Source organism: Tasmannia lanceolata, unplaced genomic scaffold (genome assembly GCF_043159265.1).
Source record: "Tasmannia lanceolata isolate RefF3 unplaced genomic scaffold, GAP_Taslan_0.1 ptg000013l, whole genome shotgun sequence".
Taxonomy (NCBI): domain Eukaryota; kingdom Viridiplantae; phylum Streptophyta; class Magnoliopsida; order Canellales; family Winteraceae; genus Tasmannia; species Tasmannia lanceolata.
The window spans coordinates 13,068,291-13,186,679 of NW_027518690.1; the positions used below are offsets into that span (position 1 = coordinate 13,068,291).

The window sequence follows — 118,389 nt, forward strand, 5'->3', positions numbered from 1 at the left end:
AAGATGGCTCGATTTTCACCCAGAAAAAAGAGAAAAAAATCAGATTATTAGGGTTCGATTAGGGTTTTCAAACCCACAAATCAGATGCAAAGGAAAAGACAAAGCAATTTCTTCTTTGATTGTTCAAATGTTGTTTCTGCTGGTTCGAACCCATAAATCAGATGGCTGGAAAAAAATCAATTGGCTGGAAAAAATCAGATTATTAGGGTTCGATTAGGGTTTTCAAACCCACAAATCAGATGCAAAGGAAAAGACAAAGCAATTTCTTCTTTGATCATTAGGGTTCGATTCTGCTGGTTCGAACCCATTCGAACCAGTAGGTTTGAACCCTAACCACTGGTTTTCACAAAAAAAAAACAAGAAAAAAAATGAAAGGAGGGGAAGTAATGGTACCTGGTACGCTAGCGAGAGGAAGAAGATGAAGGTGGGTGAGCGCCCTTCGTGAGAGAGAAAGCTTCGTGGGAGAGAAAGTCTCGAGAGAAAGCTTCGTTTTTTGGAAAGCTTTTCACTGTGTTTTTCTTTCTCACGATGGGTTTATATATAGAGAACACTTTTCTCATATGAGTTTTGATCATCACACGCTGAAAACAGCTCCATCCGACGGTGGGTGACTTCCCTGCGTTAATAAAAGAGGGTGGAGTAGATAAGCTATCTACACGGCCGCACAGTATCGCTTAAGCGCCCAATCACATGGGTCCCACATTTTCTGTGGTGATCCAAACCATTCATTTGCAAGGCCTTATCATAGATAGGGGGTGTACCAAAAATCAGCTCCATAGGATCATCCTAACCCCTCCATTCGTGGAGGACAAAAATGGGCAGATTTGTGGACAAACAATGTTTGTCCATTTTGACCTCCACAAATGGATGGGTTAGGATGATCCTATGGAGCAGATTTTTGGTACACCCCCCATCTATGTAAGGGCCTTTCAAATGAATGCTTTGGATCATCCTAACAAAGTGGCCCCCCATGTGATTGGGCGCTTAAGCGCACCAACAGTTTCCTCATATATATATATATATATATATATATATATATATATATATTAGCTGGGAGGAAAAGAAAAGAATTTTTTGATTTTTTTGAAAATTATATGAGAATTACACATCACTTTTTTTGACTTTTTTTAACAAATGCACCCATTCAACTCACATATTTTCAATCCTACCCCCTCCTTTATGCTTTTTAACAAAGGCACCCATTAAAGCCATATAATTTCAATCTTACGCCCCTCCTTTATGGCTTTTTAATAAAAAATCTATAGGGTGATCTTAACCATCCGATTTAAGAGGAATTGTGGAAACATCTATAGATTGGAGGGCTAGGATCAGCCTATAGAAATGATTTTTTGGACACAACCTATTTATGTTGTGTTCCATCACATGGACGGTTTGGATCAACCTATGACGTGGTCCGTACAGTTCTTTGTCGGCCCGTGCATCGCACGGGTTTTTTACTAGTATATATATATAGAGGAATGGAAACTAAGGGAATTATTTCAATTTCTCCCAAATATCTGTGAGAATTACACATCACTTTTTTTGACTTTTTTTAACAAAGGCACACATTCAACCCACATATTTACAATCCTACCCCCTCCTTTATGCTTTCTAACAAAGGCACCTGTTAAAGCCACATAATTTCAATCATACCCCCTCCTTTATGCTTTTTAACAAAGGCACCCATGAAAGCCACATAATTTCAATATTACCCCCCTCCTTTATGCTTTTGTAATAAAAAATCTATAGGGTGATCTTAACCGTCCGATATAAGAGGAACAACATATTATGGAAACCTCTATAGATTAGACGGCTAGGATCAGCGTATGGAAATGATTTCTAGGGCACAACCTGTTGATGTTGTGTTCCATCACATGGACGGTTTGGATCAACCTGTTATGTCGTCCGTACAGTTCTTGGGCCAGGTACAGGTCCAAGATTCGTGACCTGTAAATTTTCCCTGGTCATTTTGACCTGGCCCGTGTCACCCGGACCCTTACGGGTCGGGTCAAACCCTCCCATATTTTTCAAAATCTTTTTGATGGGCCCAAAAACTAATTTCTTCTAATCTTTGCACTGGTCTATCCCTCACAGTTGGTGGGCCCCCCCCAAAAATTATTTTCTTCAAATCTTTGAACAAGGTAGGCCCCACCTGTATTTTTCAAAATGAATTGTACGCACCGCCCCATGATCCAAACCCTCCATTTGATAATCATAGCCCTCCGATCTAAAGAAAAACTGCATATTACGGAAACCTCTATAGATTGGAGAGTTGTGATCATCCAATGGAAATGATTTTTGGGGCACAACCTATTTACATTGTGGCCCATCAAATGAATGGTTTCGATCATCCTAAGGTGTGGGTCGTGCATTAACATTAAGGCCAAATTGTAGGCCCCACCCAGATTTTTCAAATTAAGTTTGTGGTCAACGCCATAGGATGATCCAAGCCGTCCATTTGATGGGCCGCGACGCAAATAGGTTGTGCCCCCAAAATCATTTTGATGGGATGATCGCAACCCTCCGATCTATAAGGTTTCCATAATTTGCAGTTTCTCTATTGTCTATCATGAGAGCTGCCACCTTAGGTGAATTAAATGAATAAGACAAAATCTGAACCTGGGTGGCTGCTTTCACATGCAACACAGCTCATCCCCAAAATGCCTTATGCGATGGTCCCTAGCAAATCCCACACACACATTTTGTGCTTGGGCTGTCAAATTGGGAGCGTAGGGAGAGGAGGGGGAAAGGGCAGGCGCTGGGAATGACTAGTGTGTGTAGTGTGTGTGTGTGAGAAAGAGAGAGAGAGAGAGAGAGAGAAAGAGAGAGAGAGAGAGAGAGAGAGAGAGAGAGAGAGAGAGAGAGAGAGAGAGAGAGAGAGAGAGAGAGAGAGAGAGAGAGAGAGAGAGAGAGAGAGAGAGAACAGGGCCTTGCCATGAATTAGGCACACACAGCTTTTCCATGCATTATGTCCACACATCGCAATGCGTATAATATGATTGTGCATGAACAGTGCTTATTTAGTGACTATATAACCACAAACGCATTCATTAAGCCTGATAAGCCGTTTCAGTGTTTTGCCGCCTTACCAAGTTATATATATTGCAGAACACAGAGATTGGAAAGAGATTAGAAAGTTTATAATAGAGTACAACCAAGTAAGTGACTCCAAAGGAAAATACTATCTCGGAGCTTTCTGCTGATTGTTATTGATCCTTGAAGTAATTTACTCATGGACATTAATGAATTATTTAAATATAAGTGAGATATTGGAGGGACACCAAACAGATTGATAAGTCAGGTAAACTGCATTTTTATACTATATATTTAGGACCTCTTTACATGTGTCTAAAAACATGCACAATTATTTTAAATGATATTCTTATTTGTATAACGGTACATTTTTACAATTAATTTTTATATTATATTGGGTTAATCATTTGGCCCTTCTTAACTCCTACAAGAAACTCAATATCTCTAGAGTGATGCTATCAAGAAGAAAGTAACGCTATGACAAGAACACTTCCTTCTCCTCTACAGACCCGTTGGTCTTTTTGACATAACATTTATTCTAATGTGTAGAGGCACTAAACAGCTCAACTTCGTCAAAAGATCCGAACGGACTTCACCCGAAACAATTTACTTTCCATCGCCCTCAGCTATAATTGCACTAGTCCATCCGCCCATGCATCCTTCTTCATGATTCATTTTCGATGAAAGGAAGGAATGATGCGAGGATAACCCGAACATATCAGACAGATTGGCACTGGTAGAAGCCCATGAGTACCAATTACTGAAGATATAACCATTCTAGAATCTCCACACACCATTGCTTCCTTTTTCATCGACGATCGGCCAAGCCCTAACTTTGTAAGAAACAAATAAGGAAAAAAAAAACCCGAAAACCCATAGATTAATTAAGAAAAAATGTAAATGAGGGGAGAGATGGCATAAATTAAACAATAATAAAAGAATAAAAATACCGAGGTTCGATCCCAGCTTCATGTCTATCCCCTAGAAAAAATAAGAACAAAAAAACTATCTCCTGAGAAAAAACCGCCGCCGTGCATCTTCTATGTTTTGAATTGATGCCCATGCATCTGCAAGAAAGAAGATGTCTGGAAACTCTTTCTTCGAAACCTCTCCTTCTGTAGTTGGTGGCAGCGGTGGAGAGAAGGGAAGTCCCTTGAAAATGGCAGGAAGGCCTAATAGGGGAGGTGACAGTGGAAAAAGTGTATAGGTGGCAGGAAGGCCTAATAGGGCAGGTGGCAGTGGAAAAAGTGTATAGAAGAGAAGAAAAGAAAGGGTCTTGATAACCCGACGGTTAATCAATATTCATCTCTCCCTCTGCTTTTTGTCTTTATTGGTGTACATGGAAGGAGAATGAACCAGATCTTCTCCACTTCATAAAGTAGAAAATGAAAAGATGGAGAGGTTATTTGCTCACAAATATTCAAACCACAAAAATCTGTTGGAGAAACGAATCCAAAAAGAACAGTCTAAAAGAAAAGAAATGATTTCATTGAATGCTTCTTAGAGTGGCTTTATATTTATTATTGAATTTGAAGTTTGTTCAAAGTTTTTGTCTAGCTTCAGATAAAGAAAACTATAATATTTATCCTCTATCAACGTGTGTATACATGAAAAGATTATATGTTCTGCAATATTCAACTACTTATTATATGAAATTTGAATTGGTACAACCTTGACGGCATAAATTACGAAGGGACGGGTATTAGAATACCACAGTCTACTAATTAAAGTTTATCTTAGAGGACTGGCTGAAAAAAATGCAAGGCCCAAAAGATTAGAATAAGCAATTCAAATTAGAAAGCATAAACTAAAGTTGGATTTGATATTTGTGGTGAGTCTCGGTGTTGATTGAAGCCATTTAGTGTTTTGATGATTTTTATTCTACTCTTAATTTCTCTAAATCTTCTCTTTTTTGTTTCAAATATCATCTATTTCATCTCTGTTTTGATTTTGTGCCCTCAAATGCAAATTTAAGGAGAAATTATGGGGTTAAATTTATGCATTTGTTGCATTTTTTTTCCGCAAGATTATGGTCTTAAAATTTCTCCCCTTTTGTAATTAGTGGTTGGAATTGATATATGTGGTGAGTCTGGTGTTGATTGAAATCATTTAGTGTTTTCTTTTTTCACTGGCATATATACCAAAACATATTACAAATATAATGGAGCGATGGGTGTTGATAGGGCATGATTGGGAGTGGTTGCATGTCACATGGATTCATCATAAACCAACACAAGGATCTGAATAAATCTGCAATCTCACACATCACAGAGAATGTCATGTTTTCAAACCCGACAGAAATTCTTGTATTGCTCCATAAAGACAAAGCCTCAAAAGGTGAAAAAACTAGTGAGATTTGGCCCTAATTCCGCAAATATTTTCCTCACATTCCACAAATTTGTTTTTGACAGAGAATAAAGTCTGACTTGCCAATGCATTCAGACACAGAGGAATTACTCTAATATCAACAATAACCAAAAAGCAAAGGAAGATGATGGCTCACATCGAGAAGAGCAAGAAGATCATCAACGTCAACAGAATTTTGTAATTTAGAAAGGAATGATATGAATGATTACTTTAGATAAATTTCATGATAAATTGAAAATCGAAAGTTAGATTGGTTCGAGTTATCTTTTTAGTGTGTAAAGAAAACAAGAGATATAGAAATATTTTTCTTTCTAATTCTATGTATCGGGCAATTCAAAGGCTAGTGAAATTGTCAGCTCCCTCAAATACTTAATGCCTTCGTATTCAAAGTCTGACTTGCCAATGCATTCAGGCCACATTGTCAATCGGATGTACTAGAAAACTCAAGAATTATAGGAGGTTGTGGATTGACAGCCGGTAGAATGTACATATTGTCTCTCCATGAACCTTTGATGGGGCCTAACAATTGAATTATTTAGATCTAAAAGGTAGTCTACACCCTTACTTATTCTCACAACCATTACTCTATCTCTCTTCTATCTTTGAACACAAATGCCTAACAATGAATAGTCTAGATCTTTGAAGAAGGTGGATACCATAAAAAGTGCATTTATTCTTTTAAAAATCACTTGGGCTCACTTTGTTGGAAGATTCAAACCACTCATTTGTTTCAAACCAACGTAAATAAGCCATGCTCCAAGACTCATCTCCCTAGAATGATACTAACTCTTCGATCCATAGAGATTTATGTATGTGTCTTTGTATTAAATAAGGGAGATAGGATCATCTGATGAAGATGATTTTTTGGGCACAACCTATTTACGTTGAGACTCAACAAATGAATGCTTTGGATATTCGAACAAAGTGGCCCCAATTAATTTTATAAAAAAATACCTGTTATATAGTGTTAAATAATGTATGCATGTAGGTGCCATATAGTAGGTGGGCCCGGTGTACATAGGGCCACAATCGCAGTCAATTAGCTGTCGACATGGGAGTCAGAGGTTAGTTAGAAGTCAGAAGGTGAACCTGGGACTCTTTTGCTAGTCCTCTAGTAAGCACAACAACAGACAAGGTCTCACGATGAGTGTGTGAACAATTTCATAACTTGTGTCCTTATCTCCTCATGTTGAACCAAAACCTGGCCTTCGTAGGTGAGCATAAATTTTGAAAAAATTAAAATGAAGCCCACCTTGTTCAAGATTCAGATCATTCCGTTGTTGGGCCTCAACGTACTAGATTGTGCCCCAAAATCCATCTTCATTGGATGATCCTACGCTTCATATAACAATCTCTATAGATCGAAGAGTTGGGATCATCCAATGGAGATGATTTTCGTGGTACTATGATAGGGCCCAACAACTGAATGGTTTACATCTTTGAACAAGGGGTGCCCCACTCTATTTTTTTTTAACATAATTTTTAAAAAAATATGCACTCACTTATAGACACCATATAACACATATTTATTAGAAAATTCATTGTTGCCCAGGTTATTCCAATATTCAAACCATTCACTTGATGGGCTCCAATGTAAATAGGCCTTCCCCAAAAAGCATCTCCAAATGATGATCCTAACACTCCGATATGTAGAGGTTGATCGAAGGGTTTAGATTATAATACGGGGATGATTTTATGGGCAAGGCCTAGTTACCTTAGGGCCCAAAAAATGAATGGTCTGGATCTTCAAACAAGTTGGGTCCAATTGATTTTTTTTTTTCAATACACCTTTTATGTTGTCCACCTTAAAAAATATGAACCATTCATTGTTAGGTCCCACCAATAGTGGGGGCCCAACAATGAATGGTTTATATCATTGAAGAAGGTGGACAGAGAGTGTATTTTTCTTTTTTGGGCTCACTTTGTTTGAAGATGTTCATTTGTTTCGACCCCAGCGTCGATAGGGCATGCTCCAAAAAAAAATCTCCCTAAGACGATACGAAACTCTTCAATCCATAGAAATTTATATATGGCGTCGTATTCTCTCCCTTTGACTTAACAACCGGTACAATGTACAACTCTATCTCTCCCTCTCTCCCTCTCTCTCTCTCACGAACCTTGTGAGGGGCCTATAAAGTGAGTTGCTTAGATCTTTGAACAATGTAGGCCCACCTGTACTTATTATGTACTTAATTCTCACGCATGTACTCTCTGTCTCTCTCCACTGTCTCTTTGAGCACAAACCATGGGTTCGTGTTCAAAGAGAGAAGAGAGAGAGAGAAGAGAGAAGAGAGAGAGAGAGAAAGAGGACAGCTCTCCATAGTTCAGGATTTAATCTAATGATTTCTATAGTTCTCCCCAAAAATCCTCCTCACTCCATTGGAAGCCACTGTCTTTTCAACTCCATGAAACACGTAAAAGATAATTGGATTAGCACTAAACAACTAGTTAAGGCTGCACCCCTTCATTCAGTTGTGTTGTGGTTGATTTCTTTTGCTTCGATGTAAGTTCATGTTTTTCTTAGGGATAAGTTTTGTTTTATTTTTGTTTTCATTTTTTCTTTATAATGTATCATTCTTTCCTTATTTGGGAAGGATTGAACCTTTTGTTGTTGCTCACCACTTAATAATTTTTATTTTGTTTTTAAATTTCGTAGGATGAGTTAGATGCACCTTGGATTAGTGTTTTCCAGTAATATAAGATACTGGATTCGGTTATTGGATTCAAATGAATGGATGCCGGGAATCTATGCAATTACTATCTTCTGCGGTACGTATGATGGTAGATCCTTATTCTTAAGGCACAAGCTTACCAAATAATTCGATGTCTAATACAAATTCAGCTGGGCAGAAAGTGACATGATATAAAAGAGAATTCGATGTCTAATACAAATTCAGCCGCATAGAAAGTGAAATGATATAAAAGAGAGGCTAAAGAGATATGGCATTATCTTTCACCACTCGTAGTTTTTCAGGATCTGTATACTCGAAAACTCCATCATCAGAATAATTGGGGCCCATCCATCTGGACCATTCATTAAGTTGTCCCCATTGTGGATAGGTGACTATTAAAAATTTTGAAACAGAAGATGATCCTAGCCCCTTGATTTAATTGGTATAAAAATAGATGGCTCAGAGAAGTTTGAGTTTTATAATCCGAGATTACTTGAATCAATTTTTTGTAACAATCTTGAGACAAGTATGTCAGAAACAATCAACTGGTTCTCATTTACTTGATCCATAATAGATTTATCATCCACCATCTAATATCGAAAATATTTTCCAATAAGATATTTCTTAGAACCCGCTGTTTCGACTAGGTATTTCTGCTCTAGAGTTTCCCACAACTCTTTTGCAGACTCAATTCTGAAAAACACATCAAACAATTAATTACTGAGACAACTCAGTATATGACCTTTACAGAGATAATTATCTCTTTTCCTTTTTTCAGAGAGATGGGTTCTTGCAAGTTCTTCCTCATTAGGTGACGGTTCAGGATCATTCAAGATATAGTCTAGGTTCAGAAAGGTTAGAAAGAATCGCATCTTTTCTTGCCATCTACCGAAATCTGATCCGTCAAATTTTTTCGGTCTTTCGGTTTGGGAAGCCATGATGATTAATTTTCAGTAATTGAAATCCCAAATATTACAGATCACAGATCGAACAAATTTATCTTAAGATTGTTAGAAAAATTGATGGGCAAATACGTAATTTAGGATTCAAGTTTACCTTGTAACATTTTAATCTCGCAACTTTGGAATCAGAAATCAACAGTAGCTATTTACTGCAAGAATTAAATGTAAGCAAATAAACAAAGTCGTTAGATCACTTATCGTGTTGAGGCACGAAAGATCTTCGTTGTCCTTAAGACAAATCTCGCCCCCCACTATGACGAATCAACAGTGCAAATGGGCTTCACAGCGTATGTCTCTAAGATACAACAACTCTTGCTCCAGGGGTGTGCACTCATGCAGCCCAGATGCCTACCAAACTCGCTTATATGTGCCAGAAAGCCTTGATCAGATAATCTTGGGAAAAACCAGAAATTTCAGAAACAAAAAGAGACGTAGAGAAGAAAGAGGATCGGGAAGGTTTTTCCGCTAAAGATTCCTTTCTGTTATCTCTAAATCCGGTTTTATAGAAAAACAAGAGGCACGTATTAGCGAAACGTCGCACCATCTAATGCGTGAGAGACGTTTCCTAAATGGCCACTAAACCACATCGATACGGAATCTTAAACGGTAAAAAGAGTTTAAACAAAAATTAAAGAATATTTAAACCTTTAAAAGAAAAAGAGAAAAATTAAACAAACGAAAAGAAAAATCCTTTGGCACGCGCCCACGCGTGCAGCCGGCCGGGCCGGGCGGCGTGCGTGTGTGGTAAGATCAAAAGCCCACCGGACCCAAGTGGGCGATCCGTGCGCGTAGGATCCCCATGACCTCTTGCTCATTCATAAGGCTAAGAGAGTGAAAGTATATATATGGCCACTCTCATCGTCTCACACTTCCCATCTAGGACTAAAGTTTTCTCATGACTTTAGTCCTTTTGGAGGGAAGCCCAAATAATTTGAATGAGAAGCCCAAAAGCATAAAGCAAGTCCCAAAGAAGGACAAACATATAATGACTAAAAACATCCCATTGTAAGTTTGAATTACAAAAAGACATTTTCACATTAAAAGTTAACAGAAGATTAGAGAGCTTCCCATACATTTAGGGGAAAAAAAATGCCTAAATATTTTATGGGAATAAATATAAACGTTTTGAGAAATAATATCTTTAGAATTCCATCATTTTTCTTTTTTGTTTCCCTGAAACTTCTTTATTAAGATAGGATTTGACAATAGTTATCAAATCGTTTTAGATGAGTAACTAAGGAGAGAGAATCGGTAGAATTTTTACAAAAAGAATAGCTGCCGTTTATTGAAATTTACCAAAGGAGAGATTTACGCAAGAGAGTAGAGATGAAGAGAGAATCGTTTATTTTTTTGCAAATAAAAACGGGATATAGAGAATTTGACACGTGTAAGTCCACCACAATGGTGCCAATATCCGTGTTCTCCTGTATAATTTAAAAAAGAAAGATTTTCCTATAATTAGACCATCTCAGAGAGCAAACTAAACGTAGAAAGGAAGATTCTTGGTAATTCGACATTTCGACCCACTCAAAAGAGTATACCAAACGTTTTAGACGTAGCTTTAGCTTTAGACGGACCGATATTTGGATTAATGGTTGTGATGTATTTTTATATGGTGTAAGGCCGTATTGTCAAGTGTTTTTCAAAAATTAATGTACGGCTTACACTATAGGATGATCCAAACCGTCCATTTGATGTGCCACAATGTAAATAGGTTGTTCCTGAAAAATCATTTCCATAGTATGATCCCAACACTTCGATCTAGAGTGGTTTCCAAAATTTGTAGTTCTCTAGATCGGAGGGCTGGGATCATCCTATGGAAATGACTTTTTGGGCACAACATATTTATGTTGTGGCCCATCTAATGGACGGTTTGGATCATCCTATGGTGTAATCTGTACAATGCTTTCTGAAAAAGACTGAACAATTGGGGCGTACACCATATTAAATATCGTATAATCAAATATTGCTAATTTTTAGTAGAATTTTTCAACTTGTGTTGTACCCTAAGACCGTCATGGAGAGAGAGATACATGTATGTTTGCAATCAAGACGGCTGATTTTTTGCCTATATAATAAAAAACACATGATTTTTAGCAGATTTTTTCAACTTGTTGTATACTTAAAACGTCATGGGAGAGAGATGCAAGTATGTATGCAATCAAGACTGCTGATTTTTAGCCTAAATTTTCTCTCTACATATATGACTTTGAAAACGGCTTAGAGAGGGTGGCAACTGAATATGGATGGTTAGAAATTGGAGAAAGGCCACTACACTGGATAACTGCCCACAAATGCTGCGCTGAAATAAAAATAAATGTTAGACTTGAAAAAGAGAATTGAGAGAAAGTAAGAAAGCTTTATACAACAAATGGGTATAATTTAAAATTTGTAGCTTTATATTACCTCTTGTGCAAAACCCATAGGCAAGAGATACCATTCAGCCCAATTGAAGAAAAAATGGGAACAAATACTTTGAGTAAACCTATGTGATTCTTCACTGATCCTATCTTGCATTGGAGAAAAAACCAAGTGGATAGTAGGGCTTCTATTCTTCTACCTGTCAAAAACCATCACACAATTCAATCTCCAAAAGAAACCAAAGAAACTCTGGAAGAGAGTCCACCCAAAATCTCCAATTTTCACTTCACCCGGTCGAGAAAAATCCAATTATAAAAGTATGTGAAATCATTTAACTGATAGAGAAAAAAGGCACATGAGCAAATCAGACATGCCTACATCCTGATCATGTTGAAATTAATGTGGGCATCATCGACTACTTTGAAATTGATCAGAGATTGAACCTAAGCCCTGCATCAAAAGTTAAATAAATTTTAAAAATCACTCCATCAATTTTAAGAATCGCTCCATCATTAGAAAATTTTAATTGAACACCAAAACGAAAGTTGGTTTGCTGTAAAAAAGAATCATACCTAGATGCAGAATGAGCAGTATCAAATCACCCTACCATGAGTAGTATCAAAACACCTTTTACTGGAGGATAGATTTATGAAAGAAGCCAGGAAGCCTCTAATAAAAACCTGTAAAGATAGCACCATAAATAAACAAAGAACACATATTTTCGAACCACCAGAATATAGATTATGAAAGTTTCTATGATGAAACAGGAACCACAAACTAAACTAAACCTTATGCCAAAGCAAAAAATAAAGAAGACAGTATCAGACAAAGACTTAGATTGTTAATATGTGTTTTATCTGCGAATGTGTAAAAAGATAAAATGGAAGAAGGATAACTCTCACCTTGAAAAAGAGAAAAGATGTTGTGTTTCTTGAAGAAGAGAGAATGGAAGATAAATAGGAAGAGATGAGAAAATAAATAGAAATAAATAATGGTGTTTTTAAGGTACATGTAAAAAACGGGAAGAGAGAATCTCTGACATTTGGCATTTCCAAGATTCATCTGCTTATTTTAATTTGGAATTGAAATGGAAAGAGATATATGCTGGACAGAGAGTTTTAGTAGGAGTTTTTTTTGTCCACGAAATTGCGGTAGAAGAAATCCGTTTTAATATTCTGAAAAAATGTTAAAGAAGCACCCTCACATTAGAAACCGGTTGAATAGTTGCAGTGAATAGATGTGTTAAAAAAAGAATAGATGCATTAAAAAAGTAAGGGTTGCATTGTGAATAGATGCGTTAAAAAAAGAAATTGTTGCATTGTAAATAAATGTGCATTAAAAAAAGAAAGGGTTGAATGCAGTTTGAGTGCCACGTGGCACACCCTCAGCGTACTACATCCAGCTTTATATATATATATATAGGGGAAAGTGATTGTGAGCGGCCCCTCATATAAGCTTATATGAGGTGACCGCTAAAAACATGGTGGGCCCACATTTTTGGGGTGATCCGAACCGGTCATTTGATAGGCCCTAACATAGATAGGGGGTGCCCAAAAAATCCGCTCCATAGGATCATCCCAACCCTTCGAACTGTGGAGGAGAAAGAGGGGGAAATGGGCGGGTATAAATTTCCCCACTTACCCGTCCATTTTCTCCTCTTTCACCTCCACAGTTCGAAGAGTTGGGATGATCCTATGGAGCTGATTTTTTGGGCACCTCCTATCTATGTCAGGGCCTATCAAATGACCGGTTCGGATCACCCCAAAAATGTGGGCCCACCATGATTTTAGCAGTCACCTCATATAAGCTTATATGAGGGGCCGCTCACAATCACTTTCCCCATATATATACATATATATATATATATATATATATATATATATATATATATATATATATATATATATATAAAGTGAAGCTACACCGCCAGTGTAGCTAACTTAGCTACACCGCCGGCTTAAAATACAATGGGCCCACATTGTTTTGGTAATCCAAACCATTCATTTGATTGGCCCTCACATAGATAGGGTGTCCACCAAAAATCAGCTTCATAGGATCATCCCAACCCTTCAAACTGTGGAGGCAAAAATGGACAAATTTTTGAAGGTTTTTACACGTTCATTTTTGCCTCCACAAATCGTAGGGTTGGGATATATATATATATATATATATATATATATATATATATATATATATATATAGAGAGAGAGAGAGAGAGAGAGAGAGAGAGAGAGAGGAAAGTGTTCCTAAGCTATAGCTTATCTAAGCTTATCTAAGCTATAGCTCAAAAACACATGTGGCCCCACATGTGTTCCTAAGCTATAGCTTATCTAAACTTATCTAAGCTATAGCTCAAAACACATGTGGCCCCACATTTTTTGAGAGATCCAAAGCATTCATTTGCAAGGCCCTTACATGGATAGGGTGTGTACCAAAAATCAGTCCTATAGGATCATCCTAACCCTGCCATCTGTTGAGGGAAAAAATAGGCAGGAAGTGGAAAATGGACAAACAATGTGTGTCCATGTTTCTGCCCATTTTTTATGGAACTCGGGATGCAGCTCTTGATCGATAGTTGTAGGCATTGTATTCTCAGGACTATATCCTGGTAGTCATCAACATAAGTGGGGAAATAAAAGTGTTTATGATAAAGTTTTAATCGGCATGCTCTATGAATGACAACAAGGATAAATGCTTGAAAATATATAGACCCGACCTCTCCAATGTATAAGTTCACAGTTAGAACATGTCCTAGGCATGAATTAGGCACACATATATTTCATGCATTATGTTCACACATCACAATGCAAATAATATGATCGCGCATGCACTACTCTTCTTTAGTGATTATAGAACCACAACTCCTTTAAGTGTGAGGAGCAAGTTCAATGTGTTTCTACTTTACCAAAGGGTCTATATATGTAACCACTGTTAGCTGTAGCTCGGTTTGCCTGGGCGTTATGTCTCAACAGCTGCACAATGGTATCATGTTCGTTTATGCTTTTTTTGATAAAATAGAATTTCTTGTTTACAAATGGTGATGGTTAAATCTAAAAAAATGTAATGTGGTGGTCTACCCTTTATTGGAGATTGGTCTTGTATATTTATATCTTGATGAATGTCACATGATTTATGCTCTAATCTAATTTACTTATTCGTGTTTCAGAACATGCACATTCAAGAACTATTTAAATACAAATGAGATATTAGAAGGAAACCAAACAAAAAGAGAAATCAGGTAAACTACCACCTCTTTACATGCCTCGCCTTGGGTTGATGACCGAAACTCAAAAGTTACACTTATCATAAAAAAAAAAGAAGCAAGACCTTATTGTTTTTTCCAATAATTTAAGGATTTTCAATCCATGCAACTCCATAGCACCACGTAAACACCGACCTAATGCACTTGATCATCTCTCTTAAAATTTTAAATGGCTGATGCCCTACTTCCAATAACAATTGAAGGGGCAAAAAAATTAGACTAGAATAATTCAACAGTAATTCTTACATCAAGATTGAATAAGAACTGCACCCGCATGTACAGCATGTACCCAGAAAAAAAGTTGCAGTAATAATTTGATCATTTGTCTTGGCTAATGCCACAAAATTTAGACTAGAATAATTCAACGTTAATTCTTGCCGCAAGATTTATTACCTGGATAGAACTTATGACATCAAAAGAACATCCAGCAACATGCCCACCAAGTCAATCCACAGCTGTGATGATTTTCGACGGAAATAATTTCCCTCCGTCGGAACCCGGTTCATCTCACTAAGAAGAGAAATCGTGAGACGAAAATAATTTCCCTGGTTCATCTCACTAAGAAGAGAAAGATGATTTCTGCAAAAGATATTCAGATAACAATTTCCTTCTGTCGGAACCGATTCATCTCCGATTTCCTGAAAAATATTCAGTCTGCTCATCCCAAATATGCGCAAGATATTCCGTCTGCCGGAAAAATATTCAGTCTGCTCATCCCAAATATCAATTGCTCATCCCGCAAGACATTCTCATCCCAAATATGCGATTTGCCCTCCGTCGGAACCCGATTCATCTCCGATTTCCGGAAAGATATTCAGTCACTCCGTGCTCATCCCAGTGCTCAATGGGTTTTTTGCAACAATGCCATTTTGTTATTTATATTTTCATTGTATTTTCTCAAAGTTGTTTGTAGAATTGAAGTAAAAGATATTTTTTTCTTTAAAAAAATTAATGTAATTCTTAATTTACTTGGACGTTATACTTCAACAAAACTATAAGCTATTTAAAGATTACAACTGGCATAAAAAAATCGAAAAAATACCCTATTGCCAACTGAAGATTGTATGAAATGGTTCATAATATGGAAGTATTGAGGTTAGCTGAAATGTTATGCATATATAAAAATATGTGCGTGTAATATCCATTTAATACTGAGGTTTAACTTAAACTTCCATCATTTACCAACCCTGTTGTCACTCAAGAAAGCCTACAAAAGGTTCACCTAATAGCAATGATAGCAATTTACCTGAAAATTACGAGAGACCTATTCACATATACAACAAGACCCTGTATTTTCCTTCGGGCTTAGACATCAAACACAAAACAAACTCAGTAATAATCCTACTTTTTGCGTTGTCCCTAGCAAGGATTCAAAAATACATTGAATAAAAAAAGCCAAGCCCTTCCGACAAGCAAAAGCTAAGGGCGATAGTCACGGCAGTTATCACATCCATGTCTCACAGATGGGTGTTGCTAAATATGTAGGAAGGACGTCCGTGTCTATGTCTAAATGATGAACCTCTTCATGTGCTTTCGATGAAAGCCAATCCCGATACACAACAGATCAACAGGTATCTTCAAGCAGGAAAAAATGTAAAGCCACCATATGAGGCAGCTGAAAGTTGGTTTCCACTTCAGTTCTTTAACTCTTTTAAGACTACATCCCCTTTTTTTTCATTTCACACCCTGTTTCTTGTAGTCCTGGCTGGATCCAACGACGCTCTCCCTAGTTAAATCTGGCCTTGATTCAATGGCTTTTGACCTGGGTCATCTGGTGCAGAATTGTTACGTTTTAACTTATCTTTGGTGTTAGACTCAGCAAGGTTTGGTTGCTCTTTCTTGCTACCTTCTTGGTCCTTGGCTATGTTGCCCACAGAAAGTTTCTTTGATTCATCAATAATTTCCTTCACAGCCACCTCTAATTCATCTAGTCTGGCCTTTACCTCCAATAGGTCCGAAGCAGGTCCTTCTTTTGTGCTGTTTAAATCCATCTCTTTTGCTTTCTCTTCTTCCCCGGCTTTCTTTTTTTTCAGCTCTACTTCCTGAAACAAATCATTAACTTACAAGTTGAAATATTATGATTAAATATTAGCCACTTAACCATTATAGGACATAAAAGCTAACGAAGCTAACCAAAAGATTAAACATTAAATGAATGACAATACAAAGGAAGCTTGAAGTCTGAATAACTAAAAAGATCATTAAGGTGAGACGTATTGTGTGATTAGATAATTGATATTTGAATAGTTATTGAAATTCAAGAAAACACTACTTATATAGATGTCACATGCAGAAATTTTCTCACTGAAACAATCTATGTGCTGATTGCAGGCATTAGAGTGATTTTGAAAGATTTTGAACAAGTTTTATTTGGAAGCATTCCATTCTTTATTATGCATCTTATGTTTCTTAAGTTTGAAGGATGGATGAAATAAGAGTCGAGATGTTTGTTTGAAGAGCTATTAAAAACTCAAGAAGCACATGTTTTCTTTGGCAACATGTGCCAGGCAATGTACCATGCCTAGCTTATGTTTGTTAAACTCAAACAGATAAAATATGCCGAGATGCCTGCTCAATAGAGATAAAAGAAAATAAATCCATAGCAAAGGAAAATCATAGTAAAAAAGAAAACAAATAAATAGCAAAAGCAGATGAAAGTGTGGGGAAAAAAGAAAAACTCTCTTCAGCTGAGATGAGACTTTTGGTTCATCAAAGGCCAAAACTAAGGAACATATTGAAATCCGTCATTTGCCAGCCCAGTATCAAGACTTCAGTGGTATGTAGAAACAAGATGTACCCCAAGTTTCTACACTAGTTTTACAATCAAGGATCAAATACCAGCATTGGAGCATACATTTGCTGCCCCAAAAATCAAGATGTATCCTCCCATAGAATGGGAGCCTTTGCTATTGAAAAAACAAAAGAAAAATGGATCAACGAAAACAATATCATATAGAAAAAATGCCCAACAATATAGACAGCAATTGCAAAAGCCCATAACAGATGTACAAGAAAAGAATAAAAGAAAGGAATCACATAATTACCGCTTCCATCCTTCTGATCTCATAGCGTGCATATTGTGCCACCAAATAAACAGCTGTGACCAGAAAATATGGTTTTCAGATAACAGTGCCAAAAGATGAAATCCTTCAATTATGTCATTTGATCAAATTCATACAAATTGTTGAGGAAATGACCAATTGAAATATGATCACTCAACATGACATGTAAATGCGATGGAATATAAAACTAGTTGGTTAAGTTGAGAAATACCCAATGAAGGCATGCAGGCAAAGAAGAGTTGTACCAGATGAAAATCAAGCCTGGCCATAGAAAAAGTAAAAAAAACACAAACATGAGCATTTATTTCTCAAAATGCTCTAAAGAAATGCCCAAGAGAATACCATTCAACAACAAAAAATGCCCAAGAGAAGCAGAAAAGACAAGTGCACATCCAAACTCACAGATCAATTTAGGAAAACTCTACTCCAAAATTCAAAAATCATTACCCGAATTTCTTCTCCTTAGGTGGCTTGGTGAAGAGCATTTTAGCAGCAGTCATGAAGTCAAGTTTTTCGAGCTGACGATAAGCATCATTATCCGCTCCACCTCCTCCAGGCTTATGGCCGGTGCAGAGTGGCTTGGCTCTTTGATTTAATAAATGAAACCATGTGTCTCTCAGAAATCGGTGACCAATAAGTCCCCTTCTCATTTCTCTGATAAATTATTATCTAAAAATAAAAGAGCAACTCATCAAGGGACGCAAAACGTACAAGTCAAGGATGTAACAATGCAAGACACATTAAAAACAACCACTTAAGTAAAAAAATACTCCCAATCTTAGTAAAAACAACACATAAAGGTAAATTACATGACAAAGGAACCCTCAAAAGCTAACCAATAAAAGAAGAAAGGAAGATAAAAGCATACAGAAACTTGCTAGGGATGGAGACTTGTATTTTTTTTTTACTTTTTCCCCCCTGAGAATGTGGAATTTGTTGTATCTTTTCTTTCCTTGTCCTTCTTTTCTCTTCCTCTTGTTCACTGACTAGTTCGGTTGGCCTTGTATTTGTTCTTTTTATTAATGTTATATTAGCTATTCAAAATAATATAAAATAAAGGCATACAAAAAAGAAAAGAAAGTGTGAGATGACAATAAAGAAATTATCATTCAAGAAAAAATATAAAAAAATCTATTTCTCAATGATAATCTTGACAATTTCCATCCATCACTTATCCTTTGCTCCTCCAAGACTTCCTTGACAGCACTCTGAAGCTCCTTGTCAAATTCACTTCATCATGATCTATGAAGCACGGGTACAGGTACGGGGTGCGAGTACGACACGACACGGGTACGTGATTTTCCAAAAAAACCCAGGTGCGGGTACGTTCGGCAAATTGTAAATTGTAAATTGGTAATGCAATGCAATGCAATTAGTAAGCTGAGGATGTATACACAACCAAACATACCCATGTAAGTTCAAAAGGCAAGCGGCAAGCCAATGCAATGCAATGCAAAAGAAGCAGACCCAAACCAAATGTGATCCCTAAACAGATTATTGGACTCAAAATTGTACATAATTTTGACTCCAATAATCAGTTTTAGGCTCCCAATCGGTTGTCATAGACTCACAATATCAAATTATCAAATGAACAGGGCCTAAATGTGAGCCCCAAACAGATTATTGGACTCAAAATTAAACAAAATTTTGAATCCAATAATCAGTTTTGGACTGTCAATCGGTTGTCACAATCTCAAATGAACATTTAGGCCCTTTTTATTTTGGATTTTTGCACTTCTCATAACCAACTGTAAGTCCAAAGCTGATTATTGGACTGAAAATTACAAACTCTGCTTTGGACTCACAATCTGTTCTCAAATTCCAAAACAAACAGGGCCCAATAATCTGTTTTGGACTCAAAATTGATTGTCAAAATCCAAAAAAAAAAAAAACAGAGAGATACAGAGAGAGAGAGAGAGAGAGAGAAACACACACACACACAGAGAGAGAGAGAGAGGGGTTGGAAGGGGAGGGAGTGATGGAGAGAGAGAGTGAGAAACAGAGAGAGAGAAACGGAGAGAGAGAGAGGCTAAGAGAGAGATTCACACACACACAGAGAGAGAGAGGCTGAGAGAGAGATTCAGAAAGAGAGAGGGGGAGAGAGGGAGAGAGAAAGATTGAGAGAGAGAGAGAGATCCAAAAAGGGAGAGAGGGGGAGAGAGGGAGAGAGAAAGATTGAGAGAGAGAAGAGAGAAAGACAGAGAGAGAGGTGAGAGAGAGACTTACCGAGAGAAAGGGGCGCCGGAGAAGATGGTGTCTCCGCCGGAGGAAGGTCGTCGGGCGAGAGTGAGGGGGAGAGAGGGTTTAGGGAGAAAGGGCTCATTCTTATTTCTCAAAAAAAAAACTGTAAAAAAACCCTCGTTTTTAAAAAACCCGGCCTGATTTGGATAAAACACCCCCCTTCTGTCTGGTTTTAAAAAAAAAAACATAAATACTCGTCGGGTGCGCACCCCACGCGTACCCGATCACTTTTTTTCATTTTTTTAATCGTATATTAAAGGGGTACGTACCCCGGACGTACCCAGGGCGTACCCGCACCCCATACGTGTCGGGTGCAGGAGCCCCGGGAGAGTACCTGTGCTTCGTAGATCATGATCAACCAAACAAGAACCCTATAAAGAAACTTCACAAGAGATTGGGTCCCATGTAAGATCTCACCCAAGGTTTGAAATTTCGGTTTCGGTTTCGGCCTCAGCTGAAAATGAAATTTATGTGCGATATCGATTTCGGTGGAAATTTCGGTGTAAATCTTATAATTTCGGCCAGAATTTTTGAATTTCGATTTCAGTTTTAAATTTCAGTCCCGGCCGAAATCCAAAGTTTCGGTATTTCGGCCGAAATTTAAAACCATGATCTCACCAGAGTGTTACCCATATAAAGCATGAAATCTTCCGGAACTCCAATCTTTCAGGCCATGCCAAGGAAATGGACTCAAAATATTGCATTCCTCTCCTTTCGAGGCATCAATAATCAAGCCACACATAATCTCCGGGGCTACAATCACTGGATATCTAAGTGGGAACGGACCCATCAAACATCGTCACTTCGACCTTATTCTCTTCGTTGTCAATACAATTACCTCCCAATCCATGTCATTGCTCCCCATGCCTATCTTCTATTGTCCCTTTAAAGGCTTTGTGAAAAGAAAAGGAGAGACAATTAGGATTTTATTTGTTAAGAGATGGGATATTGGTGTTGAGAGAGAGACAGGGAGATTTTAGCTTTTTTTTTGTTGTTGTTTCACCTATTTGGAGGAGCGTATTTGTCCAAGTATTCGAATTCGGAGTGCAGAATTATGGGAATTTTGCCTCTGATGTCCGATTCGCGCATTTTGGAAATGTAATTTCGAAACTAAAAGTGGGGAGAGTTTTGAAGGGGGATAGAGAAGGAGGGGAGAGTTTCAAGGGTTGCTAGAGAAAGTGGAAAGACTTTTGAGAAATGGGTTTGTCCCATGGAATGGGGGAGAAGGTGGAACTAGTATAATTTTCACGATTTTGGTGGAAGGAAGAGAGGAATGAGAATAACCTTCTCACCAGTTGAAAAAGTGGGACAAGAGATCTTGGGTGTTGTTGGTACTCGGCCCAAATTTGACTCTAGGGAAATTACAAATGTGGGCCCAGAAAGAACTAAGTTTAAGCACATAACACTTTACTGATTACTAACACTAACAATAGCACTTAAACAATTTATAAACACAAAGCAATGAACACTAAACACCCTAGAGCAATCACAAAACACCAAATACTAAAAAGCAAACATTGAGATACTAAAGTAATACTAAACTGAATATTATACCTGAAATGGAATTCTAAGTACACTAACCAAAATATAAACAGTGATTATTAGTGTCAACTTGAACATTAAACACCATTCTCCCAATCCAATCACAAAACACTAAAGGTGCACAAAGCATCAAATCATTGAATACTAAGCACACCAACAACCAATGAAGTAATTCAAGATCTTGTTTGAACAGGTCTTCATCCAATAGGAATCCTAGCTGTATTAGGTCTTTTTCAAAATATACTGGTCAGATTAGTACTCGTAGGTTGCCACATTGAAGAAGTCAAGCTCCTACTAGAAATTTATCGATAAGGAGCCTTCTTCAAATAAAGTCACATTTGAAGCCTTCTTCAAATATAGTTACATTTGAATTAAGACCTCACTTCAGTGAGTAGTCCTAGTCGAACTGGGTCTCTTATTTAAAGCAGACCTCTTATTAACCAAAGCCAAAAATCAAATGTAAAGTACTTACTTGATTAGCAACCGTTTGAGGTCTTCAGTCTTTACCGAACTAGATCTCCACTTAAGGGCCCCGATTTTTTTTATTGGAGTTCTTATTAGACTTGGACTCATACGTGGGGTGCCAATCCTTATATGACAAGGTCTCCACGCACAATAAAGAGTCTTTATCGAGCACTTAGTGGAGGATCCCTTGAGTGACTGGATATCCTCATAATAAGAGCACTATCAACTAAGCTTCTCTTCCTTTGGAAAATCATTTTAGATTAATCTAACACGTGTTGAGACCTAATAGCAATAAAATATGGGTCCCAAATAATCTCCAGAGTTATTGAATCCAATTCTGAAAATAAGTCCTAGTATATGTAAGAAGTGAACTTTCTAAAAGTCTTCTTCAAATGCTTGTCCAACGAATTTTTTAAGGCAAAAAAAATCATGTTAATGCCATTCAAAAAAAATCATGTACAATATTTAAAATCAATTCACATTACAGCAATGCCAAGTTTGGCCTGATTACAAGGTAAATTTTGGATCCAATTAGCTTATGGTTCAAGCCCCTTGATACCTCTTGTATTCATATGGAGCTGTTCTCCTAAGCACGAGTGGAAAACTTGTGACTCGCGCTCTACTCAGTTAACCTTCAAGTTAAAAGGCAAAAATTCAAAAACTTAAAATAAATCAACATATGATTGTATAAAATCCAACATCATATAAAGAGGCACGGTAGAAATGTAAGGAAAAAATCATTCTAGATTTTGAATTTCTAGAACTTAGAAATAGTCATTACATTTTTAGCTACAAGTTACATAGAACTTGTTAAAATCCATTTCATCTCACCAAGGTAACTGTTTCAGAGTCACATCATAACATAATGAAATCTAAATAAATTTCAATAAGGTGATATGTAGTGAGAGCAATATTGCAATAAGCTATTAATAGTGTTATAATGTTGTTTCTGCTGTGTTGCATGGATTCTTTGCCCCCTATGCTGAATCCGTGTCGACACGCCTCCACACACGAATAAAACATGGATTCGCGGGGGACACACCCGGATTTTTTTCATAGCCTTGTCCCGCACGAATCCGGTTTTTTCAGGCAAATCCGACACATTGTTGTCTCGATCCCCCCCTCTTCTTTCTTCATCTCTCCTAATAAAAAACTCAAATTGCTCGATCTTTCACGCTCAAAATTTTCATGCAAATGTGTGTGTGTGTGTGTGTGTGTATTGTTTTCAAATTTTTAAAATTTTATTTTACTTGAAAATTACTGAATCCACGAATCCTTCATTTTGGGGTTTGCTGAATTAGACACCTCGAATCCGTGTTGGATCCCGACACGCGACACACGAATCCGAATCCATGCAACACAGTGTTTCTGTGTCGGGGAAAGGAAAAATGCCATCATGGTTTTGGTTCCAATGTATGCCCATGATAATTATTCCCCAAAACATTCAAGACATATCTCTAGAAGTACTCCACCACCTTCCCCTTCCCACCTCCAAACTCAATCAGCTATATTTTCTCCCACCCGGTTGATTATCAAGCAGCTCCAACACATCTTTGGCGAAACTGTCATCATCAGCGAAGGGTTAGAAGCTCATGCATACTCACTATGGGTGCAACTTTGGTTGGGTCAGATTGAGCTTTTGCTAAAACTGAATTGGAACCAACCCAAAACCTACCCAGCTCAGCACGAATTCCCCAAAATCAACCTTTTTTTTTTTTTTTTTAAATTGTTGTTTCAAAATCGGCCTGAGTTACACCCCTAATGCCCACCATCTCCCTCGATATTCCCACAGCTTTCCACAAACACAAATATTCGTGGATCCAACTGAAGTACTCCTTCTAAGTAGTCCTATGGAACTATAACGGTTATAGAATTTTAACTGTTAGAGCCAACTTTAATGTGTTCTTATATCCACATCCTACCAATGGAAATCTTGAATGGTTAGAGTTAAATTGGAATAAAAAAACAAGTATCCAATGAAAATGGGAATGCTAAACAGCACTACGATCATAAATGGTCGTTACTATACTTCAATCGTCAGTTAGTCCTTAGTATACTTAAATACTTTTGAGATCAGAGATCTCATTGGATACTTCCAAATCAACCAGGGCAGCTGACCACATGCCATTTGGGCACTATAAAGGGCCAGCCTAAACTATACTTCTTCATTTAAGTGAAATATAATTTAACCATTTGAGTATCCATTACAACCTTGTGAAAATTTTGTACTAACTTTGATATTTGATATTTTGATTAATGGTTTGAGTGTTGGATTTGTATGTAAATTGGTTATTTTGGTTGGTGTTAGGATTTAATGTTGGTTAGGATTTTGATTCTTTTACGGAGATTGGATTTGATTTACTTATGTTGCTTAGAAACTTAAATTCCCTTGCCTACTTTTTATAATTATTTTATTTTTAGTTTTTAGTTAATTTTTTATTTCTTACACTTTCTGTTCGTTTATGCTTTCGTGTCACTTCTCTTGAAGGTTCCTCAATCCTTCATCCTTCCCGCTTCCTCGCTGACTATTATGAATAAAACAATTGAAAGAGCAGGAACAAAAGTAAAGTAAAGCATAAATCTCATATCAATTTATAGTCCTAAGAATCTTATGAAAAGATCCCAAATGGTTCTAGGGGATCAATTCTAAAATAAAATCTCAAGATTGAATTAATACTTGTCAAATTCTGTTTCTTAATTATACACACGGGTACAAATTGAAAAGTCGAAACTCATTGTTAATCAGCCTTTAGGGTTTTGTAATATTCCTTATTTCTAGTTTACAGAGAGATTGAAGAGAATCAAACCAAATCTGATTATAGGAATAAAAAAAAAATAAGGAACACAAAATCTGAGTATCGAAGAGAGAAAGGGACCGTACCAGTGTTGCAAATCCTTCGATTTGTAGAGAGGGAAACAGAGATTCTTCTGAATTTCGTTATGCTTGTAGAGAGAGAAGGAAGAATTGTAATAATAACATTAGGGTTTGTAAGGTTTCAGCAAGTGAAGCTAGGGTTTTCTAAGACGAAATGAGAGTAAAGAGGGCTTTGCTTGGTATTGATAACGACACTCTCTGGCTCTCTGCCCGCTTTGTTTTGAAAAAAATAAGTTGTTTGTTCTCCACTAAACGCGTAGAGGCGCAATCGAGAGCACAGTTAAACATGTCTTATATATTTCTCGGGTAGGAGCTGACGATAGGTGATTATTAGTTTTAAAAAAGGAAAATTTGTTAGGAAAATGCAAAGATTTCATGATATTGTGAAGTAAGGGTAGAGTTGCAGAATTTGTAAAAGAGGGGTTGTCAGGTTTTTAAAAGACAAAAATACCCCTCTTTAGTTTTACTTTTAACCCATGAGTTTTTACTTTTAACCCTTTAACCTTCTCTCTGTTTCTCTCTTCCCAAACGACTCGCCGGAGAAACTCGCCAGAGAAACTCGTCTCCGACGTCGCTCTCGACGGCCGTTGTACTCGTCGGAAGCAGGAGTCCCATAAACTTTCACCGTTTCTCACTTTTCTCATTCTCTCTTCCGAAAGGACGGTTTATCTCGCCGGAGAAACTCGCCGTCGACCTCGTACGTCTCTCCCGAAGCCCGTTCTACTCGCCGGAAGCACGACATAGTCGGCGGAAACCACCCCCTCTCGCCGGAATTCAGTTTCCTCCCCTACAGGAAGGTAATTTTCAAATATTTCTTCTAGGGTTTAGTTTATTTTGGGTTTTTTTTTAGGGGTTGGATCTCACACACTTTCAACAATGTATGTTGCTCTACATTGCTCTCTGAAGCTCTTTTAAGTGCCTCTTGACAAGTGTGTGAAACGGATATGCATTAGTATGTAATTTTTAAGGCTTTGAAATGGTTTCGAAGGGGTTTCATTTGGAGGGTTTCGGAATTTTGAGGGTTTCAATGGGCTGGAACTATTAATTGTTAGGAAGAAAATATCTTGATATAGGGTTTGTAGGTTTTGAAATGTTGGGCATTGATTTTTGGTTTGAAAGGGTTTGATTTAGGGCTTTAAATGGTTTCAATGATCTCATTTAGGGTTTCAATGGGTTTTAACGGTTTAGGGTTTGTTGTAGGGTTTTTCAATGCTTTAATTTAGGGTTTCAATGGTTTCAGTGGTTTGAATGGGTTAATTTAGGGTTTGGTTTCAATGGTTTGAAAGGGTTTCATTTAGGGTTTGAAACAGCATCTTGGGATTGAAAGGGTTTCATGTAGGGTTTCATTATTTTCATTTTGGGTTTCAAAGTATTTCAATGGTTTAGGGTAAAATTTAGGGTTGATTTAGGATTTCAATAGTTGTCAATGGTTTGAGTTAGGGTTTTAGTTGGGGTTTGAATTCTTTCATTTAGGGTTTCAATGCTTGCAATGGTTTAAGGGGTTTCAGTTAGGATTTCAATGGGTTTCAATGGTTTGAAAAGGTTTCATTTAGGTTTTCAATGGTTTCGGCATATTTCATGTTGGATTTCACTCTAGTTCATAGGGTTTCATTTAAGGTTTGAAAATGTTTCAATGGTTTATGGTTGCATTTATGGTTTCATTTATGCTCTGTATGGTTGCCGGGTTATTTTTGTTCCTGGGAGTTATGTGGGAGAAAAAAATACCTTGGGAGATAGGTCAGAAAAAAAAGTCGTAGAAGTATCCTGGTAAAATAAAAATCCCATGTTTGGTTATGTGGGAGAAAAAAATAGCCTGGGAGATATGGTGGGAAAAAAATAACCTTTGTTTGGTTGGTTGAACTGTTGGGTAGAAAAAAATTCTTCTGAAGCTTATTATTGATTCCTGAGTTTATTTTAGTTCCTGAGGTTATGTTGGGATGGGATGAAAAGGCAATCATTACAAAAGTGGGATTAAAAAATTCACCCCAGAAGTAAACATTACAAGAGTGGGATTAAAATAAACCTAGTGCTAAAAGGCAACCAAACATGGGATGGGACCAAAATTTAACTAACTCTCCCACATAACTCCCACGAGCCAAAAAAAACCCGGCAACCAAACAGAGCATTAGGGTTTCAATGGTTGCATTGGGGTTTGAAAGGGTTTTATTTAGGGCTTATGAAATTGGAACCAGTATTCCATGGAAGTTGGATCCATGGAACCAAATATTAGAAAGTTGGAAGCAGTATTCGATGGATCCTCTATCTAGTAATATTGGTTCCAACTGTGTAATTTAAGGTTCCCTGGATGCGCTAATCAGTAATCTGTTCCAACAGTCTAATATGTGGTTCCAACTGTCGAAATTGTTGTTCGAAAGGGTTTCATTTGACTTGGTATTTCAGCATTTTTGATTTTCGGTGTGAAAGGGTTTCATTCAATGCGTTTCATTCACTTGGGGTTTCAATGGTTTTGAGTGGTTTTAATGGTATGCATGGATCTTCTCTGCGGTAAAGAGTGGTTTTGTTTGAAGTTTGTAAATGTTTTTAAATTCAAGTATCTATATAGTGTTCCATGTATGTAATAATAATTAAATGTGGTTTGAAGTGTGTTATACTGCATCGTACTTTGGTGAATGGAATAATAGTGTGTTTGAAGTTTGTTTCCGTTCAACTATCTTGTCCTGGTTTCTGCAGAGAAGAAGTGGAAGTGGTTCCCTTTTTCGTATTTGCAACCCCCTAAAAGCGTAAGCCAAAACCCCAATATAGAGATCATGCCGCGCACAAAGAACGCGAAGAAGACTGCCACTGTGCCCCAACGCTCTTCCAGCCGCAAACGGAAAGGGAAGGCTGTCCGTGAGCCCTCCCCTCCCTCACCTTCCTCCGAGGAAGCCGAATATATGGGCGAAGGAGAGGAGGATGTCGAGGTCGGCTCCGTAAAGGCGGCATCCTCCGTCCGTCGTATAGAAAGGAAAGGCATATTGCGAGGTAGGAAAATCGTCTTTGAAGATCTTGCCGCATATGATGTTCGATCCCTTTTTGTGGCCTTTGGATGGGTCAATTTTCTCGGAGTACATTGCGATTCATACCCGACTCTTGTGAAACAATTCTATGCCAATTATAGAGTCGACGAAGATTATAAGTTCTTCCAGTCCACAGTCAATAATAAAACCTTTCGCATGACCATGGAGAAGTTTTGTGAAGTCGCCTCTCTTCCCACCATAGGCGACGAGAGTTTCTTTTGGCCCGGTACCATGGATGACTTTGATCGTTATATGGTTGATCATGTCACTGTTTATGGGGAGCTTGGTTGCAGACCCCCACCTAATGACGGGTCAACCAACGTGTCCTACAATTCCCTTAGCCGTAGGTGCAAAGTCCTACACAAGATTCTGATCAGCAATATCACGCCTCGCGGAAGTAATAGTGACATGGTCCGGCCTTTTGAGGCGTTTATTATGTATCGACTTCTAAAGGGCCAGCCCCTTCACCTTGGCTATATCATACTTAGCTTCATGGAGGACACCAGGACAAAGGCCTTGGCTAGTCTACCATTTGGGATGCTTCTGACACGTATCTTCCAACATGAGAAGCTGATCGAAGGTAGCGAAGAACGCGTTCGTCCTTCTAATCCAATGAATCGTACAACTATAAAGGCAATGCGACTTGATGACCAGAGGCCCGCTCCACCACCTCGTCCGCAGGCTCAGCGTGTATCGGCAGAGGAGCTCGTTGCACATCGTCAGTACTTTGACGAGAAGTTTGCTGCGCTTTCTCAGCTCCTTGCATCTCATCGTGAGGACCATGTCGCGACACAGCAGGCTGTGAGCGCCCTACGCACCGAGGTCTCCACCCTCCGGCAGGAGTATGGGACGTCATTCAGCTCCCTCACTGAGCAGGTTTCTTCACTCAGCGAGTTCGTCCGCCGCCTTCTGCCCCCAGATCATTAGGTTGTTGCTGCCGATGAGAACTGTACATGATCCCTATGCAGTTATTTACTTTTTGGTTTACTTTTTTTGGCATGTATATGGATGGTATGTTATTATGGTTGATATTATGGATTAATGGATGGTAGGTATGTTATATTTGGGTTTGATATGTTATTATGGATGGATGAATGGATGATATGTTATTATGGTTGTTCAATTTCTCTGTCTTGGATGACTGGTATGTTTTCATGGTTGTTATGAATAGCAATGGTCCTACTAATCCAATGAATGGTACAACTCTAAAGTGACTTGGGGATATTTGTGAGGCCTTTATGGATAATTTTGATTCTGTTTACCTGTGCATGGGACTAACACTGTGTTTCAAGTGGTTGTCGCTGCTTTGTACAGATTGTGTTTAACTTAAGGATACAAAGGTTCCCATTTCTTTCGTTGCGGGTTCGTCATGGTGATTAACTTCTCCATTTCCATTTGCATCTCCTTAACTTTCTACCTCAACTGTTTCCTAATAGCTTTTTTTGCAGGCCAAATATGTCTTCTCTAGATGCTGTCCTTCCCGCTTCCAGGAGTCCTTCAAAACGTTCCGGTTACATGATGCGCATAAGAATTTGATAAATGAGACCCCATTCAGAGATTTGGTACTACACAAGAACCTCGAGGATGTGGAGTTGCGCAAGAGGATTTTGTCGACATTGGTGAGAAAGTGGGATCCGAAGCGGAAAGCATTTAGATAGGGGAGCATTGTAGTTGCTTTTCTAGTTAGTGATGTAGCCAAAATATTAGGCTTAACTATGAGAGGGGAGAGGGTGCAACTAGATTGGGATAGCATCACAACGGTGGATGGTTGGAGGTTTGGGCTTCCAACAGCCACCTTCGAAGAGGTCGTAAATGTTATTCATGCGGAAATGGATTCAAATGAAGAAGAGTCGATAAAGTCCACAGTGAAACATTTGATATTGTTATTTTGCAGTACTGTCTTGTTCGCACAGAGGGATCACAAGGCATGTTCTTGCCTGTTCCCTTATATTGATATGGGGACTATAGGAGATGTTGCGTGGGCTTATCTCGTTCATGAATTCTTGGTCCTGTCCTTAAACTCACATGCTGCACTTGGTGGGAAGGGGCATATATTGGGTTGCTCTATCATTTTACAGGTAATTTTCCATTCATGCCTTATAGTTACTTGTTTCTAAATTATTAGGAGTGCGTAAATAATGTAGCCGCATTTCAGGTATGGGTATTTGAGCATACCACGTTCTGGGTACCTGATTACCCTGATGCTTATCCACGTCTATTTAAGTGGAACGGTGAGGATACGAAGAAGACGGAGCATAGAAAGTTGATTGACCGTGTTCGTGATGGGATGGTAAAACCAACTGAGGTGAGAGATTAATGTTAATTGGTCGTTGTATGTATGTCTTGCGTGTTGTTTTATTACATTCGTATTTGTAATAATAAAAATATGACATTTATTTCAGGTGGTTCTGATGGTTAAAACTATGGCGAGAGAGGAAGCCCTACTGCTCGGCCAGGTTGAGGCCGACGTTGTTAGTGCTGTAGAGGCTTCAGTGGGGGATTCGATTGGGGCAATTGCGCCTACAGTGGGGGATGCGATCGGGCCAATTGTGGCATGTAAGGGGAGAGAACGAAGAAGGAGAGGGATGAAAGTAAGAGAGGGACTTCTGAATGCGATCGGGCCAATTGTGGCATGTAAGGGGAGAGAACGAAGAAGGAGAGGGATGAAAGTAAGAGAGGGACTTATGAAAGAAGTAGAGGAATCTGCATCTCATAGTTCTTCGTTGGAGACGATAGAGAAACTTGAACGTGAAGTGAGGGAGCTAAAAAGTGAAGTGGGGGAGCTAAAAAGTGAAGTGATGGAGCTAAAAAGTGAAGTGAGGGAGCTAAAAAGTGAAGTGGAGGAGCTAAAAAGTGAGTTCAGTCAGTTGAAAGGGACAGATTCATTGAAGAAGAAAGATGTACAGTTATCGGGTGAGGAGGAGAAGGTAGTGAAGGATAAAAAGAAATATAGTCGAAGAAAGAAGAAGCAAACAAATGATGATGAAGAAATGGATAAAACAGGACATATTGAAAAGAAAGATGGGGACGTTGGGATAGGGAGTGATAAGGGACGTTCGGAGGGTGGATTAGTAGAAGATCCGAAGACGATGGATATTGTAGAGTTTGGGTATGATGTTGGGAAAGATGTGGTTGTTGATCGAAAAGACGAGATCTATATTAATAGTCAAATTACAGAGGATGACCGAGAGGCTGCAGCTAATATAGTTGCTATCTTGCTTGACACTCCCGAAATGAAGAGTAAACAATGGAGCATTGAAAATAATGTAAAGCAACGTCGAAGGCGAACAAGACCTAGTAGAGCAATGAGATCGCCATATTACATAGGCCAGCGGAAATTCAAGGATGCTCTTGCCAAAGTCACCGGGCCTGCAGCGACCAAGGTGGATGCATTGGCAGCGCTACAACCTTGGTAAATTCCTTATAACTTAGATTGTGTTGGAAAGCCCGTTTCATTTTTTGGAACTCTATCTTCTCCGATCAAATTCATAGATAGGTTGTTTCAGTAGAATGATCTGAGCTAAGGTCCATAGAGGGAGATGACTTTTTACTGGATTTGCAGTGACAAAGTCATTCAAAGTGATGGGTACTACATGTGTAAAGAAGACTTGCTTCTACTAAGCGATCGTAGAGGGTGGTTATCATCTCCGGTAAGATTTTATGTTATTTCTTAGATATGGTTCATTGAGTAACGTAAAGAGTGAGCGCACATTTCTTATTAAGTTCCTTCTCGTTGACCAATGGTCTGTTTTGTAGATCGTTAATGTATATACAGACTACTTGAACTCGCGGGACGAATGTTTGTGAAAAGAACAAAAGGGAGCATGCATTTCCCTGACTACCCATCTAGCTGTGAGATTCAAGTGACTTACATTACAAGTAATGATTTCTATATTTGAAGCTGCCGGCAATTATAACATTTCTTTTCGTGGTTGCAGCAACTTATAATAACCGATAGATGTGAAAATCCCGAAGTATGTTCCCGATTCGTACAGCGTCTAGAGCATATCTCAGTTAAAGAGCTAAGAAAAGTACTCATTCCAGTCAACATAGATTTGGTTCATTGGGTTCTTCTACTCTTGGATATGGGTCAGTGTACCTTCGCTCTTTACGACTCGCTAGTCGCTCGCACGGATCCTACAAGGGTGCAACCCCTTGTGAGTACTACCCTAAGTCCAATTTCGTAAGCCAAATATTAATTTCTGCTGACTACCTGCATAACGTACTGAATTATTGATTTGTAGGTTGATTACCTTGTTGAATGGTTCAAAAGGGTGAAAGACATTGATATCAGTGCATTCCCCATTGATGAAGTCGTTGTTCGGCCCATACAAAATAACGGGTGATGTAACTTCCAATTACTTGAGTTAGGGAAATCTACGTAAACGATTAATTCTAATTCTTATTGTTGCATATTCTTCATGTTTTGCAGCTACGATTGTGGGCTATTCGTTTTGAAAGAGATGGAATACCTCAGCCGTGACGCTACTTTGGATTTCACGCAGAAAGATATTACAGCTATGCGAACTTCTCTATTTTCTGAAATGTTAAATGGGGTGTATGGGAAAGTATCCATTTAACTTTTGGGAGGAACTGATGTTGTAACTTTATAGCAGGCACTCAGGTGTAAGTAATTTTGGGACAGTGAGGTATGGATTGCCTCTGGAAACCAATTTTTGACTCTTTTGTAATTTTGAAATCTCATTGTGGGTACCAAACTAATTCATCTGATTCATCCGTTTAAAACAGTTGTGGAAATTTGTTAAAAAAAAATTTTTATTGCACTCCATTCTGTTACATGTGGGATGTGATAAGCTAGTTGGTTGTTACGAACCCAAATCCATTCCCAATGTGATTGGTTTTCTTAGAGCGAAGATCAACCTCTTCTCCCATGTCGAGGGATGAGTCAGCCCTCCTTTCTACTGAAATACACAATTCTTGGGTAAATTTCATCATCGATTTGAAAAATGGAAGATTACAAGGTATTTATATCAAATAAAACCACTTAAGAGCTAAGGGACCTAATCTTATAACCGTTCTAAAGATAGGATCAACTAACATTTATAACTCCACTGACAATTCAAAGCAACATGAGATCATTCGGGAGTCCGATTGGACCGTCGGAATACCGATTCGGATGTCCGACGATGCATTCGGACTCCCGAATAATGGCCAGTGATACCCAAAAAGTACTGGACATCCTTCGGGAGTCCGATTGGACCTTCGGAATTCCGAAGAGGAAGTCCGACGATGCATTCGGACTCCCGAATGATGGCCAGTGATACCCAAAAAGTACTGGACATCCTTCGGGAGTCCGATTGTACCTTCGGAATTCCGAAGCGGAAGTCCGACGATGCATTCAGACTCCCGAATGATGGCCAGTGATACCCAAAAAGTACTGGACATCCTTCGGGAGTCCGATTGGACATTCGGAATTCCGAATCGGGAGTCGACGATGTATTCGGACTCCCGAATTATGCCCAGTAGATACCATAAACTACTGGAGATCCTTTAGGAGTCCGAAGGAACTATCGGACTTCCGATTCCGAATTCCGACGACGCATTTGGACTCCCGAATGATGCCCAGTTGGAACAAAAAAGTATTGGACATCCCTGGTGATGCCCAGATTGGATGGCAATTCTACTTGCATGAATTCGGGAGTCCGAATTAATCGTCGGACTTCCGGATAAGACTTCCGAAGGTTGTTTCGGACTCCCAAATAAACCCAGATTGGAGACCAACTCTATACACAGAGTGAGAAAGAGAGAGAGGATAGAGAGATAGAGACATAGAGAGAGGTCAACATAAACATGGCAATAACGAAACAAAAGTGTTGAAGCAGTTGTTCGAATATGAACAGGGTGTATCCAATAGCAATTAAAATTGTGGTTCCAGACAAAATTATTCAACCAGGTGTTCCAAAATTGTGGTTCCAAAAAATGTACAGTTTCGGGCAAGTAGTAGATACAACAACGTATAAATTGAACAATTTTCGTGTGAGTAAGTATCATGTGTAGTAACAAGGTTCCCAAAATCATTGCCACTTTTTACAATTTTCGTCTGAGTAAGTATCATGTGTAGTAACAAGGTTCCCAAAATCATTGCCACTTTTTACAATTTTCGTCTGAGTAAGTATCATGTGTAGTAACAAGGTTCCCAAAATCATTGCCACTTTTTACAATTTTCGTCTGAGTAAGTATCATGTGTAGTAACAAGGTTCCCAAAATCATTGCCACTTTGTACAGAAAAACCAACAACTCCATCCCTAAGTAAAGAAAGGAGGTGCGAAGGACACTCCGGACCTACAAGAGAAAGTTGGTACAATCAATAACAATTATGGGTTTAATATGAAAATCATATCGAGTGCGTAATAATGAAACATACCTGTTCTGTGTAGGTGCGGATGGACCGATGGGAGTCATATTTAACTGACGATTTACGAGAGGAGGATTTTTACACGTTCTTTTGTTATGTCCAGGTTCTCCACATGATTTGCAGTTGTGATGTTTTCCAAATTGCAGCCCTCTCTCTATTCGTACTTTTTTGGGTCGTCCGGGCTGTCGTCTTACTCGCGGTGGCAATAGTACTACTAAATCATTGGATGGCTCGGGCCATTGTGTTCGATCTAAAGTTGGATGAATCACCTCCTCATACGTACTCCGATATGTTGAAGCCAAAAACCAATCCTGGCAGTATTTATATCGGTCAAGCTTATTTAATCCCATAGCTGCTATGGCATGCCCACACGGCAATCCCATCGTTTGGAAAAGACCACACGTACATGTTTTCTTCTCTAAATCCACACTATCCGTATGAGTGGATGAGAGCACTTCATATTCATTCCAACTACACGCGCGGGGTAGAAACTTACTGCCAAACGAACATGATCTGTCCAACCACTTTTCTGCTCTATGAGTTAAATGCGTTTTCCATGTAGCCGCAGCTTTCCGGCGAAACTGGAAGAAGTCTTGTACTTTCCATCTAGTGTGATCAACTAGAGCAGCAATCGGCAACTCCCTTGCGCCCTTCAATACGTTGTTGAAGCACTCTGCTGCATTAGTGGTGAGCACATTCCACCTGGCCCCTTTAAAATGTACATTAGCCCAATTTTCTTTAGGAATCTCAGATATCCATTTCTCTGCTTTTTCATTCTTTGCTTTTATGAGTTCCATCGCCTCCTTATGGTCACTCTCCCTTAAGGCATATGCCGCTCTCGAAAATAGTTTACAAAGTTTTTGACTCTTAAAGGTCTTCAACAGATTGGCATTGAGGTGACGAATACAGTAGCTATGGTATGATCCCGGTAATGCTTCAGCAACAGCTCTAACCAGACCCTTCATTCGATCGGAGGAAATCGTAAATTCATTGTTGTTTTTTTCTATTGGCATCACTCTCTGGCGGAGTAAAAGAAGAAACCATAGCCAACTGTCAAAGTTCTCGTTCTCAACCACAGCAAAAGCTAACGGAAATAATCCACCATCACCATCTAGAGTTGTCGCAGCTAATAAGATTCCTTTATATTTCCCCCACAAATATGTCCCATCAATTAGTATCAGGGGTCTAACTGTGCGACTGAACGCACGGATGCTGGGGCCGAATGACCAAAATAAACGACCAAATGTGTTATCTCCACTAGCCCATAGCTGCCGGGTTCGGTATACACGCATAATGGTGCCGGGATTACATCTCTCCATCTCCTGAGCATATGCAGGAAGGATGCGGTAAGAAGCCTCCGCATTTCCACACATAATTTCGTGTATAATGACCTTCGCATTGAAAGCCTTCGTATAGCTTAAGGTTATACTCCACTTATCCTTGACGTATGCTCTTATCAAACTAGGTGTCACGTCTCCTGGACGGGGAAATAACCCTAGGCAGGTTTCAGCTGCCCAAGATGTTGTGGCAAGGGGATGATCATTACCACTCATCGTACTTGAGCATGTATGCTCTGGCACAAACCTGTTCACCCTGACAGAATCCAGGTAATTTGTCCCAGTAATTCTGAAAGGACAACTTCCATTCTTGCATCTAACAGCATACTTTGTAGGTTTTGAGTCTACTGGGACGAATACAAAACGCCTATCAATTGCATACTTTCTAACTTTGTTCTTAAATACTTTAAAATTCGGGAAGATTCCCCCCACCTTGAACTCCTCAAGTCCTATTCTCCCCACATTTAATTCATCCACAACCATTTCATCTACTTCCATCGGCTCCCTTGTATAAGTATTACCGAACGGGTCGCCGATAATGTTATGTACACCATCCTGGTCTCCGATAATGTTATCTACACCATCCTCGTCCCCGATAATGTTATCTAAACTATCCTGATCATCTACACCATCCTGCTCTACACCTTGGCTGTCATCGTCCTCATCAAAGTCGTCATTGTCCTCATCAAAGTCCTCATTACCATCCTCGCAAATGGCATCATTAACATGCATATCACTATGAAAATCCCTACTGAACCGTGCATCGTGCCTGTATGGTAAGGAAAGGACTAGGTTAGAATGAAATTCAATGAGAGAAAAATATAACCTCCCAACTAAATATAATTTCTTTAATTTATTACATGGAAGTGCTCTTATGTTCAGTTGTATCTTCCTCTGTCTCATTAAAAATTGGATCCTCATAATCTTCATCCAAGTCTACTGAATATCTGCCAACCCGATCAACAATTAGAGTAACAATAATGGAATCATAAATTCATCAATGGAATCACAATTCAATACACGGATAGTACCTATTGTTGGTATGTCCTTCGCCATGTCGTCTTCGTTTGCTGGGAGCTTCAGCTGCAATAGGTGTTGCTGACACTGCACGAACGGAATTATTTTTGGGACTCAAAGCAGGTTCGATTGGAGTAGAAGCTTCATAATGTTCATTTATCTGAACTACATTTCTGAGCAATGAAAATTTCCACATGAGATAATATTCTAATGGAATGAGAATTTAAAGAATGCCAAAGTCCAGCTGAGTTAATATTTTACCTCTTCATGGGTGCAGATATAATTTCTCCAACTCTGTACTCTTTACGTATGTACAAGCTGATAGAATTAAAGAGGCTACTCTCAAAAACCATCATCACCATACCTAGGTCATGATCATTTCGAATGTCGCATAACACGATTTGATATGGATCCATGACATATCGACATTTTATAGATAATGACACACGACATCCAGTGGTCCCAATCCTTTGGTGAATTAGAGACTGAAATTCCAGAAAATTTATATGGCGATTCACAGTTAAACACATTTTCGTCCCGCCAATATATTCGAATGATACTTCATCCTTCAAGTACCCATCAACGTGTAACATAAAAGAAGCCCTGTTTTCCACCATTTTTGCACACCCTGTTTCGATCAGAACCATTATTAGTACACTTATCATATTAATTGGACCAAAACATAACTATTACACTTTTCGAACCACATTGTATAAGCCGAAACCACTACGGAACCACATTTTCTATGGCAGAACCATTACGACACCACATTTTTCACACCGAAACTATTAGGGAATCACATTTTTCACAACGGGACCAGTAGGTAACCACATTTTATAAGCCGAAACCAGTAGGGAACCACATTTTCTACGTCGGAACCATTACGGAAACACATTTTGCACCCCGAAACCATTAGGGAACCACATTTTTCACCCCGCAACCACTAGGGAAGCACATTTTATAAGCCGAAACCACTACGGAACCACATTTTCTAAGGCGGAACCATTACGGAACCACATTTTACACCCGAAACCATTAGGGAACCACATTTTACACCCCGAAACCATTAGGGAACCACATTTTTCACAACGGAACCAGTAGGTAAGCACATTTTATAAGCCGAAACCACTACGGAACCACATTTTCTATGGCAGAACCATTACGAAACCACATTTTTCACACCGAAACCATTAGGGAACCACATTTTTCACATAGGAACCAGTAGGTAACCACATTTTATAAGCCGAAACCACTAGGGAACCACATTTTCTATGGCGGAACCATTACGGAACCACATTTTATACCTCGATCCCATTAGGGAACCACATTTTTCAACCCGGAACAAATAGGGATGCCCATTTTATAAGCCGAAACCACTACGGAACCACATTTTCTACGTCGGAACCATTACTGAAACACATTTTGCACCCCGAAACCATTAGGGAACCACATTTTTCACCCCGCAACCACTAGGGGACCACATTTTCTAAGGCGGAACCATTACAGAACCACATTTTACACCCCGAAACCATTACGGAACCACATTTTACACCCCGAAACCATTAGGGAACCACATTTTTCACAACGGAACCAGTAGGTAAGCACATTTTCTAAGCCGAAACCACTACGGAACCACTTTTTCTACGTCGAAACCATTACAGAACCACATTTTTCACCCTGAAACCATGGGAACCACATTTTTCACAACGGAACCACTAGGTAACCAAATTTTATAAGCCGAAACCACTAGGGAACCACCTTTTCTATGGCGGAACCATTACGGAACCACATTTTAGACCTCGAAACCATTAGGGAAAAACATTTTTCAACTCTACACCAGTGGGATGCCCATTTTATAAGCCGACACCACTACGGAACCACATTTTCTACTTCGGAACCATTACGGAAACACATTTTTCACAACGAAACCATTAGGGAACCACATTTTTCACCCCGCAACCACTAGGGAAGCACATTTTATAAGCCGAAACCACTACGGAACCACATTTTCTATGGCGGAACCATTACGGAACCACATTTTATACCTCGAAAACATTAGGGAACCACATTTTTCAACCCGAGACCACTAGGGAACCACATTTTTCACCCCGAAACCATTAGGGAACCACATTTTTTAGAATGGAACTAGTAGGGAACAACATTTAATAAGCCGAAACCAATACGGAACCACTTTTTCTACGTCGGAACCATTACCGAACTACATTTTTCACCATTAGGGAACCACAGTTTTCACCCCGGAACCACTAGGGAACCACATTTTATAAGCCGAAACCACTGCGGAACCACATTTTCTATGGCGGAACCATTACATAACTACATTTTTCACCGCGAAACCATTAGGGAACCATAGTTTTCACCCCGGATTCACTAGGGAACCACATTTTATAAGTTGAAACCAGTACGGAACCACATTTTCTACTTCGGAACCATTACAGAACTACATTTTTCACCCCGAAACCATTAGGGAACCACAGTTTTCACCCCATTAGGGAACCACATTTTATACCTCGAACCCATTAGGGAACCACATTTTTCAACCGGAACCAGTACGGAACCACATTGTATAAGCCGAAACCACTACGGAACCACATTTTCTAAGGCGGAACCATTACGGAACCACATTTTTCACAACGGAACCAGTAGGGAACCACATTTTATAACCCGAAACCACTACGGAACCACATTTTCTAAGGCGGAACCATTACGGAACCACATTTTTCACCTCGAAACCATTACGGAACCACATTTTTCACAACGGAACCAGTAGGGAACCACATTTTATAACCCGAAACCACTACGGAACCACATTTTCTATGGCGGAACCATTACGGAACCACATTTTTCACCCCGAAACCAATAGGGAACCACATTTTTCACAACGGAACCAGTAGGGAACCACATTTTATAAGCCGAAACCAATACGAAATCACATTTTCTACGTCGGAACCATTACAGAACTACATTTTTCACCCCGAAACCATTAGGGAACCACAGTTTTCACCCCGGAACCACTAGGGAACCACATTTTATAAGCCGAAACCAGTACGGAACCACATTTTCTTCGTCGGAACCATTACGGAACCACATTTTTCACCCTGAAACCATTACTGAACCACCTTCTTCACCTCGGAACCCAGAAGGATGCCCATTTTATAAGCCGAAACCACTACGGAACCACATTTTCTACGTCGGAACCATTACAGACATTTTTCACCCCGAAACCATTAGGGAACCACATTTTTCACCCCGCAACCACTAGGGAACACATTGTATAAGCCGAAACCACTACGGAACCACATTTTCTATGACGGAACCATTACAGAACCACATTTTATACCTCGAAACCATTAGAGAACCACATTTTTCAACACGGAACCACTAGGGAACCACATTTTATAACCCGAAACTACTACGGAACCACATTTTCTACGGCGGAACCATTACGGAACCACATTTTTCACCCCGAAACCATTAGGGAACCACATTTTTCACAACGGAACCAGTAAGGAACCACATTTTATAACCCGAAACCACTACGGAACCACATTTTCTACGTCGGAACCATTACCGAACCACATTTTCTACGTCGGAACCATGATGGAACACACTGTCTCCAACTTTGTCCAAAGCGAACGTGCAGATGTTTCATTAGACACATGATGGAACACACTGTCAACTAACCATTGCCTAATATGTCCAACAACCTTTCTATTCAATTTTTGCCAATCCTTATCAGACATGCCAGTTGGCTTGGCCTTATCACCTTCAATGGGTTCATGCAAATCCTTACAAAATAGAATATCCTCCATCTTTGGTTTCCAAATCATCCAATTTGATCCAGTCAACTTTATCATAGTTCCTGAAGAACTCTCCATCTCAATCCACACAGACAACTATGCTTCCAAACAACCACGGCTTTGATACCACTTGTTGGGTTTTTTGCCAAAGAAAACCCACTTAAATTACGAAGCAAATAAATATGTGGATAAAAGAACACTAAACAATCAAGAGAGTAATCACACAAGAGAACACAAAGATTTACGTGGAAAACCCTCTAACGAAGAGGGAAAAACCACGGGGCGAAACCGACGAAATATCCACTAATCAAATAAGTAATACAACGTCTCTTTCTCAAGTTCTCACCCGAAACTTGAGACCATACAAGAAATAAGAGATATAAAAGGTTACCTCGTTGCAAACAACGAAACCTACTTTCTCACAAAAAATTACCCACTTCGATCTTCAACTCGAAGAAGCCCAAATCCTAACGAAGTCTCCGTGCAACGAGAGGATTCAACGGTGCGGTGAAAAGCTTCAAGAAGAAACGCTAAAAAAAACTGGGTTTTGATTCCGCACAAAACCTCCAAAAAGAGCACCCAAGAAAAACCCTTGTTGTCTTTTTCTTCTTCTTCTTCTCTTCCCTCTCTCTTTCTTTCTTCCTTTTAACGTTTTTGCTAAAACGTCAACACCCACCAACAGCCCCTTTTTTTCCCTTTTTGGGTTTTCTCAAAAACCCTCACACACACACGGCCACACATCCCCCACCGACTCTCTCACTTTGCCTTTATAATTGGGAAACATGGGTATCCTCTTTTAATCGGATATGTGACGTGAGAGGTTTCGAGACTGTTAAACATGGTTCCAAGTGTTTCAGATCCAACCCCTCCACAAGAAAATGAAAAAATTGAAACTCTAACTGTATAGATTTCAAAAATACCTTCTCAGGATTGCACCACAATTTCCGACGAGAAGGGGAAGAATTCCGGCGGCAAAGGGACTGATTCCGGCGACAAATATGTGCGTACCGACGAGAAATGTGATATTTCAGGCGAACGGGAGAAAGAAGAAAGAGAGAGAACGGTGAGAAAGATGGGTAAAAGCCTTGTTTTTAAAACATAAGGGTAATCTTGTCATTTCCCCTCCATGACCGTACCTGACTGCCCCTCTTTCCTTATTTTGAAATCTTTGCCCTTTATTCACAATATAACTAAAACTTTACATTTTTTTTAATAATTTTCCCTTTAAAAATCCCAAAAAAATACAAATATATCATCAAAAAAATTAAATTTTCACCAAACTACGGACCATGGGCTGTAAAATTTATTTTTGTACCTAGGCCTTGTTTGTAGGGTGTCAACGAATCCACTTCGGATCGGATCTACTTATGTCTCAGTCACGATTCATTCAAATCCCTTATCGATAGGATCAGATTCGGAGTGTTCTTCGAATCCTACTTCTTGTGTCTCAGTCACGATCCATTTCAAATCAGACCATCCATCGGAGTGTTCTAGTAGGTCCTACTTACAAAACATCAAAAAATCTAAGCTTTCTATGAACTCCAAAACTACCTCAATTCATAGAAGAACTAGTCACTATATGTAATAAATATCCATGATTTTGACGCATAATAGGATTTTATTGTTGAAAAGAACTCCAATGTTCAAGGTTGCGTGATGATAAAACTTTCTAGTAATTAATCCTTATTGAGGGTTAGAGGCAAGTTTATAAGAAGAAAAACCGATTGAGAAAATGAAGAGAAAAAGATGTATGGACAAAGGGTAAGTGCAAAGCAGTAAGCTAAGCAATATTTAATTCATTTTTATGAAAATACCCGTCCTTTTAAGACGTAATATAAGAAGTATTTTGGGGGTATTTTAGTAAAAGGACTTCAGATCACCATGTCTGATCACGATCAAAAAATTTCGGATCTTACTAGAAGGCCTAGATCCTGTCTATTAAGGTTCAGATTCCGCTGTCCAACAAAGGTTTCTTACATATGAGAAAAAATAACTTGAACCAACCCTATTCATCTTTTACCTAGCAAGACCTTCAATTCATGATAATATCCCATTAAATTAAGGGCAATGATAAATTCGCACGCCCTGTAGGATAATTCACACCTCATTATCATGAATTATGTAGCAGAATTTAACGCTTTTTGACGTGAATTCAGGTTCAAGGTATGTGAATTATCCTATAGGGGGTGTGACGCCCTAAATTAACCATAATCACATCATTTCCTTCTAAATCATGGGAAGAAGAAAAAAATCCATCAAAAATGTTATTCTTGCAATCCAAACGGGCCCTAAGTATTAAATAAAGCATGCCCATGCATCATACATGAACCCCCTGTTAAATAGTGGCCCACAATATCAAAAGGTCCCCATCACCACAACACATTCAAGTGGGGTTTTGATCCTACTAGACTAGGCTTCCTATTTCTTCTACTCTCTATTTTTTCACCTCAATCTTCAAATTTTTAGAGAACAGAAGGATGCAGCATGTAAAGTGTTAGAAAAGAAAAAAAAGTATTTGTGATCTCCAACATTTTGAAGCCGTGAAAGTCTACATGGCAGTAGGATTGAGTTTCCCAAGATTGAAACTTGGATTACCATGTGTTTTGTAAGGAACTTACATAAAAGGTTTGTTAGACCCATCTCTGACTGCACCAATGGAAGCAAAAACTACAATTTCCAATGGGAACTGCAACAATTGCAAACAGCTTGGGTGGTCCCTCATAAGTAATCAAAATCAAAAGACATAACTTGAGATAAAACTGGAATAAGCAATGACATCTACCCAGCTTGGAAATGAGGACTTCAATTTCCTTGAATCATCATCTAAATATTGGTCGAGTATGGCGACATCCACCCTCACAGCCGCAGAATTGTTAGTCTGTAATGTTCATTAGAAGACATCAAAAAATCAGCATCATCAGCCACAACAGATGAAATGTTTGAAAAAAAAAATTCACATAAGACCATGTTTGGGTTGCAAGAGAAATATTTATTGGAGAAATTTTTTTCTTAGGCCAAGTTTGGCAACCATGAAAATTTATTTCATGGAAGATACATGGGCCCAACTGTATGAGAGCGGCTGAGATGGAAGGAGAGGGAGGGCATTGAGTGACAACGGGAGTAGAGAGAGCATAAAAAATCCCTAAAAACTAATGAAAAGGAAATACCTATACAGAATTGGTTTTTTTGTTTTCCTGATTTTTGGTAGCTTTTCATGCAACCCTCGGCCTCTCCCTCTCAAGTCTCCATCTCCTGCCTATCTCACAACTGACCCCACAAATATTCCATGAATTTTTTTTTCATGATGGCCAAACATGGCCTTCAGATATTTTTTTCATTTCCACAATTTAGAGGAAAATTATATATTTATGACTTATTTAGAGATATCATTCTAAATTAAAGGTCCGTGTAAATAAAAGTCGAACTGCATCGTTCAGGTTTTTTTTTTCATTGTAACCAAACAATGAAAAAACACATGAAATTCCATAAAACTTGTTCTTTTCCAAACTTTTCCACAAAATTCTTGCAATCCAAGCAAGGCCTAAATGGAAACAAATATGTAGTGGCTATATTGGCTGACATCCAATAAGCAGAAACCAATATATGGGATGTAATGAAAACTTCACCTCTAACCAGAAGGTCCAGTTCTCATGGCTCCTTCCACTGAGTCTCAAGATGTACGATGGCAGATCACCATGTACTATTTCAGGAGCTGTGAACATTCAAAAGGAGAGTTATGCGATGGAAGAAAAATGGATAAATCAGAGAAGAGAGGTAGAATCAGATCGATTTAGATTACCTGGAACTCTGTTATCAGCAAATGACCAACTGGTTAGTGGACCAGTAATGTTGAGGACTGCAACCCATACCTCCTCTAAAGAGCTGAAATAGAAAAGAAAAATAATCTATACAAGCAGCTTGGAATTTCTGCATGGAATTTACAGCTCAAACATGTAAAGATGCACATATTGCAACCGACCTAAGTCACAAATATTGTTCTCAGGAATTTCTCAGAAAGGGAAAATCTTGAGATATATTAATTTTTTTATTTTTTTTGGGTCTATATCGGAAAATTGTTATAAATAAAACTATTTAAAAATATATAAATTAAGAATATTGGTAAAGTATATATTATATCGGTAAATGAAAATATCACTAGATTTTTAAATTCTCGGGATTATTTCGGGATTTTGTCGTTTTATCAAAATGTCATGATAAAATCGCTATATTTTGAAAATATCGGAGATATTTGTGACATAGCAACTGACTTCACATATATCATGGGTATATTCATTTGTGCATGTAGTGGAATTTGCATACATGCATACTCACCCTAAGCTAAGTTCCAAGTGGACTTTGCGAGATCCTGTACTAGAAATGGTAATTGGCTTATAAGTGGACACGTAAGGCAAATATCTATAATGCTTGACGATATCATCACTCCTTGCGGGGAACTTCAGGCTTCCTGAAAACAGGAATGATACCGGGAAAAGTGCCTGCAACATAAATAAACCCCTTAAATAGTGAGTTACTTCTAAGTTTATGGCAACCATTACATGGACTGTAGATTTCAATTCGTAGAAGTAATCCCCAAGAAGTGACAAGAGATAGTTATACATCAGCAACTCTGTTTATGCAAGATAACTACTCTCCATACAATATAGGTATACATACCATCCAAGCACTTCGATCAGAATGACTTGAGGTTTTAACAGAAATCTCCGAACTGATCTGTAGCTCCTTTGCTACGTCAGGTGCATATTTGAAAAGAAAAGCCAAAGAATTCGCATCCACTACTGAAAAATCATAGCTGGACTCCACAATTAGACCTGTCTCTGTGATGCCAACCACAAAACATTTGACAGAAGTATAACAAATCAGAGCACTGATTGCAGAAATGAACTCTGAAAAATTAGATATATGAAGACTGCCAAAAGACACAATACATATATTGCATGAAATTAGAGAGAAAAAAGATGATTTGAAACTCAATAGAGAAATAGAATGCTTAAATAATGCAGTGTGTGCAAGCCAATAAAGCACGACAAAAAGTATGCCAGGACAAGTATACAATGTATGTGATGAAGTTTGTACTATTAGAACCCACAACTCTCCTACTGATTATAAGCTATGGTTCCTACTCAATGCCCCAAGCCATACTAACAAATCAGAGCATTGATGGTGGAAATGAACTCTAAAAACTTAGATACATGAAGACTGTCAAGAGGCACAATACATCTATGCATGAAGTTGGAGAGAAAAAAGATGATTTGAAACTCAATAGAGAAACAAAAAAACTAAACAATGCAGTGTTAACAATGCAGTGTGTGCAAGCCAATAAAGCAGGAAAATCTGGACAAGTATATAATGTGATGTAGTACTATTAGAACCCACAACTCTCCTACTGAGATATAAGCTATGGTTCCTACTCATGGCCCAAGCCATACTTGGCATTTTGGTTTGATCCTTTTTTTCACGTTGATTGGCCTTCTGCCTATGTTGACTACAATGTCACAAATGTTGTTCTCGGGAATTTCTCGGCAGGGGAAAATCTCGGGATATATTAATTTTTTCGGGTTTATATCGAGAAATAAATGGGAAAACTAAAATTATTTAAAAATTATATAAAAATATTAAATATAAGGAAAAATATAAAATAAAAATATCAGGATAATATCTCGATATTATCGGGATATTTTATGATAAAAAAGAAAATATCGCTATATTTTTAAAATCTCGGGATTAGTTCGGGATTTTGTCGTTTTATCAAAATTTCGCGATAAAAACGCTATATTTTGAAAATATCGGAGATATTTGTGACATAGGTTGACTAGTAATATTTGGTGTAGGGTATGAAGTTACTAACTCTTTCAGGGGTATTTCTAATTTACTTTCCTTTCTGTTTGCTTTTTCCTATGATTTACCAGGCACTTTGAATTTACAGCTGATGTGCATGTTGACACTGACACGCGTGTCAACACTCCTTTCGACACTTGTAAATGTACTAATAGAAGTGTCATACCCCTAATATGGGTGTGTCGACAAGTTTCTGCACTCTGTAAGTCTGAAATAATGTTTTGTAATTCAAGATTGTGTTCATCTCTTTTATTATATCTCTTAATATATATTATTAACTCTTTTTTAATTAATATTTGTTGCTAACTTGATATCCCCCTCCCCCCGGCCCTCTTCCTTCTCTCTTCTCAAACCTAAAACTTAAACAAACTCTCATTCCAATATTATATTCATTTTTATCTTATTGGTGTCTCTTTCATGTTGCATACTGGAGACTGAGGAGACCTAGATCAGATTGATGAATGCATTGTAATTTGATCATCGAATGTTAATTTTACAATTGTAATTGCTTGATCCTACAATTTAATATCTTTTTAAACGAATAAATATTTATCTTATTGCAAATTATGATTTATAATCAGTAATTTGGTATGTATGTATGTTCGAGCATGTTCCCGTTTTTTGTTTTTAGGGATTGCTGTGTCGGACACTTCGTATCCGTGTTGGCACTCAACACGCGAGTCCATGTCCAGTATGATAGGTTTTTGCAACGACTAGATAGTGCATAACTTTTCACTTATGATGGATATTAAGTCATGAAAAAATCATTGGGGGTTTAAATAATTAAGAGTTTAGAAGTCTCAAAATATTTAACTATTTTTTCTCTTTCTATCTTATGACCTTATTCTTATGAAATACAGCATGACTGAGTAAGGAAGACGATGAAGATGCAATACAAATAAAGAGATTCAACGCTAGCTCAATTCTATAAAACACTAAGAGATTAAATAAAGACAGTGCCTCATCAAATCACAGAACACAAGGACGATACATTACAAATAAAGAGATCCAACACTCGCTAAAGTCCGCCAAAGACTAAGAGATTAAAAGGAGCTGGAAAATGCGCAAGAACAAAGAGGCGTAATAGTCATTTATAAGCTGTCAGACTTGGGACTTTTCATCTCTTTATTGTTTTGATACTTGGTTATACTCAAAGGATTCTGTGAGCAATCCATTATGGCAGCTTGCACTTTTGGATTTTGAAGTGCCAAAGCTATTTCAGGATTTGCCATAATTTTCCATCTAAATATGTGGATAGTTTCCTAGTCTGGGGATAGTTTCTTAATTTAGTGGCAGCTTGGGCAAGCACAATTATAACCCACTTACACAAGCATATTGCACATGAATTCTATGAACTTAAATTTTTTATTACCGTTCCATAAATTCAAAACACCAAACTTTCGTGTAAAAATTTTAAGTGAACAGTTCTTCTATTATCAATCACTAGGATACCTGCAGAAGTACGGAATGTCTGCTGAATCACAACCCTTTTTGGTGCACTGGGACTGTATGGAAAGAACTGGGATGACAGTGCCAAGGCAATCACAGTAACATGCAGCAATAACTGCACAATGGCTGACCTGGCTAACCAGTGACCAACAATAGGTACTAATGGGCCCACGCACCATCCGGTCACAACACCAAATGCTGCTGCTACTACAATATCAGGGATGAAATATCCTGCAAAGAAATATTCCATTAAATGATTTGGCATTCGCATTTAGGTTATGTTTTTGGTCATTATATCAGTCATAGCATTTAGCGATTATAAACAGTTTGAACCAGAATCGCATGACATGCAAGTACCATGCATGTCAAATTATCAAATTCAACTAATAGAAGCAAGGATAAAAGTTCAATGCAACTAACCATATGGTTGTGGAAGAGAACCTATCATACCCATCTTCTCAATCACAAACTGGACAAGAAACCCACCGAAGTAGACAGAGTACGCCAGACATGGTATTAGGGGCAGCACATATCCCGCCACTGACCTGAAAATATTCTTTAGTTAGTAACCAAATCTCAATTTTCAGCCAAATTATCGCATGCTAATGATCTCAATTACACCTCCATATTAGGGACCTGTTTGTTTTAGATTATGACAACCGATTGTGGAGCCCCCAACTGATTATTGGACAGAAAAATGCACTGAATTTGAGTCCAATAATCGGTTGGGGACGCCATAATTGGTTGTCATAATCTAAAACAAACAGGCCCAAGGTGTGGCAGAAATTGCTATAATCCAATGAAGATGTCAGAGTGCATCTACCAGAGAATAAAATTTAACCATACATACAAAATGTCAAAGTGGGACATGACCAAATATAAGACAATAAACAAAACTGAAATTATTAGTATAAGATGATAGTATGAGAAAATAATTTTAGTATACACACTAGAATATAGAGATTTGACATTGCGTTCTTTAGTCTTTACATGGCTTCAGCGCCAAATGAGGATTTTTAATTTTCTACGGATTGATGCATTTATGTGAACCCAAACCAATTGAAGGACCCTAATGGGGAATCTACTCTAGTCTACCTTTCTGAATTTTATGTTGTATCTTTTGGGACCTTCGAAGCACGAAGCGGGTGCGGGGGCGGGGGCGGAAGCGGGAGCGGGGAAGCGTAGGGTCTAGAAGAGTCTAAGTTTGGGAGCGCCATGGGAGCGTGTATGTAATATTTTCTTGATATATCTTTCAAAATTCAAGTACATCAAAACATAATAGTTTCTAACAATTTTCATATGTATCTTTCAAAATTTAAGTACATCTAAAAGCTAATTTCTAACCATCTTCACCATCTTCATTTGTGTGCACTCGTTCCTCGTGCCTTCTGAAGTTGCACAAGCCTTTGTGCTTGCTCCAATGAAGTACTTCGAAGAGTTGGAGGAGTTTGATGTGAGGAAGATAGTGATGGTGGGACTCATAAAGTAACAGAAGCAGGCTGGGAGTGTCATTAGAGCGGTTCCCGTCTCTCTGGGGTCGCGCTCCCTGGAAGCTCCTTCCTAAGGAGCGCCGAATTGAGGTTCCAAGGTGGGAGCGGCACCCCAAGAGAAGGTTCCTGCTTCTAAGTTTGGGACCATATGAGTAAATTCAACATCCATACAGGTTATGTTCTTTGGTGATTTTGGTGGAAATATGGTGCGCTTTTCAAATGCTACAGCCAGGGGATGGAGTCTTTCAGAACCAACTAACTGGACAGATCTACTCTGTTTCTCTGTTAGGTTTTCTGACAGTAGAATCCTTTGATCAACCTGAGTGTTCAGAGTCGATTGATCCTTCATTTTGTATGATGAGGCCCTTCTGCTACTAAGAGCTTTGTCTGGTGAGATTAATTTCAGCCGTTTTCTCAGAATACTACATCTCCATCATGGCTCAAACATAGAATACAATGACAAAGCAGGATCTTTGATTACATAAAATATGAACAGCTTGAACTACTTGTGTCAGCATCCCGCTGTAAACCTGGAATGTGATTAATTTTTTTTCAGATTGCAATAATGAGTAGTAAAAATCCCTTAGAATATTGTGATCATTTTTCAGGAGTTATGGCCTTTAACAATGCAATAGTTCACGAAAAGGATTTCCATATCTCTTCTTTTTCACAAACTACGAAAAGACTTTAGTACAGAGCAGATAAGGAAATGCAAATTATTATAGTTCACTACATTCCAGAGCTAATTGCGCAACATAGAAAGCAAAAGACAAACAGATGGATTATTTTCCTGCATAACATTTCCAAGTATTTGGATTATTTTCCTGCATAAGATTTTCAAGTATTTACAGGCTCAAAAAAAAGGCAAAAGCTAGATCTTGAGAATCGTTTGGCAAGTACTTGAGGGATCGGTGACCAAAATATTTGCTCAATAGACAAAAGGAAATCCATGCCGGAATCATAAAAGCTGACAGGAAAAAAGTCATGAAACCTCCACTCAGCCCAGATAGCAGATAAGCCTGGTCATAAACAATTCCAATCCATAAATGAGAAGCATTTATAACTCAAATAACTAAAAAATATGACAATCACTTCCTATCATACACAATAAATTGACGGAATCAGTGAAGGCAGTTTATCTTAAATTCTTTTAGTTTTAAATAGACAGCCAATGAATTAGGATGGATGGGATTTAATTTGGATGAATTTAGAAGTGAAAGACAACATACAAGAATTCGGGCAAGTTCCACTTCGACCGACATTGTATTTAACGCATGAAGATTTGAAGAAGCAATTTTAGATATGGCCATATGGGTGTATATGTTCAGATATAATCAGCTTGCAATAAAAGACGGCTATAAAAACTAAAATAAACAAGACATCTTTCAATGAAACCATGAATACAGTTCAACTGGTACACACAAGAGAGTTCATTGGTATATAAGTAGATATTCACAAAAAGACCATTTATTGAAAAAAAAAAAAAAATAGGTGTATGTAAATTATGAAAATCAACCACTGAAACCTTAATGAATTACACATAACAACGCTAGAAAGTCAACCCAAGACATGCTTATGATTACATAATCACCTGAAGTGCAACAATTCCAACTTCTATCAAATGAGGACCTATCTTAAAAATTTAAGGTTTTTTTTAGTAGATAAGCCGGGGATTGAACATGTGACCTCAAGGTTTGGATACAAAGCCTTAACCATTGAGCTACAGGCCCAACCCCAAATTTAAGGTTTTATAAGACAATTGTAGGGCATAAATATTGGAAGATGTAACGTCCAAGATGACCCTAGCATACGTGCAGGGCATGCATGGGGGAATGCCTGTGGCACAGAGCATAAGCAAATTTCACTGTGTCAATAGTTTGAAGCGGCAAAATAATAGAAGAGTAACAGTGAGAAGATTTACTTTGGTCAGTGTCCTAGCTAATGGTAGGCATGAACAACAAAAGAATATTGCAGAAGAAAATACTAAGACGTCTCACCACCCTTCCCTTTCTAAATCTTATCAGCTCCACACTGCAGGCCACACATTGTATGGTATTGGGCCTGTTGATCTGGTGCATAGTGACAAATATCTCCGAAATTTTAAAAAATACCGTGAGATATTTTGCAATTTTTTTATAATATGACAAAATCCTGAAATTTCCCAAGATTATAAAAAATCATCGAGATATCTTCAAATTTTATTTTTTACTGCAGAAATTTCAAAAAAAATATCCTGATAAATTCACAATATTATTTGTTGTCCTAACTTTTCTTAAGTTATACACTTTATATATTTTAAATATTTTATTTTTTCCACAATGTAAACCAAAAAATAACAAAAAAATTTAAAATGTCCCGAGAAATTCACAATTTTATTTGTAGTCCTAATTTTCTTAAGTTATATATTTTTATATTTTAAACATTTTATTTTATTCCAGTTTTTTTCCGATATAAACCCAAAAATAACAAAAATTTTAAAATATCTCGAGATACACCCTTCCCAAGAAATTCCCAAGGCAAATATTTGTGACCGTGATATGGGGTCTGGTGTAACCAAATTACCAGCGATAGATTGACCCTAAACACTTTATCAGAATGAGGATTTTTGACTTTTTTATGTCGAATGTTGACAGTCTCCATTTGCAGGCCATGATTGGGTCGCTAAAATCATTCAACTACCACCGTTTAGGAAAGGCTTGATGTATAGGTGGTAGCCCTCTATGATCAGTGGCCCTTGATGTACAGGTAGCCCTCTAAAATCAGTGGCCCTAATCAAAATACATGAATGCCATTTTTCCAGGAGATCTGGTGAAACATGAAAAATCTGGGGAGATAAGGTTCCATAGCAAAGCTCAGTGCAAAACAGTTAAATATAACTCATGAGATTAGATAGGAAAAGGAACCTTTGAACTAGATATCCCTGCATCTAAGAAACATGGCAAATTACACAACATTGTTAGTCCCAAAACCTTCAGATTAGATTTCCCATCCAATTGATCATATTCTCTTTTCACTGCCAATGTGCACCTGATGAGTATTTCTAACAATACCGTGACCAGTACCTCACCATCTCTTCTCTCCCTTCCCCGTGAAATTGTTGATCCCTCGATAGGACTCCTTTCCTCATGTCTCAATAAAATTCTTTCTCCTTCATTATATTTCCTCAAATTTTCTCCACCCAGAAAATTCCTTAAGGATCCGTTCTGTTGCTCCATTCGACTCGAAAGGAAAAGGAAATGATGTGGCAAATGGAAAACGAAAAGAAAGGAAAAGGATAAGAAAGCAGCAATGTGTGTTCAGTTGTCAGGAGAAGGAAAAGAGGAGATTAATGAAACCCCCAAAATATACACAGATCCCCCTTAATCAATGGGAAGCAACCCAAAAAAACAGAATAATGGGAAAAAAACAGGTTAATGAAACCCCCAAAATATACACTTCTCCCTCTTAATCAATAGGAAGAACGGATATGAGAAATCGAAAAAAGAGACCCCAACAGCCAATAAAATGGAGAAAAAAGAACTGGAAAAATTGGAGAATGGAGAGAAATGAATGGAGAGAGAGAAAGAGAGAGAAGAAAAACCCCAACAGCCATTAAAATGGTGAAAAACAAAATGGAAAAATAGAAACATGGAGAGAAACAACGGGAGAGAGGGAGAGAGAGAAGCAAAACCCCGAACAGCCATTAAAATGGTGAAAAATGAAATGGAGAAATAAAAAATGGAGAGAGAGAGAGAGAGAGAGAGAGAGAGAGAGAGAGAAGCAAACCCCAGATCTGTGTGGTAGAAGAAAATGGTGAAAAAAATAGACCTTGCAAACAAGGGTTTCAGTTTCTTCCACCATCTCAAAGCGAGAGAGAGACAGAGAGGGGGAAGAGAGAGACAGAGAGGCTTACCGTTTCTTCCAAAGGAGAAAGACGATGTCGGCGAGATGGGAGTTCGTTAGGGTTCACAGGAGGAAGATGTTGGAACTTCCGTGATGGGAGACACTTTTTTAGTTTCGCGATTTTGGGTCCCTATAAAGGAAGATTCCTGGCGGATTTTAACATTTTACGCTCATAAACTACAGATTTTGGGGTGTGGAAAGAGGGTTGACACGTAGGAGGTTGTGGATTCCACGTAGGACCGATGGAAGCCCAAGATCACGCAACAAAACGCTTGTTTTTACACTTTCCATGGAAAATGACCATTCCCTTTTCCTTTCCACCCTAAGTGGCACAACTGAACACACCCTAAGGGGCCATTTGGATACTCGGATTTTAGAATCCAGGTTTTTAGTTTGAAAACAGTGTAAAAGAGGGTTCATGATCAAGCTGCTGTATGCTGTCCGGACAGCATTTCTGGGATTTTAAGTGAGAAATTCAGGTTTTAAAAATCTCTCCTGCATCGTAAGATTTCTGAAACCTGAAAATATGGGAGGATTTGCTACTCTCTTGCTGACGGAAAGAAGGGCGAGAAGTCAAAAACGACGGCTGGTCCGCTTCTTCTCGTCTCTTAGCTACAATTTTGAAGAAATCCCGGATTCTAAAATCAGCTTATCCAAACAGGCCCTAAGAGTTTTATCCATCTTACTATGCACATCTTTCCTCCAATTGATCACCATCACTTTTTCTGTCAACGTGAACCTCATGGTATTCTAACAGCATCATCAGCAAGTATAACGCCTTCTCTTCTATCCATTGTGAAACCCTAGCCCTAGCACCCTCGCTCACTAGCTCGGGCGCCTTTCTCCTTTCATCCTTATTATGCATATGTTGTTTCATATATTCCTCCCCTCCTACTAATTCTTTGTTTCTTTCTCAGTTAGTAACCATTAAACTCGCCAATGATAATTGCCTTCTCTGAAAGAGGGAAACCTTACCTATTGCTCATGCTTAGAGCATCCTTCAACATTTCTAAAGATTACATTCCCATTATATGAATATGTATATAAGGGACAAGTACTATGGCACTAATGTGGAGGAAAACTCTACTCATTCGAAGAAGAACCCTGAGTACTATGCATGCCATGCACAAAATCAGCTTATCATTGCTTGGAACAATTCCACCCTTTCATCAAAAGTTCTTTCACATATCTTAGGCGTCACCTCTGTCAATGACCATGGAAGACTCTTCGGGACTCCTCTCAACAGCTTTGAAGTTTATCACGCAACTTAGATTGGATATTCATAACTACAAGAAGCATGGTTTTATATTTCCACCAAAACTGACACGATACGACCGGACAATTTCCGTTTCCATGCCCACCGAAACACACCAAAACCGAAATGCAAAATGAAACCAAGAGTGTAATCACTGGTGGTATGCGGCGTATGCCATATCAGTATGTGTTACATAATAATATTTGTATGAATTGCATGTGAAATGTGGTGTATGTATTACGTATAAATATTTATATGAATTACATTTAAAATGTGGTATGTACTGAATTATCATAAATATGCAACAGCACATGCCACTAGGTGTTTGATATTTTTGAACCAGTATGGATGATTGTCTTGTTTATGTGATAATTTCTAAGTGTGTATTCATGCTTATTCTAGCATATCCTGAAGTTTTGACTTAAAATTCGATCATGTGTATTTGGTTCCTCCATATGTTTATGTGATTTTAATTTACAGGATTTCCAATGAACTTTCCATTCGCAACTCTGCGGCAACCAAAACCAAAACTGAAACTAAAATTTTAAGACTTTAAAGGAAGGTCGTCTCTCTACACAATGGACTTAAGATTAAGAATTATTTTGATCAGTTTTCTTCTATCTAGAAGCCCTTAGACGAACGTGAAAAATATTACACCTTGAGCTGAGAGATGACAACCATATCTTCATCAAATCTATGTTGACTCGCTTCAATTTCCAATCACTCTTAGTTCTACTTCTAACAGTTCCCCTATGATAGACTTCTCACCACGTCTAAGGCTTCTGCAACACATTTTTCTTTCTAGTCATCTTCCCATGCCAACTTTGACGTATTATTTTTTGCAGGATCTCGATCTTCCATTCCTCGTGGTCGTGATGCCATGGAAGTGAATGAGGCCAAGGCCACAGTTGCAACACACCATCTTACCCACATCAGAGCTCCCCCTTTCCTCGCCTTGGTCATTATCATTCTTACGTCGGTAAAGGTGGGCCTTAGCTTGGATTGCTGCACAAAGTTCAGAAGTTATGTCATCTCTTACAGTGTTGAGCATCCCCCATCCTTGAGTTGCCATATCCGGGGATGGCAGAACAACACTAAAGCTAACTACAATCATTACTACAACTTGAGTACCAATGGTTCCCTCTGAAGGCTCTAGCACATCATCTATGAGATCTTTCTATCTCCTTTCAGTCTAGTAAAAATCTTCAAGGGTTACTGTATGAGTCACCCATCATTTGTTTGATTACTTAGGTAACATGGTCTCTATAGTTTCATATTTTGGTTCCTCTCATATTGTTTTGGGTGACAAATTGTCTCTACCAAAAGTTACTGCAGACGCCTCCAGAAGGTGGGAAGCGCGATTCGGAAGCAGAAAATGCCTCACTTCCCAGAAATTGGGGAAGAGCGTATCCCCAATTTGGGAAGCACCGAGGAAGCGCATTTCCTCGAGAAAGATTTTTCACCTTTTGGGATCACATAAACCCATTTGATCACAATAAAGTTACCAGGTTCTTTAGGATGAAGCTATATTAACTACTTGTTATCTGATTGATATATTGTCATCTCATATTCATGAATGCAAAAACTCTCCTTTCAACTATTCAAAGTTGATGTCCAGATGTTCCATTTTCCTCCTAAGATATATGCATATACTTCTTTTGTGCATAATATTATAGAACAAAACTGGATTGACGATTTTTGAAGTGTTTTCTCTAAGCGCCTGTTCAGTTGTGCTGTGGATTTGGAAAATAAACAGAAAATGGGCCCTTTTTCCACGAAAAATAGCTTAAATGGTCGTTTTGTTGACCGGATACGGAAAGCGCGAGGAAAGCTCGAATCTGGGTGGAATCCGAGAAATCTAACATGGCAAGCCCGTTTCTGCGTAAAAAAATCCGACTAAAATAGTCGGATTTATGTTATTTTCCTAGACCTCAGTCGAAAACGTCAAAGCACATCTCTTTTGTTGCGTTTTTTTCGAAGCCCTAAAAACTCATCCTCGCTATCAACAGTTCGAAGCCATCTTCAACAGTTCGAAGCCTACATACCTTGCTTCTCCTTCTCTACAGTTCGAAGCCTCCTTCTCCTCCACTTCTCCTCAACAGGTAAGACTCCATAGCTTCTTCTCCTTCAATCTTCTTGGTTTTCTGTTTTTTTTTTTTTTTTTGGATTTCCTCTGCATATGCATCTTTTTTTTTTTTTTGGTGCTCGTATATTCGGGCTTCTATTTATGTCTTCCTGGTTTTTTTTTTTTGTTTGTATATTGGGCTTCAATTTATCTCCAGAGAAAATGTATTCCTGGTTTTTTTGGTTTGTGAAATCTTTAGATCTATTTAATTTGGGGCTTTTAGCCATGTTATTTTGGGGTATGCTTACTGTTTTTTCAGATTTGGGGGTTTCCTTTCTTCGTTTTTGGGTTAGATTTTTGGTATTTCGAACCACAGAGAGGGTGCCATCTCCATCTTCTTCACTTGTTTTTCCGATTTTTCGGGTTTCCCTTCTTCGAATTTGGGTTATCCTCTTCGTTGTTTTCTGCTTTTTAAACCCATTTTTAGACACAGATAGGGTGCGATCTCCATCTTCTTCACTTGTTTTTTTTTTTTTTTTGGGTCCTCATATATTTGGGCTTCAATTTTATGTCTTCTCAATTATAAATCTTGGGTTTAGGGACCTGATATTTACATTTTTAAATATCAGAAATTTGATTTTTTAATGGTCATAAGATTGGGATCTGTGAGCATTGATAAATCTGAGGTTGTGTGTGATGGTGATCCATTATAATGTATTTCAATTGCAAATTTTAGTTGGTTGGCTTTGATGGTGTTAATGATGGTTTGATTGGGTTGGCTTTGATGGTGTTAATGGTGGTTTGATTGGGTTGGCTTTGATGGTGTTAGTGGTGGTTTTTTTGGAGATTTTGGTGGTGTTAATGGGTTCAGTTGGTTTGGTTTTATTTAGATTATGTTGGTTTTATTGATTGTGTTGTTTGTGATTGTGTTTAAGATGCCTTGTTTTTTATTGGTTTGGTTTTATTTAGATTATGTTGGTGTTAATCACAGCTAGACACATATTTGGAGAGAGCTAGATATCAGAGCAGCGAAAGGGTTGAGGAAGTGCAAATGGTAGAGGAGATGCGAAATGAAAGGGCAGAGGCGGTGCCACAGGCGGTATTACCATGGGTTTCCCTCTTTCTTGTTGGTTCCATTATATTGCTTTTAAAATCTGCTTCTTAAGTTTTTTTGAGTATTTATTTGTGTTAGTGAACTATTTGATAGGGCTTAGGGGGCATAACTTGCTTAATATGTGGTAAAGAACATATTCTGTGATGTTTCTTTTCCGTTTCCCTGGCAACTGAATGCACATTCCTGTTGTTTCTTTACTGTTTCTTTTTCGTTTCCTGGCAACTGAATGCGCACTCTTACTGCTTTCTTAGCAGTTTCTTTTCCTTTCCGTTTCCTGCACGCAACTGAACAGGCCCTAAGAATATTGTCAACCTCAAAGGGGTATAGGTGTGTCTTACTATACTTCGAGAGGAGGTCGGGGATAAAAGGAAATTACATCCATGGAAATTACTTTTTCCGTGACAATGCTCTCTTTTTGTCAGGAAGTAAAATATATTTCTAATACAACTCTCCTCCTTGGGGGGGAGATTAGTGGTGATATTGAGGACGCAGTAGCTCCAATAATGCTTTTTTTTGTTAGAATGGCAGCTCCAATAATGCTATTGTTTCTAGCTTTGTGCATGTTTGGGTATTTTACCACCTGATTTTGAATCTCTTATTCCTTTGCGGGAATAGAAAGTTCATGTGCGGAAGAAATGAGTTCAACATGCAATCCTACGGACTACGACATGACACTTAAACACATCCATGTATTTCTTCTTTGCTTAATCTGATGTTCTTATACCTTTTGCTAATTTTGTACTTTTAAGTGATTCCTTATCTTCTAGTGTTTTCTATTCCTTTAACTTACACATTGTTGTAAGGGAAAGCAAAAAATTTAAATTACTGCCATAGAAGGTTAGTACCTCATAAGTAAAGTTACATGAGTCCCCTTACTTGATGCATCTATGGATTTTTGGGGTATTTTTATCACATGTTTTGATTAAAAAAAATATGATTCTTCTTAGGAAATACTCTAGTAATTTGAGTTCTTCTAACAAGGATTTCCAAAACAGATTACGTATAAATAATTATTTTGGAGGATTACATATAAATAATTATTTTGTAGAAATTTCAAAGATTTCTAACAGTCCAATCGGATTAAATCAAAGGAGATAAAATGATTAATTAATTCTATGGCTGGAAGTGACATTTTCCTTGAAATTACTATTTTTTTTCCTTGAAATTACTATAAAGTAGAGAGATCTGTCGGGAAATAGTTTGTGTGAATGAGGTTTAGGACCAAATAACCATAGAATGCTATAGGGCATTAATTTTCTTTTAGAGCCATTTTAAAAAAATTCATCTAAAGTTAGAATCCCAGATAATACCACCTTTCTGGCACTTATCTTTTCTTTGATAGAACTAGGAAAAATATGTGGAAAAGAGAAGAGGCTATCAAAGAAGCTTCTTCTGAAAGCTGGCTTCCTAGTTGTCTCCTCTGCCTCCATACATAAGGGTAGTACTTGTACAAAAGTATCCTCTTTTGTCGTAATAATGAATTAGGCTTGAAAGGATTTTTCAAAACTTCCTGACCTTACAAGTATGGTTTTGTGACTGGAGGAGATTTGAGGGAGTTGTTAAGAAAATTTCTTTTCTATGGTTTAAATCATCGTTTAAAAATCCATTGAGTAAATCATCGACTCTGCCAATTCAACTTGGTATTTTCCTCGGCCAAGTCCAGTTTGGCCTTATAGAGTCAATCAAAACTTCCTTTGAATCTCCTGAGTTAATGAAAAATAGGCCAGTCCAAACACTGACACCATAAGTCAACTTGGTTTTACCTAGGCCAAGCTCTAGTCTAAGTTGAAGTCTAGTCAAGGTATCTAACCACTGGTTCGAAGAAGTTGAAGTCTAGTCAAGGTATCTGAGTTGAAATCTAGTCAAGGTATCTAACCACTGGTTCGAACAATTAACAGAATTTGTTCAGCCAAGTTCTTGTCAAGTTGAAATTTCAAAACACAAGCTCGAACAATGAACAGCATCTGTTCAGCCACAAACCACGAATATACTTTCCAAGTGTGTCATTTGAATCAATGCCGTAGAGGTGGAAAACCTTAGTTTGACTAGAATGAGCATTAGCAAGTAGAAATCAGCACATGAAGAATGGCATGAAATAGAGTTACGAATTGCAGTCCATCTCCACCGTTGATTCGATTGACGGTGTCTGTCGAGCCCTTTCTCAAGCATCCAGAATCTAGTATTGTCTTGCACGGCGATAAGGGCGTTTATGGAAACTCTCGTCTATTTGTAAACCTCATCGACGATTTTACTGAATTTTCCCATGATGTGCCAAGATTAGGAGATGGTCAAGGGGGCTTTGATCCATTACAGGGGGTGTGCCAGGGTCAATTTTGGTTGGAATCTACAGAACCGGGCAATATTTCTCTTGTTCCAAGTGAATCGATGCAAAATTCCGGGGAGGACCAAGGGGGTTCTGATTCATTAAAGGGTATATGTCATGGTCAATTATGGTTGGAATCAGCAGAGCAGGGCTTTAATTCTTGTTGTTCCAGTGATCCGTCAGTTGCTATTGCTCAGATCGATAGATGGGAGAATATGGATGAGGAAGCATATAGAGGTTGTGAGTCATCCCCCTGGGCCGATTCAGATAGGAATAGCCTAGCTTTGGTCATAGGTGCGGAGGAAAATATAGGACCCATTACCTGGGTTGACCCTAAATCTGAAATTTTAGAGATTTTTGTGAATCATATCATATCCACCAGCAGGGTTTTGGGTTTGTCATATTCAGGTCCGGAAGAACAGCTGAGGAATATGTTCAGAGTTGCGGAGGGAAGAGAATTGGATCAGAGGATTTGTTCTGATCCTTAAAGCTTTGAAGGGGGAAGTTGCTACGGGAGTTAGCAAAACTAAAATCAGATGTGAATTATGGAGACTGTGCCACTAGTAAGCAGGATGTTCGAAATTCGAGGGGTAATAGAAGAAATTGCCCTAGGGGAAGTGTATCTCAGTCATTTGGTTTTCCATGAAGATAATATCATGGAATGTAAACGGTCTGGGGTCTTTAGAAAAAAAGGCTCAGGTTAAAGACGTAGTAAAAATTAATAAGCCTGTCTTAGTATGTATCCAAGAAACGAAGATGGGGGCAGTTAACAGAGCTATAGTCAAGAGTTTAGGAGGAAATGCGAACTGGGATTGCTTATCTTTGGATGCAGTTGGAGCTGCAGGAGGCATATTAGTTATGTGGGATCAATCAAAATGGGAGATTCAAGATTCTTGGATAGGCAAGTTTTCCATTTCAATCGTTCTCAGAAAGGTAGGAGAATCGATTTTGGTTACTTTCTCCGGTATTTATGGTCCTACAGATAGGGTGGAGAAGCGAAAGCTGTGGGAGGAACTTACTATAGTTAGAAGTAAATGGGTTAATTATTGGTGTTTGGGGGGAGATTTTAATGAAATTAGATGTGTCGAAGAAAGGCTGGGGTGTAGAAGATCTACTCATAATATGGTGGATTTCTCAGACTTCATTGCTGAGAATGAATTGTTTGATATTCCAATGATGGGGGCTAAATTTTCTTGGTCCAGAAATTCCAGTAAAAGTCGTTTAGATCGTTTTTTGTTTTATCCAGATTGGATATCCCTCTTCCCCGAGGTGTGCCAGAAGGCGCTCGTCCATTCCGTTTCTGATCATTGCCCGCTTTTGTTGGATCCGAGACTGGATTCGTGGGGCCATTCTCCGTTCGGGTTCGATTTAGCGTGATTAGAAATTCCGAAAATTGAAGAGATAATGGGGTATGGTGGGTATCACACAAGGTTGAAGGGGCGGCGGATTTTATTATAGGGGAGAAACTCAGATATGTGAAAAAGAGACTCAAAGAGTGGAATTCCCACAGGTTAGGGGCAATCTCTGAGAGAAAGTTATGGTTACAAAATCGAATCAGGGATATTTCTTTGGCTGATGAGGGAGGACTAGCCTCAGAGGAGGATTTGAATGATTTGGGAAGAGCAAAGGAGGAACACAGAGTTCTTCTATTGCAGGAAGAAATATCTTGGAGGCAGAAGTCCAGAGTAAATTGGTTAAAGGAGGGTGATAAAAACACTGCTTACTTTCACAGCATTGCAAGTGCCAGGAGACGAAACAATAGAATCGAGGCTTTGGAGGTAAATGGAACTTTATCTTACAGCAAAGATGTGATTTCCAAGGAAATTGTGGGACTATTACAGATCATTATATTCTGCGGAAGAATTAGTCAGGCCTAGGCTAGATGACGTGGTTTTTAAATCTCTTGATGAGAATTATAAATCGGCTTTGGAAAGGCCTTTTTCGGAGGAGGATGTGGAGAGAGGAGTTTTTTCAATGAATCGTGATAAAGCTCAGGGGCCGGATGGCTTTTGCCTAGCTTTCTTTCAGGCATGTTGGGAGAGTGTGAAGGAAGATATATTGACATTTTTCCGAGAATATTACGATGTCATGGAGTTGGAAAGAGGAACTGGCACCACTTTTATTGCTCTATTGCCAAAAATTAAAGGTGCTGTGAAGGTTTCTGACTTCAGGCTTATCAGTCTTGTGGGTTGCCTTTATAAGGTTTTGTCAAAAGTGTTGGCGGATCGTATAAAGGTGGTCCTTCCTCTTATTACCTCCGAGAATCAGTGTGCTTTTGTTAGTCAGAGGCAGATATTGGATTGCTCGTTGGTGGCAAATGAGATGGTGGATTGGATGGCAAAAACAGGTGAGGAAGGTGTTATTTGCAAGTTGGACATGGAAAAAGCTTATGACAGAGTGGAATGGCACTGTTTAGATTATTTTCTTGGAAGGATGGGTTTTGGTATTAAATGGCGGGGTTGGATTAGAAGTTGTTTATCTTCGGCCTGGTTCTCCACTCTTATAAATGGCTCTCCAAAAGGTTTTTTCAAATCTTCGAGAGGTTTACGCCAAGGGGATCCTTTATCTCCCTTTCTATTTGTGATTGTAGCTGAAGCATTGAGTCTGCTGATGGAGAAAGGAAGATCTTTGGGTCTTGTCTCTGAATTAAATGTAGCCAGAATGGGATAGAGGTGTCGCACTTACAATTCGCGGACGATACTTTACTTTTTAGCTCACCTCATGTTTCGGAGATTCTTAACCTTAAGGCGATTCTCAGATGTTATGAAATAGTTACAGGGCAAAGATCAAATTTCTCAAAATCAAGGTTGTATGCTGTGAATGTTGAAGAGGCAGAAGCCACTAGCCTAGCCAATCTCATGGGTTGCCCCTTGGAAAGGTTGCCTTCTTCTTATTTGGGCCTCCCTTTGGGGATGGGAAGACCTCACAACTGTGTGTTGGATCCCATTGTGGAAAGAATTGAAAGAAGACTAGATACTTGGAAAAGGAATTTGGTCTCTAAAGGAGGAAGGTTAACTTTGATTAAGGCAGTTTTGTCTAATATTCTCATTTATCAGTTATCTTTATTTAAATGTCCTGTGAGTGTTGTCAAGCGTATTGAACAGATTTAGAGAAGATTTTTGTGGTGGGGGATCGGAGAAGAAGAGGTCTTTGGCTTTAGTCAGTTGGGAAAATGTCTGCAAGCCAGTCAAAGGAGGAGGCCTAGGTATTAGAAGGATAAAGCAGGTTAATCAAGCATTAATGGGGAAATGGTTGTGGAGGTTTGGAAAGGAGCAATCGAGACTATGGGCTAAAGTAATATCAAGAAAATATGGTGCTGAACCAGGTAATTGGTGTTCATTAGACTGTTTTTGAAAACTTGGAGTGACAATCTGGAGGGATATTCTATATTTGAGTTCCAGTTTCGATCGTGGTGTCAGATAGAGAGTGTATTCTGGAGACAGAATTTCCTTCTGGACCATGCGTTGGTGCTCTCTTTCCCCTTTAAAAGATTTATTCCCTGATCTTTTCTTAGTTGCTGTTGATAAGTCAGCATTAGTGAAAGATTGTTTTGAGAGAGTAGATGGTAAAGTTATTTGGAAACCTACTTTTCGGAGGAATTTCTTTGATAGAGAACTGCCTTCGGTGCTCAGATTCTTCCAGGTTCTTGAAAAGACGTACATCAGTTTATCAGGGGTTGATAAAAGGCTTTGGATTTTAGATTCTTCCGGTTTCTTTTCGGTCAAGTCTTTTTATAAGGGTCTGGTTCCTTATCAGGAAAATCCAATGGCAGCAAGGGTGTGGGAGATCAAGGCTCCTCCAAGAGTTTGTTTCTTCGGCTGGTCTACGATATACGGTCGGATCCAAACGGTGGACTTTCTGAGAAAGAGGAAAATGCTAATTATTGATCAATGTGCTTTGTGTATAGAATCAGGGGAGTCGGTGGATCACATTTTCATTCACTGCAAAGTCGCTTGTGAGGTATAGGGCGGGATATTATCAAGGTTTGGAATTGATTGGGTTTTTACTTCCACTCTTAAAGATTTATTTGAAGGTTGGTCCTGTAATCCTTGGAGAAAAAAAGGAAAGGTTTTATGGGCGCTCTCATTGGTGGCCACAATGTGGGTTCTATGGATCGAAAGGAATAATAAAGTTTTTGAAGGTAAAGCTAAAGCTTCTTAATTTTTGTTTATCAAGGCCGTTGCTTTAACTATCTCTTGGGCTAGGGCTCTTCCGCTTTTCCAATTTGTTTCGGCTTTCGAACTTTGGGAGGGTTAGAGAGTAGTTTGTAATAGTAAGGAAAATCTTGATGTTATTATTCAGGCCTGGCATCCTCCCCCTGATGGATTCTCAAAGTTAAATTTCGATGGTTCTAGTTTGGGTAATCCTGGCCGAGCCGGGATAGGGGGTGTCCTGAGAGACAGCGCCGGCGAGGTCATTAAGGCTTATTCGGGTCCGATTGGGACAGCCAATTCGAGTGAAGCTGAGGTAAGAGCAGTTCATCAAGGCTTTTTGTGTGTGGAAAGGAATAGGTTGAGCAGTTGCATTGTAGAGGGTGATTCGCTTAATGTTATAAGGTGGCTCAGGAGCTCTTTGGTTCCTCCGTGGAGATTTCTTCGTTTCTTTGATGAGATAAAAGACATATCGGAAGGGCTTTCGATCTTATATCAGCATGCGAGAAGATCTGCTAATGCTATTACAGATAAGTTGGCAAAAGATGGAGTTTCTAAGCAGGCTTTAGAGCTTTTTGATTTTTTACCACCCTAATTGTATAATTGCGGGGTTGTCTCTATTTTCTTGGTTTGTATCTGTGTCTTTGTACTTGAGGGGGGACCTTCTGAGTCTTCTTTTTAATGAATTCTGTTAACCATTCAAAAAAAAAAAAAGAGTTGAAATATCATACCAGAAAATCCCTACATCTCTCTAGAAAAAAAAAGTAAAAAAAAATCATTTTTATTATTCTCATTTATGTCATATAGTTTGCATGTAAAATATCATATATGTATGCATTATGTATAAATATTTACAATTATTACATGTTAAATGGGTTGTACAAAATTATCAAACATGCCCGACAACGCATGTCACTAGGTGATCCATGTTAACCCATTGTGGATGGTTGTCTTGCTTATGTGATGGTGTTTCGAAGTGTGTATTTGTGCATATCCTAGCATTTCATAAAGTTTCATCTTAAAATTCTATAATCTGTAAAGATTAAAAAAAATTATATAATTTGCATGTGTTTTCATATATTTCTGTGATTTTACAATATATAATTTGCATGTGTTTTCATATGTTTCTGTGTTTTCACAAGATTCCACCGAAATTTCCAACCGAAACTGAAGTGTTTCTATGGCAACCGAAATTGAAATTTAAAACCATGGTCACACTCAAGCATGAGTCCACAATCTGCATTCGCTACAAAGACATTTTTTTTCTATTTCCATGAATCTATCTGAGCAAATTAATCCATGCTTTGATATCGAAATTAAAAGTGAATAGGATTCCATTATAAACCCAACATATATAACAACCCTATAGAATTTTATTTTTTTTGTAGGTAAGCTGGGATTGAACCCCCTGACCTCAAGGTCAAAGAAAGAATCCTTGACCATTGAGTTAGAGGCTCAATCCCACCAATAAAATCTTATGGCATTTAGCATAGACGTATATTTTCATGAAAAAGAAGATAGCCATCTATTTACTGACAAAAGTTATGGAAGCATATAATCCAAAAGCGCCCCAAAAGCGTGCTCTGTCAGATACCACCTGTAAGGTTCATAACAGTAAACCAAGAGAATCAGTATCAATGAAGTATGCACGACATTAACCAAATTATCATTCATCAAAGAATCAACATAAGAGCTGAATGGGTAGACAAATAGATGGTACAGATTGAACCTAATTGAACAAAGATGACATGAAAATATTAATTTCATTTGAAAATACTACATGGAAATAAACTGCAGTCTGAGGCTTGAGTTTCAAATTTATGTTGTATACAAAATAAGGAAATCGCAATACCACAAATAGAATGGAAAATTAAAATCACTACTGTTAACTTACCAAGTTCTCCAAAAGCTTAAGCTGATGGAGAAAGGCGTTATTTATCTTTTATACTCTAACACTCCCCCGCACGTGTGGCTCACTTGGCAAACACGTGGCACATGTGGTCCCACTTTGGACCGACCATCGCATGTGGATTTTTTGCTATCCGGGAGGTTTGAACTTGAGACCTTTGGCTCTGATACCATGTTAACTTACCAACTTCTCCAAAAGCTTAAGCTGATGGAGAAAGGTGTTATTTATCTTTTATACTTTAACAACTATTATAGGGGTCATTGGGGGCACAAATTATGCTCGGTGCAAGTTAGCTGTAGATCTAATATGCAATCTAAATCTTGTTGTCATAAATGAAAACCATCCTTTTTGAAGCTCCAAGTTTCATTAGGTGAGCATGGGAAGGTTTTCTTTCGCAATGTATTCTAGTCAAATTGACTACTGCTTACTGTTAGAACATCACACACGATAAGGAGTCTTCATCAGGAAGTTCAATTACTCTGGGTGGATCGACGAGAAATAATGGAAGAAGGAATTGCATGTCAACCCATTTATCTCATCCGTTGACTTTTCTTATCCAATTGACCTACATTCACAAAATGTTTAAGAGTTTGATACAATATTGAGGTCTCAAATGGTAGAATGAGGGTTTTTGGACAGCAAACTAATTCAGGTCTTAATGACTGCGATAGTGGAGAAGGTAAGAACGACAATGCAGAACTTCGATATTAGAGAATATGATTATTTCTAGGTCTCAACAACTCTAACGGCAGAGAAGGTGTGATACACAAGACAAGAAGAAAAGAGAGTGGGGAGTAAGAGTTCTATGATGTCCATGCTTTCGTCATGCTCTGATTCCATGTTGAAGTTTAGAAGTCCACCATTATTGCTTGACTCTTGTGAATTAGATGAAGAGAAAAGAGAGAAGAAAATAGGAGGAAAAAGAATTTTGAGGTAGCTGAATCCCTAACCCAGAGAATTGATGCATTTATAAAGTATCACTTACCAATAGTTGCAAGTTGTGCCATTAGGGCCACCCACGATGGCCCCTATCTAATTAGTTTAAGAATAAGTACTCTCCTTAACAGAAATACACCATAACTACATTTATATTTAATTTAAATTCTTAAGAGAATCATAACCCTCCAAGATTATTATTAGGGTTTCCAATAGCAATCCTTCTCCACTATATATATTTATCTTCTAAAAGTATACATCCATTTGGCATCTCTAAAAGATTGTGCAATTGTTTATTTCTGGTTTTCCTTTTATGTAGTTTCTGATAGTATAACCTAGAACTTAACATTTTAAGCCTGGACAATTTTGGTATAATCATTTAACTGCAGCAGCATTGGCCCAAAACTTTTGATCACCCTAATCCATGAGGGCATCAATATAATAATCATTTAACTGCAGAAGCATTGGCCCAAAACTTTTGATCACCCAAATCCGTGAGGGCATCAATATAATTCAACTCCACCTATGAAAGTGCCAACTCATAACCAGGCTTTTGACACACGTTGGCTTACCATGTCTTGGTTAAGCTCTTCATTTTGATTTAGTTTTTTTCTAGGTTTCAATACACAAAAGGTCAAACAGCCGCTTGCAGGAAAACATACTAAGAAGCATAGCATTCAATGCTTACATAAAGGCCAACATCACCCGCACAACATCAATCTATGTATTGCCATCCCATTATTCTACTCATTGTTCAAATGTTCCATCACAACTTCACACGGTTCATAATAAGGTTATTACCTAGCACTATATCTTTGCACTCAGAAGGTTTCACTAATAAATCTTCAAGTTCACTTGTCCAGTTGTTGCAATTATATAACAAATGCATGTTGGAAAATAAATGACACATACATATAGTAAAGGTAACTGGCGCATTGCATAGAAAATGGCATGTCCCACATATAGCAGTCCTATGCCACGGCCCACATGCAAGAAAAGCAGTTAATATACAAAACCACTGCCATTGCATTCAATGAAGCACCTCAATTTTAACAAAATCAAAACTAACAACCAAATAAATTATGATCCATATGACATCACAGAAGAGAAGTCCAATCAATAATGATTGACTCTCAAATTGAAGATCATCTGCAAAGGATAGCATATTATAATTATAACATGAAATAACTATGCCTTAGTAGTTGCGATGAAAACCTATACCTCCTTTGATGTTTTAAGCAAGGAAACATCTTGAGAAATGGGAAAGCATCTCCATAGAATTCTTGGAATCAACAAACCGACTAGGGAGCTAGGGATGAACATCAAGAAAGCCAAATATGGGTGAGCAAACCTGCATTGTGTCAAGCTCAAAGTCAGCATCAGTAGAGCAAATGTTTCACTAATATATATATATATATATATATATATATATATATATATATATATATATATCTCTGTGTGTGTGTGTGTGTGGGGGGGGGGGGGGGGGGGGGGGGCATATTAGGGTCCGACAAGTTGACCTCGCTAGCTAGTGAGAAAAATCAAGGCTTAAAATATTGTCCAATATGATATATGTTGGTTACGATGACTAGTGATATGAAGTGGTATGAAAACACTGACTCAATTAAAAATCCCATAGCATTGTCCCGATGTAAAATTATATCAAATCATGTTAGATGACAATTATGTGCATCGGACAAATCTATCACTTCCAGAAACACATTTCTCTGTTCATTCATGTCATTTGTGGTGAATGACAAGACAATTCTACGGATTTTTTCCATAAATCCCTAATTTGGAAAGTATTTCCCAATGAGTCATCGAACATCATTGCAAGGTATCCTTCAAGTATAGCTTTCTTGATATTTATACCTGGTCCTCTAGGGCCCTCTTGCCCCTAGTTGTCACTTTTTCGTTTTGCCTTCAGGTCTTTCTTAGTGAAATCATCCTTTGAAAAAAAACATTCCAAAAGTTTTTACAAGAGAAAAACATTAATGGCATTGCATGTCAATAGAAATAGCTTTTTCAGCACCAAAAAAGAGATGAATTACTGATTGAGTGAATTCATATCTTGATGCCAGTGAGGATCCAATCCTATCAATAGAATAGTTTATATTGTGCCTCACAGTTGATTCTACAAAACGTCATATGCCAGCTCAAGCCAAATCCTCTGATATTTCATGAGGTAACAACAACAATTCATAAAAAGTAATTGAGCAAAAAGGAAAGCCTACCAATTCATTGCAGAACTTGAGAAAAGCAACCTCAATATAGCAAATATGATAGGAACAATGATTGCCAATAAAATTCCAAGGGCATGGATCAGCATTCCTGCAAAAGGCAGCAAAAATAACAATAGGAACTCAGGCCTGTGTCTACTTTCCATACGGTTGAATCAAAATGGATTAACTGAACTAAGCTACTTTCATAGACAGCCCAATAGAAAATTAGCTGTTAGATTAAAAATAGCACTACAAATATAAGCAGTTTCACGCAAAAGAATAGTTATGAATTTAAAAAAGGGAGGGTTGAACCCTCTGTTTCATAAATAACTCAAAAACACAGAATCCAACATTCAAGCATTTCCAATAAATCACCCACCTGCCCACCCACACAGAAGTGTGCAAACATGCATACCAAAATATAGAACAAGTGACCTCAAACCAAACAGATAAGGAGACCATAACCTTCATTATAAAAAGATCAAACCACGTGGTTGTGCCTGTAGCTCAATGACTGAGGCTTAGTTTCTCAACCTTAAGGTCACAGGTACGATCCCAGCTTACCAACGGCCAACCAACAAAAAGATCAAACCAAGTACAAACAAACCATAACTTCCATGTAAAAAGGTCAAGCAAGATGGGATAAAGGACTAAAAATAATGCTTCATGTCATGAGCATCTTAGCGTGCATGACTAAAGCTACAAGCCTAACATTATATTTGCCTGATTAACATGTTAAAGTTCACTCTGGGCTTTTGGTATTTGAGATTTGCAGAAAGCATTTAAGGAACTAAATAGAGGTTATGACAAAGCAATGTTCTGAAAATCAAATCGAATCGTATCATAAATCATAAGGAATATAATTAAACAAGGCAATTGGTAAATCTTACAATCTTAGGATTTTGTATGTATCATAGGTTTGTGAGGAAAAAGGGAGAGAAGAAAAGAGGAGAGAAGATAAGGGAAATCATAAAGAGAAGCTGCACTCCCACGCCCCATCACATTCACTTATATAAGTTAATAATAAATTACAATATGCCATTAGAGATGGGCCGTATCAAGCTTAAGCAAATAAACAATAGTAAAATTAGTGATAGTCCATATCAAACAAAAGCAAATAAAGTAATAAACAATAGTAAACACTAAACACTAAAAGAATCACGTTGAGACATGGAGCCTACACTTCTAGCATGCCCCCTCAAGTTGGTATAAAGATATCTATCATGCCCAGCTTACCTAAAATCTCTTGTAGATGAGCTTTGCAAACACCTTTAGTCAAGACATCTGCGACCTACTCTCCTGTTCTAACATAGGGATAGGGTGTGCAAATTTGAACAACCATTAGCTTCTCATTGATAAAGTTTTTATCCACCCCAATACGCTTTGTTTGATCATGCTGAACTGTATTATGAGTAATATTGATTGCAATCTCATTATCACAATAGAAACTCATAGATTTTTTAATTCCACCACCTAACTCATGGAGCAATACCTATAGCCATAATAGCCCACACTTCGTGTGCCATGGATCTGTACCCTTCTCCTACCAGATCTGGGCAACAACTAATTGTGTTTTACTCCTTCGGACAACAAATTAACCCGAATAGGGGAATAGTAGCCATATGCAGACATACGATCAGTAATGGAGCCAGCCCAGCGTGCATCCGTGTATGCCTCAACTCTTGTATACCCATGGCTGTTAAAGAATAAGCCTCTACACAATGAAGCTTTAGGTACCTGAGAACTTTAAATACCACTTCCATGTGTGGATTCTGAGGTGAAAAAATGACCTGGATGATAACACTAACTGTATAAGCAATGGCACAATGAAGCTTTTAGACACCTGAGAACTTTATATGTCACTTCCATGTGTGGAGTCTGAGGTGAATAAATGAACTGAATGATAACACTAACTGCATAAGCAATGGTTGTGTGTGTGTGTGTGAGAGAGAGAGAGAGAGGGGGGGGGGGGGGGGGGGGGGGGGGAGAGAAGCTGCACCCATATAGGAAACAAGAGCCTCGTATCTCTCTATGGATCCATCAGCCCCATAATTCAGTGTAAACCCAACTGCACCCCATAGGTCTTTTTTCCTATAGGTACTGTCACAAGTTCTAATGTACCAGGGCCCTCATGATACAGAGTGGGTACAGAAAGATCATTAAGTGTGCCGTCTGATACCAAGTTGATGCAGGGCGGACGCAGAAGTGATATTCCAGAAAGCATGCAGTGGAGGGATAGAAATCAAGCTGGTAGGATTAGAGTTTAGGTATTGGTTTTGGGCAATAGGAGTCGTCTAGGGCAGTTGGGACTGTTTATACCAGTAAGGGACTATTTAGGACTGGTAATAGCATTATAGAACTGTTTAGGACTGGTTTAGGGGACTATTAGGACTGATTATAGCATTAAGTAAATGTTTAGGACTGGTTCTAGGATTAATGGACTCTTAGGACTGATTGTACCACTAATGCACTTATGGTTTTTGATTTCATTATGCATTTTGGTTTCAATATCATTTCTGTGGAGAGGGAAATGGAAACATTTCGTCGTTCCGTGTGGGTTTCAATGAAAATTTAAAACCATGGCCGTAAAAAGCATGAAATTATTTTTTCTTTCTACCACCATTACCAAACTCCCTTCTTAAAACAATCAGAGATACGAACTATCACAATGCTGAAACAACGGATAAAATGATATTAAATTGTAACCACGACATGAAAGCTTTGCATCATGGCCATTAGGACACTTCTCGGAAACTGAGGAAATATCCAATTCCGATCCTGTCACGCCCCAACCCCACTGGGTCATTACAGATCCTGGGTAGGATTCCGCCCAAAATGGGAATGGGTTAGGGTTATGAACATATAATCATGGAATCAACTTGATCAGTAAAATGGACAGACATCATGGACCAAAATTTTCAAAATATCAAGCAAATTCACTCAAAAAGCACGTCTCCAAAAGAACCTGCTCCGAAACCAAGTAGTGGAGCTCCTAAAAGTCGAAAACGAAAAGAGAATAATAGAAGACAACAGACTAGGAATCAACAGAACTAAAACAACTAGACACACAAATTATATTTCAAGTCAGATGATTTAGAAAACATCAATTCTACAGAGTTCTGTATGGAGACCCTATTTAAAATCTTCGTGAGTAAACCTTAACCCTACTACAATTAATAATCACCATTCCCACTATCTGTCAACTGCCTGGCTAATGAAAATCCTCGAAGACTTTAACAAGTTAATGTAGAACCTCCTACTGTTTCAGGTTCAATGCCAAGTTACCAAAATCAAGATTTTTAGAATTCTACACACATTAAAGCATCTACAGCTCTTTTAAATCTGAATTCTCTTCTGCAAGCCAAAATAAGTGATAATAAGAATGAAATTAAGAGATTAGATCTATGTATGTATGCATGTATGTGTGTATCTACATGTGTACGTCTGTATGTGTGTGTGTGTGGAGAGAATGGAAAACTTCTTCAACATACAAGATGAAACCTTTCTTAAAGTTGAACCGTTGTTTCATTAATTTAAAGAGTCCTACCTTTCAGCAAGTCACAGAAGAATGCAAACCAAACACGCACTCCAATATTTGGAAAGCAGGAAATCAGTGGCATGAAAAAGAATATGATGATGGGAAGACTATGAAATATAAGAGCTTGCCTCCTTGAATATAATATCTGCGACAAAAACAAAGAAAAGGTATGTTACTTATCCTTTTGCTTTGTTGTTTTCAAACAATCAAATATTTGATAGGAGATCATATAATATAATATAATATAATATAATATATATAGGGATTTGCTGGCGTCCATCGCAAAAGGCATTTCGCAGATGGTCTGTTGCATGTAAGAGCAGCCACATAGCCTCACTTTTCAGCAGATTTTGTCCTCATTCATTAGGTGGCTGCTCTGACATGCAACAGACCATTTGCGAAATGCCTTGCGATGGACGCTAGCAAATCCCATATATATATATGAGGAATAAGATTGTGCGGTCGACCGCACCAAGCTTAGGTGCGGTCGAGGGCCCCAAACTCATGTGAGCCACTTTGTTAGGATGATCCAAAGCATTCATTTGAAAGGCCCTTACATAGATGGGGTATGTACAAAAAATCAGCTCCATAGGATCATCCTAACCCATCCATTTATGCATGTCAAAATGGATAGACACCGTTTGCTACAAATCTGCCCATTTTTGCCCTCCACTTTTGGAGGGGTTAGGATGATCCAATGGACCTGATTTTTTGTACGCACCCTATCTATGATGGGGCCTTGCAAATGAATGGTTTTGATCAGCACAAAAAATGTAGGACCCATGTGTTTGGGCCCTCGACCGCACCTAAACTTAGGTGCGCTCGACCGCACACTCCTTTTCCTATATATATATATATATATATATATATATATATATATATATATATATATATATATATATATAGAGAGAGAGAGAGAGAGAGCACACATATAGGGATTTGCAAGGGACCATCGCGGAAGGCATTTCGCGGGCCGTCTGTTGATGTGAGAGCAGCCACCTCATGAAAGAGACAAGATCTGTTGAAAAGTGTGCCTACGTGGCTGCTCTCACATGCAACAGACGGCCCGCGAAATGCCTTCTGCGATGGTTCCTAGCAAATCCAATATATATATATATATATATATATATATATATATATATATATATATATATATATGCAATCAGCACTAAAGAGGAAAGGAGAGGGAGACCAAGTATGAAGGCAAGATTATCATTTAGACAATTCATTCCACCCAAGATTACAGTGTGAAAAAAGGATTGATGAAGCATACCATAAACCATGATAAATAATCAAAAAAGACAGTTCGATCGTCCCATGTCCCATTCGATTCCAGTGTAAGAGATTTCCTTTCTTTTGCATTCCGTAGCTCACGAGAACTTGTGAAGGCTTTGATTAAGCTGAACAAATTCTCTCCACGTGCTTGGATGCTCCCAGGTCTGGTTTAAGAAAATGTCCATAAATAAGAAAAAAGTAACCAATACCAAAAGATCTATCAATATTTTTTCGAACTAAAAAGAATTTGTACCAAAATAGCACTTGTAATGCATACAATAGTCTTTCCATTGTATCAGAAGCAGTATGATAGAAGTAACCACCAAGGACAAATATAATATCCAGCCCAGGAATGTTCCCATGATCTTCAGCAAATATTCTGTAATCTGTGTCTCCGGGAAAAGCATGAAAAACATCCTGCAAAAACAAATTAAATCATTTGCAGACTCAAAAACTGTACATGACTTAAGGGCACATAACAAAACGACAATTAAGCAAGGAAGATAATGTAACAATCTCCTTAACTACACAACTTTAAGTGTAATACACATTCAGCTGCCTTCAGCTTTTCTCAGCCAAAAAAGGTTTATATATCGTGTTACAAAAACTCATCTTTAATTTTTGACAATGTATTGTACACAATAATTCTCCATGGATATAAATCCAAATGAAACGATGGACAATAGCTCTCAAAACAGTAACTGTGAGGAGGCTATAATATTATTCATTCAATTCGATTATTCAGAAGTCATATTTTGTATCAGCCAGAGTTCCAGACCCTTACTTATACGAGGTTATAAATGTTTTGTAGTTGATACTTGATACTCTAACAAGAAAAATGGAACAAAGATGTAGAAGTTGTGGGTGAAAGCACTGTCCTAGGCTTCCAATTATTTTTCGCTTTCTCATGGAATTGAAATCATCCATGTTGATCATTGAGAAAAAGAGTTCACGGTAATGTTTATTTTGTGAATTTGGTAACAAAAGATGAGCATCATTAATATATCTAAGTTCTTTCCAAGGAATCTATTATTGTTTGACACTATTTGATGGTTCGGTAAATATTTTGCACAGTATCATGCAACAAGAACTTTGGACCTTCACAGTTGTGTTCTACAACTTTGTGTTTTGTCCAGTGAACCCTCTGATAGAGCAATCGATTATCCAGTGATCACTTTTCATGTTTAATTTGAATTGTCTCATTTAATACTATTATTTCCTAAAAAGTACATTTATAAAGCACATGCCACTAAAATCTCCATCATACAATCAAAAAATCACCCACAAAGGCCACAGAATACTCAATTCAACCTGCAGAAATCAAATGACATCTTTGTAGAAAATCAATTTTTCCATTGTTGGGAGACAAACTTGCTAACAGAAGTTTTGGTCTCACATGTATGGTTTATAAGGTCTTCATTGAGGGGCATTATAGCATTGTTCGCTTCTAAGTACTACAACTCAACTCAACTAAGCCTTTGTCCCAAACTAGTTGGGGTCGGCTAATGAATCCTTTAAAAAATTTCATGAAGAAGGCGAAAGGATTTACCCGGCTCATATTGACTAAGTCTAATCCTGACACTAGTTGGTTCCTCTGCATGGATCATTTTCTTTCATTCTATCCTATCCAAGGTCATGTTCTCTGTTATGTTCCTAGCCCTCAAGTCTTTCCTTACTGTTTCTACTCAAGTTGGCACGAGTCACTTCTTCTCACTGGAGCATCCAAAGGCCTACGTTGGATATGCCCAAACCATCTTAAGCAGTGCTCTCTCATCTTCTCATCAATTGGTACCCCAACCCACCTTTTTACGGATGTCTTCATTTTTAATTCAATCTAACCATGTGTTGCCGCACATCCATCTTAGCATTCGCATCTCTACTACACTCATCTTATGGACATGCTGCTTCTTGGTGGCCCAACATTCTAAGCCGTACAGCATGGCTGGCCTCACAACTGTCTTATAGAACTTTCCCTTCAACTCGGTAGGTATTTTACAGTCGCACATAACTCCTAAAGCATGCTTCAAAGTACTACCCACATGAAAAATTCTAAAGGAGAATGTATGACTCTATCTTGAACTTCCCCAAAATCTCTCTCATCTTTCTCTCTCCCTATGTCAAAGTTCTCCTATCATTAAAAAAGATAATCCTAGATCGAAAGTTCATCAACTCCAGGAAGACAAATTAAGAAAATACAAGAGAAACTGAACAGATCTATCAGGACTAAAGATTGTATGCACCTACATGGTGGGAGGAATCGAGGATGTTGAAAGTACGGTGGAGCAAGGAAATTGCCACTCAGTGCGGTGATGCGATTGATGGTTGACAAGACAAGTAGATTCCTTGATGAGAGACGAATAGAGTAAAGCAAGAGTCTCATCTTTTGCATCGAGGAAAGACAAGATAATGCAGCTAGAAGCCGAATTCTCTCTAGAAACTTACACAGAATTGTTGGGAGGATTTCATGATACAAACTACGATGAGTATCTCGAAGGGGCAAATGATACAAAGTTTCGAGGAAAGTAATTTTGATGAATGTTACAATGAAAATTACAAGTCTGCTGCCTACAACAAAATTCCAATCAACCAATTTATGATGAAGACATTGGTGCGTCCATAGGAAAGGATGAAGACTAGGTTTATGATAGAGCCCCTTCTATAATTTTGATTCAATTTTAATAATTTCGAACTGGAAGAATCAAAAATTTTAAACAAATTTTTCAAAGACAATAATGGTTTTGTAGAACACATTGTTCACGATATTCCTACGAATTTATATCACTATATCAAGAAGATGGCATGCTCTTCTGGGGAAAATGTGAACAAGAATTTTTAAAGTACATATGGGGGATTTATGAAAAAAGCATTGAGTTCTACTCTAAATGCCTCAATTAAATGGAAGGGGTCTCCAAATATTTCCATTTAGAAGTACAAGCCAAAAGAAGAAGAAGTAGAAGACAATTTCACGAGGTCGTCAATTTAATAATAGTCGAATTTTCACCAATCAAGAAGGAATTCATCCCTAGAAAATAAATCAAACAAGAAATTTGAGAATAAAGGATGAGTTTGAAGGACTAAACTTTCCTGAATCTTGGTGATTTTCTTTGAATTTTCAAAATATTTTAGTTGGGCATTAGAAAGTATGTTTTGAAAAGAATAAAAGATGGGGTTGTTTCGAGCATTTAGAGTTTATAGTTGGAATTGGGGAAATATACATCGGCTGGTTAAAATAAGGATTTTGGAAGTTAGAAACAAATTAGGTTAAAAAGTTATAATTTCGACATGAGATTTAGGTTAGTCTTCTTCAAAAAGTTTCTATTTTTGTTCACAAAGGATTATAGCGGGGTTGTATGGTTGTTCTAGAAGTGTTCTAAAGTTAGAAAGTGAGTAGGTTAAGAAGGAAAGAATTTTGGAGATGAAAAAGAACTATTATATGATGTATAATATTCTATAATTTAGCCGACACTTTGAATTTATTGCAGACACACGTGAATTGTCGTGTCCGACATGACACCCGTGTCCACACGTGTTGACACTCCTTTAGACACTTTAAGTGTACTGCTACAAGTGTCAGCAACTTTTTATGTATGTGTGTGTATGAGTGTGGCACTATTTCTAGATTTATAGTGGTTTCCATTTCAGATACCTCATATCCATGTCGAAACTTGGCACACGAATCTGTGACCACGAATCACGATTATATGTACTTTCTATTTTAGCCGTGTCTCCGTTTCTAAATTTTGGGAGTTTGTCGTGCCAGACACTCCGTGTCCGTGTCGACATGCGACACTCGTGTCCGTGTCCACAAATCATAGATAATATTCTTTTTGGGTAAATTTTGATGACTCGTGATATTTTATGTTTAGATATGTTATTCTTGCTTCGTTATTGATTTTCAAAAGGAAAAGACAACCCAATGCTCTTATTCTCTCCATTTATTGTTTTCTTTAAGCATTCTATAGTTTTTTCTTGGGTTTGGATCTTTACAGCACATACTTGTGAAATTGTATCCTTACTGTATAAGAGCAGTTTAATCCATGCACAAAACTGCTCCCATGTTTGCATACCTAAGCATGATGATATGTTCATTGTAAAAACTATTAATTAAGGAAAGTCAACCATTCTTGCTAAATGGTAGTGAAACATCTCTAAGTCCTTAAGATCTCTGGGCCAAAATCACTACCAGAAGCACCAAGGATCTTTTCCATGGAGAGTAAAATATTGAAGGATCACTAATATTGAGTTCTTCTAAACAAGGGTATAAGATTTTAAAGATTGCATAAGATGTGAAATTCAAGATAGAGAAACATTTATTTCAACCTTGATAAATGGTGTGGGAAATAATCGTTGCTGAGTACATTGTTAATTTATCGATCCTAAAGCTCTATTTCTGAATACTTGCCTTCAAAGTCTAATCTAGTCTCATCTCAAATCCAAAGAGACATTATACCATTGAGACATTACATCTGTATTTCTCCCATAAGATGTAAAGATGAAGCAGCTGGGAAAATGACAATATCGATAGTTTTATTTGAAATCAAACCACTACCAAATTAGGAACTAAAATCAAGCTTTCCCTACTCACCAATTGGGAATTCTGAGTGGCTTCTCACGGCCAGAGCATTTCTTTGCCAACACTTAATGCTAACAAACAGGTAAGCATCGTGAAAGTGGAGGATCTGCGACATAATAAATTGCAAACTAGATGGTTAATCGGCAGAAAAGTCTTTGAAAATTTTCTTGCGTTGTCATGGTCCAATCAGCTCTAAAAAAATTTCAGCTTATTAAATTCATGTTTATTTATCGTGCTTACTGTATTGATGAATTATGGATGTAGAAGTGCTGTCCTGTGGGAAGTCGAACAGAAAAGACTCCACAAAATCCTTTCCATTCTGTGGAAGAAAGGAATTCTCAAGTTCTTTTTTTTAAATGAAAATTTGGACCATTTCTCGAGTTGTGCATCTCATCCTTGCGCAGGGGCCATGCTAACCTTCTCTGTATCGTTCCTATTTTATCACATGTCTCCGAAGAGACAGGAAGTCTAAAGTTCTTCTGGATCATATACTAGCTTAAAATGTCAAATTACATATATAGTTATTGTAGTCTATTAAAAAGCATTAAAGAAGTACTGCTTTTAAGGATTTCCCTTCAATCTTCAAAGTCACAATTGGTTAGGACTTAGGAGTTTATAGGATTTTGGGGGTGAAATTAAGGATAGAAGATGGGTGGTGTAAGTCATCTCATAGAAAGTTAAAACCTAAGCTTTGATGGAAGCAACAAGGTGCTTCAAGATCCCATGGTGAGCACAGGCAAGCTGAATTTGGAGGAGTTTTCTCAATTTGTCAGCAATTGTTATTTTTGCCACCTTATGCCCATCCAGTGATTCTCAAGATAGTGAAACAGAAGTCACAACAGTGAGTAGCAGAATGAAATTCTTGAAGAAATTAAGCATGAGCAAATCTCAGATCAAAGACAATTCTTCCTTAGTTGTAAACTGGTTAATGAAAACTACTTTTTATAACTAGCAGCTTCTGAAGATTGCTGATTTTCCCATATTTATCGAGAAGGAGATTCTTTGGATGATTGCTTTGCTATTTTTAGTACATTGTGTGGCGAAAAAATAAATTGCATTATAAGAAGTTGGTTTTTAATTTTGAGCATTGAGGATTGTCGGGTGCTTAAGAATCACTTTAGTTTTAGACCTGATCTTGGGAACTTGTACTTGTGTCGTCTGAAAGAATTTTATTTGTTAAAAAAAGTCAATCCTGAACAAGCAGAGCAAAGTCTAAAAATATATCATATACAAAATGTCCACAAAGTTGTTCCATACATTGTGTTTGCCCATTTACAGTTGAAGCCACACTCAAGTCAATACATCAATGGCATAAAGGTGACTAAGATAATTTCCAATACGAAAGAAAACATTTTTCTTTAGGTTTCTAGATAACTTCAAAGACACCACACGCCCAAATCAATTTTTCTTTAGGTTTCTTTATGGCTGAGAAAGAAAGTCTACTTTTAATGGACCAAACTCGCCCAAATCAATTTCCTAAACAACTCATTCATGTAGTTATATTTAATAATGTTGAGAACTGTCACGTAAGGGATTTGCTAGCGTCCATCGAAGAAGGCATTTCGCAGATGGGCTGTTGCATGTGAGAGCAGCCACACAGGCTCACTTTTCAGCAGATTTTGTCTTTATTTATGAGGTGGCTACTCTCACATGCAACAGCCCATCAGCGAAATGCCTTCTGCGATGGACGCTAGCAAATCCCGTCATGTAATATACCTTCCACATGGGGGTATTTCAGTCCTTTCATGTAACACACCACACGTATATATATATATATATATATATATATATATATATATATATATATATATGAGAGAGAGAGAGAGAGAGAGAGAGAGAACGGTTCCTACACATGTGTAGATAAGTTCTCTACACACTAGCTTAAAATACAGTCGGGCCACATTATTTGGGTGATCCAAGCCATTCATTTTTAAGGCCCTCACATAGATAGGGTGTCCACAAAAAATCAGATCCATAGGATCATCCTAGCCATTCGAACTGTGGAGGCAAAAAATGGACTAATTTGTGAAGGTTTAAAGACATCCATTTTACCTCCACAAATCGTAGGGTTGGGATGATCCTATGGATCTGATTTTTTGTATGCACCCTATCTATGTGAGGGCCTTTAAAATGGATGGCTTGGATCACCCAAACAATGTAGGCCCCCACTGTATTTTAAGCTAGTGTGTAGAGAACTCTCTACACATATGTGTAGGAACCGTTTTCTCATATATATATATATATATATATATATATATATATATATATATATATATATATATATATTAAGAGTAAAGGTTTTTGAGGCATATAAGCTTATCTGAGCTCGAGCTCAAAAACTCATGTGGTCCTACATTTTTGGGGTGATCCAAAGCATTCATTTGAAAGGCCCTTACATAGATAGGGTGCCTAGAAAAAATCAGGTCCATAGGATCACCCTAACGCTTCCAAAAGTGGAGGGAGAAATAGACAGATACTGTACCCTGTTGTTAACAGAGAAAACAGACTGGGAATACAGCATTGGGAATGTTCATCTTACCGGACCTCTATTCCTGACTAAAGATAGGGGGAATAGAATAAGGTACGACCTAATTCGAATTTATTACGATATTTCTTTCTTTGTTGTTCAATGAATTCATGTCTCTTCTTTTTTGGCTACTTCCACGACAAGTTATTTTCGGTATTTACATAATGAAACAACTCTTAGTGGCACTCTTTGGTCCGTTAAACCAACTCCAACCAAGAGTTGGCCCTTAGAAAGGTGAAACAAATAACAAACAAAGAAGAAAAGGGGGTAAGAAGATTCAAAAAAGGTGAAGGAAAGGAGGCTCTCAACCCTTCCTTTCCATCCTAAAGGGAGTACTCCGCAAGAAAAGATGAAGAAGAAGAGAGTTCGATTAAGTTCGGTTCGAACAACGGTTGACGAAGTGGGAATTCAAAATTGGAGATATCCTTTCATCGACTTTACCCAATACGGGTTTCTGAGCTCGAGCTTCAATAGCAAACATTAATAAAATATACATGTATGCAATATTATAGATCCACTATGTAGGGTTATCACCATCGATCAATATTTCTACATTTATACAATCTTAATAACTTACTATGCATAGTTAGCACAGGGCTCATATGTGGGCTCCGAGTAACCTCATCATCGCCCTAAACCGGCGAACATCACAAAAATCAACGAAGATCTAGAAAACCAAATGAAATCCCGAAGACTGATAGAGGAACTACGGTACCACGTCAAGTACCTCGGCCAACGATTCTACCATCGCTAAGGAGACAACCCTCCTTGCTCGACGATTCGTCATCTTCTCTTTGTGAGTAGCAACCTTCTCCCTAGCAGCCAGGCGAGCAGCATTGCGTTTGCTACGGCAGGGAGAGAGCTTTGATGACTCGGAAGTGCTTCTATCAAAACTTTGTAGTGTTCAGGACCATCAAATTCTGATGGTTGTACAAGATTAGTTAGTCTCTTAGCTTATCTGAGCTCGAGCGTCAAAAACTCATGTGGGCCCACATTTTTGGGGTGATCCAAAGCATTCATTTGAAAGGCCCTCTCATGGATAGGGTGCCTACCAAAAATCAGGTCCATAGGATCATCCTAACCCATCCAAAAGTGGAGGGAAAAATGGACAGATACTGTTTCTCCATAGATCTGCCCATTTTTTCCCTCCACAAATGGAAGGGTTAGGGTCATCCTATGGACCTGATTTTTTGTAGGCACCATATCTGCCCTTTCAAATGAATGCTTTGGATCACCCCAAAAATGTAGGACCACATGAGTTTTTGAGCTCGAGCTCAAATAAGCTTATATGAGCTCGAGCTCAGAAACACTTTCCTCATATATTAATAGTATTTTCGTTCGAGAGACATGACAGTGTCTTCTTCTACTCTTTTCTCCATTCTCTCCATTAACGCATGTAACATGGTATCAAAGGGACAGGATGAAGATCAATAATTTCCTCCGTGAAGACGAAGATACAATCACTACAACCTTATCAACCCTAACCCTAACCGTACCCATCAAATCCACAAACCCAAAATCATAACCCTAACCCTAGCAGATCCTGCTGTTACTGTCCCTGAGAGCGTGCCTTATAATGCCTCTGTCTCATCACGTACCCGCTCTCGCTGTTGTATTCATTCGATCTCTGATGTTGTTTTTTATGCGGGTTTATCTCATGGTTACCGGTCCTTTCTTCTGTCTCTTCTGTTTCGATTCCGCGATCTGTTGCAGAGGCATTAGCTCACCCTGGGTGGAGAGCAGCGATGGATGCAGAATTTGGTGCCCTTCAATCTAATCACACTTGGCAGTTGGTCTCTCTTCCTCTAGGTGATCAAGCTGTGGGTTGTAAATGGGTTTTACAGTCAAATATCTTCCAAATGGGACAGTGGAACGGCTCAAGGCCCGATTGGTTGCAAAGGGCTATACTCAGGCCTATGGCATTGACTATACATATACTTTCTCACTTGTGGCCAAAATTCCATCAGTTGGATGTAAAGAATGCCTTCTTGCAGTTAATATGTCCTCGTGCTTGGTTTGGAAAATTCAGTGAGGCAATGGTACGGTTCGGTATGAGGCAGTGTGCTATGGACCATTCAGTATTCAATTCACACTCTTAAGGATGGTCAGATTTTCCTGGTGATATTATCATCACTGAGAGTGGGTATGCAGAGATTGAAGGATTTCCTTCAGAAAGAATTTAGTACTAAGGATCTTGGACGTTTGACGTACTTCCTTGGGATAGAGGTTGCCTACTCGCGTAAGGTTCTATCTCATTAGATATATTGGAGGAGACAGGCCTTCTGAGAGCCAAACCTACTGAGACACCCATGGATCCAAACATCAAGTTGTCTCCTAACCAGGGAGAGTTGTTAGGAGGATCCAAACAGATACAGACGTCTAGTAGGAAAACTGATATATCTTACTGTGACTCGTCCAAATATCTCCTTTGCAGTTAGTGTAGTCAGCCAGTATATGAGCACGCCACGGATATCTCATTGGTCAGCAGCTACCCAGATTGTGAGATACCTGAAGAAAGCTCTTGGTAAAGGACTACTCTTCAGGAAACAGTCACATTCGAATAGAGGGGTATTCAGATGCATATTGGGCAGGGTCTCTTGTTGATAGGAGATCTACAACCGGATACATTACCTTCATTGAAGGAAACCTAGTGTCATGGAAGAGCAAGAAACAAGATGTGGTTTCCAAGTCAAGAGCAGAGGCGGAGTACAGGGTTATGGCCATGGTTTTAAATTTCGGGTTTCGGTGGAGAACGAAACTAAAATCAGGTAAACCTGAAACCTTACAAAATTTCGAAATTTCATTTTTCCCGAATTCGGTCCTAAATTTAAGGAAAATCTCAAAAAATCTGGATTTCTAACATTATTTAATGTTCTCCCGAAATTTCGGTAATTTTGGCCGAAATAGGACGAGATAAAAGATTAGTTTATAGGTTTCGTCTCATTTCGGACGAAATTTCGATTTCGGTGAGGACCGAAACGCATTCCGAAACTGAAATTTGAAACCATGGTTATGGCATATACAGGATGTGAGTTAATATGGTAAAGATCGTTTACGTCGGAGATTGGATTACCTTATTCATCCACTATCTCTCTCCGTTGCGATAACAAGTCAACAATCTATATCACATTGAATCCAATTTTTCATGAGAGGACAAAGCACATAGAGGTGGATTGTCATTTCATTCGCCAGAGAATTCAAATGAGAGAGATTAGCACAGTTTTCACAAGATCGTATGAACAAATTGCTGATAAGTTCAATAAGCCTCTAAGCAGAATAAGGCTTAGAGATTTATGTAACAAGCTGGGTATGTATGATATATATACTCCAGCTTGAGGGGGAGTGTTGAGAACTGTCATGTAAATACCCTCCACGTGGGGGTATTTCAGTCCTTCATGTAACACACCACACGCATATATATATATATATATATATATATATATATATATATATATATATATATATATATATATATATATATATATATATATATATTCGTGTGAGAGGCACGACAGTGTGTCTTCACCGATTTCTCCATCTTCTCTTATACTCTTTTCTCTATTCTCTCCATTAACACATGTAACAAATAACATAAGACCAACCGCAAATCTAAATGCAATAAATAAAAGTATATGCAGTTGAAAAAAACTAAAAAAGACATTTCCCTAAGAATGGACCTACCATTGATCATGGCCTTCATTACCAAAACAAAAACACAAGACTGGATTTGATGCACTACATGCAGTAAATGTGTCTTCTAGAAGTAAACCTAATGCAGTTGAATAAACAATTAGAAAGTCACAAATATGCATGTGCCAACAATAAAATGATATCTAAAACCCAATAATGTGTGTCACTATAAGTGCATAAATAAATGCATCCTAGATAAGCTGAAAACCTATAAGTAATTAAATAACTAAGTTTATTCTTTTTCAAGAGGGTTTTTTTACGACCAATGTGGGGGGCCACTTGATTTGTTCGCATCAACAGTAAGGTCAATTTTCATCCTTTTTTTCTATGAGAGGAACCTGGAATTGGAAAGGATGGAGTCCATTGCCTGTATCAGCCAGCCTTAGCCTATGAACCTCAACTATCCTACACTTGATAGAACTAATGCTTATATCAATTCCACAAAAATCTCAACTTCTCCAGTTTAAGCTTGATGATCTGCTCTGCTACAGATATGTCGGTCGGCGACAGCCTGGTCTGCAAATTACTTAGTACTATAGTTTTTCAATCAATCAAAACATTCACAATAGCAGAACACTAAGTCTCTAGCTAGACAAAGCCCAAAGAGTACAAGCTGGATGAGAATTCTGATTAGCAAAGTAACCTAAAGCCCCTAATCCACATCAAAAGAGTTTCCTTTCAACATAAATGTGTACTTGAGAATGATCCCCTAGAAGAATCAAAAGTCTAATAAAAGAAATCACTACCTTCAATAAAATGTGGGACTCTCCTCTTGCCCACTAGATTAAGACGAGCAAGTTTCCCTCAATGAGAAGCAAGCGGCCGCAAATACTGTTATGACCCGGAATATTAAAGCAAGCCAATCACTCTAGATGAGCCCAATGTATCTAAGCAACACCATCACATCAACTACAGAGAAAAATATGATAGTTTTCATTTTCTCATTTTAAAAAACTTGTGATAATTTTCATTTTCTCATTCAACAAATTTCGTCAGTCAAATTAGACTGAATTTCAGTTGAAGAGAATTAATTGATTAGCTTCATTAATGTTCTATGTCTCCTGAGGGAGATATGCGCAGTGCAGTTGTTTTAACATTTCATTTTCAGTGAAAGAAACAGGATATTTCCCAGGAATTATTTAGCTTGATATTTTGTATAAAAGCAATGACGGACTGAAGATACGTTTTCATGCATTGTAAAAAGTTGCTGATTGCGCAACTAATATAAAGATTCCTCTATGTTCTCGATGCATTATGAAAATTATCCATGTTCTGACATAAATGAATCATTATTTGCTACAAACTAATTTAGTATAAAATATACAAAAATGTAATTATTCTTCGTTAACCCCAGTATAAGAATTAAATTGTTGATCAGCAAACTTGACTAACTGCAATAGACAAATTATCAGATGGTAATCTGAAAGAACTTCAAAAGAACCATATTATATTTCTTTATCTGCAAAAAAATTATATATATATATATATATATATATATGAGGAAACTGTTGGTGCGCTTAAGCGCCCAATCACATGTGGGCCCACTTTTTTAGGATGATCCAAAGCATTCATTTGAAAGGCCCTTACATAGATGGGGATGTACCAAAAATCAGCTCTATAGAATCATCCTAACCCCTCCATTTTTGGAGGTCAAAATGGACAGACATCGTTTGTCCACAAATCTGCCCAGTTTTGTCCTCCACAAATGGAGGGGTTAGGATGATCCTATGGAGCTGATTTTTGGTACACCCCCTATCTACGATAGGACCTTGCAAATGAATGGTTTGGATCACCACAGAAAATGTGGGACCCATGTGATTGGGCGCTTAAGCGCACCAACAGTTTCCTCATATATATATATATATATATATATAAACACCCAAATGCAAAAGACATAGAGGTCGAGTGAAAACCTGTGCTACACTATTTCCCATGGGGTATATTGCTGATTGCGCATACACACGAGAAGGCCAGGATCCAGGTCCAGATTGGCAAACTAAATCTGTCAATAAAACAAATCATTACTCAAGCAAGGATGCTGCAGCATGACACAGATGAAAAATACATAATTTTATCTATGTGTTCGTAAATTATTTAGAACTTTTCAGTGTGCCTGCCAATTTGAGTGATTGCAAGTGGCCCATAAAGTCCAACGGGACCAGCATGCAAGGCAAGGAAGCCAAAGGAGCTTCAGGATTCCTCCATGTAACTTCTTTAGACTTTAATTATCATTATTTTGTTGCATAGCGGTGCCTCAGTCTTCTTTATTTTATCACTTGAAAATATGGCTATTTTGGTCTTCTACATTATGATTCACTTATGGGAGCTATTTTTGGGTTTTTATAAAAGTAGGTTTTTTACAGAGGGGAGAGGTGAAAAAACGTGAATAGTGTTTTCTTTGCTTAGAGCTAGATATTTTTATAAGAGAAATTATATGGTGCCCGCTCGTGCACGTACACTAGCAGGGCATCTGCCCTTGATATTTGATCCAACAGCAGCCCCTTAAAAAGTTGAAAAAGTGGAATGTTGTTGAATCAAATATCAAGGGTGGATGCCCCGCCAGTGTCGTGCCCGATCAGGCACTGTATAAAATCTCATTTTTATAAAAAGAAAGAAGACAAGAGACAAGATAAGATGTAGATTTTTCCATCTTTTGAGAAAGAAGATGGAATTTTATTGCACCCTTGCCTTTGCTTCTTCTTTCTATGCAGGAATTTTACTGTTCTGTATATTGATTCTAGCTGGTTTGAGGCAATTTTTAGAGATCCATTACAGCTGGTTTGAGGCACTTCTTGTCTTTATTTCTGATTCCATTCATCTCTATTAGATCTTTGATTATTTAATTGAGATCTGCCCTATATCTGCGTCTAGTGGAACCAGAGCCTAGGGTTCTTATTGTGTTGTTGTGAAATCAGCATCGTCATGGCTGCTAGAAGATGCAAAGGCAAGGGTGTTCATGCAAACCCTCCAGTTGATGCTAGAAATGAAGAAATCAAAGACCCGAGGCAAACTGATGCAGCACAGTTATTGTAACGACCGACCCTTTAATTGAGTTTTTTGTAAATTCAAAATTTGATAATTTCACCCAAAATTTTTATATAGCATGTGAGAGTAAACTACCCTACCAAGTGTATTAGTTAAGTAATGACCTAAAGGAGTATGTTGGACTTGCAAAGTTAAGTTGAGAATCTACTTTTAGGCCTCCAAAAAGATAGTCGTATCTCAAACTCCTAAAATATAGGTGTGTTCCATTATTTTCTCCCCAAAAAAAAATTTCATCAAAATTCCAAATTCCAAAAAAATAGCCGCCCACTCCAATTTGGAGTGGGTACGGCAAAAACATTCCATTCCCCCTTGGGCGTGTAATGTGGGCCCCATTGGATCTTGGAATATTTAGATTTAGTTAATCTTTAAAGAGCTGTGGATTTACTAAAAAAAATAGTATTCAAATCAACTATGGACTCTTTCCCTAAAAGATACGTCAAAATAGAAAGTATACAAAGGATAAGATATTAAAAGAAACCTAAGATATAGGAAACAAAGTTTAATTGAGACTCTAAATATTGGAAACCAAAATATTGTGGCCTCCCATAAATATTGCACGTCCCTTTTTTGTGGGCCCGAGCTTATAAAAAATTGTATTTTTATTTTAATTATTTCCAAAAGTATCAAAGTTGCTTCCTACTTAAGTAATAAGATTTCAATTATACCTTCTACATAAATCAATTAGGAAAGATAAGCAAGGAAAGAAATTCACCAAAACTGGGAAACACACCACACACCACATAAACATATATACATATATTGGGGTGTCTCTCTCTCCCACAAATTTTCTTACGTTTGGGAGAGAGAGAGAGAGAGAGAGAGAGAGAGAGAGAGAGAGAGGTGCGTCCAAAAGAAAAAAAAGGGGGGGAGAGAGAAAAAAAGAAAGAGAGGGTACGGCCAGGAGAGATCTAGAGAAGTAGAAGGAAAGGAAGAAAAAGAGGGAAAGGAAGAGAAGGAAAAGAGAAGTCGGGAACCGTGATTCAACGTAGCCTTCGTCTTCAAGTAAGTACCCAAACAAAGTAATTATTAATTTTCATTCGAATAAGCTTTGATTTTCTTTTTATTATCAAGAAAGGAGATTTGATGCTTCTTTTGTTGTTTTTTTAGTGTAAAGTTGGTAAAGAGGATTTGTTAGGGTCTTAGTTTAATAAACAAATAATTTTGTTGGGATTCAATAAGCCATTATGTGTAAAAGTAAACTAATATTAATGCTATAATTTAACCGACACTTCGAACTTATTGCCGACTTACGTGTCCTGCCGTGTTCGACACGACACCCGTGTCCACACGTGTTGACACTCCTTTGGACACTTTTACTTGAATGGCTGGAAGTGTTAGACTTAATGTGGGTGTGTAGACATGTTTTTGTACCGTGTCAAGAGTGACATTCTGTTTTTTTATTGAATATTGTGTTTACCTCATTTAGACAGCTCGTATCCACGTTGAAACTGGACACACAAATCCATATCCACAAATCATGATTACGTATACTTTCTATTTTAGCCGTGTCCCAATTTCTAAAGTTTGGGGGTTTGCCGAGTCCGACACTCCGTGTCCGTGTCGACACACGACACTCCTGTCCGTGTCCACAAATCATAGTATTAATGTGAAAGAGACCTAATATATACTTGATATTGATCTAATTATGGTTGTGATTAAGTTTAAGAATGTTAAAGTAATTAAAACTTATTTAAATCTGTTTTTCGGAATTAAATTCAAGAAATTCTGTTTTTTATTTTCGCACCAAAACTTTCGTCTTATTAGGAAATTTTAGGATATTAGTGCTGATTTTTTTTAGTAAATCATATTAATTGATATATAATCTAAATTTAGAATTTCAGAATTTTCTGAAATTATTTTCAATGATTTTCGGAATTTAGTTCGTTTTTGATAAGCATACAAATCTGTTCGTCTTATTCAAATTTTTTAGGAATTATATTCTGATTTTTGTATAGATATTTTTAAATAATTAAATCTACCTATTCTGAGATTTTGAAGGATTTTTGTCGTCTTTGTCGTTTCAACAAGAAACAGTTTTATAGGGTTGCACAAAACTGTTTCGTCCTATTAGACGAATTTTGGGTTTTTAAGTTCTGTTTTTGTACATAAATCTGAGATTTATAAAAATAAAGTAGTGTTGAAAATTTCCTTATATAATTCTGATTTTTGAACGGTTTTGCTTTTTTGATAACTATGCTAAAGTTTTCGTCTTATTAGGAAAAATTTGTGTTTTGGTTTATTAAATTTAATAGGTAAGTAAATATATGAAAGTATGGGATAGATATGTTGTATGATTGAAGTATAGACGTCTTAAGAGTTGTAAAGTTAATAAAAGGCAAAAATACATAGCCTAGGTTAACTATGATTTATAATTCTTTCGACTTACCATTTCAAAAAAAAGAGGTTAACTATGATGAGGGCCTAAAAGATTAGGAAAGTGTTAACAAAACCCAATAATGGTAACTTAAATAAATCTCGTGGTTTTCGTGCATGCGATCAACGCTCCTAAACCTCAGAGGTTATAATCATTCAAACATCAGCGAGACAAGGCAAGTGATGTTAGACTTGTTGGATAGGGGTAGAAACAATACTGTATTTATGAATTGTTCTTTATGACAATGATTATTCCTGTTTTATTTCATTTCATGTAGAAAGTAAGTTATCACATATTATGAATTATAGAATAATAATGATAAGAATAGGAAGAATAATTTACCCCTCATGTCAAAGAAGGAAGAGATATGTGGATAGGGGTGCAACTCGGGTCGGGATGGGTCGGGTTGAGGCCAACCCGAACCCGAGTTCCAACCCGACGAGGTTCAACCCAGCCCGACCCGAGGAACCCTTTCTGCCAACCTGAACCCGACCCAACCCTAGATTTTAAGCTTAAAAAAAAATTTAAAAATATTTAAAATGTCGGGATGACTCGGGTCGAGTTGTCCAAGCCCTCAACCCGAACTCAACCCGAACCCGAACCCGACTTTTTTCCGGGTTGAACCCGTCGGGTTCGGGTTGAGCCCGCCCAAGCTGCACCCCTAACTGTGGCGCATTCATATGTATGTCATACTCTAGGGGGAAACTGTGGGAGGGAGGACTAAGGAGAACCCTTAGATCCAACCTTGGGCGAAAAGCCAAAAGCCGACCAGTCCGAGAGCGTACGACAACTGGTACGACAACTGGTAGGCGATGCAAATGGGAGGAACCCTTGTGGTGAACCGATAGAAATCCTAAAGGGGATCACATTCCATTAAGGAATGGGGGGGTCCTTGATGGTCAATGATCGTCGGCCAGGCTATAAGCCACCGTTATACATGAAAAAAAGAATATTGGGATGCCGCATGATCATTGGGGTTGCATGAGAGAATGATATTGATTGTTCATTCATATTTACTTTCAGTTATTTATTTCATGTTATTATTAGAATAATTAATTCAGTACGCTGTTAATTATGATGCAAAATATGTTTATTCATTTTAATGAAGAATGGGCGATGATATTTTCACCCCCCTTGCATTACGCATGTGCCCCCCTTATGACGTGATTTGACGTCAAAAAGCGTTAAAGTTGCCCACTTTTCACGTCAAATCACGTTATAAGAGGAGTGTGCACGTAATGGAGGGGGATTTAAAATATCATCTCCCTTGTGAATAATGCAATGATTGTAATGCTTTTTATCCCTCTAGTCTTCCAAATGACCTTGCTCTCAGACTTAGTTACCCTACAGTCATTGTAGGTGAGGACGATGGAGCGTTCGCCAACGAAGACATCTGAACATAGGATCGGGGAAGGGCGGAGAAAGATCGTGTCAAGTCCGCCTGACTATATAAGTCATGGCGTAGTCAGTTGTTTTGAATTTTGGTTATTTTATTGGTTTTAAGTTGGAACATAGCAAAGTTGTGGATTTGTATTAAGAAATTTAAAAGAGTGTTTGAATCATGGAATAAGAAGTTATTGCTTCAACTACTTATTTATTTTGTTCTGGTTTAAAAAAAAATCCTGTGGTTTTTCGTAGCGACTTTGGGCAATGGAAGCCGGGTCGTTACAGTTATTGACAATTCTTGTTTTCCTTTTAGTTTTTTTTTTCTTTTAGCTTTTTTTTTTTTGAAATGGTAATATATTGAAAAAGGGGAACCGAGATGGTCCACCAAAGATACAGAGAATAAAAACATAATAGACAAAACAAAATACAATGGAAAATATAGTACAAACTTCTCACGGGAGAAGGAAATCGAACCACTCCAGATCTAGCGAGGGAATCCGCCTCACCATTTTCTTCGTGTCTTACATGCTTAAAAACCATAGACGACTCTAAAGTGAGATTAGAAATTTCCTCAAAGAAACTCAAAAATCTCCACGTGGGAGCCACTCTCCCAGTTAGCCAAATAATTACATTTGAAGAATCTCCTGCCACAATTACCCTATCGAGAGAATCATCACTTAGACGCTTAATCCCCTGATATGCAACCTGTACTTCCGATTCAGATGAATCAATCCTTCCAATTGGACCTGCAAAAGCCCACGATACCACCCCTCGAGAATCTCTACATAGCCCTCCAACCCTGCTGGACCCGGATTGCCCATGCAGGACCCATCAAAATTTATTTTAAGAAAACCTTCAGGGGGAGCTTCCCATTTCTGACTTCTCTTCTCTCTCCTCATACCTTTAGCGCACACAATGCGCCACCCCTCCCACAGATCGAAGGCTGATACGAAGGTGAACAGAGGGATGCTCTTCACCCAATAAATAACCATGGCTATGATTTTATTATATAACCAATACGATGTCTTTGCCACACCTTTGAAAACTCTCGAGTTCCTTTCCTTCCAAATGACCCACCACAAAGCTATTAAACATAATCTCCAAAGCACCTTACCTTTCTTTTTCCAGGGCACAAAATCCCAACTCAAAAATAGTTCTGCTAGAGATTTTGGAAAGACCCAGTAAATACCAAACCTGCCCAGAATGAGACCCCAAATCTCCCTTGTTACCTTGCAATGAATAAAAAGGTGGTCAATTGATTCCCCATCTTCCAAACAAAGCGAGCAATGGTCCAACAGGCACATACCGCTTTTTCTTAGAAACTCAATGGTCTGAATCCTCCCATTACACACTGCCCAGCTGAAAAAAGTTACCGATGGGGGGCCATGAAACTTCCAAACATCAACAGAGTAGGGGGATTCAAACGCAGGCAGCAATTGATAGTAAAAGGATTTCACGGAAAATAAGCCAGATGAATCCCATATGCATATCCTCTTGTCCAACCCACTCCTTTTTATATAGCATCCCTCAATGAGTTGAAGCATATGAGAGATAAACGGTAATTCTCGCTCAAAGAAATTTCTTCTGAAACAAGGGTTCCAAACCACCTTATTTTGAATTCTCTCGAAGCAATCACATACCTTTGCTTCTTTGTCCAAGGCCACCGAGAACAACACAGGGTAAAGCACCGCCAAAGGCTCAGCAAAACACCATGAGTCCAGCCAAAATTTGATACGATCTCCTGTATATACTTTAAACCTAATTCCCGCCTCAAAACTTTGCTTAAACCTCAGAATATTACGACAAATGGTACCACCTTTCTTACCATACTTATCATCCGAACACCACTTACCATGTAGGAAACCATACTTGCTCCCAATAACTTTTACCCATAATGAAGATTGCTCCATACCAAAACGCCATAGCCATTTACCCAAGAGAGCGCGGTTGAACTCTTTCAATCTCCGGATCCACAACCCTCCATTCTTTATAGGAACACAAACCTTATCCCACTTTACTAAAGGAATTCCTCCTATGTTATTTGACCCACCCCACAAAAATCTTCTTTGAATCTGTTCAATTCTCAAAACTAGACTCACCGGACAGTTAAATAAGGACAGATAGTACACGGGTATGTTAGCCAAAACCGCCTTGACTAACACCAGTCTTCCACCCTTCGAAACAAGATTTATTTTCCAGGTATCCAACCTTCTTTCTATTCTTTCAACAATGTCTCGGTTTTCCAACCCCCAAAGGGAGCCTAAGATATGATGAATGAAGAGTCTCCAACCTGCAACCCATCACATTTGCAAAACCGAGAGCTTCTGAGGGGGGAAGATTGATAGCAAACAAACTGGATGTCTGGAAGTTTGATCTTTGACCAGTAATCAGCTCATAGCATCTTAGTAAAGCCTTCAAATTTAAAATCTTCAACCGGTCAGGGGCACAGAACAGAATGGTGTCGTCAGCAAATTGCAAAAGCGACACTTCTACTTTGTTACGACCAATGATAAAGCCCTCAACTAGCCCCATGGTACTCCCTTTTACCATCAATCGATTGAGGGTTTCCGCAACAATTACAAAAAGAAAAGGAGAGAGAGAGAGAGAGAGAGGATCCCCTTGCCTTAACCCCCTGGAAGACTTGAAAAAACCTTTCGGCGACCCATTAACCAGAACAGAAAAACATGCCGAAGAGATGCATTGTCTCCTCCAACCTCGCCATCGATTTTCGAAACCCATCCTCCCCAGAAGATTAGTTCAGACAACACCAATCCACTCTATCATAGGCTTTCTCCATGTCTAGCTTACATAACACGCCCCCAGCTCCACTTCTTGAATATGATTCAATGACTTCATTCGCAATTAGAGAACAATCCAGAATTTGCCTCTTACTAACAAAAGCACTTACTATCTGAAATTACCAAAGGAAGCACTACTTTAATCCGGTCAGCTAAAACCTTGTACAGGCATCCAACCAGGCTGATTGGACGGAAATCAGACACCTTGGAGGCCCCTTTAACCTTGGGAATTAAAGTTATAAATGTAGGCCCTGTGCCCCTATAAGAACCATCCCATCATAGAATTCCTTGAAGAAGCGAAGGATGTCACTTTTAACCGCCGGCCTACAAATTTGGAAAAAAGCTAAGCAAAAGCCATCAGGACCAGGTGCTTTATATTTGGGAATCGAGAACAAACCTTTCTCAATTTACTCTTCCTCAAAGGTTGTTCCAATTTCGTGCTTACCTCCAAATTCAGGCTATTGAACTCCACTCCCTCAGGAATAGGGCGCAAACTTCCTTCAGAAGCATATAACGTCGCATAAAATTTGACAATAACCGAGGAAACCTCTTCCTTAGAATTCAGCAGTACTCCATTCATTGAGATAGACTCGATCCTATTCGTCCTTCTTCTAGCACTAGCCATTGCACGAAAGTAAGTTGTATTTTTATCTCCCTCCTCCAGCCATCTCTTTTAGCTTTTTTAGTCATATTAAAATTTAGTTAAAAGAGTTATGGTTATATTAGGAGTCTAGGAGTCCCAGTCTTAGTTGGATGAGGTTTATCCTAATCCTAGTTGGCTTAGAGATAGTTTGAGTAGAAGTATTTGATTACTATAAATATCGACGTGTGTAGAGAATATCTTAATCCTTCATTGAATAAACTTATTTCAGTTTGCTTATTTCCTTGTGGATTCAAGGTTTTTCTCTTATTTCCTTGTGGATTCAAGGGTTTTTATCAAAGGAGGCGATGTTCATCTTCAACAGGTAGAAGACGGTAATTTTCTCCTTCTTTCCGCGTGCTTCAGCTGCATCAAGTGGTAACAAAGCGAGTTTTCACCTCGGATCAAACCAGCTTGCTTTTTCTGGTGAGTTTGCTGCTACATTAATTATTCCAAAAGCTAGTTTTCCTGGTTTTTTTAGTCGTGATTACCACCATCCGAAAACAAGTTTTCCTCGCTTTTAGCCGATCCATCATCCCTCTTTTCCTACCATGTAGCCTTGATTTCAACCGATTGAAAACCCATCTTATGGCCCCACCATTTGCAAAATCATTTGAATATCAAAACCATGTTCTCAATCAATTTCCACCCAGTCAGCCACCACTTAACAGCCCATATAGCCGACCACCCTTGGAATGTTATTCTCATAAACTGCCATAACCCTATCTTTGGAGGAAACACCCATTAACAACCCTTCTTTACATAGATTCCTCATGTACCACCTTTTTCTGAGATTGTCAAATATTAGGCATAAATTAAAAAATTAATGCCCTCGTCACCCTTCCTCATTTGAACCACCACAGCTGGGTTTTCTCCACCGAAAAGAATCCAAACCTTTTTCCTGTAACTGAAGGCCACCTGCAACCCAACTTTCACCCTCTTGTTTCCAAACCAAAAACAGCCAGCGAGACCTCCCTCTTTTCCCTACCTTTTAGCCAGCCAAAGTCAACTTTTGTTTAGTTGAAACCGCACCCAAAAGCCTATGTTCTAGGCGCTCAAACCACTTTTCAAATACACATTCATCCCAAAATTATAACCACCCCCTCCTTTTTCCTACATACCAGGCGCCCATCACCTTTCCATATCACACGAATTTCCACTTCCATGTTTAGAAAACTCCTAAATTTTAACATTAAACAAATCACCCCTTTCTACTTAACTTTAGCCACATACACACCTAAACTTTAGGCACCCTTGGATTCCTTTTTCCTATTATTTAGACATCCTTGCCTTTTTCCTTTTTACATTACAGTTTCCCTCTTTGCTAAATAATAGCCGCCCAGGCGCCCTTAAATTTTCACCTTAAATTTCCACCCGATAACATTCGGAAAATCCCTAACAAATAGCCGCCTCTTTCCTATTTTCTAGCCCCTTGAACCCCCTATATTTTAGCTCCTCTTTTGATTCATTAGTTAAAATTCACCACCTCTTTCTAGTTTAACCAATCCCCTTCCTCCTTTTGACCACCTTAAAAAAAACATCCTTTATCACACGTTTCCAATTACTTTTTTTTAACAAATTTCACATCCCTTTTCATTTTCCCCTCCAAACTTCCTGATTATTAGCCGTAATCTTTCTTTCAGAATTAGCTGAAACTTTCTTTGAAATTCTAAATCCTTTGCCGCAGACTCACCTATTTTATAGGCGCAGAAAGCCTTCCCTAACCAGACGATCATGACAGCCCAGAAACCTTCACAAGCTTCAGCCAGAAATCAACACCCTGATAAACTGCGGCACAACACCTACCATTTTTCTCCTTAATCTTAGTCGATCAAACACAACCCATTAACACCCAGGATTCACGAAAATCCCCAACAGCCACCGCTTGTTTCCAAGAACTTAAGCACCTGACATCCTGTTGTTTTTAATCTACCCGAGAACACCATCAACCACTCTTAAAATCGGCTATCAGTTGCGCCACTCCAAACTCAAGCCACCTGTGCTATAAAAACTGTAGGCAAACAGCTCATGGAAGCGCCTTATTTTCAGCCTTACTTTTATAACTGAGAGTCTTCCCTTAACAGAGACCAACCTGCTTCTTTGTGAAACCAAGCCAGCCAATAAACCACAAGTACACGACCCACCTTTACCATCACCTTGTAAGTTGATTCTCAGCCAATGAACCTGAGAACAAACCTTCAACCTCTTCCCAGCCAGCACTCAAGCATCTCTGTTTCAAGCACAAAGCCTACAGATTTTCAGTCCTTAAAAACACCAAGCTCCTCCTCTCCTATACAGTCGACAAAACTTTAGCCCCAGCCATTCTTTTCTCCACCAATCGAGCCTCAACTAGAGCCCTTGTATCCTATTCTTAAGCCTTGCAAATCACCACAATTTTAGCCCATAAATCCATCGTATTGCAATCGATTTCACCACCTTCCCTAACACAAGAACCTACGATCTTCAAGGAGGTGCGATGGCATTATGACAATAGCAGCGTTCGAGGCTTTTCGACATAAAAATCAAATATCAATGTAAGCAGTGCAAGCAGCAATTGCTCAATTGACGAATGCCTTTTAACACAATTCGATCAATGACGATGAACCAAATATGATCAGTAAAGGGACCAGCAGTAGAAAGGTTCGTAATTTGCCATATATAAATTTTAGACCAACAATTGATGAAGGTGAGTCTAGTGATGAGAAGTTTGATGAAGTGCTCTTCCAACATGGAAGGCAAGGAGCCAGACAAGATTAAAACTATCAACTCAATATGAGTCTTCCAGCTTCAATGGTTAGTTTCATATCGCGGATTTTCATGATTGACTGGTTGAAGTAGAACGGTTCTATGATCATATGGGGATAGCATATAAACTCACATGTGGAGCGTCATTCTGGTGGGAGCAACTCCAACTCTCAGAAAACAACAGATGAAGGAACCAATTCGTATTTGACCGAGGATGAAACGATTGATGCGAGCTCGATTCATGCCAGAAGACTATGATCAAGTACTATTCTAGCAATTTCAGAACTGTTGTCAAGGAATTCGGATTATGAGAGAATATGTGGAAGAGTTTTATGGTCTATCCTCATGTAATGATTCGACATAGACATAATCACGGCAAGTTGCACGGTTCATACGTGGATTGTGCATAGCAGTCCAAGATAGTCGTGCTGTCAAACTAGTCACTAGAGTGGAAAAGTAGTTGGATCGGCTTCACATGAAGAACTCGACAATCAGGATGACACATGTCACATCAATACGGGAACCAGCCCCGCCACATGGGAAAGGGGAAAAGCACAGTGTGGTCAGATATGTGGCTAAACTGCACAAAGCCATCCAAGATGAAGTGACAACACATCCTTACAGAAGTAATGTACTGCTCAAGAAGGAGAACCAATAGAAGAGGCCTACATCCCATTGGCCGATTAATCACGAAAACACCTCCAGAACTCCAAATCGTAGCCAACTATCTAACCGGAGGGGTGATAATTGAGAGAGTAAACAATAGAAGAGGCATACATCCCATTGGCCGATTAATCACAAAAACACCTCCAGAACTCCAAATCATAGCCAACTACCTAACCGGCGGAGTGATGATTGAGGGCAAGTATTAGTCGAGAAACTACTAGAGGTATTATGAAGGGGGAACCAAATGTAGTAGCTGGTCTTGACATTCAAAAAGGTACAAGTTTAAGGAATCACCAGGGTGCAACTGTTAAGTGTTTTAAATGCATTGATTTGGGGAATATCACTTTAGATTGTCCAAATTGCAAGCTTGTAAACGGCTCTGAAGAGGTGGGAATATGAGAAGCAAAGTGCTGGAGAAATTGAAAACAGAGCATATTTATGATGAAGTGGTAGAGAAGGGATATGAAGAGATCGCATGGAGAGATCATGGAGAAGCGTTGGCGATCAATAGAAGTATGATATCTCCTCGGGTGAAGGAAGAAGATGATTGGTCAACAATTTTCCTACTCACTGTATTGCAAATGGAAAAGTGTGCAATTTCAATTTGAATACAGATTATGGGGGGTTGTGAAAACATTGTATCACAACAGATGGTGGATAAACTACAATTGAAGACAGAGAAGCATCCTAAGCCTCACAAGATGGCCTGGTTCAAGAAGAGTACTGAGGTGACATTCTCTAAATGTTGCCTTATTTCTTTTTCAAATAGGAAAACCAACACACTTTTCAAAGATGTTATGAAGGTGGTATTAGGCCCACTAAGAAGGGAAACTGCCACTAGAAATGGAGGTGGGAAGAGTAAGAACTTCCTTTGTATGGCTGAATTTATGGAAGCGATACAGCCACACAGGAGAGTTGTGTAGTGGTTAAGGTGGATAGAAGCACTAGTTTCGTTCCCAGTCTCAAACCACTGATGCTAGAGCATGTTGATGAAATTCCAAAAGAATTGTCGGTTGGACAACCTCCCATGAGGAAAATCAAGCATCACATATACCCCATCCTTAGTTCAAGTTTACCAAGCAACTAGCAAGGCACCCTATTGGATGAGCCCCAAGGAGGGTGGAGAGTACCATTCAGTTCATGGGTAGATTCTTACCAACAAGAAGCTTCCCTCCCTTAACCAAATTTTGGTTTCGGTTTCGGTTTTGGTCGCCATGGAAATGAAAAAATTTCAGTTTCAGTTGGAAATTGCAGTAGAAATCCTTTAAAATCACGGAAATATATGCAACTGAAGAAATTTAAAAATAAAACTTCAGGAAATACTAGAATGACCACAAATACACACTTTGAAACAATCACATACACAAGACAACCATCCATAATGGTTTAAAACCATCGAACACCTAGTAACATGCATTGCCATGCATGTCTGATAGTTTAGTACATACCAGATTTCAGATGTAATTCATATAAATATTTATACATAATACATGCACCACATTTTGCAAGCAATTCACGTATATAATTATGTAACACGTGTTGATATAGTATACCATTTTTACACTTACGATTTTGGTTTATGCATTTCGGTCGTTTCGGTTTCGGTGGTGATCGAAACAGAAACATTTCAATCCTTTCATGTCAATTCCGATGGAAATTTAAAATCATGCTCTTAGCAATTTATGTTCCCTCCTCCAACGCATTGGAATCTCCTCAACTGCTTCTAATGATGGTGATGTCAGTTTTGACAAGGGTTGCAGGTAAATGAGACGGAGGTAAAGGCGTAATAGCCAATAATCATCCTGCTACATCCACTACCTCACGCAAACCTCCATTTTTAATATCTCATATGTCATCTTCCTGGGGCAGTAACATAGGAGCATTAGACTATATGGCAGGTCACCACTAGAATTGTTTAAAAATTCCAAGATATGATCTTCATAATCAACCAGATGATCCAAGGCTGCCCCCGGATAGGGTAGCTTTAGACTAAGACCCAGACTCGTAATTTACGGTGGACAATAAATTGACTAGCTCCCTACGGTTTCTCTTTAAATGTTTGGAAGAAGACTCGGCTGTAATAGCAATGGCCAATTTACTATTTTTAGGTATAACAATATTCAACTTGTTACTCACTCCTTGACATCCTAGGAACATGGATCCTCAATATCTGACTTAGAAAACTCTGATATCTTTGAATAGTTTTTCAAAAAAGAACGGCAAGGTGATAAAAATCCCCTACTGTCGAAGCCAATAAATTGAGGGACCACATGAATCTCCTTCCCTTTCTCCATTCAAGAAGACGTGGTGGGAGCAGCGAGAATAGAAGAAGAAATTTTGTTGGTTAAAAAAATATTTAAAAGCTGTTGGTTAATATATTGCACATTTTCATAATAAAAAATAAACGCAAAATCAAAAAAATGAACCATTAACCGGTAAAAATAATGCATGGTTATATAAATCTTAGACATCTCTTACACCACCACATACCATAAGTTATCACTGCATTCTCTACTTGGCACTTACCCTTCCTGTTATTGAATAATGTTCTTCTAGATAACCAAATTACAAACAACAAAGGTTCAGTAGCCAACGTTAGAACACCTAACAATGTGAGAACATGCCCAATCTACATCAGCTAAGCTTCAACATCCATGTGCTCGTTATTTATGTGTAAACTTCCAGGATCTACGGCACCTTCAATATCTTGTACAAGAGCCTCAAGATGAGTAGCACAAGGATAGTAAGATGAATCAATTTATCCATAAAACTTTAATATAATCCAAGATCAATTAGTAACTCATTCTTGAGCATGGAGGTTGTGATCTTGCTCTGTGGGAGCATCAAACTTCTATCTTTTTTGGTTAAGTCAGTGCTCAATAGATCGTATCTTTCTTCTAGATCAAACATAGGTCTCCATGATCTCAAGAAACGTCATCATTAAAAATAGGAAGGGATGATGTCCTCCCTCGGAACAGAAGTTAGTAAAGAATAAAATAACCAAGGAATGGAAAGAAGGGAATCGATTCAGAAAAACCAACATCCATAGACATAAAACATTTTTATTTATTAGGATTGTAACATTTGAACCCTTGCTGACATCTAGAATAGCAAGAAATACTTATCTTATGAATTTAGCACAAGCTTTGTTTTTGTTTAGTTTGATGTCATTGTGAAACGACCAGTTACTCCAAAAGCTTAAGCCGTTGGAGATGGCGTTATTTAATCTTTTATACTTTAGTTAGTCCAAAAGCTTAAGCTGTTGGAGATGGCGTTATTTAATCTTTTATACTTTAACAGTCATGATAAGGCAAGCACACTTAACAGTTCTGGGATAGATTGGAAAATTGATTAAACTGTCGGCCAACAAATTACAATAGTTCTAGTTTCCCTCTAACTTCTTTCAGTAACAGTTCTGGGATGGATTGGAAAATTGATTAAACTGTCGACCAACAAATTATATTAGTTCTGGTTTTTTCCTCTAACTTCTTTCAGTAGTACCATAATTATTAACGATTAGTATTAAAACAAACTTAGCCAAAGATTCAAGCTAATAGCGTGTTGAAACATTGGCATTCGGAATAACTTTCACTATTGTAGCATGTCAGTTTGGAGTTTTTACCTTAAAATCAAGTTTGTTACGTAATCCGCAAGTATCCTATGGCTATAATTGAAACCAATATCATGGGGATATACAACACTCATACTGTATTCTAACCAATAAATGAAACTTTGGATGAAACCATACCAAGACCACCACTCCCAGATGCTTCAACATTTATAAAAGCTCCAACTGAATTATGCCATTTGTGTGTCTTCATAAAGCCATGTGAACCCTGGAATATTGTACACAAATGAACTATCAGATGATTAATAAGCATAAATCCATTTGGGATAAACAATAAAAGATAAATCCTTAGAAAGAACATTAATGGCTGTGCGAACTACTTCAAATAAGAATCAACAAGATAAGAACTGGAGGAATGGGCACTGTTTGCGTATATTGTTGGCCAATGAGCCAATCCACTCAAATGCTTTTTTTCACTCTGTAACTGCACTTAAAACCTAAAGTCTAGAGAGTGTATATGGGTTATCCCAATTAGGACATAATAACTTACATTCTCGTTACTGTGACTATTTTTTTATTTTTTGCCATGCCAACATTTGGAGGCAAAGTGGGGTGAGTGTTGCCTTTATTAGGACATACAAAGTTATAGTCAATAGAATCACTTGGACACCAATAACCTTTTTATGTTTTGCCATACAATTTCCTAAAAAAATATTTTATTTTTTTTTTTGAATGGTAAGCAGGTCTAAAGAAGACAGGGAGGAAACAAGAGGAAAAAACAAAGAAAGAACAAAGCACGCCTCTCACTCAACAATGACAGAAGATAGTCGAGGAGGAAGAAAATCAAACAATTCCACACTCCTCCTGGAAACACCTTCTCTGGCTAACCTGTCAGCCACCTCATTAACCGACAGCCTAACATGATGGAAAGAAATCGAAGTTTCTCCCACATGTCTTGGATTTCATCAAAATAAGAAGCAAATCTCCATGGGTAAGAGTGGGAGCTTCTAAGCCACCTCATCACGTTGAGAGAATCCCCTTCTACCACCACTTTATTCAAGTCTTTAGTCCTTGGAAACTTGATTCCTTGATGGATAGCGCGCAGTTCAGCTTCATTTGCATCCACTACTCCTATAGGTGCATCTGTTACACACTTACACCTATTGGTCCCGCAAAAGCCCATCCTACTACTCCAAACTCGTCCCGCAGAACTCCCCCCATACCATATGGACCTCAATTTCCCATGCTAGACCCATCAAAATTCAGCTTCAAGAAGCCATGAGCAAGAGGCTCCCATACTTAGACTATCTAGGGATCCTGGACTGGATCACGACAAATTTCCTTCCACCCATACCACAAGTCATAGGCATATACAAATCTAAAGCATGGTAGTATTCTCACCCATGATATAGTAATTGTTATCACCTTATTGTAGAGGAAATATGATCCCTTTAAGTGTCCTTTAAACACACGGGTGTTTCGCTCCTTCCACAACACCCAAATCGCTGGAAAAAAGGAGATATTCCATAGGATCTTCCCTTTTTTCCTCCATGGGGGACCATGGGCCAACTTTTCAATAGTTCTAAGAGCTTATCTGGGAAGACCCAAGCAATTTCAAATCTAGACAAAATTCTGCTCCACACTTCTCTAGCCACCTTACAGTGCATGAATATGTGATCCACTGATTCCCTGGCCTCTATGCATAAAGCATAATGGTCAATGATCATCATCCCCCGAGCTCTCAAAAAGTTAATCGTCTGAATTCTTTGAAGAACAGCCACCAATCCGAATGCACATACCCTGAATGGAGCTTGGATGTTCCATATTGTGGCTACTTTGGATGGCATAGGGCAAGATACACGATGTTGGTAAAAGGATTTGACAGAAAATTCCCCACCTGAGTTCCAAATCCAAGTCTTTTTCTCCACACCAAAAGCTTTGATGTTGCACCGTTCCAAAGTTTCCAAAAGACTACCCACCTCCTCAAGTTCCCTATCAAAGAAATTCCGTCATTTTCATTCACCGTAAAGTTCATGTAAGCTAAAACTTTTTAAATAGTTATTGCATAATACTTTTCCTTATCTAATTTATTATTTGTTAGCAAGAAGATTTTTTTTTTCATTGATAATAATGGAAACTAAAATGATTTGTTAAAATGTCCTTTTCATATTTCTTATTTTTATTAGCCGGAAATTTTCAATTCTTAGGTTGTTAAATAAAACATCTCTTCATTTCCCCTTTCAAATTTCATTTACCAAGTATTAATTTATTTCTTGTATAAAGGTTTTCACCTGACTAGATTTTCAGATGCAACCAAGACACTAGATACCACTACTCTTATGTACTTTAAATCTTTAAATGGCAGCCAAGCAATCTTAACTCCTCACAGGAAAAAAAAATGAGCACAAATGTTTTTGTCAAGACAATGGATCGTCCTAAACTCTGTAGAATAAGTGAAAATGAAACCATTGACAAAATAAGTAATAAAAGTTGAAAAATATCAAATGCAAGGCTGCAACCGCCACTTCATATGCCTGTTCAATGCCTCCAAAATGATGCCCAAATGATAAAACTAGAAGTTTCCCCTTTTACAATAAGCCTTCGAACTAAAAAGCTAAAACGAAACCATTGACTAGGATAGAGAATCATCATCGACATGCAGGCTAACATCCACCTCCTCCAAAAAACTTGAAATCTCAACAAAGCACATGGACTAGAAAACCAGAGTCACCATAATCATATGACTTCCCATCAACCTATTGCATGTTCAAAAGTTGTACCCCTTTTGGGGCTTTCCAACATCACAACGGAGCATGAATTTTAAGCTTAATTTACATCTTGTAAGAAAAATCAAACAATTTAGACCCCAAAAAAAAAAAAATAGACCAAAAAAAATATGTAAGACATCTATAACCTATAACTAGGGGTACAACCCGGGTCGGGTTGGGTCAGGTTGAGGCCAACCCAAACCCGACCCGAGGAACAATTTACTCAACCCGAACCCGACCCGAGTTCCAACCCAATGAGGTTCAACCCAACCCGATCCGAGGAACCCTTATTTCCAACCCGAACCCGACCCGAGTTCAACCCGACCAAACCCGAGTTTTTAAGCTTACTAAGAAAAAAAAAAGTCGGGTTTCACTCGGGTCGGGTTGCCCAAGCCCTAAACCTGACCCGAACTCAACCGGGGTTGGGAAAACTCAACCTAAACCCGACCCGAACTCAACCGGACCCGACTTTTTTTTCAGGTTGAACCCGAGTTGCACCCCTACCTATAACCCTATATGATTACTTTTCTAATGGCCCGATAAGAATTCATTATAATTAAAGAATAAATAACATGAGAATATAAACTTGATTTACAAACTTAGAACCATACACAGATTCTTACCAGCAAAAAGAGTTCTTCAGCTCCATTGAAAAGGAATATAATAGGTCGAGGTGGAACCCAACTAGAATCGACCATAAGCCGAGCTATTTCCAACATGGATGCTACAAATAGCAAGATAATACATTTAAAGAGAAGTATATAATATAGCAATGAAATGAAATATTCATGAACGGTAAGATCATTGAACATACCTACACATGAAGCACAATCGCCAGCACCAGGAGACCCAAGTGGACTATCGAAATGTCCATTAACTAAAAAAGATGGATCGGTATCTTTTGAATCTGTTGATGAAATCCTGTTATTCAATAGAGAACTATTAACAAGCATTCAAAGATAATTTGAGCAACTACATTTATTAAGTACTAGATGCTACAATTAGCAGTCATATCAATAGGGTTCAACAAAATGGAATGGGTATGATTTCTAAAAATGGAGCACGTACAAATATGAAAAGAGTTCTCCTACATGAACTGGATGAAAAATATTAGAAAATGTGTATCATCATGGTGTGGATGCATGATGAGTCCCTTTACATTCAAGATCAAGAATTATAAGAGAAAAATGATAAAATAAATCTCCAAGCCATATCTTGGGTTGTAGATTAAAAACTGTCTCATATGGGTTATCTATTCCTTTTCCTTTGTTTCCATCGTTAAGTCTGTTTTCAATTGAAACAACATACATTCAGTTAAACAAGATCATACAACAGAGATATGGTGGAGGGCTGGAATGAGAAGAGAAGGCAACAAGTCCCCATTTCCAAAACAGTCATCTTATGTCAGTATTGAAAATTTGGGAGGGCATATCACAGATTGCTAGGAAAAAGTGTTACGATTGCCTTGAAATTTGGCAAGGTAATTGGTTTTTAATAGGACTCTTATTTTGGTGGGTTTTTGGAAAACTACTGGTATCCTATTGAAGTTGGACTTTTTGGTTGTTATCTCTTAATAGCAAGAAACAAAAAGGGATGTGTATTTTTTTGGGGTTGTTGTGCACAGCTTCAAAGAAAGCAATAACGTAAAAAAAGTTAATGGGTCAGTGAGATACGACTTGGAGGGGAACAAGAGAGGTTCAAGAAAAGCTTCATGAAAAGAGTGTATTCTTGGCACTTGTGAAGGGAAACTTGAAGAAGAGATTTGGATCTCTTGAAGAAGAAGATGAAGCACATCCATCTAGGGAGCGAAGCCGCTTGGATCCTAGACGGCATAGAGAGTGTTTCTTGTGTAATCCGGAGAAAGCTTTTGGCTTTTGTAATCCGGTGAGTGCTTCTTGTAACCCAATTATTTTCCACATAGTGAAATCTTTTGAAGTCTTCTCCCGTGGACGTAGCCACACACATCGTGTGGTGAACCACGTAAAATCTTGGTGTTCTTGTGTGCTTTATATTTGGTTTGTCTTGCGTTTTATTATTTTGTTCTTGCAAATCTACTTTGGTAACGTTGCGTATTGTTAACACGAAAATCCGGAAACACACTTTCGTGCTCGAATCGTTAACGGGTCACCGCGGAGGGCTGATTTTGAGCCCCAATTCGGCAACAAAAAGGACCTCCACATTTGTAAGTTGTAACCCCATGTCATTTTATTTTTATTTTTGAAATCGCGTTGTAATCCCATGTCATTTGGGTTGAAAAAATTAAACATTAACAAGTATAGCCAAGGGAAACTGAAAGATTGAGAAACGAACGGATTTTTAATGATAAAACTAATTAGCTTGGTAGGACAATTAGTTGGGTCATCGTTGAAGTGTCTGAATGTGCATCTAAAGCTAAATGGTTGGTTAGTGTTGCAGTTCAAGATACCATTAGTGACAGCCTGACTAGATTCATATTAGTGCAGGGATTAAAAAAACACCCACCATCACCACCAACCTATCAGACCTCTTGAGATGTTAGATGAATTTTGATGGCAGTAGTAAACTTCTTAGCATAAGTAATTTTACTGTACAAAACGCAGGCATTGAGAGAGGAGGAAGGGGGTTCTCTAACCAGAATTCTTGGATTTTTTTTTTCTTTTTGTCTTCTACAAGCCCCTGTGGTGAGTGTAATTGGCAGAGGCGGAATTTTATACGGTGTGGAGAGTTATTACAGGTCGCTCAGTTGCGCATAGCAAAGAAGTGGGTTGAAGGAGAGTCCCTCAACACGATTCAGTGGATTATGGAATCCTCCCCTCCCTGGATATTTAGACATTACTTAAGTGAAATTTTTTATATTTTGCAGGATATCAAGTGTTCCTTCTCTCATAATGGTATGGAAGGGAGAACTTTTTCTGACTCATTAGTTAATTTTGGGGTTTCTAGCTGTTATTTAATGATTTGGCATGAGATGCCAAAATCATATTTTTGTCTTTTCTTTCTTCTCCTTTTATTGCGCCTTTTCTGGGCTTAGCTAGCTTTTTTTTTTCTTGTTTAATAAAATCACTTATTCAAAAAGAAGAAAAAAATGGAAAACTAAGAAAGGCTGGCTTCCAAAATCGTGATGGTTCCATTTCTTCAGGTATACATATGATGCCCATATGTGTAACTGACTAATTAGGCACTGTTATCCATAGTTACATGTGACGACAGCACAAATTACAGGCGACCTAAAAAAATATAGCTTCTTTTTCAGAATTATTTATGATACCAAGAGAAGCCAATACCATTATACAAAGTCTAAACATAAATACCTGAAGCCTAATTTTGTATAGCATAATGGTGAAAAGATGAGACAGAGATATTTTAGAAGAAACATTATCAGTAGTAACTAGTAATGCAACAGCTCCCAGGCAAGTAAAGATAACATAGTTTTGAGGCAGACAAAACAATTTTAAAGCTTTGCTAGATTGAAAATATCTACCAATACACGAAACAATTTGCTATATCATTCTCCATTAATATTAGAATTATGTGAAACACGTTATATCATTGTTTGTTAATCCTACAATTATGTGCAACAAATCATCTCAAAGTTGGTTAATATACATGCTACAAAGCTATCATGTATCTCTAATTATATGCATGCATCCAATTCAGAAAACTGAAAAGCAGCTGAGTTAAAATAGAATAGAGAAGTTCAACTTTTAGACTGAAGCAATATTAATGTAGAATTATCATGAAAGCCTTTTGTTTCTACTGGCCGCTTTATTTTATTTTTTGAAAATATAGGGATAGATTAAAAGAAAACAAATTACAAAAGAGGCAGAGGTTACCCCTCATACAGCATATCTTTATGCACATCAAGTAACATTACGAAGCAAAGAAGCAAGAGTATTTAGCATTTGATATAAAGAATTTAAACAAATGGACCATCGAAAATACCTCATAAGAAGATTAATATGATTTCTGTACCCAAAGGATATGCTATGACCCAAAAACATCAAGTTGAAGGAACCACTAACAAGTGTTTCATCAATCTCAATACTGCATCATAAATTAAGATAATATGAATCAGAAATTTGAAAATTTTTAAAATTTAATAGAATATGATTCTGTGAACAATGCAGAAAAGCAAATTAATCACTGAGCTTTGTTTAGTATACCTTGAAAACTTAATTTTGGCCAAAAATATTTTAGCCAATTCTTTAAGAAAGTTCTTGCATATGAGTGGCGGCTCTCCCTCATGGAACTTGGCAAAAAGCAAACTGACAAATACACATAAATCGCTATCTCTAAGATCTACTCATTATGCTTACGATTATCTTGGATACCAAAGTATCAGAGTGTATCGAGAGAAGATTTAGTCTTTCAGCCAGTGAAAGACCATTGTAAAAACTAAAAGTGTAATATAGATTGATTGCATCTGACAAAAGTACAGTTTAAAACTTTACAGTATTGTAGAAACTTAAATTATTACTATTAATTATAAGGAGGATAAATAGTTACTTCATTGATCTTAATTTACTATCTTTTGCACTTAGGCTTGGAAAATGGAAGATAGATAAAGGAAGACACCGTAGATGAAGCTTCTCCGATACAAATTGATGCAGGACTGGACTACCAACAATGTGCGATATCGCATAATAAACAAGCTCAATATCAATTAAAGATGAGACATTCAAACTGAAATCTGAACGTATGGACTGTTACAGTCAAATTGTGGACTGCTACAGATGTAAACACTCTGCCTTTAATATAAAGTAAGTCCGGAATAGATGTCACTTATTCTATGCAATGGTAATGAATATTAAAACAAGTTTCAGGTGTAAAAGGGACTGATGGATTGGTCTCAGCAATGACTAATTGGATGAATCTAAGCAATGAATAGTTATCAGCTGTCAACTGCGTTAACACAGTAAATTTCAGAATCAAGCTTCAGATTGAAATAAATCAGTTCTGAATTTATACAGGTGAACTGTGACAGGTCTGCGATATGTAAATGATTTTTAAATAGATCTGAAAACAACCATAACAGATGGGTGAATTAAATGGTGACAGAAATCTTATCAATAGCAGAACTGAAATCTAGAAAGTTACTCTGGACAAAAATTTTATTAGCAAAAATCTGTAATAGGTCTGTAATTAAACTGAACAGATCTAAAATTTAAATCTACATCAGAAATTCTGTTACAGATCTAATATAGTTCTTGTGCATAGGATTTAGGGTGATTTAGGACAGGTTAGAATATGTGAAACAACCAATTGCTCCAAAATCTTAAGCTGTTGGAGAAGGTGTTATTGAATCATTTATACTTTAACACTCCCCCTCACGTGAGGCCCTTTTTTTAGGGTTGGCCTACACGTGGCAAATGTGGACCCTCTTTTGAGTTTGGCCATTGCATGTGGATTTTTGCTATCAAGGATTTGAACTCAGGACCTTTGCTCTGATACCATGTGAAACACCAATTGCTAGCGTAAGGGGGAGTGTTAAAGTATAAATGATTAAATAACTCCATCTCCACCAGCTTAAGCTTTTGGAGCAATTGGTTGTTTCACATAATATAAAAGAGATAGAGTAGGGGTCTGGTCTGAATCTGGGTGATCGCAGGCCAGATTTTGGTAGAATTCAAGGCTAAAAGGGTGGGATTTCAGCGGTTTAAGGTCACCACAAGGGTTAGGATCTGTTGGGAAAGTTTTATAGGTTGTACGGTGTAAAGGGAAAGGGTTAAGGGTACCGTTTAAAGTCGTGGAGTTTGAGGGAAGAAAGGGTTTTGCTGCAGCTTTTGAAAAGGCCAGAAATTATAATTTTGAGTCCAATAATCAGTATTGGAGTCACAATCGGTTGTCAGAATCTTAAACGAACAAGACCTAAACAATTGAGAAGAATAAGCTAAATGAGTAAATACAGGTATAACTGAAGGCATTTTCAGGGAGGGAAGACCGCAAGGGAATATTCAACCTAAAGCGTAATCACATAAAGTAATTTTTGAAGGGTGATGAAGTCAACTGAGATAATGATAAAAGTGTCCTTCAGAAAAATAAATGCAAAGTGTTAATGAGTTTGAGATCCTTCCTAAGTTAGTTCTCTACTTTGAGCAATCCAAACATTTCAACTGAAGCTGTAGTGTAATTCCTCAGAGAGGGATGCCCTCATCACCGAAGTGATCCGAGCAGCAATGCAAAAGTAGGTTGTAACATCCTTAAGGAATAATCCAAGGGTCAGCGGGGGAAGTAATGTTCAATGAACAAGTGGTGTTTGGCAGCAACATAAGCCTCAGATTTATGAAGGATCACCTAGCATGGTTTCCGAAGGCGATCACTAAGGCGCCCAAGTGGGGTTTATTGCCTAGTCACCTAGACCTAGGCACTCAGCTGGCCTATCAACTAGGCCAAAGAAGACCGGTCACGACTCTTGCCAAACAAAAAACTTACTGGAGATGGGCTAAATAGTTATTCCCCCCTGTTGGTGGGAAAATACCTACATCTAAGGATTTATCAGCTCTCCACAGTCGATACCACCACCAACGCACCATCCAACCATATTTTTTGCATCCTTTCCTTTGATAGATCAGATCAAAATAGCATCAAGCACCTGGATGTTTCTTTATCAACCTTTGTTTTTTTATCATTCCACCTAAATATTTATTCCTTGTGAAACAGCTGTGGGAAGTTGTAATGACATGCTTCACCAACCCAGATGAAGAACATGTGCCAAGCGACATTTTTTTGAAGATAAAGCACACGCAAGTTGCATCTTTACTCTGTTTTTTCTTTTCTTTTTCTTTTGCTTTCTTTAATCTTTTTTTTTTTTTCTCCGTAGGTTTTTTAATTTTTTTTTCTCTAATGTTTTTTTTTTTTTTTTTTGAAATGACAAGATCATTTCATTAAAGGGGGAAGCGGACCGAGATGGACCACCCCCAAATTACAGAGGACAGAAAAACAAAACAAAAACAAGAAAACACTAAAGGAGGAAGGAAATCTTTTCTCTAATGTTAGTGTATGGTTCTTTCTTCCAAACAGTTAAATATAGCATTGCTTCAATGACGTCATTAGCATTTCTGATGAACTCAGAGAATCATCAACCGAACCAACATATATATATTCATTGCACATATGTGAGACAAGGGTTTTTTTTTTTCTTCCGTTGTTTGTTTGACGTTTCAATTGATACTCCAGTTACTATCTTTTTAGCTAGCATATAGAAATTATGAGCAATTCCATACATGTAGAGACCGAGAGGAATGTTTGGGAAATATTCTCTTTCTTCCATGATTGAAAAGCTGGACAATTTTCTTCGAGTGTGGCTTATAATTGTAGGAAGGCAATTAGAGTTATCATTACGGACATTTCAATTGGAGGCAGATTACAGCCATGCTTCTTTAGCTTCATTCTTACCCAATTACAGCAAACTGGGTAAGAGTTTGCAGAAGCTATTGGCCTTTTAACCAGATTGAGATGTGTGTTATGCTCCCTATAATGGCCCTGGGTAGTTTGATGTTGGTCTTGGCACAACGGTTCTGCTGTAGTCTTCTTAAATGATGCATAAAAGGCGATTTGGGAGTTTGCTAACATATGTAATATCTATGAATTCAAATGAAGCAGTTCTGTCTCTGTCGAATGGAAGACCTCGTTGGGTTGAGAATACTCATTTAATGCAACCCATCAGTTTAGAGGAGAGCGTACTTCCCTTTGGAAGAAAAAATTTAGATTAAGGAAATTCCCTCCCCATACCTGGTTGTTTGCATTTCTGACATTAAGAATGAAAAGAAGAGGCAGAAAAGCTAACACATTTTGCAGTTGATCGTTCCATCCAGTGACGTGGGATCATCAATTTCATGAGTAATACAAATCATTCACAAGGGGAAAAAAATAAAATATACAGAATCTAACATTCTCATCATGAACCCAATTCAAGTTTAGTTATTCTCCGTATAAGATTAAAAAAATTTACAAGGAAAATAATCAATATAGAGGCTTAATTTACCATTGTTGCCATTAGTTCAGCTCAGTTTACAAACTGTCCAAGTTACTCATCGACAAAAAAAAAAAAAAACATTTAGAAATTATAAAAGAACTTCACCAACCTTATATTCGATCCAGCTCGCTCAGCGAACATCTCCATCTGCTTCTTTAAATATCGAGCCGCCTCATCTAAACCCGGCCTCCCTTCCTGATAAATATATAAATTGTTAAAAAAAAAAAAAAAAAAATCCTCTCACTAAGGCCCTTGTTTGATTGCAGGAATTTTCTGGAAAAGTTTGGAGATGAAAATTATTTCTAAAATGTCCTATTGTTTTTTTGTTTTTTTTTTTTTTTTTTAAATGATAGCCAATTTTATAAAATAATGCGACCAAAATGGTCAAAGTACAAAACCAAGAGAAGAAGAACAAGATACATCAAGAAAGCAAAATACAAAGAAAAAGAGGGAACCTTCAATTTATGCTTATCTCTCTCTAAGAAATAGAGTGGAAAAAATATGGCTTGAACCAACCCTATTCAATTCTTATTTAAAGGCACCTTCAATTTATGCTTATATCTCTCTCTAAGATATAACTTGATAATAAAAAAATTATCATCATAAATGTTTTTGCTCGCAATCCAAACAAGGCCTAAAGTAACAAATCATCATCAAACTATCCAAATTTCCATGGAAAGAAAATTAAAACAACGAGAAAAGAAAAGGCTTCTACTCACTTGGCGACCATCGATTTCTTTAGAAAGCTTTCGAATGTGTTCAATCGCTCTCGCTTCAGAGAATAGATCAAGAGGCGCATCCATAGCCAAAGGCTTAACATGCTTCATGTAGATAATCGGATACGCAACAAACGACATGATTCCGTACAAAATCGCAAGAGAAACAAAGCATTTCAGTGCAGAAACGTCTTCAGAATCAAACCTCAACTTCATTTTTGACCGATTGAAAGTATAGAGGAAAATGATTCGAATGTGAAGGAATTCGAAAATTAGGGCAAGTTTTTGTAATGAACGAGAATAGATTCGATTGCGTGTCCTCTACGGAAGAATTTTTTTTTAGATGAAGAACACGATTCAGTACAAAATCGGGGAAAAACTAAAGAGGAAAAATGATTCGAATGTTATTGTGAAGGGATTTGAAATCTAGGGCAAGTTTTTCTTGTAATAAACGAGGAGGGATGCGGTTGCGTGTCTGTTTCAGTGGAATGGGGCGAAGAAAGAGAGGGAGAGAGAACTCTCTCTGTTTATGGAATGTTTGTATTTCTTTTTCTCTTTGCATTAGAATGTTTTAATAATTGCACAAAAGTAGCTTGTCTTATATGTTTGTTAATAACCTTTGAAGGGTGATTAAATAATAAAAGACAGGATTATTTAGTGCGATTATCAAAATATGGTAGTGCCAACATCATTAGATTTGCTCCTCGGTGTTTGTAGAAAATTGGTATTTTCTCCAGGGGCGATGATATTTTCACCCCCTACATTACACATGCGCTCCCCTTGAAAGGTGATTTCACGTCAACCTTCTCCTGGCTACTGATATTTGCACTAACATGTTTTAATAATAGCAAAAATGCAGTTTGTATTTTCTTTTTTAATTGGCTCATGACTCATGAGAGCTTTTTAGGGAATGACAGGTGTTTAGATAATAAAGGACGAGATTAGTTAGTGCAATTATCAAAATATGGTTTCTCGGTGTTTATGGAAAATTGGTATTTCTCCTAAACTGGTATTTCTCATGGCTACTGATATTTGCAATAACATTTTTTAATAATTGCACAAACACGGCTTGTCTTTTCTATTTAAATTGGCTCATGAGAGCCTTTTGGGAAATGTATTTGTCATGGCTACTGATATTTGCAATAACATTTTTTAATAATTGCACAAACGCAGCTTGTCTTTTCTATTTAAATTGGCTTATGAGAGCTTTTTGGGAGATCTAATAACCTTTGACAGCTGTTTAAATAATAAAAGACAATATCAGTTGGTGCAATTATATAAACATGGTAGTGGCAAGGAATAAAATATTCGGGCAACTACCAAGAAATAAAAATATTTTCCTTTTTCTCCGCCGGAAAATGTGGGGTTCATTGTTTACTGCTTTGTGAAGAACAAAGGTCCTTATCAGGACACGTTATATGGTTTGAAATAAAGAAAATGAAAGAACCAGTTGTACCTTCCTCCTTATGCCCCCCCTTGCTAGGGCACGCTTAATAGTTTAAAATTAAGCATCTATAGAGTCCCAGATCAACCTTCCTTCTATAAATTTTTTTTTTTTAAGGGGAAAAGCCATTTCACAGCTCAATTTTGCTTGGGAGAACAGTCTCATAGGCTTCTTTTTATGTATGGTGTGGTTCCCAAAATCAACCTTTCATTATTTCTCTTAGGGCGTTGATATTTTCACTCCCCCCTGCATTACGCATGTGCTCCCCTTATAACTGATTTGAGGTCAAAAAACGTTAAAGTTGCCCGGATCACGTTATAAGGGGGGCGCATGTGTAATGCAGGGGGGAGTGAAAATATCATCTCTCTTTTATTTAGGACACTTAAAAATATGTTTTTTAATCTCAGCCCATACAAAAAGGGAAAGGCTGTTATATGGGCCACCCACTTAGTCCCACGCGGTTGGTTTGCTACGTCTGTGAAATGATTAGATGGGCAATTTTAGCATAAAGTCATTTGGCGGCTCACTTTTTTCAAGAAAGAACAGCCACCTCCAATGAATTAAATGAATAAGACAAAATATGTTGCCGTGTGGTGGTTGTCTCTGATATATTTGATTGTGATAGGATCTCATCTTGGAGGTAGATTTGGCAAGTTAGTTAGTTGAGGTGACCACGTTGGTTAGTCGATACAACTTAGATAGATTGAGTAACTGGGAATGAATAGTGTTGGGAAGTTAGATACAAAAACGGCATGTGGATGTCGTTGAGGGCGAAGGCTGAAAATAGAACAGAAAGGTATTTTGGGTATTTGGAAAAAAAAACATATGAGAGAAGGATTTCCCTTGTAGTGTAGTTGGCAAGAGTGTGGCGAGAGGCTCTCATGCGGTGTGTCGGCTACCACAAGGGAGGGAAAAAGAGAGAAAAAGGGGAAGAGTGGAAAGAGAGAAAGAGGAAGTGGAAGAGTGTTTCATCTTCGAATTTCTTCTCGAGTTCTCCTTGGGTCTTCTCTAGGGTATTTTCTCTTGGGTTTTTATCAGGTTACCTCTTGTGTACGGTCTTGGGTTAGAGAAGCAAGGAAAGGGTTTCGGGTTTGTGAGTTTGGGTTTAATCCATTGTAATCCATGTATATTGTTTTTCTCATAGTGGAAGATCGTGTTTCTCGCCCGTGGAATAGGCTTGGCCGAACCACGTAAAATCCTGGTGTTCATCATGTGGCTTTTTAGTTTATTTTACTTTTCATTTAATTTGTGCGCGATTGAATCAGATTTGCCCGGCGGTTTTTCTCAACAATTATGAAACTGGTCATTATTAGGTTAATCTTTATTTAGTTATTTCCTTTCTTATCACATGATCTTTCTATGTTTTTATCCCCAGAGTGTTTTATATAAACATTCATTCACTTGGGAATAATATAAATCTTTGATTTCATCATGGTATCAGAGCTGTCGATCCGATCAACCTAAGGCTGACCAGTACAGCCGGTGAAAGTTCGGTATGCAGCGGACGGCCGATCTAGCCGTCCTTGCTCTCACTCTAGCCGCTCAACCCAGTACATCAACATCAACGTTGCGCATCCGCGTCTCCTTGCTCTTACTCTCTTGTCCTAGACTCCTCTTCCCTCCACAGCCTCGGTGTTGCCGATCTTCTCGACCCCAGCGCCATCTCCAGTGAGCCACTTGCACCCGATGCAAACCCGTCAAGCCCGAAAAAGAGCCATCTCTCTCTTCAACAAAATGAAATGGTTTTGAAGGTGTGTGATAACGATCTAGTCTAAGATGGGGCAGGGCCTATTTTTTAATATATATTCTCCACCCACAATTTTCATTGCTTTGAAATTCATAGATAATCATATATCTTTTGTTGTCCTCTCTCCTAAACACACCCATTTTGTCCTTTGCAAAGGAAAACACCCTCTTTTCATTTAATGTCACAACCTCTTGCTCTCTTGATGTTATGTGAAACTCTCAAACCACAAATTTGATATAAGCACAATTGTCACTTGTTGTTCATTTTTTATTTCCCCACTTGATTAGATCTCTCCATTTTTCATTCACACCATCATTTTCCTTTTGTTGTCAAAATATTTGGAGTTATCATTCTTGTTCTATAGTTACCAATATTTTCTGTTAGAAGCCTATGGTTGTCACTCCTCTTCACTTTTTCTTATTTTTCTTTTTCTATATCTTTTAACTTCTATTCCAGTCTTTGGTGTATTTTAGTTGAGGTGCCTTGTCTGAGGTGCATGCAAAAAATACACAACTCTATTCAATCAAGGTCCTTCATTTCTTTTAAAATGTGTGCCTGGAAGAGAACCACACTTCCAAGAGGATCGATACATAAAACCGACCCATGATACTTTGTCCATTGAGGCCCAATTTCATCCATTGAGACATTGGGTCATGATGACCTATTTTTTTTAAGGTTTGGTATTCAAAACCAGCCCATGAAGACCCCTTGTCGAGGCTAGATTCCTATCAAGCCCATTGAGTCTCTATGCGGCTCATCAACAAAGCGGCGCCTTCTTCAGCCATCACCATCAGTACCCATCATCGGCAACTACATCAACCATCAACATCAAGAGATCTTCGTTGGCAACTTTTGACAGTGTGCGCCGAATTAGCATATTCTGATTACATTTCTAAATTGGGAAATTTGAATTTTCAATCAAAATTTGTATTTGAGGGAATTCTATTATAATCAAATGTCTGTTGATTTTCAATCCACATACGTTTGAGGGGGGCTTGTTAGACGTTTCCTCATATTTGGGTTTCCAAATATGACGTTTCAATTTAAGATTGGAATTCTAGAATATGATTGAAAGTTTTAGAGTTGCCAAACTAAGGTTGTGGCTTTGCATTCAAGCAACCTTTCATCATGTTTTGGCAACCCTTCATGTTTAGCAGTATTTGGAAAGGAAAGTAACTCAAAATACACTTTCTATATTCATGGGAAGGAGCCAAAATGAATTGGGTAAATTTAGGAAGTTCTATGGGGACTTTTTACATATATAAAGAGACCTTTGGTCCCGCTTACTTCACACCATTGATTTGAGAACTCATTGAGAGAGTGAGAGTTTTTCTTTGAGAGGTTTCCCATAGACCGTTTGGTGTGGAGGTGAGAGAATAATCAAAGGGCGTTTCTGAGCCTCTCGCCGTGCTCGGAAAAGCTACGAGGATCGTCGGATTACACGCCTTCAAGAACAAGCCATGGCACAAGGTACTACAAACCCATCTCGTTTAATTTCAAGTTTTTCTTTGTTTTCAATGCCAAAGATCCAAAGGGATCACTAAAGTAATGTTTTAAAATAACAGGGCCAAGTTAGAATATGCGAGATCTCACAATTGGATTGGGATAAGATCTCATTGTTCGATCATCTTTGGATGTAGATTGGGCAAGTTGGTTATACTAGGTAACCACGTTGGTTAGATGAGGTGAGTTCAATAGATTAAGCATTGAATAGGATACTAGCCAGTATTAGGTTAATCTTGATTTAGTTATTTCCATTCTTATCACAAGATCTTTCTATACATTCCTATGTTTATCCTTTGAGTGTTTTGTTTAAACACTCATTATGTAACTGAACTAGGATTGATAGAAATCTTTGATTCTATTTCAATCCTCG

General features: G+C 38.1%; 3 protein-coding genes, 1 long non-coding RNA gene and 2 other non-coding genes across 8 annotated transcripts; all 6 read right to left on the reverse strand.

Annotated features, from left to right (window-relative positions):
• Positions 1–11,160: 11,160 nt before the first annotated feature.
• LOC143889181 (uncharacterized) lies at positions 11,161–12,554 on the reverse strand. 2 transcript variants are annotated; one of them, XR_013254775.1, is made up of 4 exons: positions 11,968–12,554; positions 11,770–11,845; positions 11,441–11,594; positions 11,161–11,336 (listed from the first exon to the last, which is right to left on the reverse strand). It is a non-coding gene; the product is annotated as an uncharacterized LOC143889181 (long non-coding RNA). The 2 variants fall into 2 exon arrangements; XR_013254774.1 differs by having other exon boundaries at positions 11,161–11,594.
• Positions 12,555–15,772: 3,218 nt separating this feature from the next.
• On the reverse strand, positions 15,773–25,150 carry LOC143889832 (uncharacterized). Of its 2 annotated transcripts, XM_077394196.1 has the most exons (6): positions 24,849–25,150; positions 22,527–22,599; positions 18,167–18,388; positions 17,931–17,980; positions 17,702–17,754; positions 15,773–16,699 (listed from the first exon to the last, which is right to left on the reverse strand). In XM_077394196.1, the coding sequence occupies exons 3-6, from the start codon at positions 18,367–18,369 to the stop codon at positions 16,388–16,390; spliced, it is 618 nt and encodes a 205-aa protein (XP_077250311.1). In that variant the 5' UTR covers positions 18,370–18,388; positions 22,527–22,599; positions 24,849–25,150; the 3' UTR covers positions 15,773–16,387. The 2 variants fall into 2 exon arrangements, with proteins under 2 accessions (XP_077250311.1, XP_077250310.1); XM_077394195.1 differs by lacking the exon at positions 22,527–22,599 and having other exon boundaries at positions 24,849–25,148.
• LOC143891484 (small nucleolar RNA snoR74) lies at positions 15,822–15,954 on the reverse strand. The gene has a single exon (XR_013255366.1). It is a non-coding gene; the product is annotated as a small nucleolar RNA snoR74 (small nucleolar RNA).
• An 8,740-nt stretch (positions 25,151–33,890) lies between the features above and the next one.
• Positions 33,891–35,946, reverse strand: LOC143891437 (uncharacterized). The gene is made up of 2 exons (XM_077396007.1): positions 34,245–35,946; positions 33,891–34,162 (listed from the first exon to the last, which is right to left on the reverse strand). The coding sequence occupies exons 1-2, from the start codon at positions 35,786–35,788 to the stop codon at positions 34,126–34,128; spliced, it is 1,581 nt and encodes a 526-aa protein (XP_077252122.1). The 5' UTR covers positions 35,789–35,946; the 3' UTR covers positions 33,891–34,125.
• A 6,955-nt stretch (positions 35,947–42,901) lies between these two features.
• On the reverse strand, positions 42,902–113,846 carry LOC143889833 (Zn-dependent exopeptidases superfamily protein). Its single transcript, XM_077394197.1, has 21 exons — positions 113,326–113,846; positions 112,716–112,801; positions 108,574–108,675; positions 105,467–105,573; positions 105,276–105,376; positions 102,065–102,152; positions 86,576–86,664; positions 74,150–74,289; positions 73,871–74,036; positions 72,607–72,742; positions 69,072–69,168; positions 68,059–68,188; positions 65,530–65,589; positions 50,103–50,221; positions 48,133–48,257; positions 47,716–47,943; positions 45,082–45,242; positions 44,740–44,903; positions 44,207–44,289; positions 44,034–44,119; positions 42,902–43,285 (listed from the first exon to the last, which is right to left on the reverse strand). Exons 1-21 carry the CDS (start codon positions 113,536–113,538, stop codon positions 43,142–43,144), a joined length of 2,625 nt encoding a protein of 874 aa, XP_077250312.1. The 5' UTR covers positions 113,539–113,846; the 3' UTR covers positions 42,902–43,141.
• On the reverse strand, positions 78,804–78,906 carry LOC143891499 (U6 spliceosomal RNA). Its single transcript, XR_013255379.1, has one exon. It is a non-coding gene; the product is annotated as a U6 spliceosomal RNA (small nuclear RNA).
• Positions 113,847–118,389: the final 4,543 nt, after the last annotated feature.

Bases quoted from the DNA above. Each gene is read 5' to 3' on its own strand.
- LOC143889832 (XM_077394196.1), bottom strand. From the start codon at position 18,369: ATGAGAAGGGGACTTATTGGTCACCGATTTCTGAGAGACACATGGTTT. The intron at 17,981-18,166 runs GTAATGATTTTT...TTCTATGGCCAG, and splicing joins CCTAAGGAGAAGAAATTCGG to GCTTGATTTTCATCTGGTAC. The intron at 17,755-17,930 runs GTATTTCTCAAC...TTCTGGTCACAG, and splicing joins TGCCTGCATGCCTTCATTGG to CTGTTTATTTGGTGGCACAA.
- LOC143889833 (XM_077394197.1), bottom strand. From the start codon at position 113,538: ATGAAGTTGAGGTTTGATTCTGAAGACGTTTCTGCACTGAAATGCTTT. The intron at 112,802-113,325 runs GTGAGTAGAAGC...TATATTTATCAG, and splicing joins AAGAAATCGATGGTCGCCAA to GAAGGGAGGCCGGGTTTAGA. The intron at 74,037-74,149 runs GTATGCATTACA...TTCTTAAACCAG, and splicing joins GATACAATGGAAAGACTATT to ACCTGGGAGCATCCAAGCAC.
- LOC143891437 (XM_077396007.1), bottom strand. From the start codon at position 35,788: ATGAGTGGTAATGATCATCCCCTTGCCACAACATCTTGGGCAGCTGAA. The intron at 34,163-34,244 runs GTATGTTTCATT...TTTCTCTTGTAG, and splicing joins TCCGCACCTACACAGAACAG to GTCCGGAGTGTCCTTCGCAC.